General features: G+C 34.1%; 1 protein-coding gene and 1 long non-coding RNA gene across 2 annotated transcripts; both read left to right on the top strand.

The window, feature by feature from the left end:
* Nucleotides 1-15944: 15944 nt before the first annotated feature.
* LOC111058854 (WSCD family member AAEL009094) lies at nucleotides 15945-94518 on the top strand. Its single transcript, XM_039441228.1, has 5 exons — nucleotides 15945-16269; nucleotides 31607-31712; nucleotides 57663-57846; nucleotides 66306-66557; nucleotides 91427-94518. Exons 2-5 carry the CDS (start codon nucleotides 31614-31616, stop codon nucleotides 91753-91755), a joined length of 864 nt encoding a protein of 287 aa, XP_039297162.1. The 5' UTR covers nucleotides 15945-16269; nucleotides 31607-31613; the 3' UTR covers nucleotides 91756-94518.
* LOC120354309 lies at nucleotides 81474-85031 on the top strand. Its single transcript, XR_005572937.1, has 3 exons — nucleotides 81474-81603; nucleotides 82284-82397; nucleotides 84807-85031. It is a non-coding gene; the product is annotated as an uncharacterized LOC120354309 (long non-coding RNA).
* Nucleotides 94519-121896: the final 27378 nt, after the last annotated feature.

The following is a 121896-nucleotide window of genomic DNA, read 5'->3' as shown; positions in this document are numbered from 1 at the left end:
CGCGCGAAAAAGATTCTCCAACAATTGGACACTTGCACAGTTGATATTGAGGTTACCTTAACTTGACAATATCATCAAATCAATAAATAGATGTCAATTCTGAAGACTATACACTCAGTGACTCGCCAGATTCACACCTTTACGTAATAACTCAACTTGAAACACTTAAGTCATTAAAAACTACTTAAACTTCAAAAAACTAATAGACGATTTTTCTAACAACCAACACAGGTAGATCAGGCCTGCCAACCTGATAAACTGATGTTAATTACGAAAGTCAATAACATCATGTTAAGCTGCGTTTACACCGGAGTTGATAACATGAGTTATTAATAAAAAGTTGTCAACTTGACTGAATCGACAAAAATTCTCTTAATAAAAGTTTATGACTCGTGTTTTTAACAGAAAATTCCTTGTTATTAACAAGATTTATGTTATCCATCGAGAGTCGGTAAAGATCAAAGGTTGTGTTATGTTAACACAAAGATTTGTGTTATGTTAATAACAAAAGCCTCTTTTCTCGCATTAACTTTTGTTAATAACAGGTTACTATCTTCCCCGCAACCCCATCGCCAAGAATCCCTACAACTACAGCTGTTCCTAATAACTACAGCTGCAGACTAAACACGTGACAAAGTTATCAACTTTTGTTGATAACAAAACTTGCAGCCAAAAACTTATGTTTTAAACTCTGTTGTAAACGCATTATAATTTATTTACATTAGATCAGATGAAGATCATTATGTTAATGATCGCACATGTTTAAATTTAAAGTCTTTTGAAGACAATTTTTTGCTTTTTATTCCGGTTGTTATATCATATGAATACTCTCGTTAAATGAAATCATATGGAAGTCAATTATATTGATAACAAGATCTTGTTAATAACAAGGAATTTTCTGTTAGAAACATGAGTTATTAAGTTTTGTCAAGAGAAATTTTTGACGATTCAGTCAAGTTAATTGACCGAGCGAAGTAAGGTCTAAGATTCAAGTCGACGGTTTGGCATTTCTCTTAATGTTTGAATGTTGCACATTATTTTAATAGAATAGAAACGCGGTAATAGATTTTAATGAAATTTGGCAGGTATGTTCCTTTTTTAATTGCGCGTCGACGTATATACAAGAAGTTTGGAAATTTTGCATTTCAAGGATAATATAAAAGGAAAAAGGAGCTTCCTTCATACGCCAATATAAGAGTAAAAATCAGACTATAGAATTGTTCATCATAAATCAGCTGACAAGTGATTACACAGATGTGTGGAGAAGCCAGTCTATTGCTGTACCTATTTCCAAAAGGTCTATAGTTTCAATCACGGTATTTAGATGAAAACGGTAGGGGTCATGGAATGTGTGCGCAGTGGCCAGCCAGCTAGATTGCGTCATCGCCACCAACTGAGGTTTTTAACAACTATTGGCAATTTATGAAACTTATTTGTTAAAAACAGATGATTGGATATGAAATGACGTCAGCTACACCGGAAATTTAGCACAAACATGCGCGTGACACCTACCGTCTTCTTCTATATACCGTGGTTTCAATCAGTTACTTGTGGATGAGAATACTGCGTGAGGTCTACTGTTCACAGAACTACTAGTAACTTTTTGTTAATAACTCGTGTTATTAACTCCGGTGTAAACGCAGCTTAAGCACACCTGAGGAGGCGCGGCTTTGTGATACAAAGTGTTGATCTTATGGAGATTGCCTTATCACACCGTTCCAGGCCATGTCCGATTCAGTGTGTGTGAGTTCCTCCATTCAAATCAATATAAGCAAGAAGCACCTGGATGCAAAATGCCGCATCGCGCATCCCAAGGTTTGTCATGAGATGCATTAACTATTTGGCGGTATAAAGTTTGCCGGGCCAGCTAGTATAAAATAATAATCCAATGAAGTACATAATACCTTTTAATTTTTTTCAAAACATATGAAAAATTGCAAAAGTAAAAATAATTATTGTTAATTTACATAAACACATTATTATTCATGACAGAAAACACATGTTTTGTAATGTACAAAATTATACAATGGAAGTGGGATATACTATGGTAAATGGTAAAATGATGTGCACGGTGTCAACTATAGGATTACATGTTCACTGTCTTTGCAGAATGAGATACAACACACACGATGAACTGTCTTTGCGGCCTTTGTGATATATTTTGGTGCCTGAAATGAAAAATAAAATAAATTATTTTCAAAATCTGCAATCGATTGGAATGAAAGGAATACCACTTAATAACAAAAGTAATGAGTTATACAGAAATGTTGTCACACAATAGTCCAGTCACTATATACATTGGTGCTTGCAATTAATATTATAGCTCTGATTTTTTAATATATCATTTGGATACATGAGAGAAGTCCAGAACCAATTTCTTCATGCAGAATTTCCTTGTGCTAGATACAGAATGGCCCAAGAACCTCGTATTTTCGGTTCATTTTCCAGTTTTCAGCCATTTCTGCCAAATCCAGTAATCAGACAGAAAAATTGGCTCTCGCCTTTTTACAGATAAAATGAGATCATTCGGAACTCTCTATCTCCAATGAGTACTGAGTTATGATTTTTTTAAAATGTGTAAAATTGAAAGAAAAAATCAATTCCGATGAATTTTAGTTTTTGATCAACAATATCTTCCGATTGTTACCATTTACATGTATAATTCGAAATCCCTCTAGGGCATTTTTGTGCTTTACAATCTAAGATCAGGTAGAGCGCTTCATCTCATATAGATTTCCAGGTAAACCTGACAACAATGCTCCTTATTGTATTGTGAAAAACACCTAATTTTCAGCTTCATCCATCATCACCAACTACATTGTCCTGCACAATGACAGAAGTTCATGAGATTATGTTCTATGAGAATCATCCGTTAGATGCACTTCATTTCATCATTTCCTAGTGGAGAGGCGGGCATAAGGATACCTCAAGGGTCAACATTTCAAACTCTTATAACTTTTGACACAATGCTCAGATTTCATCTTACTACACTTCATTCTTCTCGACTCGTTAAGGCGGTCCAAAATCATGCATCATAAGTCAAATTCGGTTAAGAAATGAAAAAAATGCTGTTGAGTGTACTTAGCCCATATTCCAATACACAAAAATGGCCAATTTCTATATTTCTTTTATTGCAAAAAATAGCAGATAGAACAATTTGAAATGAACCACCTCTCTAATTTGAATGTATTTCCCAGTTATAATAATGTCCACTCTCATCACACACTGATTAATTAAGTCAGCTGCCAAGCTTTTTGCGCATGCGCAATTCCAGCAGTCAGCACCTATCTGCTGTGATTTTGAGGTTATGCAGACTGATTAACTTTGATTAGTGGATTGTGTCAGTGAAATGAAGAAGAATGTGATTAATTTTGAAGAATAAAAATAAATATTTTGTCATGTATTTAGATAGTTATTAAAACCTTTGTTGACATCTTAAAGACAAGCTCTGATTATCAATACTCTTATAAATAATAATAGTTTGAAGTTGTCTCCCATATGAATTTTCCAGAAGTGCTTAAGTCACTGACTTAAGGTCGTTTTGGAGAAAAACAAAATGTTTAACATCTTAAAAAAAATTATTTTGTGATTTTGTGATCTCACTTTTAATTGTCTTGAAAGAAGGATTTGAAACTGCAAATTACATGAATGTTTCTATCCCAAAGTAGCATTCAATTATATTATCAAAAATAGAAAAAAATAGTTCCTGAGAAATTTACTTTTTGACTTAAGACCTTAGGAATCCTTATCCATGGTTAGTTATTAACTTTTAAAATGTCATTTTAGGTATTTTAATTTGTATTTCTCATATGGTAATGTCTAAAGATTATTTAATTGTTTCAAAAACACATTTTAAATCAATTATACAACTTGTGTACTCAAGTATTTTGATAGAATGAAGAAAAAAATGACAACTGATAATGAATTGTTCACTTTTGTACAGTCACTGTCAAAAGTTAAAATGAAATATTCTGGCAAACTGACATTGCAAAGCTAGAGAGAGATAGCGCTATCTGTTTTTTGTATGATAGAAAAGGACAGCAACAGTATTGTCAATATTGTAAACTGCCATTATAACATGAACCTCACTATAGTACTTTTGATCGCCACTTGGCTTGGTGGCGCCAGTGAACTCTAAACTAACTGGAACGGGCTGTCCAATGCTTAGCTACAACCAAAAGTGTGTAAGGCGGAGTGAGTGAGACAGGCATACCGTGTGGGATTCCCTTCTCTCTCGTACTCATACATTCAAGCAGGCTGTTGCAGCTCTTGAGTACGATTTTTCATTTTTAAAGTTTAAAAACGGATTTGAATGAGTATTAGGGCTATTAGTATTAGATCACAACCTTTTCTCTTGAATATTGTGATGTATTTGTAGTGAAATACGTAGAATTGAATAAAAATACGACCGATAAATGGTGATGTATTGTGTTGCATTTGGATGCAAGAATGGGCATGTTAAAGGAAATGAAATACCATTTTACAGGTAAGTCAAACATTTTTATTCTGTTAATTAATTTGAAGAAATCTTTTTGTTTTACATACATTTCCAATACTTCTTTTTATATTGATCAGTTTATTTGACCAAAAATAAAACAACAAAATTGGTTATATTCCTAGTAAGTTATACCGTACTGTGATAGTTTCTATGTTTATTGAAAATTTCGGCCTACTTTATAGCATCTAAAATAAAAAACATAGTTGAAGAACAAATTAATCCTTATTCAAAAATGAATAAATAATATCTGATGCAGAAATTGTGAATGTTTCCCTACAAAGACCAGAAACGGTATACGGTATATGTAGGTGGGCCTATCACACATTCTATGTATGATGTAATATATGGATATAAATTTGGTGTTAAGAATCAGCATATAATAAATATAGTATATTTATCATAATTTGTTTACGGTATATTATGTAGGTAAGCGTATCATACATTTTATGTATAATGTATAATATAAATTTAGTGTAAGTAGCAGCATATAATACTAATAGAATCTAATAGTATAATACTATAATCTAATAGAATCCATAAGTACGAAAAAATAAACATTTTGTTAATGAATTTTGTGTAAACACAGCTTTAAAATAATGATTAATAATTCTGTGTTATCATCATGAGATGACATAATTTATTTTAGGTACCTACTTTTATTTTGAAAAATATGATATTGCTATCAGCTGAATTGTAATTTATTTTTGGACTATGAGCCTGTTTTTTCATTCCCAATCATTTCATGACAGTTTATATTTGTCCTTGTTAAATAAATAAAAATAAATAAATAATACGTTTCTCTTAAATCTGGCCCAAAGTTATTCCCATGCTTGTGAAAAGTTGACAATACCAAAACTACTGCAGTCACAAATAAAAAAAATCTTTTCTTTATTAATATTCAACCTATTTCATTATTTTTGCTCTCAAAAAGTTAAAAATGAACTGCTTAATAAAGGAAAAATAACGCTTCCGTGGAATAAGACATACAATATAAAAATAAAATAGAAATTGAGACTGTGCAATGCATTCTCCCATAAGAGCCAATGCGTAACAGAATGAACGAATCCCACAGCAATGCGGGTTGCCTATCTTTACCAGCTGCCTCACTTTTTTTGTGTTGCTAGTCCATTCCAGTTAGTATAGAGTTCACTGGGTGGCGCTAGAAACGTGGAGACGAAACAATAGGCTATCCAATTGGTACACTCTGACACCACTTTTTTCCTGTGCTAGCCATCTTGGATTGACCATAATGAATTAAACCATATTGACCATATTAAATCCATCTTGGATTGGAATTATATCATTCCAATTTATGCATTTTCTCATCATTATTTACAAATGATTAAGTTATTATCAATGGCTCTTGTTGAAAATGAGAATTTGGACAAAACTGATAATACCAATGTTATTATTTATATACTTATTAAACTCGAATACCACTGATTTGTGGATAACCACTGTAGGCTACCATATGGATTGCAGTGATTGGAATATAGCTTCCTTATATAGGCCCTAGGTGCTCACTAAGAAATAATATTCTCAGGATATTTTTACTTTACATTATGATAGTTCTAAAGGATTCAAAATAGAACATAAGCATTGATGAATTAATACAGTAATGTTGACAAAAGCCATATGATTTTTTTTCAAACCATGGTAGTTGAATGCTTTGTAATGCTAATACGATTTATGTTTGAATTATGATGAAGGATAATAGAAAAAGAGAGACTCACCAAAACATAAAATATGTCTCCAACTCTGACGAAAATCTTTGTGTGTTACTAATGCTAGGATTTACCAAGTCGGTCAAATAAAATCTGATAATGTTCAAAACATGCACTGGCTGACACTGGTCTGGAGTAAATCACCCATATAGATAATCTTGTTTTGTCGATGGGATTACAAACCCGTGTTTATGTCCTCAATGGATTTGAACCCTGGCCTCTGAATCATGAAGCATGAAGCATTACATAGTCCAATCGACTATGGCAACTCCATATGATGTTTAAAATTCAACATACTTCTGTGCAACTGGGCATGTGTGTTATTCAATCAGGAACATAGGTGTAGTTTGTACTGTAATATTGACTTACCTTACTTCAAAATAATTGAACATGTTTTGATTCTGCATGGTACAGTATGGTATACAATCAAAACATTGTAATATAAAATAAAAAAAAACTCCACAATTATAGCAGATTCACAATAAAACGTATTTGGCTACTATGAATATTGATTCATTGAAGATGTCATCCCCATCAGAAGTTGTCAAATTTGGTTTAAAAGCTTTACTGAAAAAAGGTTTTACAGAATTAATGAGTGAATCAGCTCCCCTATAAAAAATGAGAGGCTATTCAAAATTCATTTGAACCCGGGCCTCTGAATCATGAAGCATGAAGCATTACATCCATTATAATCAAACAAGGCTTGGCCGAGCTATAATGTTGATACATTTGAATTATACTTCTATAGCTCGGCCTTGGTTTAGGCATAATTATTGCAAAGACAGACAGACAAATGCCAAAGGCTCCACTTGAAACAAAACCTTCACTTCTCAGTCGATTACTGTCTATTCATCCCATATGTTTATTATTCGTTTCCTATATTGCTTTAACTAGATACTGAAGCTCTCTGTGATATCAGAATAAATTCATGCACAATGAATAACCTGATTCTCTGAATAGATTATTGGTAAAATTATGTCAAAAATGATTGATAAACAGAGAATAAAAATTTAGTAGAAATAATATGACTATGAATGATATAGTATCAATACTGTGACACTGAACTCAATATTTGTTAATGGGATGAATATAATAGTAGATAAGTTTTGCAATATAATATTTATTCAATTACATGATTATATCTCTGTATTTTAAACAACAAATAATTGTTATGGACATTCAATTTTTGGCACACTATTCTTGATAAAAGTATATTAGTGTTCCTTACTAAACTTTTTTTCGGGAATGCAATTTGTGATCATTATTTTTAAACTGTTCGACAAGTGCCTACAATAAGATTAAGATGTTTTCACCTTAAGATATCAACTATCAACTCTTAGGCCATGCCTGAGAATTTTTTATTGTGTTACTTTTGAATTATTTGGATAGAACTTCCATTTATTGTATTTAATTTGTATTGTATGCTTGAACTGAACAATAAAATTATTCATCTATCGATCTAAGTGTGAATAAAAGGAATTTATCTAGGCCTATCTACAGGTTAACCTTAACAAGAGTAAACAAATTGTCAAATTTATTAATTATTATCTGTAAAAAGTCACTCCTGGAGTCTTCTTTGAACTTCTGTTCGTACATCTAAATGCACAACAGGTTACCATTTTGATCAAAACTTTTATTTTTTTCATTAAAAGTCAATTAAATGAACACATTAGCACAAATTTTAATGCTATGACTGCAGTGCAAGTGCAATATTTTGGTCAAACCAAGATGGCCGAAAAGATGCGCGGAGACAGCCAAACTTTGTTTTGCCTACTCCACGATCCTCCTTGTCTGTACCGGACACGCACACAGCGCACACTCATACTCATACTGATTTGTTTGGGAATCAGTATACCTGTCCAGTACAGTGAAAATATTGTTTATTCCCAAGACTTCTATTGAGACTAGTTGGAGCTTTATCAAGTGGTTTTTAAAGCTTTCTTATCATAGCACGTAGCACATGGTTTTAAAAACAAAATGTGACTAAGATAACACTCGTTTAGAATAGTTTTATGTACCGTACGGTACCTAATAACGTGTTATGAGAAATTCTTAGGTACGGTACCGGTATTCCATAGTAGGCCTATACTTTACTTCAAAACAAATATTGGATTTGTTTTTACATTCACCCATCGTGAAATGGCATGGAATGACAATGGCATCCCCCAGAAGAAGCAAGAACTAGAATTAGTACTCAATAATAAAAAATAGACATCTGCCTTATTTCATCAGAAACACACATGACTAACCAATCCTATCTCAAAATCAGTGGCCATAGAACATATTATCATATCATAATATTACAAATCTAAATAATTCAGCAAGGTGCAGACATTGTGAGAGAAACAACATATAACATACTGAAGAAAATGAATACCAAAAAAATGAAATTCAAGCTTCTATTATAACACTGAAACTCAGAGGATGCAAAGTGTCATTAGCAGCAATATATAGCCCTTCAAGACATCTACTAAAACATCAAGACTAAGTAGTAGAATTCTTCAAATATCTTGGAAGAAGTTTATCGCAGGAGGAAATTTCAATTCTAAATACCTTGAGGCTCCAGGATAACCACTACAATGGTTCGAGAGCAGTTTAGTAAAATCCAGCAATTCAAATGTGAAGAAATATCAAATGGAAACCCAACATACTGGCCAACAGACACAGAAAAAAGTCCAGATCTGATAGACGTTTCCATCATCAAGAATTTCTCCACAAACTAAATCAAAATTGAAAACAGCTGTGACTTGAAATCGGATCACTCACCAATTATACTCACATGAAGTGGGAGTGTATAATAGGGCAATAACTGACTCCATTTCACAGCAATTAATACACAAACTGAGAACAATTCAGACTCTTATTGGAGGAAAGCATAGATCTCAATGTAGAGATCAGCTTGAAGTGGAAATTGAGAAATCTATGACCTCCATTTAGCAAGTAGCCGTGGCATGTAAACCTGAAATAAAAAAGAAGACTCGAAGCAACAACTAACCTTCTGAAATAGAAAAATATTTTATTACTGGCACAGAAGAGAAGAGTAAGAAGGAAATGGCAAAACACTTGAAATACAAGACTGTACTGAACAACTTATCCCAGCAACTGAGTAGAGAAATAAAAACTCTAAAAAAATGAAACATTTTTCAAGTATCTCACTGAGCTGATTAATGAAAAAACTATACTGACTACTCCCTATGGGGAGCCACTAAGTGCATTAAAAAAGGACTTTAAGCCAAAATACACCCATTGAAAGAGTGGATGGTATGTAGGCTAGAGACAGTAAACAAGAATCAACTAGGTTTGCAAATCATCTGGAGAACATCTTTAAAACTGATGACAGCAATGATGACGATGAACATCTGCCAAATACTGTCCAAGAATCAGCAAGGATCACACCAGTCAATGTAATTGAAGTGGAAAATATGATCAAGAGTAGCTTCAAAACCAGAAAGGAAACAGTGTTTGTTATAATAACTGGAGACGAATTGAAACAGCTTCCTAGAGAGGCTCTTTCGAAGCTTACATTCCTTCATGAGTACATCTTTCAGGCTAAGATATGTTCCAGATTACTGGGAAATTTCAAAAGTCATAATTATTTTATAGCCTGGAAAAATCATCATGATGCAGGCCAATCTTTCTTCTACCTGTAATTCCAAAACTATTTGAAAAGTTTTTTTTCAATTTCAATTTTTTTTTTTAATTCAATTCATTTTTTCCTTCTGAATACTATTTAAAGCAGTTACATAGAATTTTAAGCAATAAAGTATGTTACAATAAAGTACAATTCAAGAATCAATACAATATAATTACTAAAATCAGAATAAAAGTATACTAAACAAAAATACTCTTGAGCCATCACAATTTTATTCTTGCAATCAGATAGGAAAGAGCTTACATAGGCAACAAGGCCTGTGCGTAAGCTCGAGTTATCATAACAAAATGCGTTATATCTATACAATTTTATAAAGAGAGATCTCAATCTTTTATTAGAGTTATCAACTTTTAAATAATTTTAAGGAATGGATTCAACATTTTTATGAATTAAGAAATGATTAAAAAAGCTGCTTTTGAAAAGATTAAATACAATTTTAGTGTTCAAAAAGTTGATACAAAAACATCAATTCGGATTCAGAGAGAAACACACTACCATAGAGCAAGTAGTCCACAGAATCACCAATTTTATTGAAATGGCTCTTGAAGAGAAGAACATTTGAAGTGCAGTATTCCTGGATGTTGCCCAAGCATTTCATAAGGTGTAGCATAGAGGTCTATTGGCAAAATTAAGAACTGAATAATCAATAATTACAATAAGAAGGCAATAATAAAAATTAAGAATTGAATAAACTGAAATTTTGGAGTCATATTTAGTGGGAAGATATTTCAGAGTCAAGCAGGAAGACGCCCGCCGCTATTCTAAGCTAAAAGAAATTTTAGATCAGGAGTACTTCAAGATAGTGTTCTCGGGCCAATTATATATCTAATCAAATCAAATCAATTTTATTCTCACAATTTACAAAATAAACAATTTACAGTACATTTACAGTACATTCATATATACCCTTACGTTGTGAGAGACTCACATGTAGGCTTTAAGTCTGTGTTTGTGAGGGCCTGGCGTAATTCGCTGGATTTAAAATCGATAAACTAAATTATGAAAATTAATATAATATTCTTATGTATATAAGAATATTGTTCAACAACTCCAATACATGTATCGATCACATTTTCTCAAGACAGAAAATGGGCTCCACCTATGGAATAAACTGCTCTACAATTGATAGTAATATTACCGATCAAAGAATGATTTATGCATGTTTTGATTACAAATTAGGGAAACCGAAAACAAACAAAACTGAAAAACTATCATATAACTTTACTTTTCTTTCACGTCTACTCCGAGAAACCATTTGGAATGACGTTTTTGGGGGTGACTTTTCTATGGGGTTTGAAATTTTCTTAAATGAACTTTTCTCATGTATGGAATTAGCTCAGATTATTTCAAAAACAAAATTAAAAAAGAAATTGAAGCCTTGAACGACATTCTCTTAAACCAAATCGAAAGAAAGAACTCTCTTTATAAAAAATGTTTGAAGCATCCTGGAAATCTAGAAATTAAATTAGAATAATGTTTTTAAAAATGTTTTACGATCTCAGATTGAACAAACAAGAAACTTGTACTACAGAAGATTGTTTGAGAGCAATAAAATGAATGCAAAAAAACAATGGCAGACAATAAATCATGTAATTAGAAATTAGAAAAATCACAACCAGAATATTTCATTGAAAGACAAAAATGGAACAATCGTTGACGATCCAGCATTAACCTCTAACATATTTAATTTTTTTTTTGTACAATAGCTGGAGGTCTTAGAGATGAGATAATGTTAGATATTTCTTCTCAACCTCAAAATAATTATAATACAAACTCCGAAATTTCCATGAAAACTTTAATAAGCAATAGCATTTTTTTCCACCCAACATCAGTCCAAGAGATTAGAAATATAGTAAATTCACTCAGCAATCGAAAAGCTTCTGGATTCGACCATGTAACCCCTGTTATTTAAAAACATATTTCACCTGATATTGAAGATATTTTAGTATACCTATTTAACCTGAGTCTCAGTTCTGGTTTGTTTCCCGAGATATTGAAAAAAAACTATAATAAAACCTTTGTACAAGAAATCTGACAAGAATGACCCCACTAATTATCGCCCAATCGCCCTTTTGTCTCTCGCTGTTTTCAAAAATCCTAGAGAAGGTTGTCAAGGCCCGCTTAGTTCACTTTTTGCCAAAGTACAATTTTTTTAGTAATAACCAGTATGGTATCAGAGAGGGATTAAATACTGAAAAAGCTTTGCTCGACTTCATGACTAAAGTATATGGGACACTCAATGATGGAGGCATGTGTGTTGGAATATTCGTCGACATTATGAAAGATCATAAGCTTCTTTTATCAAGAATGGAGGATGCGGGAGTTAGGGGTGTTGCACTCAGCTGGCTCCGTTCATACTTATCCGGAAGAACACATCAGACTGAAGTCAATCAAAGTCTCAGTAATGTAGGAACAGTCAAATTCGGTATTCCTCAGGGATCCGTCCTATCGGGGCCATTGTTTCTCATCTACGTAAATGAACTATGCAATGGGTCATTCAAGGGGGAACTGACACCGCTCTTTTCTATCGAGCCAAAACATTAGAAAAATTACACATCAACATGCAGCATGATTTAATCGGGCTGAGATGGTGGTTTGCAAGCAATTTTATGGCAATGAGTCCCAAAACAAAATTAATGATCTTTAGTATTTCAAGAGATATCCGTTTTCCAACGCCATTGAGGTATCATAGTCTATCTTGTACCGAAACCACTATCTGTGATTGCCCCCAACTTGAACAAGTCGAAGAAATCAAATACTTGGGGCTAGTACTAGATAATAAAGTCACATGGAAAAAGCATCTAAACTATTTGAAACAGAAACTCATGAAATACATAAGAGTATTCTATCTCTTAAGATCAGTGTGTAACCCCATTCTATTAAAATCTGTATACTATGCTTTGATAAATTCTAAACTCGAATATGGTCTGGCGTTGTGGGGAGGAGCATACACTGTGAACCTGAGGCCGATAGTTGTTTTACAGAAATCCTTCATTCGCATTATCTCCTTCAAGGCAAAGTTGGAACACACAGCACCTCTCTTTAGAGAATTAGCTATACTTCCATTGAAAAATTTATATGTCTACAAAGTGCTCAGGAACTTCTTTGATAGAAGCGTTAATGGCAATGAGTATTTTAATTTGAAAAACAATAATTTGAGAAATAAATACGAAGCTTGTATACCTAAACCAAATAAAAGTCACTTCATGAAATTTTTTTCTTATTTGGCTCCAAAGTTCTACAATCTGCTGTCCTTGGTGATAAGGCAGCGCAAGATACGATCAAGGTTTTTGAGAGATGTCAAGAGATTTGTAATGGAATGTGAGAATATAGATACCTTTTTTAGAATTCTCATGTAGACTTGCATATCATAATATTGTACAATATACTTCGAAGCTAAAATTGATAAATCATCGATACTGTTATGTAATATGTGTCACTTCATATGCGACTGTCGGCCTCAGTAACTATACATTTTAGTGCTGGTTTTGTAATCAATTTTATATCACCATCTCAAACAGGTTTATACCTCGAGATGCAAATACTCGATTGGCATTGCATTTTATTTTGTAATAGTATTTTCCCATGTTGTAAAAATTATATTGCTCTTATTATGTATTTCTAAGATCTAGTAATTTTATATTTCTGCCAATATTAAACTAAATTTGAGAAAAATAAAGATTAAAATTATGACATGGATGAATGTTGATATTATAGAAGAAAAAACAAATAATTAGCTGCAGAAACAGACAGTTATAATTAATGACTAAAAAATTAGTAAAACTAAAACTAAATCTACTATATACCAGCGATCTACCTGAGTTGGGAAATGATACAGTAGCAACATTTTTTGCTGATGACACAGCTGTACTAACTCTGGGCGACAACAGTCAGGATCTATGAGGAAACTTCAAGATGCTGCTGATCAAATATCTAGTTGGGCTAGAGGGCTAGACTGTGAAAAATCAAAGTAAATGAGACCAACTCTACAAACAGAAAATGTGAGCGAATTCCCCTATTCATCATTGGGAAACCTGATTCATTTGCCAACGAGGCAATAAATACCTAGGCTTGACTCTGCCTAAACTATTTCAAGGTTGTATTGGAAAGCAAATATGTGAAGAAGAAGATGAGAGAAGAACTAGGAATAGAGTAAAGAAAAATCTATTGATTTATATAGGCAAAAATTCTGCTCATTCAACCATCACTAGCTTCCATACAGTCCTCTGTGCATCAGGGTCTCATCCCTGAATATATATAAAAATAAATGAATAGACAGTTTACTGGAGAAAATTAATTATTCAGATCAGTAAGAATTGGAATAAAATATGAATTTGTTGATTTCATAAGAATAGCGAATATGAGGAAAAAACCTGTGTTTGCCTAACAACATTTAATACGTGGAAAAGAGAATGAACAATAGTGGAGAAAAATAGGATAGCAAATAAGAAGATTCTTAATAGGAATAGTTTTGAGAAAAAGAGGATAAGATGAGAAATTACTTTATATATAAATTTGTTGAGAATTGAAATCAACACAGATAAGTTTATTGCAAAGAAAGGCAGAATAAAATGTTTCTCACCTGATGAGACAGTTTGACAGGTCTTTGAAGTGGAATGAATAGGTGCAGTCAGTTTGTAGGAAGTTTTTTTATATGTCAACTGGTGTTCATATACTTTGAAGATTCTTGAGGTTGAGTGTTTTAAGAGATTTCCATGTGATAATGTTGACAAATAAAGTTCTAAAAAACAAGTTGCCATCTCATATTTTCTTGTAAATTTGTTCACCTATCACAAATCAGCTCTATGAGAACCCGGAATCTTGCCACTTCTCTGGTTACACCACAACGCAGGACAGTGATCTACAATAGATTATTTCTGGTGAAGGCAGTTAGATTGTGGATTGCATTGCTGGAAGTTGGGTGGTGGGGCTCGGTTCGCGCGTGCAGTTGTTGGGTGGCGGTGGGCTTGTTTGAGTCGGTAGACGGGGCTTGATATTGGTATCATTGAAAGTTATCAGTATAGTATCCTAAAAGTATGCCTACGAGTGTGAATGCTTAATGTGTGCGTGTGTGCTTGTCCTTTAAATTTCAATTTGTTTTTCTTTTTAGTTTTTCTTTTCATGTCTATGAAACATGTTATTCTGCCTTTTTTGCAATAAACTTATCTGTATTGATTTCAATTCTCAACAAATTTATATATAAAGTAATTTCTCATCTTATCCTCTTTTTCTCAAAACTATTCCTATTAAAAATCTTCTTATTTGCTATCCTATTTTTCTCCACTATTGTTCATTCTCTTTCCCACGTATTAAATGTTGTTAGGCCAATACAGGTTTTTTCCTCATATTCGCTATTCTTATGAAATCAACAAATTCATATTTTATTCCAATTCTTACTGATCTGAATAATTAATTTTTTTCAGTAGACTGTCTATTCATTCATTTTTATATTTTTGCCTTCTCTTTCAGCAGTGAAGTGATTCAGTTTATTGAAAAACACTTATTATTTTCTAAGACTTTTATTTTCCGATATTGAATCGTCATATTAATTTATTACACTTTATTGCCATTTTTTGTTTCTATTTATTTATTAACTCTGTATATTTTGTATTGTATTCATTTTCTGATAACGACGTGGCTAAGTGGTAGAGTGGACATTTTTTTGGTAATTCTATTTTATTCTATAACTTATTTATTTATAAATAATATTACTAAAATTATCTGTGATATATGTTAATTCCTAGTTAGTTTCTATAAGTAGTAGTACTGGTGAGAACTACCTATCTTATTAATATTCAATTCATTATTATATCTTAGGAAAAAATTGCTCATTTGTGTTTTTAGACTAGATTGTAATAAGAATGAAGAAAATCCTTTACGAAAATAAATTTATTGAACGGTAGTTGTTATAGTAGAAGATAACCACAAAAATAATGCTCTATTTCTCCGTTGTTGTTTGTGTTTTGGGAGTGCATGTGGTGACTTGAGAACTGTGCAGGTGTACCTGTAGCCTGTGCTCTCTGTGCGCACGCACTGACACTGCAGCAATGCAGATCGATATTGCTGCCTCAGCCTCCTTCCTATCACATAACCTAGCTGCTGCATGCATGCTATCTATGCTGACATGCTACAGCGTTCACCCATATCAACACTCATTTTTAGTATCTTCAACTTACAACTTAAAAAACATCAGTCTCATTTCCTCACTACTCCCCCATAACTTCCAAGTTATCATTCCATATCACATCGACAACATGGATACCACAGTTGTGAGAATAAATTCAATCTACCATTTTATGTTGTTATGATAAACAAACAAGTGTATCTGGCGTGTCTAATGATTAAATCCTCGTGATCCATGGGCTTCTCGCATCCAAAACCATCTTTACATACAGGTAAAGGGCTGATTCATGCTGGATATTCACACTTGTTCTGGAGTTCACTCACATTTTATGGATGAATATTCAAGTGAAACCAGCATTCATAAGATTCATTGCGTTACACTTATACAAGTAGTTGAATAAGTAGTTGTCTAAGTAGAAACATTTTGGAAAAATGTAGCTAAAGTAGCTAAAGTAGGTAGTATAACCAAATTAAAACATTATTTTCAGTTATCAAGCTAGAATAATTAATTTATTAACTCCATAAATAAATTCATATTATTTATTAAATTCAACTAAATTTATTTATATAAATTCATCTCATTTAATAAATTCATAACTTCTTTGGAATAAATATTTTTAACTCTCAATAATTGAATTACAATTTTTATTTAGAATAATTAATTCTTAAGAAAATCTACTCTTTAAAATATCAAATTGATTTCAAAGAAGACTTTTTTTTATCGCTTGCTTTTTCAATCACTTATATATCTATCACCTGTTATTAAAGAAAAATAAATATCATAACTTTTTAGTTTCTTTTCTGATAAATTTTAATACCTTACTTGTGGTATATTTTAAAAATATCTAGTAATAATATTATTAATGAAAGAAATAATGTATTCATTATTGTGGAGTAAACTTCAATTTTATTGTCATTATTAAATCATAGTGGAGGAATAAGTTTCAAAGTTTTTTCCCTAAAGTTGTATGCGTATGTGTATACTCTCAATATATGATATTGATGATTATGATTGAATTAGTACCTACCACCTCCCATGAAAAGGAATAATTTGTTAAAGAATATTGTATCCAATGAACAATATATATTTACAAACTGTTAAAAAATATGATTCGAGTATTATTACTGGTGATAGTAAAAACATTAGATTTGGTTATTATCAATTTATCAAAATAAAAAAAATCTCAGGAAATTTTTTTAGTTACGGTATTAATTTTTGTGATTTAAGCGCCAAAAATGTAAAAGTAGATTTTGAGCTTTGTTGATGGAATCTGTTATGTGAATAAAATATGGGAGCCATTTTGCTTCTATATACTAACTAACGATTGTAGATTTTGGCATAAACTTGAAATTTGTGATTGCTTGTAGATGTAGATGTGGAGTTGATTATAAATCTTCTTGATATCTGTGAGATACTTATTTATACTTATATATTTGCAGTAGTGTTACTCATTCACTTGAAGAAATGCAGATGAAGTTTAGGAATTGTAAATATATATTATATATTATATATATATATATATATATATTATATATATATATATATATATATATATATATATATAAGAAAACACTTTAAAGTTTTATAAATATAGTATATATATTAAAGTTTTTTTGAATATAGAAATTGGCCATTTTTTGTGTATTGGAATATGGGCTTAAGTAAACTCAATAAATTTTCCATTTTTCAACCGACATCTCTCATGTACCCAAATAATATATTAAAAAATCAGAACCACAATATAAATTGCATGCACCAATGTATATAGTGACTGGACTAAATCCCAAGTCCTCCCATTCGTAGTGTCTGCCTATCCTTGTTGTATTGTGAATAATGGATCGCTCAGTGGACTGCTAACCCCCAAAATCGCTCATCGAACGTAACTGGGTGCTCCCCCCACATTTATATAGTAGCCTATTCTCACATTGTATGTATGCAATTATTGGAGTATCATAAACGATCTGTATATACTAACTGGATAGTGAACAGATTAGGCTTTGCCAGCCGAGAAACGGTCCGGCGCCTTTTCAGCCATCCCCTCCACAAAGGGGCACACGAATAGCCTACTGCCAGCCGAAGGCCGTTTCATAATATTATTACTATTCATTCTTTTTATTCTACTATCATTTTTTATACCAAGTATATTCTGTAAATACTTTATTTTGGCTATTGAAAAGAAAAAGTTGTCCATTATCCAGTCATAGATTGTTTAATAGTTACTAATTTTATTTTCCAGATTATATAGGAATACATTTATGAACTTGCTGCACATATAAATTAACTGCCTTCTAACCACACTCAATCAGTCAAAGTTTCATAAACTTTGTATTTATAGCTTATTATTCAGTCTAAAATTGTATTGAGTTCTAAATGCCAAGAGTGTATTGACTCATTATTGAATGATGAAGTAAATTACTAGGTACTTCACATAATTCACTGACTACATATCAAATGGCAAACTTGTCAGGCCAAGCAAAGATGTATTGAAAATTGTCAAGTTTGTTTACAGTAATACACTTCAAAACTGTAAACTACTGAATAATATCATATTGAGAAGTTGTATGCATTTTGAAAATTCCCTATTCAAAAATAATTTCAGTAATGATGATATTGGTGAGAACAACCACCGGGTAAATCTAACAAGACCTGAAGATTATAGGCCATCATTTGGCAAGGGGAAAAACAAATAAAATTAATATAGAAAGAACAGGGCTCCGACAGAAGTTCATTAAACTTATTCTATTCAATAATGTTTGGATTTGATTGTAAATATTGAGATTATAGATTAGATAAATTTAGAGTTTATAAGGTTAAAAATAATGTTTGATTCTCATTGTAATCGTATGGATTTGATTGTAAATATTGTTACTATCAATTACGTAGATTAAATTAGATACTGTGAAATAAATTAGATGATTGTGCAATATAGAATATAGTTTGCATTATATATTATTATTCATTAGTTGGATTAAATTGGATAGATCCGATTAGATTATCAATGTGCAATATATATTATATATATTTATATATAATAATTGATTAGGTAGATTGTACTAGATAATTTTAAATTTTCAATTTTATATTCATTGTGAAATTATTTAAATTATAATGAATTGTAGATTACATGCTACATATATGTACTGCAAACACAGAATATTATATGATGTGTTTAATTATTGCAATTATATTTATAAATAAATATATTAATTCAGAATATTACATATTTTGTTTTTACATGCTTTGTGTGTCTACAAAGTTTCCTTTTTATCTATAAGTAAGATTATTGAGAATATGAAGCGAATTTTTGTCAAGAAGGGTTTGATAGTGCAATAGAAAAGCAAGGGTAGCCTTCCAGCGCTGTGCCTTTCTTGCCCTTTTGTGGTGGGGAGAGCGCTCAGTCCAGCCGGACCGGTTCTTTCAGCATGCAGTTTGCTATCCAGTTAGTATATATAGATCGTTGAGTATCATAACTGTATTCCAATTGTCGATTTATTTTTGTTGATGTACCGAGTCTTGTAAATTGTGTTTATTTTTCTATTTATCATAATATTACACATGTTATCTGAGTGGGAAAATAGTCGAAAGAAATAATGAATAGCTTTCAATCAATCAATCTCAGTTTTTCAATCAATTGGAATAAATTGGTTAGAAGAAAAATAAATCTGTAACATTGTCACATGAGCCAATTCAAAATAATATTCAAGTTTAAAATGTCTACATGAATGAAATTAATTGATCTGTGATCCTTGACTCAAGAAATAATATGCACACACCAACATACATTGTTATTAAACTGGAGTGTGAGGTGAGGATTAATCGTTAGCTGCTAATAAAATAGTAAAATGCAACAAGAACAACATAAAAAAATATTATAATTGACTAACAAATAGTATTATGTAACAATATCATTCCACTATGTATTATGATCTAGTACCGTTTTTCGCCATTACAAAATTCGAACTTATTTATCGTCATTGAGGTAACTTGTTAAACAATAAAATTCGTTACATGAAACATTGCCATTCAATAAAAATTGCATTTTCTACTAGCATGAATGAAAAAAATATTTATTTATTTATGAAAACCTGAAATCAGGGGATCTCTCCCAAAAATTGCTTCCATAACACAATAATTACAATGATTCATTATATGAGTGAAAGTACAAATATAATTGGAATACTAATGAAAATTCAGCAGTTCTGTAGAGCTTCACCATAACACTACAGATACAATGAGTAGTGGAATATAATAGTCCAGTCAAAGAAAGGTTATAGAGGGAAATGTTTGGAAGACAATTTTTGACCCCGCAGTTCTGTTTAGGGTAGTAAGGAGGTAAACATATCAAAAGACCCCACCCTTACCCCCTGTGCTAAGGGGGTAGGGGTGGTTCAAAGGTACCATTTTTTGGTTTCTCGCATAAAACTCGAAAACTATATATATACAAAAACTGTATATAGTGTCCCAGATAAGGTGTAAACCCCGGCTACCATAGATTTTACATGCAATTTGCAACAAAAAATGTTCTGTAAAATTTTCTCCTATCGACCTTCGTTTTAGAGATATATCGATTTTTCGATATTTTCCAAGTAGGCGTACTTCCAGTCATTAAATCGTCAATATCTCAAGAACCATTGGTCTTAAGTGAATTTTAAGGACATCGTTGAAAAGAGGACAAAATTTCACATTGATTTGAGGTATAAAACATGCCAAAGTCGATTAATGAGTAGTATTTTTTAGCGGTCAAAGTTGAAAAAGAGTGATTTTAGAAGTTTTTTTGAAAACTTCAGACACATTTTTCTCGATTTTTTTTTCAAGGGTATGAAATAATTTTTATAGCGTAAAAACTTACTTTTTTGATTATCTTTTGAATGAGACCAAATACAGGTGTCTAGCTCAAATCCTCGAATCAGAATTTCAGTTTAAATTCGATTTTTCAATTAAAAACGAGACTTATCTTGATTGAGGGCGTAAAAATACTTTTTCTATAGGAAATTTGGCTGAGAAATTCAATGAAACTTGTTAGAAGTTCGTATCTGCACTTGTTATTGAGATACAAGTTGAAAAAAGTTCAAAGTCGAGTTAAAATCTAAACTTTTCAAACAGTTTTTTTTTTCATGGTAACAACATTTTTCCAATAATGAAAAACTTTGCCATTTTATAAACTATCGAATGAGTATAAATTTTCAACAAGTACAAATAAGTAGTTTATAAAATGGCAAAGTTTTTTCATTATTGGAAAAATATTGTTACCGTGAAAAAGAATCAAGAAAAAACTGTTTGAAAAGTTTAGATTTTAACTCGACTTTGAACTTTTTTCAACTTGTATCTCAATAACAAGTGCAGATACGAACTTCTAACAAGTTTCATTGAATTTCTCAGCCAAATTTCCTATAGAAAAAGTATTTTTACGCCCTCAATCACTCGACACAAAGCTATCAAATTGTAGACAATTATTCACACTCAAACAAGATGTCTCGTTTTTAATTAAAAAATCGAATTTAAACTGAAATTGTGATTCGAGGATTTGAGCTAGACACCTGTTTTTGGTCTCATTCGAAAGATAATCAAAAAAGGAAGGTTTTGCGATATAAAAATTATTTCTTACCCTGAAAAACATTGAGAAAAATGTGTCTGAAGGTTTCAAAAAAACTTCAAAAATCACTCTTTTTCAAAATTGACCGCTAAAAAATACAACTCAATAATCAACTTTGGCATGTTTTATACCTCAAATCAATGTGAAATTTTGTCCTCTTTTCAACTATGTCCGTTAAATTCACTTAAGACCAATGGTTCTTGAGATATTGACGATTTAATGACTGGAAGTACGCCTACTTGAAAAATATCGAAAAATCGATATATCTCTAAAACGAAGGTCGATAGGAGAAAATTTTACAGAACATTTTTTGTTGCAAATTGCATGTAGAATCTATGGTAGCCGGGGTTTACACCTTATCTGGGACACTCTGTATATATATATATATATATATATATATATATATATATATATATATATATATATATATATATAATATATATATATATATTAGGGACATAATTGTTCTATACAAAATTGGAGCTTACATAATTTCCTACAATATTCATCGAACAACTTTTTCTATATCTTCTCTAGTTTTCTCGATATCCACTCTTAAAGGTGCAACATTTTTGAAAAAACCAAGTTTGCCTCAATTTTTTTTATTTTTGCTGTTATAAATTTTTATAAATCGATGGGAAGAATTTATGCTGAATATGAGCTTATAGAGCATCGAGTTCTCTTCAATTTTTATGTATAATTTCACACTTTTACACATTTCCCTACAACTGTTCAGCAGATCTAGTGTAGAGTGTGAAAACTACAGTTCTGCAAAAATAGACCAATTTACAAAGGAATTTAGAGGGAATGTTTTGAACACAATTTTTGACTTTGCAGCTTTGTTGAGACTAGTTAGGAGGAGAACGTACCAAAAGTCCCCATTCCTAACTCATGTGCTAAGGGGATGAGGGTGGTTTAAAAGTTGCATTTTTCAGTGTTTTACTCCCACGCTCATATCTTGAGAAGAATACGTTTGTATTGGGAGGTACCGGGTTCAATTCCCGGGCTGGCAACTAATTTTTGGATAGTAGTTCTCATCGAATTTCCATCTAGCTGTTAACCCTGTTGTCAATGTCTGCAGTAGCAGAGGTCTTCGGGGTGATTTGCAGCATTTATTTAGGATTTTCGTTAAATAATAATTATATATTACAGATGGAATTAAATAGAGAATGCATTTATTTAAATGCTAATTATGTTGGAGCCAGCTCTAGTTTTCATTTTTCGTTTTTGAATTGGACGCGCGCTCCTCGTTCAGTTCATATTTCTTTCACTTGAGTGCGTCGCGCTCACTAGCCGGTTAGGCTGTTTCTTTCAGCTCAGTCTCGCTTCGTAATAGCTTGCCTCGAGTTGGAATTGATAATTATTATTCGTCGATCATTCCCAGAAGAAAATCGTTCTTCAAATTATTATTTTTTCGTTAGTGTTAAATCGTACACCATAAACCTACGTTTGGAAGAGTGTTTGCCAAACTCCCTTTAGTTGAAAGTTTTAAACTATTATTTTTCGATTGGAAGGTTCACCGATCTATAGTCTTTAAAGACATTGTAAATATCTCGTCAGAAATATATGTGCAACGTTATATGATGGAAGCCGAATTTACCAACAGTAGATGACAATTAAGCTTGCCTTTTCACCATCCTTGATTCATCTCCTACCTCGGGGACACCTGAATACCTTACCTGGGAGTTGTAAGCTCAATAATATAAATATTACATTAGGTACTCTGCAGATTTTCGGTGAGTTGTTCTTTTATATATTCATTGCATGTACTTGTTTCTGTAGAGATATCACTTGTTTCTTTTCTATTCAATACAGTCCACTTTACATCAAAATTATTGATTACCAATTTAAAATCAATATAAATTTCTTAAAGTTGAACCTTAGAGTTTACACTGGTCCACCAGGCCAGATTTTATTGGCTATTTTTTATTCAAATATTTGGCAAGCACTTATCCAATTTTATTGTAAATCGTTTGTGCATGCTAGGGTTCAAACCTGTTTGTACATTATGAATTGAGCCGATCAAGTTGGTTCACTCTTATCTCTATTGTCCGATCGGAACCGTTACTTTGCAATGCTGATAACGTTATCGCTTAGCTTGCTTCGTCTATTGAGCTTTCTCTGTTCAATTTGTACTAACATTATCATTTTGCTTGCTTGAATCATCAATGAAAATCGTTCATTGTTGCATTCGTAATTTTATTCGAAAATTAGTAAATGAAAATCATTAAGACCTTTCCAATATCCAATCATGAGTGAAAAGAAGTTAAAGCTCAAACGAGCTAAACTTGAGCAATATTTCTATCGTATTCAACGTACTTTCGATTTGTCAAAAAAGGCTTTAAAAGAAGAAGCTAGTGCTAAACAATTTCTAATTCTCTATAGTTCCACTCTTAAAACTGTTCAGGATTATGAAGCTGTTGAAATGGAAATACAGGAGCTTGAAATGGAAAAAGACCCGGAATTTGTACCCAAATTTAGTAGTTCACATATGGAAATGTTCGAACATATGGAAGCAATTGCTAGTGAATTGAAAAAACGCAGTCAGGTTGTACCTAGTGTTTCTACCCCGGCTCAACCTGTATCTTCCAATAAGGATTCGTCTAATATTTTACCGAAAATTGAAATTCCTGTGTTCGACGGAGATCAATCAAAATGGGCGGTATTCTACGAAATGTTTAAATGCATGATTCATGACAACAAATCGATTCCAAATCAACAAAAGGTCCAATATCTGGTGTCCAAACTATCTGGAGAAGCGGCTAATATTTCACGTCATCTACCACCTATTGCTAATAATTATGAAATTATTTGGGAAGCATTAATTAAGCGGTTCAATGACCCCCGCTCACTCTCAAATGTGTACTTGAAACAAATTTTCGAATTCAATTGTCTAAAATCTGAGTCTCGTGCAGGTTTAGTTTCTATAGTCGATCAGTTCTGTGGTTCAATTACTGCTTTAAAACGCCTACGAGGAGAAGATGTATCTGATGCAATATTTCTGTTCCAAGCGTTGAAAATTTTAGATCCTGTTTCTCGAAAGGCATTTGAAGCTTCAGTTCATATTAAGGATGACCCCACATATACTGATTTTGTTTCATTCATCGAAAGGCAGATTAAATCGTTACCGCATGACGAATCGTCTAAACAATGCAAGCCAGTAGTGAAACCAATACCAAAATCCAAAGTGTTGGTTGTTCAATCGAATTCGCAAGTGACCAAATCACCGGTAAAAATATCAGAATGTCTGAAATGTTCGATGACAAATCATAAATTGATCAATTGTCGTCTTTTTCGTCAGTTATCACCTTGGGACCGTTTTCGTTTTGTTAAGGAGAAGGGTTGCTGTTTGAAATGTTTCTCGCCAGCCCATCGTAGTAAAGATTGTACTTCTTCCAACTGCGAGGAATGTAGTCAGAAGCATAATTCGCTTTTACATTTCGGAAATGCTTCAAATTCGTCATCAAATTCGGATGCGAAAAAGGTAGAAAATAATACTATTACCTGTTGTTCTATCGATTCGAAGTCGGCACCGTATAGTGTTCTACTATCAACTGCTCAAGTCGAGGTACCTGATAAGAGAGGTAGATTGCACAAAATAAGAGTTTTAGTTGATTCAGCTAGTCAAAGTCATTTCATTACTCGTAAACTTTGTCGTAAATTGCAACTATCGATTTCTCCTTTCCAATTAATTGTGAATGGTTTTGGCGGAAATTCGCAATCAGTTTTTGGTCGTACTTTTGTCACGCTTCAATCTCGACTCGATTCTAGTGTTAAATTTTCCATTGAACCATTAGTTGTCGAAAAAATCATGGAACAGCTTCCCACTAGTAAAATTGATAATTCTAAATTATCAAATTTGTTTGGTCTTCGACTTGCTGATGAAAGTTATCACATTCCCAGCGAAATTGACGCTATTATAGGAGCTGAATTAGTGCCCCATATTTTCCGAAATGGTCGTGTGGAAATTGATTCGAATTATTTGATGGCCTTGGAAAGTGTTTTCGGTTATATTTTGATGGGTAGAGCCCCTATTTTAACTCAATCTTCAGAAAATTCAACGTGTTTGATGACTTGTCTAACATCACCGTTGGATAAGTTAGTTCGAAAATTTTGGGAAGTGGAAAGCGTTCCAGATGTAGGAAAACAACTCACTGCTGATGAGTTGGAATGCGAGAAGGATTTTGCATCGTCCGTTCGTCGTGAAAATTCGGGTAGATTCGTTGTCTCATTATCGTTTTCAAAATCCCCTGATTGTCTTGGTGATTCTTATGCTATGTCAGAACGTCGACTCATCAGTTTGGAGAAACGACTGGCACGTGATCCAAACATGCGTTTAGTGTATCACGATGTCCTCTTGGATTATCTCAAACAAGGACACATGGAATTGATAAAAAATCAGAGTGATAAAAGTGGTTATTTTATACCTCATCATGCTGTAATCAAAACTCAGAGTCAATCAACGCCTTTGCGTATTGTCTTTGACGCAGGCGCGAAAACTACTACTGGAGTATCATTGAATGATATACTTCATATCGGCCCCAAGTTGCAAACGGATATTTTCGTTCTGTTAGTCAATTTTCGGTTATTTTCTATCGCTGTAACTGCTGATATAAAGCAGATGTATAGACAGATTCTTGTCGATGAATCGTGTCGCAAATTTCAGCGTTTGTTATGGAGATTTTCGTCCAATGATCCCATACAAATTTTTGAATTAAAAACTGTCGTATTTGGTCTGAGTGAGTCACCGTTTCTAGCTCTCAGAACTGTCCATCAACTTGTTCAAGAAGAAGGTGAAAATTTCCCTGATGCTAAAGCTCGTATTCCGAGTGACATGTTTATGGATGATTTGGTGACAAGTGTGTCTTCTTTAGGTGAAGCAAATCGTCTTTGTAGTCAGGCTAAAGAATTGTTCGAGAGAGGCGGATTCGAACTTACTAAATGGAGTTCCAATTCACCTGAATTGATGAATGATTTCTCGGAAGATGAAAAATCGGCCTTGTCTAAAGATTTCGAGATGGGAAATTTGTTGGCTGTCCTAGGTTTGAAATGGCAACCTGGTAGTGATTCGTTTTGTTTTTCAGTGAATCCTAATCAGTCTGTTCCTACCAAACGTCACATTTTATCGGTAGTAGCACGCATTTTCGATCCTTTGGGACTCTTGTCACCCCTAACTTTGTTTCTTAAATGTTTAATTAAACAATTATGGAATGCTGGTCTTGATTGGGACGATTCAGTACCTCCCTCTATTGCGCTTCAATGGGAGACATGTCAGAAGGAGTTCCCTTTATTGTCCAATCTCTTCATACCACGTCATTTAGGAGTGATGAATGATTCGAAAATTACTGTCATTGGTTTCTGTGATGCATCGACTTTAGGTTATGGTGGTGTGATCTACATAAAATCTCAAATGGATATGCAACCTGCAACTATCACATTGTTGTGCGCTAAATCAAAAGTCGCGCCATCTAAGACTTTATCCATACCTAGGCTTGAATTATGCGCGGCGCTCTTGCTCGCTGAATTAATACAGGTTGTTGTCTCTGTTTTGAGCCTTCGTTGTCACGTGACTCGCGTTGTTGCATTATCGGATTCAACTGTTGTCTTACATTGGATCAGGGGCTGTCCATCTAGATGGCAATCTTTCGTCGCTAATCGAGTTACGAAAATTCAAGACTGTCCTATCAACGACTGGTTACACGTGGCAGGAAATTCAAACCCAGCTGATCCCATTTCGAGAGGTTTATCCCCTTCTGAAATAATTAATCATGATTTGTGGTGGTCTGGCCCCTCTTGGCTAATGTTAGAAGAGAGTGATTGGCCCGTCAAGGTCGATCTGGAACCTATAGAGTGTCTACCTGAGGTCAAGGTTCACTCAATTGTCACTGTAGTACAGTCGGAAAATTCATCTATTAATTCGATTCATCTTTTAATTGCTCGTTGTTCCAACTACCAACGTCTATTGCGTATCATGGTGTTAATATTGAAAGTACTTCGTCTATTGCCTAAACCTCATGAATTAGATTTCGATTTGGCAGAAAAACATTTGTGTAAAGTCGTACAAAAAATTCATTTTTCGAAAGAATTACTGGAATTGAAAGCTGGGAAAGAATGTACTTCTCATCTTCAACAACTGTCACCCTTTCTTGATCATGATATTATTCGTGTGGGTGGACGTTTACAAAATTCTGAGTTGAATTATGACAGCTGTCATCCGATTATATTACCGAAAAATGATCCATTGGTCACGCTTTTGATTGATTATTTTCATGAAAAGCACTGTCACGCTGGACCTCATTTATTGGCGTCTATTTTGAGACAAAAATATTGGATTTTATCAGCCCGTGTCCTTATAAGGAGTCATGTACGAAAATGTAACAAGTGTTTTCACTATCGTCCCACTCTTACACCGCCGAAAATGGGCAATCTGCCAGCCTGTAGAACTCTGTCGTCTAAACCATTCGTCCAATGTGGAGTTGATTATGGTGGACCCATTCGAATCACCATGGCCAGGCGTCGGAATCCTTTCATATTTAAATCGTACATTTGTCTTTTTGTCTGTATGGCAACTAAAGCCGTTCACATTGAATTAGTTTCGGACTTATCGACCCAAATGTTCTTATCAGCTTTTCGCCGTTTCCTTGCTCGACGAGGTCCTTGTAAGGTCATGTATTCCGATAATGGTACCAACTTCGTCGGCGCCTATGATGAGCTAATAAAATTGTCACGGATGCTGAACTCCAAGGAATATCAAAACCTGCTCCAGAATGAACTTGCTGATCATAGCATTGAGTGGAATTTCATCCCGCCAGGTTCACCTCACTTCGGCGGTCTTTGGGAGGCGAATATAAAATCAGTAAAGTCACACCTGTTTCGAGTTATTGGTAACCAGTTGTTGACTTACGAAGAATTGAACACTGTCTTAGTTCAAATTGAGGCTGTACTTAACTCACGCCCGTTATGTCAAATGAGCGCGGATCCGAGTGAACCCCTCGCCCTCACACCGGCTCATTTTCTCACTTTGACACCTCTTAAGTACCTTCCTATGTTAAATGTGGAAGATCGTCCAATGAATCGATTGGATCGGTTTGAATTAGTCAATCAAATGGTTCAGTCTTTCTGGAGTCGTTGGCGCAAAGAATACTTACATGAATTACAAACCCGTGTGAAATGGTGTAAGGATTCCACCCCTCTCACGGTTGGTACAATCGTCCTAGTGGATCAACCAAATGTCGCACCGTTGAAATGGCCTCTGGGGGTGATTGAGGAAGTATTTCCCGGTGCTGACGGTGTCGTTCGAGTGGCTATGGTGCGGTGCGCCAATGGTCGCTTCAAAAGGCCGGCTACAAAGTTGTATCCGTTGCCTACTCAATAATTTTCTTTTGCATTTTTTGTTTTATTCTCGTTTTGTTTTATTTTTATTTCTTTCGTCGTTTATTCATTGTTTTTTTTTTCGTTTCTTTGTTCTCTAGCCTTGTCTGAAAATAGCTTTTCAGCCGGGGGGGGATGTTGGAGCCAGCTCTAGTTTTCATTTTTCGTTTTTGAATTGGACGCGCGCTCCTCGTTCAGTTCGTATTTCTTTCACTTGAGTGCGTCGCGCTCACTAGCCGGTTAGGCTGTTTCTTTCAGCTCAGTCTCGCTTCGTAATAGCTTGCCTCGAGTTGGAATTGATAATTATTATTCGTCGATCATTTCCAGAAGAAAATCGTTCTTCAAATTATTATTTTTTCGTTAGTGTTAAATCGTACACCATAAACCTACGTTTGGAAGAGTGTTTGCCAAACTCCCTTTAGTTGAAAGTTTTAAACTATTATTTTTCGATTGGAAAGTTCACCGATCTATAGTCTTTAAAGACATTGTAAATATCTCGTCAGAAATATATGTGCAACGTTATATGATGGAAGCCGAATTTACCAACAGTAGATGACAATTAAGCTTGCCTTTTCACCATCCTTGATTCATCTCCTACCTCGGGGACACCTGAATACCTTACCTGGGAGTTGTAAGCTCAATAATATAAATATTACATTAGGTACTCTGCAGATTTTCGGTGAGTTGTTCTTTTATATATTCATTGCATGTACTTGTTTCTGTAGAGATATCACTTGTTTCTTTTCTATTCAATACAGTCCACTTTACATCAAAATTATTGATTACCAATTTAAAATCAATATAAATTTCTTAAAGTTGAACCTTAGAGTTTACAAATTAATATATAACTATTATTTAACGAAAATCCTGAATAAATGCTGTACATCACCCCGAAGACTTCTGCTACTGCAGACATTGACAACAGGGTTAACAGCAGAAGTCTTCGGGGTGATGTACAGCATTTATTTAGGATTTTCGTTAAATATTAGTTATATATTAATTAGCATTTGAATAAATGCATTCTCTATTCAATTCCATCTGTAACTGGTTGGTCGCTATGGCTTTGTATAAAATAAGCGCTGCTATCCAGAGATTGTTAGTTTGGTGTAAGGGTAAGCATTCCTGACTGGCAATTGGGAGGTACCGGGTTCGATTCCCGGGCTGGCAACTAATTTTTGGATAGTAGTTCTCATCGAATTTCCATCTAGCTGTTAACCCTGTTGTCAATGTCCGCAGTAGCAGAGGTCTTTGGAGTGATTTGCAGCATTTATTTAGGATTTTCGTTAAATAATAATTAAAAAATGGTACCTTTGAACCACCCCCACCCTCTTAGCACAGGAGGTAGGGGTGGGGACTTTTAATATGTTTACCTCCTTACTACCCTGAACAGAACTACGGGGTCGAACATTATCTTCCAAACATTTCCCTCTATACCCTTTTTTGAGTATTCATTGCCTGGACTATAAAAAAATTGCGTGAATTAAAAATATGATTTAGTACTGCCGGCTAGTACTCAATAACAACAAAGACTGAAAAATATGAAGAATTTCAAATTTAGAATGCATGTAATCAACTACAGTTCATTTGATTTCTACAATTTGTTTTTCCCTTTTTGAAGCAATTTGTTCTATCACATTGCCTGATTCAACTACAATGTTTTAATGGGGGTTTGCTCACATAGCCATTGTGCTCAACTTTCCATCCCGTATCAAGATTCTACGAACAGTTTTCACTAGTTTTTCATGGTACAAAACATCCTCTCCACACTGCACGTTGCAGCAGACTGATTTTTCAATATAAATGAAGAGAGTAGGTATTATTTACTTGTATATGAGAGTGCCGTATCATCTGCAAAAGCAGTGATACGACCAGAAAAGTTACCATTGTACAGATCATTGATAAAGATCAAAATAAGAATAGGACAGATCCCTGCGGTACGCCACATGTTACTGGTAATAGGTTACCTTCTCAGTCTTCTCTTATATCCAAGTGATTCCCTCTTTGATTTCACAATACTCCTAGTTCTCGAAGGGAATAATCCAACTTTTAAAAATAAATTATGATTTATCCCATCATTATAATATAATTGTTTCTGAAATATCAACATTCAAGTTATCTCAGTTTGAATATAGTACGTATTTTGCAACTTATCCCTATACAGGTTGACGAGGCGAAGCCCGCCCCCCAGCTGAAGCGTGGAGGCTGCTAACCCATCTCACCGTGAGTGTGGGGGTGAAGCCCCTTGCCGAACACGAAGCGCGAGTATATTATTTATCATATCATAATCATACAATTGTTTCTGAAATAACAACATATAAGTTATCATCAAATATTACAGTTTAAAAATTTGATTTATTTGTGTGGTTGTAATAGCCTATCAACTTTTAATGTGTTGCACTTTGCCCAATGCAATGAAAGCATATTTTGATAATGTAGAATATCACATTCCTCGCACTGACAGATGATCCAAAATATCACATTGGAAGTATAAGTACGGTAGTTCGACACATTTGGCGATCAATTTGAAGGAAGGAAGGAAAGAAACCCTATTAATTATTGTGATTGTTGGTTCACAATTCAATTATCATTCTGAAAATTTTGTTGGCTCAAATAGAACTTTACTAATTATTGTTTGTTTGGACAGGTGGTGGATGATTCGTGGAAGACTTTGTGCCTTAGGACTTCTGATCACAATTTACCTAGTAGGTGTACTTCTCCTTTCCACTGTTACTCTTCAAAACCAGCACAAGGTAATTCTATTTTCCAATAGAATAGCATAATAGGGTGAAGATTATCTGTCTCTGATATAACATATCAAAATAAGGCAAATTATATACAACCAGTATTTTTATCCATTATTTCTGTGAAACTTGAGTTTGTATCTGACTCCTATTCGCAAACAAATTCCTGAGCTCACTGTACTTTTAGTAAGTAGAATCTTGTTCACTTGTAAACCTGTTCAATATTTTTTTGAACATTTTTTATAAATTTTGAGTGAATGAATTCGATTTGAAAAAGAAAGATTGTATCTGCTTGAGAGACACAAGAGTTGCAAATTAACTTCAACTATATTCAATATAATAATAGTTTCAGCAATAAATATTCAACTTTAAATGGAAAAATCATTTTAAAAATACCTGAATGATAATTATAATGAATAACTGTAACGAAAATTACATGGATAAAACACTAATAGCAGAATGGCAGAGATAAACAGATATCTGAACAACGCAACTTATTCTCCGTCTCTCCACATTTGGGGGCACAGTTTGGGACATCTCAATAAAACCTCAGAACACAAGACTGGGACATCAATAGGCCTGCAGTGAGACATCAATGGTTCGGGCTGGTGTCCTGAGTGAAACACCAGCTGGACACCAGAATCGTACATCAAAAGTGATCCGGTGTGCCAGCTGGTACCTCTAGCTAATAGTGTAATGATATCAATAAGAGCTTATATATGCCTCAGGTCTCGCTCGGAAACTTTTGGTACCACACTGATTTCCCAGCCTGATGTCCCAATGTCATATAGGCTTGAGACATCAAATACAGAGAATTGGAACAAGACTTAGTTTACATATACGATGTACACATTCTACTCCAAATACACTTGTTTCAATCCCTATGGGAAGAGGATCTATATATAGGAGAGGTACCAGGTAGCCAGAAACTTGTTCATGCGTATACTTCACAAAGCTAATACTGGAAGTAGAGTAAGATTGGGAGAGACGACTGACTTTTTTGCTCGAAATCCCCTCCCCCCTCGTCCATCCCTCCTCCCCTTCCCCCCGCCAGTAGGGTGGGGGGTGTTCTAAAAATAGATTTCCCCTCCCCCCTGCCCAGTGGAGGTGAGGGGGCTTCCCCCTCTCCAGTGGAGGTGAGGGGGAGAGAGAGAGAGAGAGATATATCTTTCTCTCTCTTTCTAAAAATAGATTTCCCTTTCCCCTTGCCCAGTGGAGGTGAGGGGGATAGAGAGAGAGGGAGATATATCTTTCTCTCTCTTTCTAAAAATAGATTTCCCCTTCCCCTTGCCCAGTGGAGGTGAGGGGATGAAAAGAGAGGGAGATATATCTTTCTCTCTCTCTCTCTCTCCAGGTGAGGGAAAAAAAATTTCCCTTTTAGGAGGAAAAATTCCCTCTCTATAGTGACAGATTGAAGTGAATCCATATTTCTACATCTAATGCTATACTGACAGATTGAGGTGAATGCTAGATGAGGGGAAAAAAATCTCTTTGAGAGGGAAAAATTCTCTACTGTCAAATTAAAGTGAATCCATATTTCTACATCTAATGCTATACTGACAGATTGAAGTGAATCCATTTCGCTCTAATGCTATACTATGATGCCAGACTCACTTTGAGTAATTCCTTTGGTGTCAGATTAAAGTGAATTCATATTTCTACATCTAATGCTATACTGACAGATTGAAGTGAATCCATTTCGCTCTAATGATATACTATGACGCTCAAGAGAGAGAGATCTCCTTCTTTTACTCGTGGCATCTCTTTCCCGCACCCTTCTTTATTATGAAAGGCGGAATCTAGATACGCTCCCCTCGCTTCTCACAACCAGCATTACTGCTTTCTTCTTCTTTTACTCGTGACATCTCTTTCCCGCAACCTTCTTTATTACGAAAGGCGAGTAAAGGAGACAAGAAGTAACTATCTTCCATTTTGATCGATCGTTCCTATACTGTCAGATTAAAGTGAAACGTTTCTCTCTAACCAGCATTACGAAAGGCGAGTAAGGAATCTAGTATAAGTTTTATAATGGGACATATTTATGCTTGCTTTCCAACTGACAGTCAAGAGTTCAATCAAACTGATAATGAATGTGTAAAAAATTGAGCTCTTTTGCTGTACAAACATGGCAGTCGTTTTTTTTAAAGTGATTTCTCCGACAATATGTAAGTATAATTGGAATGTGCTAGCATATCCAAAAATACTTACACATTCTCAGACCTATTTCACTCGGGACGGAACTCAACGTCTATAGTTACCATGAAACTGTCTTAAGAAGATACGATTTCCGCTCACATTTAATTGCCATGAACGAGAATTAAAACTTCTGATGTTATTCTCATTCAAAACCGCTGAATATTCTTTCGGCAACTTGATAGTATGTTTAAAGCCGGCTTCACTATCAATATCGATAATTTTAAGGTGAATTTCACCATTATCGGCAAATGTTACCTTTGTTACCACAAACCAATCATAGGCATAAAATTCAAAACCCCAATTAACTACAGGATTTGCTTCTATAGAGAACTCATTGAAACTTGTGCAGTCAAAATAGTTAGACATCATGTTGTCACTTCACCTGTTTAGAGTAAAGTGACGCGTGCATTCGCTCGCGTGTGCCTCATCTAGTCACATCTGCTCTGCTCCCTGTGAGGTCCCTTTCTAACCCCGATAACTCCTGCATCGAAAACCGTTACATGAAAAAAATGTCTAAATCGATTTATGTGACAAGTGTTTAGTCGTTAAAGTTACTTCACACATCCTTTAAAAGATTTATCGAGATACTCAAAAATGTCTAGGGTGAAAACTATAGGTCTGTACTTCTCTCTCTCACATCCTTTAAAAGATTTATTGATATACTCAAAAATGTCAATCACGGTGGTCTAGACTGAAATTTGAAACTATAGGTGTTGAAGTTCACTCACACAACCTTCCACAAGATTTATTGATATACTCAAAAATGTCAATCACGGTGGTCTAGACTGAAATTTGAAACTATAGGTGTTCACACTCTCTCACATCCTTTAAAAGATTTATCGATATAGTCAAAAATGTCTAGGGTGAAAACCATAGGTTACTTCACTCACACAAGTGTTTATACAATCAATCACACTCGTCTAGACTGAAACAACATATCGTTCACTCTCTCTCACACAACTCAAGATTTTATGTTTTCGGCGCCAATATAAAGTCTTTATATTTGACCAAATCCATTTTTTCTGTAATAATTTGCACTACCTGATGTTCGGAAAGGTTATGATCCTTTGCCTCAATCCAATTCATATGGAAACTTACCTCGGCATATTTTGATACAATGTCCAGGGCCACTCTGTGTATGAATAGACTTAGATACTCAATGAATGGAGCCGAACATTGCAGTCTCATGACAGTACCATCTTCCGAATTTTTAATTGCCTCAGCTATTTCATCACGAACGCTTTTCACAGCGTCTACCATCTCGTTTTTCTTAATAAAATCTCCAATATCATTTTTAGTTGCATACTTTTCTGCAATTTGATTAATCAGAATAGCAATAGCATCTTTTGTAATAAACTGCTCAATACCCTCCATAGTATTAGCTTTTATTGCACTTGCCATTTCAGATAATCGTTTTTCAAACTCTTCCTTCGATAATGAAGAACTAATCAATTTCTGCAAAGTAGATTCTAAATATTGCTTATCAATTCCCGATGGGTGTGTTTCATTTACTTTAGTAAAAATTTCTGTACTAAGTTGTTTCAATTTAGTATTGAGATAGTTTCTGTCCAGCACCTCCAAATTCTTAATTTTATCTGATACGGCTTTTAATTTTTCATCTAAATAAGCCTTATCAACTTTATCGTTGTTAATACTGAGCAACTGAGATGAAAAGCTGTCTGTTAAAGTTTTCACTTCTCCTAATGCACTCTCTAGAGTTTGAGTTCTCTCTCCAATAGCTTTATCGATATTAGCACTGAAATTTTGTAACGTACTTAGAATATGTTCTCTTTCAATTATGCTCACTCCAATATTCTTTGTATTTTCCGAAATGAGTTTGGTTATTTGCGAATCTAAATAAAATTTCACAGCTTCGCTGATTCCTTGTTGATTTATCGATTCGATTATCTTCTGTGTTATCGAGTCAATATCACACGTAAGATTAGCAAGAGCTCTGCTAGCACTACCTGTATCAATTCGTCCGAATCGATGTAGAGTCATCGTGACACTAAACAATTAATTTTGCTTCTTTTAGCTCTTCAATTATAGACGCAATTTCCACATCATGCCCACTGTTCCCACTAGCTTTTGAGGAATAGAGTAAATTTAATCTTTCCACTAATTCGTCAAAATTATCAAAGTATTGATAAATTCTATCATGAGAATTATTTTTTGCAAATTTCAATAAACCCCAACCCTTCTTTTTACTAATTTTTTTACTGGGAAATAACTTTTGAATCATTTGCGATTTAATTCCCTGATTTCGTTTAACATAGCCTCTTCGATCTAAATGTATACCTGTAAGTGTTAAGATTTTTTTATACTTATCCAGATCTCTCTCATTATAAAGATTTGAGTTTGGTCTCGCACTGAATAATAACTCGAGTAGACCATGTGTTAATCGAAATCTTTCACTATCAATATCTATATAACCGTTATCGAATATTACTTGCTGATTTCCAATATAATACACGTCATCTTTAGAATTATATGAAATTCCATAACTGATTGAATTATTCAATTTTTCCGCATGAAACGTTTTTAGATATTGTGACAGCACATCGTCGTTTCTGCTAGAACCAAGTAAACTGTTTTCAAATTTAGTCGAGCTTAAAAAATTGTCTGTTGAACTCTCATAACTCTGTTCATCCCCCTCTCCATTATCATCAATTTGCATACTCTCTTGTTCCTCTTTTACTTCTTCCTTTTTTGGTTTTACACCAGAGTGTGAGAATTTGTTTTTTCCCAGTTCAATTATGGGCTCTATCAACGGGGAGAGCGTTTTCCTATTATATTCCTCCGATCGCTTTTCAAAATTGACTAAGCTTTTATGCTTCTCTCTAATTACTTTTCTCAATTTCTTAATCTTTTCGATTAAACCAACGTCCTTTCTATTCAGCTTCCTGCTGTATGACAACATGACTGCACAAAGAATTAATCTCTACTGAACGGTAAGAAACGTATCGAGCGAATCTCGGTACTTGCCGCTATTAATTCCACACTCGGTCATAATAGTTAGAAAATTATGAGGTTTACGATTCCAAACTGTATGACAAAGTTTAACGAAATCTTTATAACAAATATCTGCTCCAACATGATCTCTGTGAATTAATTTCAGACTCAATAAATCTACCTTGAAGATTATAATCATATTTGCATTGTCCCTAGTGAAATGTTTCTGTGTAGCTCCATAACTCTGAATTAAATATGCTGTGTCAATATTACGATGTCGACCCATGGTAAAATATTCTCTTATTTGAGGTACGTGATTAAGTTGGAAGTCATCGAAAATGACAAGAGAAAATTGTTGAATTTTGTTGGGGTGAACTATAGATTCCGAATTGCTGTTTATATGAAATTCAATACCCTTCATTTTTGAAAAGACTTTTCTCAAAAACAAGTACTTATCTTGATACTCGCTCTTCGTGTGCAAGTATATAGTTTTAAATCTCAACCCATTCTTTGAAAAAATTAAATTAAATAGTAAATTGGTCTTGCCACAACCTGAAGAGCCTATTATAAGGATCCTTGCATTATGTGGTAATAACTTACCATTTTTACACCATGTTGGCATTTCTTTCTCTCTTATAACATTGTCGAAATTTACTATCGGGATATTACTCATGTTAGTCACGTGTACAGCATGTGATCTGATAAGGAACTAATCATTTTTCGTAAGTTATCAAGGAGGAGGCTGTGCGCAAGACACCACATGGGTGTGTATAGCTTATCACATCGGCATGCAAGCGACAGGTTCTCACTCTCCCCTATCAATGCACTGATAGAAGTTTCTCACTTCAATTCCCCCTCTCTCTCCCGCACCCTCTTCATGAGAACGCATGTGTTGCTTGAGCCTTAGCAAATAAAACTTCAGATTAAAATGAAACTGAGAAGCATTTTTTGATAGAGACGTATTATATTTACACCAAATCTTTGTCATATTTTTACACTGAATGGAATGTATTTGCAATAGATTATTTACAATAAATGTACATGATATTTACAATAGATTATTTACAATAAATTTACATGATATTTACAATAGATTATTTTTCATCTAATAGTTGATCCTTACTAATATAACTAGGCGTTGAAAACCCAATCCATTTCACTAGCAGTCCTTTTTTATCACGTTTTAATATTTTTTCAATCAAATACACTTGTCTCTCCGATTCATTTAATTGTGTTTTTTTAATTTCTTCTGCATAAAACCTGCCACTAATTACTTCTCCGTTTAGATCTCGCAAGCTATACGTTACAGGTTGAGAAGGAAATATAGAATGAATTACAAAATACTCTGCGCTCCAGTTTATGTTATAAGATTTATCGAAAAGAACCCTTTTCTTTGAGATTCGTACAACATCTCCTAGCTTAAATTTCGGTTTTGAATTTTTCAATTTATATCGTCTATTGAATGCAGAATTCAATGACATTAAAACATGATTACGATCTTTTTTCCCCACATCTTTAGGTTTCATTCTAATGGATGAATGCATTGTTGCATTATAATCTCGAACTAAACTGTCTAGTTGCGATATCCAGTTTTTGGTTCCATGTTCAGTTAAATATCTATAAATTTTTGCTTTAAGTGTTCTATTAAACCTTTCAACTATGGAGGCTTTCTTATCACTAAAAACATGATAATGTTTAATACTATATCTATCTAATAATGCTTTAACTTTTAAATTAAAGAATTCTGTTCCTTGATCTGTTTGGAACAGCTTAACTCCTTTATTTTTAGAAATAATTGGCTCGAGAGCGTTAAATACAGATTGGCTTGCCTTGTCTTTTAATGCTACACAATATGCAAATTTTGAAAAACAATTAATAACAGCTAAGATATATTTGTAACCCTTATTAAAACGTGTTAAACTTGTCATCTCAATGAGATCAGGTTGAAGCAAGTCTTTTTCACTTTTCAACTCATATTTGCGAGTGGGATAGTTCACACGCGGTACGCTATGAAGCTCTAAAGCTAACTTAGATCTAATAATATTCATGATATTTACAACAGACAAATCAAAATCAGTGGTGTCGGATGATTGTCATGGCACATACTGAGCAATTGTTAGTATGAAGACTTCCTTACTACTGTTCAATCAATTTTATATGTGTACATACTTAATCAGACTAAACCGACCTTCATATATTATTCTAACTTACATATGGCTTTACAACTAGAGTAGCTTGGTTTAATTCAATAAATCAACATAGAATGACAAACATTATACAGCATTTATTTTTTGTCAATAGTTATAATAATTTTGCATTTATTTGTAACTTACAACTAATACATTTATTCCTTAAACCTCTACAAGTATTACAATTAATTCTCACATTCAAAGCTTTTAGTATTTAATAGTTTTATTCTCTCCTCAATTAACAAGTTCATCATAATTTCTGTAAAAAAGTTAAAGTTATAGTTTGTACAACATTGCTGATTCGCCACACATTTTCATAATTTCAAATGTAAATCTTACACTATCAATGTTTTTATCTGTTAACCTATCATCAATGAAATAATACATTCGAATATTCAACCAACCTAATGAATTACAATAGCAAAATTCAGGAATTTCCTTTAATTCACATCTTCGATGTCTATCAACTATATTCTTATTTATAATATAACATACGCTTATATGTTCTGACTTCTGTTCTTCACTTTTACCAGGTTTTATAAATGTTAAATATTCCTCAAACGTTAGTCCTTCTTTTCCGAAATTATTCAATTCTAATATTGTTTTCTCAATAAGTTCGAAATAACAACATCTATATTTTTCATCGATTTTATTCGAAAAATAGTTCTAATCAAATGAAATTGAATCCATCTCCAATCTGAAATTAAACATAATATGCTATCAATCTTGTTCTAGCCCATTCTCATCTGCAGAATCTCGTAAAAAATTCCAGATAAGTTCATTTAATTGTTCTTTTGTTAAATGTTTATTTTTTTCTGTTATACATTTTTTAATTTTATCGATAGAATCTTTTAGATGTGCACACGGACATCTCCATGAATCGGGGAAATCTTTTTCCCTGTAAGCATCATATGATGTACCGTATAAATCACAAACTGAAATATGATTATAGTTATCACTATGCCAAACTCCTAATTTTTCATAGTCTCTCACAAATGTTAGATATTGTAGATTTGTCCATCCTTTTTCTGCTAACTGGTCCAATAATTGCTGATGCGTCTCCAATACTTCAGTTAGTTCACAACGATAACTTTGTATTCTCGCCATTTTTTCTAAAGAAACAGAATCATATTTAGCCACAAATCTTGTTTCAATAATTCTGTATGACCTTATTTCTCTACTATCTTACTATAAATACCACTGCATTGATCTGCATTCGTTCAGTTTGGTAGTGTCAACGGTGCAATAAACATGGATACTTCTAAGGTGTCTAATGTACCTATGCTCCGTGGTAATAAAATCAAGCCTAGCAATGAGCGGTTTGGTTTGTGGCTTCTATCAGAAAACTTGTGTGATGGCAACCTTGTGACAGTCATTGGAAATATTGATTACACTGCTGGGGAATGATCTAAGTGGAGTGTACAATGTGACTGCATTTACTGTGAATAATACTGGGAAATTCCCATATGTAGGTGTACTAGGGGAGAAAGATGGTTTGAAAAACGTTTACTTTGTAAAGGGGCGCCATAAAAATGTTTTTATTAATGCATACAAAGCTATCGAAACTCTCAAGAAAAAGGGTTATTTTGTAATCCCTTACACTGACAAAAAAGAAATTATTTGTCTACCAAGGGAAGAGAAAATTTGTGTAATTACAGTCAATGGTATGACAAGCTATAATGGACATACATTTCCTAGAATAGAATCAGTTAAGTTTCTGCCAGATGTTTGGAAAAACTTGGAAGACACTCCCTTCACACAAAAAGAAGTGGAGCAGTATAATAACATCACAATGCTGGAAATTAAAGGGAAAGTAAAAGTAGGACAGTGCAAAAGATTAGAAGAGTTACCACAAGGTATAGAGTTAGTCATTATTGCAATAAAAGAAGTGTACAATAGAAACAATACTCGGTATATCCTACAGTTTGAAAATGTGGAAGCATTGTATGTTTCAAACTATTGGTTAGAGGAAGAATTTGAGAGCTCTAACATTGATTTGAATTATAAAATTAGAATTAAGCTAGATGTTCTAAAGCATAACCCCAGTAGACATAAGGAAAGAGTTACTTTCTGTATTTGATTCGTGCATAGATATGCTTTGATGTATGTATAATAATTTAAAAATAAAGAAAATTATTGTGACATTGAGTGTTGACATTGAGCTCTCACCCCTTCTCCGCATTCCTCTCTCATTTTTTCTTTCCTGCTAAACGAGTGGAGGAGGAGGACAGAGGAGGAGGACAATTTTTGTCCTCGGAGAAGAGGAAAATTGTCCTCGGTGGGTAATTTTTTGTCCTCGGAGCACAGTTTCCAATCAGAGCACTGTGTCACAGTTTCCAATCGGAGCACATCATTATCCAATAAAGCAGAGTATTTTGCGAGAAATGGTTATTTCTTACATAAAAATCACTATCTGCAATGTGTCTATTGTAAATATATTATGCAAAATCCATTTGAAAAAGTAATACATTTACCGTTTTGTTTATATGAAGAGAGTGAGAAAGAAGAGCGGGGCTTGGTTGTTCCGGATATACCATATTGTAGAAGGTTTTTTCTCCTCGGAGGAGAAAAACTGTGCTCGGAGGAGAAAAATAGTCATCGGAGGAGAAAAATAGTCCTCGGAGGAGAAAACCTGTCCTCGGAGGAGAAAACCTGTCCTCGGAGGACTATTTTCCTCCTCAGAGGATAAAATCAAAGTAAAAATGTACTTACATGTAGTGGTTGATGCTGCGTGAATCTCCTCGAGTGTAGATAGCGGGCTACAGGTGTAGATAGCGTGCTACAGGTGTAGATAGCGGTCTATGCTATGATTGATTCCTCTCAGGTGTAGATACCACCCTATGATTGATTCCTCTCAGCTGTCTTGTCTCGACGAGAGCTCAACTGGTTATGAGGTTTGGAACTCGAGTTGAGAGGTGAGAAAATGCTGTGAAAACAATGAAATATTTAATAACTGAATCGAGAAATGCTATTCCTGTATGTTGAAATGCCATGAAATATTTAATAACTGAACTGAAATCAATCATTCGAGAATGCTAATCAAAAAAGTGAGCCTCTATCTTGAAATGTTGTGAAATATTTAATAACTGAATCGAGAATGCTATTCCTGTATGTTGAAATGCCATGAAATATTTAATAACTGAACTGAAATCAATCATTCGAGAATGCTAATCAAAAAAGTGAGCCTCTATCTTGAAATGTTGTGAAATATTTAATAACTGATTCGAGAATGCTAATCAAAAAAGTGAGCCTCTATCTTGAAATGTTGTGAAATATTTAATAACTGAATCGAGAATGGTATTCCTCTATCTTGAAATGTTGTGAAATATTTAATAACTGAATCGAGAATGCTATTCCTCTATGGGGTGAAATATTTATTAGAAATAGAGTGAGTTGACATGGGGGATTTCTAGCAGGTGAAGTCTCATGCTAAGTTCTAGACGAGATTTTTTTTCGTCTTCTAACACATGGATGCTATTTGAAAAATGATCGTGTGTGGGATACTTACAATCTGATAACGATCTGGGAGCACGTGTTGTTGGGGGAGAAATTCGAATTTTTTTCGCCTTGTGGAACGCTCTCGCTCCCACGTGCCTGGAACAGAGAGAGAAACGTATGCTATATAAACACAAGCGATGAGAGGAAAATTATCATTTACATCAGAGACTTCACGCATCAAGATGAGTTCTCCATCTTCAGCATCTTACATCCTACCGGATAGCCCACCCCCGCAGCGTGTGCTAAACCACTGGCAGCGCAAAGCTGCTGAGTCCTGCGCCGCCTCTTCCGCTGCCGCTGCCGCCTCTGCTGCCGCCTCCGCTGCCTCCCCCGCCTCCTCCTCTGCCTCACCCCTGAAGAGACGGGGAATCTTTGTTCAATGAGAGAGGGGTGAGGAGATCGTGATTCCGGACAGTCCTCTACCGCAATCAACAGCGCCTACCTGGGCACCGCGGCATGCGGTGCTGACAACGCTGAGCAACAAGATCAAGCAGAGACAGGCCAAGAGGAAACTAGCCTTCGAGGAGGCTGAAGTCAGCGGCGAAGAGGAGGATGAGGTGCTCACTCAATCAAAGGTTAGTTTCAACAATTATTATTATTATTATTATTGTATTAACATGTAATGTACACAAAATCTTTATAAAATGCGAATTTTTAAAACTAATTTCTAATGGATAAAATCTCTTGCGTGCATTACAAGTCATTACTGATTCTTATACTGTGAGCGAAGACTGAGCTATCAAATTGTGCTATCAAAACAATTCGAACAACGATCTCATGATGGTTGCATTGAAATTTGGATAAAAATTCAAAACATGTTAATACGATAATAAATTCGAATATGTTGCATGAAACAATTCAATTATATTACTTACTATATCAAATTACTGATTCGAATAATGCATAAACTGTTTATAATATTTCGTGTGAAACAAAATTATTGTTGATAAAAATGAACATGTAATGAACTGAAATATTGATTTCGAATAATACATTGTTATTTGAATTATGAAAAATGCATTCACATGCATAAACTGTTTATAATATTTCGTGTGAAACAAAATTATTGTTGATAAAAATGAACATGTAATGAGCTGAAATATTGATTTCGAATAATACATTGTTATTTGAATTATGAAAAATGCATTCACATGCATAAACTGTTTATAATATTTCGTGTGAAACAAAATTATTGTTGATAAAAATGAACATGTAATGAACTGAAATATTGATTTCGAATAATACATTGTTATTTGAATTATGAAAAATGCATTCACATGCATAAACTGTTTATAATATTTCGTGTGAAACAAAATTATTGTTGATAAAAATGAACATGTAATGAACTGAAATATTGATTTCGAATAATACATTGTTATTTGAATTATGAGAAATGCATTCACATGCATAAACTGTTTATAATATTTCGTGTGAAACAAAATTATTGTTGATAAAAATGAACATGTAATGAGCTGGAATATTGATTTCGAATAATACATTGTTATTTGAATTATGAAAAATGCATTCACATGCATAAACTGTTTATAATATTTCGTGTGAAACAAAATTATTGTTGATAAAAATGAACATGTAATGAACTGAAATATTTTTTGAGTCAATTATCTAGCAATTTGAATTGAGTCAATTATCTACCAATTTTATTTGAGTTCAAGTAATCGGAGAATTTCCGAGTTATTACTTACTTTCAGTTTTGAATAGTGAATCTGTTGAGCAAGTTCTCCCTCTCTTGTATGATTTTATAACCTGAAACAAATAAGAGTCTAATGAAATATTTTTTCAACAGAAACGTGTGGTGGATGAGGACAGCTCCATAACGCCTCTTTTGCGGGAGGAGGAGGAAGCGGAGAACGAGATGGAGGTGGAGACGGAGGAGTTGCTTGCGATTATTAATCGCACAGAGCAACCGTGGACGCCTCTCCGGCAGTTGGTGGAGAACACGCCGTACCCCATCGTGGCGGTACGCCAGATTACCAACCAACATGGGCGGCGCGTAATATTAAATGTTCATTTGACAGCTTCACGACTGACGGACATATACATGCCGGAGAGGTATAGCTCCATTTTGAGCTCAAAAGACATTGAACAATTTAATAAAAATTGCAAATCTCTTTGTCTCTTTGTGAAGCATGTTAATGCTTTTTTAACTGACATAAATATTGTCAAGTGCAAAATTAGCAAATTTGGCATTTGACAATATTTATCTCGCTGAGCATTAACATGCTTTACATGTTAATATGTATGTGTATGTGTAATAGATCAATAAAATGTGTCCATATTTGATAAAAAATTGTTTTCAATTCTTACCTGTTGTTGTTGATAAGTTCGTAATGAATATCACACAGAAGAAGAAGAAATGCTTCACCTGCTCTGTTGTGAATGATAATTCAAATAAGGTGAGCACGTCTTTTATAGTTTGTTGTGAGCATGCTCACTAGTCTTTTCCGCCATACACACACACGCACACACACACACACCACACACACACACAGCTGTGCAGGCAAGCGCTGGTAGCTTCTCGCTCCCTCCTACATTAGCACGTGCTCCCACAGATGTGGGTGGCGCACCTCCCCCTTTTCAAATCACATTCACCTTTCAGATTTGAAATAATATTCTTATCATTCAAGCAATGTATCATAGCAATATGGATTCACTTCAATCTGTCAGTATAGCATTAGATGTAGAAATATGAATTCACTTCCAACTCAATGGTTGAACATTAAACCAAATCAAGTTGATGTATTGATTAATTAATTAACCTCAGTTAATGTTCAACCATTGAGTTGAAAGGTAATGAAAAATGGTATGTAGGAGAAAAAAGCAGAGTTCGAGAAAAAAGCAGAGTTCGAGGAAACGGGGTAAAGGAATCTTGAGTTCAGCGGCAAGAGTTTTTAAAGGTGTGTCAGGTTTGGCAGGTAATGTGACATCAACTATTCTAAATAAGGTAATTGATAACCTTGGGGAAGAATATCATATTCCCGGATACGAGTATTGCGGACCAGGAACAAAGGTTAATGAAAGGTTAAAGAGAGGTGATCAAGGTATAAATTCGTTAGATAAAGCTTGCAAGATACATGATATAGCCTATACTCAAAATAGCGATAATAAAACTCGGGCGGTAGCTGACAGAGCTCTAGCGAACGCCGCATGGGACATTTTCAAAAATCCTCAAACACCCCTTGCCGAGAAAGCACTTAGCTATCTTGTTACAAACGTTATGAAAGCTAAAGCGGCGTTTGGTGGGTCTTTGAGAAAGAAGAAGAAGAAGAAGAATGAGAGGAGAAGTTATAGTAACGAAATTAGACGCAAAGCTATAGCTCAGTTGAAAAAGCATATTGCAGGAAAAGGATATTATTTGAAGCCTTTTCCTAAAAGTGGTGGCAGACTTCTACCCCCAGTCCCACCAGCATCATATGGAGTGAGTTTATTCCCTCAAGTTAAGAAACGTAGAACAACAAAGAAGAAGAAGAAGAAGAAGAAGAAGACATGAATATTGAAGGAGAATTGAGTAATTATGATTTGATTGATTGGTCGAAATTATTACAGATTCGGTTAAGAGGCATATATATGCTAGATGCATTACCCAAAAAAATTCTAAAAAATGAGAATGCCATTGTGAATTTAGCAAGGGAAAGCGAGGATGGCACACATTGGGTAGCATATAAGAAAGTTGGTTCTAATGTTTGGTATTTTGATCCAATTGGAAATTTACAACCTCCATACGAATTGGACAAATATTGGAAAAAAGAAAATGGAGTAAATATATTTTATAATGTAGAGCATATGCAACCATTAAATAGCGATTTTTGTGGTCATCTTACATTATTGTTTCTTGCAAATCAGTTGTAATTAAGTGTTTGTGGTGAACACACAAGATGGTGGTTATTACATTACGATCTAACACGAGTAACCTCTATGAACATTTACAAGAAATTATAGAATTGGATAAAAATCGTGAATGGGAAATTGGATTGATTAATTTTTCCAGTTACAATAGTATTGCAAACATTAACAAAGGAACAAATTCCAGCTTCAAATATGGTGATAGATTAATCGAGTTGGATACTGGTGCATATGAAGTTGAGGATATTATAAAATCTTTAAAGAATAAATTGAATATTGATGGCAAGAAGAATAAACTTATTATACGTGCAAACGTAAATACTATGAAGATTGAAATTCATTCTGATAAAGCCATTGATTTAACACATTCTGATTCAATCGCTAAGATACTTGGTTTTGATAATATTGTTTTGCAGGCAAATAAATGGCATTATCCCAAACATTTGGTTAACATAACAAGCATTGACAGTATTGTAGTTGAGTGTAATTTAGCTTGCGGCAGTTACTCTGAGGGAAAACAAAAACATATAATCTACGAATTTTTACCAAAGGTTCCTAGCGGTTATTTAATAAACGAAGTACCATCACCGATTATTTATGTACCTTTGAATACACATCGAATTCAAACTATTAATGTAAAGGTAACGGACCAGAACAGATCGTTTATTGATTTCCGTGGAGATACAATTACAATTAGGTTGCACATACGTGAAAAGTAATGGGTTATCTTATTTTCAACCCACGTTCGAATAAGACCAATCAAGTCATTAGAGAAAGGAACGCGATAGCGACAACACCTAAAAACAAACGTGCTTTGTCGGCTAAAAGCGCGAGAATATTAGAAAAGTTGGGTTTTATAGTCGATTGGCGAAATGTTAGGCGGGGGAGCGGCAGCAATTAGTGAAATTCTGGATGTGGAGACAGACCTTCAGTTTTATAATGATATTACTAAATTCCAATTTCACACTCATACAGTTTATTCGGGACAGGAAATAAAAAACTCTGACGAGGCACGTATTGGCATAAATTCTTTAGATGTCTATTCTTTACCTTGTAAATCATTCATATTGATTGAGGGAACAGTTAACTGTACAAAACCGGGAAAAGAGCCAACCGATGCACCAGTTGCAGCAGACTATAAATTAAGCAGTAACGTAATCGGTAACCTTTTTGACGAAATACGATATGAATTAGCAGGTCAGCAAATTTCTAAATCAAGATTGATTGGATTAACATCCACAATTAAAGCTATATTGGTGAAAAATACTCTCCATAAAAACACATATCACTTGGCTGGTTTTGACAGAGCAGGATATGAGCTAACAGATAATACATTCACTTTCTGTGTTCCGCTGAAATTAATCCTCCCGTTTTTTGAAGATTTTCAAAGAATAATTTTAAATTTGAAACAGGAACTCGTCTTATTGAGGTCTCCGACAGATCTAAATTGTGTTGAGTCTCAAAGTGGAACAAACGTTAGTGTGAAAATTACAAAACTGCAATGGCGCATGCCCTACATAACTTTAGAAGATCATGTAAGACTGAAATTTTTGAGACTGCTCGATGCTGACACTCCACTGAAATTAGGTTTCCGCCATTGGGAAATTTGTGAATTACCAAATTTGCAAAATTCACTTAACCATTCTTGGGCAGTTCGTACCACATTGAGTTTTGATAGTCCAAAATACGTTATAATTGCATTTCAAACTGATCGTAAGAATAAAATTAAAAAATCAATATCTAATTTCGATAGCTGCGGTATTTACAATGTTAAAGTATATTTGAACAGTGAGTATTATCCATATGAAAATCTGCTAGGTAAGAAGCAGGTTTTATACCGGATGTTCTTGGATTTCGCGCCCTCGTATTATAATCATTCAATCAATAGCGAACTCGGAACAGAAATCGATTTTAAAACGTTTTGTGAATCAACACCGCTGATTGTTGTAGATTGTTCACACCAACCAAGTCATTTGAAATCATCGACAGATGTTCGTATTGAAATGGAATTTAAAAGTGCAGTACCTGCAAATACTTCCGCCTATTGCGTTTTAATTAGCGATCGTGTGATGGAATACACACCTCTCACGAGTATGGTGAAAGAAGTTCAGTAATTTTATTGATAGAGCGCACCGGCTATATAAGGTGTGCATTCTGCTCAATTTAGTTCATTATCAGTTTCACCTTTGAACAGACAACATGTCCTATTCTTTGTGTTCTGATATTTTGGACAAGCCACAAACTCGCTCTATTGGTATTCAGTGCGATCTTGATAGTTTCTATTATGAAGCATGGTGCAGTACACCGAAGCCGCTGGAGGTGGAGGAGGAGGGGAAACGAGAAGAGAAAGACGAAGGATTACCGAAGCCGCTGCAGGTGGAGGAGGAGGAGAAACGAGAAGGATTCGAGGAGTCCGCCGCCGCCGCCGCTGAGGAGAAAGACGAAGGATTCAATGAGCCCAGCGAAGAGAAAGAAGTGCACAAGGAAGCGAGTGCGAAAATTGCTATGGTTGATCTTCACTGGTTTAAACAAAATTGTAATCAAATTATTGTGAAAGAACTTGCCATAATTGATCAGTTTAATAATTATATTGTGTTCCATTTCAAATCACCATTTGCAAAGACAGAATTGAGTGCAAAATTGTATAATGATGTAACATGGTTAGAACGTCACTATCATAAAATAAAATGGGAAGATGGAGATTTAGAATACAGCGAGTCATTAATACGTGATTACCTTGCAGCTTATGAGAAAATTTTCACAAAAGGAACTGAGAAAGCAAAGTTTTTAAGAAGATTGCATAGCAACGTTCAATGTATACCAGAGGATTTTCCAAAACCTGATTTCAGCTTTTTCACTAGTTCATGGTGTTATGCTGCGTGCAACATTCATAAAAATAAACCACATTCTCGCTGTGCATTATTCTCTGCCCAACATTATAATTCTTTGTTGTTTAAAAATATGTATCAAACAAATAATTTCTTGTGCGAAAACAATCGAATGCAAAGTATGAAAATGGCTCCGATATACATGAATTCACAGAAAAGAAACTTTGCTTGTTATGGATTCTTCTACGATGGAAAGGATCTACAATGTGTTTATTGCCTGCATGCATTGAGACTGCATAAAGCACGTACATGTTGTCTATCGTCAATTGATGAAGAAAGACCACTTAATTACTCTATAATAGTTCCTGCATATACTTAGTTTTACTACTCAACAACATGGATCCGAGAAAGTGGTTGGCTGCTGACAACGAATTGGAAGTGAGGTTAAAAAACTGTATTGATTGGTACGATGAGTGTGAAAGTGCAATTAGGAAATCAACTCCTGAAAATTATAGTATGGCGAAGCAATTGAAAGACATTTTTCTAAGCACGGTTAATTTAAATGATATAAGAGGCTATCTGTGTTATTATCGTCCTCATAATTTGTGTATAGATAAGCTAATTAGAATTGAAGATGAAGTTATGTATTGTTGTAGTGAAAAGTGTAAATAAACGTTTTCTGCCTTCAAATGATTTTTCATTCCAATATCCCATTCACGTTTTTTAGTTTAGTTGCTGCTTAGAGCTAGACCAGACAACATGTGTGGGGTGATCTTTAGTACACGAGCCGACACGTGCATCTCATCAATTTAGAAATCTTTCCCCCTTATTCGAGACACGTCAAACATCTGCGAGATGCAGTGTTATGGTTTTTCAAAATTCAAAAAATTATCTCGTCTCTTGATGTCAATTTAATTTAATGAATTTGATTCAATTGCGAAGAATATTAAATTTTCAACAGGATGTCAAGATGTTGATTTACCGTTAACAAAAACAGAAAATGTACACTTTTCGATTCTATCTGAGATTTTCGAACTGCTCAATATTCTAGACAGCTGTCATCTACATTATGATTGTACAAATGATTCGTCATTATCTGTTGTTAAAAATTCCGATGAACTTTGGAAATGCTTGTACGATATTGCAGATAAAAAATGTAAAAGAACTTAGATGCGAGAGAATTTCTCAATTCAATTAGATGTAGAGAGAGTCATTGACCTCACTCTGGATTAGAGTAATATGGATTCACTTTAATCTGTCAGCAAAGGAATTTTTCCCCCTCATCTATACTGGGAGAGAATTTCTCAATTGATCCTTATCTCCTTTCCTTTCGTAATAAAGAAGGGTGCGGGAAAGAGATTCCCCGAGTAAAAGAAGGAGATCTCTCTCTCTCTTGAGCCTGTCATCGTAGTATATCATCATTAGAGCGAAATGGATTCACTTCAATCTGTCAGTATAGCATTAGATGTAGAAATATGAATTCACTTTAATCTGACACCAAAGGAATTTCTCAAAGTGAGTCTGGCATCATAGTATAGCATTAGAGCGAAATGGATTCACTTCAATCTGTCAGTATAGCATTAGATGTAGAAATATGGATTCACTTCAATCTGTCAGTATAGCATTAGATGTAGAAATATGGATTCACTTCAATCTGTCAGTATAGCATTAGATGTAGAAATATGCATTCACTTTAATTTGACAGTAGAGAATTTTTCCCTCTCAAAGAGATTTTTTTCCCCACATCTTTAGGTTTCACCTCAATCTGTCAGTATAGCATTAGATGTAGAAATATGGATTCACTTCAATCTGTCAGTATAGAGAGGGAATTTTTCCTCCTAAAAGGGAAATTTTTTTTCCCTCACCTGGGCAAGGAGAGAGAGAGAAAGATATATCTCTCTCTCTCTATCCCCCTCACCTCCACTGGGCAGGGGGAAGGGGAAATCTATTTTTAGAAAGAGAAAGATATATCTCCCTCTCTCTCTATCCCCCTCACCACCACTGGGCAAGGGGAAGGGGAAATCTATTTTTAGAAAGAGAGAGAAAGATATATCTCTCTCTCTCTCTCTCCCCCTCACCTCCACTGGAGAGGGGGAAGCCCCCTCACCTCCACTGGGTAGGGGGGAGGGGAAATCTATTTTTAGAACACCCCCCACCCTACAGGCGGGGGGAAGGGGTGGAGGGATGGACGAGGGGGAAAGGGGGGAGGGGATTTCGAGCAAAAAAGTCAGTCGTCTCTCCCAATCTTACTCTACTACTGGAAATACGCACAATAAATATTTGAAAACAAAATTGTGCATTTGAAGAAGAGAACCTACCGAAGGAGAAGCATTTAACGTGCGGTCCCACATCATCTCAAATATAATGATGAAACCGTGTTAGTATAATTTATTTATCCATTTTTACATTTAACAATACACACATCAAATGCATGATTAGGAAAGGATCAACAGGCCTAGCCCAAAACTGCTCCCTTTCCAAGTTTTGATAGTAGTTAGACAATGTCTAAAAGGTAGGCTATGGTGCTTCACTTTAAATCAAATTCAAAGAACCAGAGATTAGCCGTTACACAGAATGTGATATAGAATATAATTATTATGATACATCCAGAAGTTGATATATGCAAGAAGTTGATGATAGTACACTGTCAGACTGTAACTCTCCTAGTGATGATCAGCATTTTTTAGAAACGGATTAACCCATTCATTCCGAAGCAAGCAACAATCATTACTCAATCTCTGGTCAAGAAATAACAGGTGACTCAGATGACCACTTACAGTCATTCGGAAAAAAATTAACCAACAAAAATAAATTGACAAAGAACAAACTCGCTATAATCAGACAAATTACTACACATTGTGATAAAGAGAAATATTTTTTATTAATGTAATTTTAGAATTGAAAAGTGATTTATTAACAAGCATTTTGTAATGGAAAGTGAAATTGAAGATAAATATTTTCTACTCAGCTATAATGTAGAGGGATTAAGATGGTAGTGAAACCAATGAACTTGATGTGATCCCAGGGACACTAGAGCTCCCCCAAGAGTGAACTATTTATGATCTTATAAATTTTTCATGTTTCTAGTAGTGTTTCATGTAGGTTGAAGGATCTATAATAGTCTATCATTTTCATCACCATAATTTCATAAATTTTGCAAAAATTGTGGAACATGAACTTGAGGTTAGATTAAAAATTACCCTAAGAGTGAACTTTGTATGACCTTACAATTTTTATTTCGTATCTTTCTAGTAGTAGCATGTAAGATCTGTCATAGATCACTATAATTTATTTGATGTAAGATCTATCATACATCACTATAATTTAGTTGATGTAAGATCCATAATACATCACTATAATTTATTGTTCCCTTTATGTATAAAAATAGACAAGCGTTACTTTTTCACAATACTAGTTAGTATTCTCCAATTAACTTTTTGCTATACACAATATTTCTCTTTGCATTGATAAGTATTCCTTGGACACATTGAAATAATCAGATTAAGTCTTGAAATATGATGATATGAAAAAGTGGGTCCTTAAGACCCAGAGAAATTAACACCAGAGAAATTAAGGGTTGCGACTAGACGTTTAAAGAAGACAATACACAGTCATTACCATTTTCTAGCTGAAAAGCTCTACTCCAAACAATACATTTTTCAAGATCACTCAACGAGGAAATTTTCACACATGGCTTGCCCTGCTCCTTGCTCATGAAATGTGCTGTTAGTTGTGAATAGGCTCGTAGGCCTATACATCCTCGTTTGCAGCCTCAGGTACTCAGGCACACATTTCTAAAGAGCTGGAGTGGGAGTATTGCTTCGCATCCTCGAGCCCTACCTCGATATCACTCACTTCTCGTTTAAGGTTTGCGTTTTCGTTCCTCAACTCCTCAATTATAATATATTATATTCATTCTTTGGTAAGTTTTATTCTATTTTCAATATTTCTACTAATGAACTATCATAAATCATGAATCATTTTCTGCAAAAAAATCGAAATTTTTAAAGGGTGAAAACCACCCTTACTATTATCCCGAATTCTTTTTATATTTTTACTGATATCCAGTACCATATAAAAAAATACATGCCACAAAAAATCATGAAAACTGAGCATTTCACTTTTTTAAGGGTGGAATACCACCCTTATTTTCATCCCTAAAATTTTAAAAATATTTCTACTGGTAACTACAATCATGTTTAGATCGTATTCTGCAAAAAAAATTGAAAACTTTGGATGATTTTCTCTCAAATCAATGAGTAAGTGAATGGGTTAATCTGAGTCACTTATCCAGTTTTATTGTGTGATTCGCAATAGTGCTCGTCTGGTAATATTTTTGTTGTTAACAAATTCAAACTCAAATTTAATGAATCATTGATGTCCTTCTTCATCCAATCCTAATATAAAAAAATAAATTAGTAGAATGAAGAGTAGAAATTATGTTTCCAGACAACCAATATATAAACAGCAGTAATTGTATTAGCGGACCTGCTGTATTTCGTCATAGAGTAAAACAATCTAAGTTTTCTTAAGACGTATAAGAGATATTAAGATTTTAAGACGTAGGCCTATAAGTTTTTATAGTCAGTATCAGCTCAGCAGTCGAGCAGTAAACAGTGTCTAGTTGTCAATCTTATCTTTCCGATAGCTAGAGAATGGATTTCTAATTGGAACCGTTTGTGCTGCTATAATATAACCTGAAAAGACCAACATTAAGTTGGCTCTCCACTAAAATATTTTTGAAATCTCTCAACGCCATCGTTTTGAGCTCGTTTTGAGCTGATTTGGAGCAACTTTTATTTCGTTTTGAGCACCCACCGTTTTCGAGATATGACGTCTCAAGAATTGGAGAGCCAAATTGATACCAGCTCTCCACTTTTCAAAATCGAAAAAGTAAACACACCATCGTTTTGAGCTTGTTTTGAGCTGATTTGAGCAATTTTTATTTCGTTTTGAGCACCCACCGTTTTCTAGATATGACGTCTCAAAAATTGGAGAGCCAACTTAATGCCAGCTCTCCACTATTCGAAATCGAAAAACCAAACACGCCATCGTTTTGAGCAACTTTTATTTCGTTTTGAGCACCCACCGTTTTCGAGATATGACGTCTCAAAAATTGGAGAGCTAACTTAATGCCAGCTCTCCACTTTTCGGAATCGGAATACTAGACATGCCATCATTTTGAGCTCGTTTTGAGCTGATTTGAGCAACTTTTATTCTGTTTTGAGCAACAACCGTTTTCGAGAAACTCACAATCATAGAATGCTCCATATACTATATGAGAAAACAAAAATTAATTATTAGTCCTAAACCAGAGGTGCTCAAAACGTGTAATCTTGCTCGAGAGTAGAGGTCTATGAGAAGCTACACCCAGCAGAAATTCACGTTTTGAGCCATCACAGCTCTCAAGTAATTCCCACTCATAGTATGTCCCATGTAACATATGGTAAATCAAAAAAATCAATTATAACTCCTGAACTAGAGGTGCTCAAAACGTGGAAACCTGCACAAGAGTAGAGGTCTATGAGAAGCTACTCTCAGCAGAAATTGACGTTCTGAGCCATCACAGTTCTCAAGTAATTCCAACTCATAGTATGTCTCATGTACTATATGGTGAATCAAAAAATCAATTATAACTCCTGAACTAGAGGTGCTCTAAACGTGGAAACCTGCACAAGTGTAGAGGTCTTCGAGGATCTAGACTCAGCAGAAATTGACGTTTTGAGCCATCACAGTTCTCAAGTAATTCCCACTCATAGTATGTCCCATGTACTATATAGTACATCGTACTATATAGTATATAGTACTATATGTACTGTATATCGTGTACACAGACGCACATACACTCACACACACACACACACACACACACACACACACACACACACACACACACACACACACACACACAACCACACACACACACACACACACCACACACACACACACACACACACACACACACACACACACACACACACCACACACACACACACACACACCACACACACACAACACACACACACACACACACACACACACACACAACACACACACACACACACACCTTTTTTTTGACTCAGGGGACCTTGAATCGTATTCAAATTTAGAAATTGGGGTACCTATTTCCCACACTTGTACAGGTTTCCACGTTTTGAACACCTCTAGTTCAGGAGTTATAATTGATTTTTCGATTTACCATATAGTACATGGGCCATACCATGAGTGGGAATTACTTGAGAACTGTTATGGCTCAAAACGTCAATTTCTGCTGAGAGCAGCTTCTCATAGACCTCTACTCTTGTGCAGGTTTCCACGTTTTGAGCACCTCTAGTTCAGGAGTTATAATTGATTTTTTGATTTACCATATAGTACATGGGACATACTATGAGTGGGAATTACTTGAGAACTGTGATGGCTCGAAACATCAATTTCTGCTGAGAGTAGCTTCCCATGAACCTCTACTCTTGAGCACCTCTGGTTTAGGACTAATAATTAATTCCATATAATTCCATTTTGCAAAAAAAAATTGAAAACTTTGGATGATTTTCTCTCAAATCAATGAGTAAGTGAATGGGTTAATCTGAGACACTTATTCAGTTTTATTGTCTGATTCGCAATAGTGCTCGTCCAATATTTTTGTTGTTAACAAATTCAAACTAAAATTTAATGAATCATTGATGTCCTTCTTCATCCAATCCTAATATAAAAAAATAAATTAGTAGAATGAAGAGTAGAAATTATGTTTCCAGACAACCAATATATAAACAGCAGTAATTGTATTAGCGGACCTGCTGTATTTCGTCATAGAGTAAAACAATCTAAGTTTTTTTAAGACGTATAAGAAATATTAAGATTTTAAGACGTAGGCCTATAAGTTTTTATAGTCAGTATCAGCTCAGCAGTCGAGCAGTAAACAGTGTCTGCTCTTGAGAATTATAGTTGGCAATCTTATCTTTCTGATAGCTCGAGAATGGATTTCTAATTGGAACCGTTTGGAGCCAACTTAATGGATAATGGAATTATTATACCCTGTATAATTAGTCTCTGATGTTATTATGCTGCCTAGGTATTTATATTCATCACATTTCATCACCTTATGATCTCCAACTTGTAGATCCTGGTACTAACTGTACCTCCTGAGACTAGGTATTTGGTTTTCTTGACATTTTATTTTCATTCCATTTTCTTCAAAAGGATCAGCAAGCTTCCTGATCATGTAATGAATATCATTCTCATCTCCAGCCATTATTACTTGAACATCAGCGAACAAGAGTGAGTAGACATACTCGTTATTTATTTGGATACCCATTCATTTACATTTTCTTTTCCATTCTTGTAATATATCCTCAAGATAGATTTTCGACAGGGCTGGAGAGAGGCAACAGCCTTGACGTTCGCCCTTATTTGCACCAAATGATTTTGACACTCTATTTCCGATCAAGTGCCTCAGTAATTAGTGTGGTTAACGTCTCATCGCATAAGGCATCCACTGCGAAATTATTCTTTCCCAAGCCAGAGTCCCTCTACCCAATCCCCACTTTCTCTTATTCATATTTTGACACTTTGTTTCTAGAGTGGTATTGTTTCTATTGACTAAGCTTTATACCATTCTTTCTTTATTCTCTCACTCTTATACTTTTTGCTGCGGTTTCCCAAATTCTTGCTTTTTTCAAGCCCAGGTTTCTCAATTATTTGGGAAACAGGGCATACATACGCGTAGGCTACTATGATTTCGTTTCCAATGCTGCTGTTTTGTAGATGTGGTGTTGGTTTATCAAAGTCTGCGGGAAGAAAACCCTGAAAGGAAATTGACCGGTCCTCCTGGTTTAGGGTTGGATCGATGAGCCTGCACCCTGTCATTTATAAAAAAAAATTATCGCAAAAGATCCCAAAATTTTGCCTCGGACGGACTGGATTGTCTTACTATTGTTTATGTTATGGGTTATGTGATGTATGTATACCCGCAACACAGAACGGCAACCTTGAAGAAGGGACCACTCTACAGTGGGATAAAATCTTTGAGCTCTCTTCCAAATAAGATCAAATGCATCAATTGCATTAAGTTGTTGAAGGATGCAATTGGAAATTAATTAATAGATACAGCATTGAGGAAAGTTTTAGTTGTTGAAGTGGATGAACTACCCTTATCTCGTTATGAGCGTGTGTTGTCAATAGTCTCTCAAGACCTTAAGCCTTTTTTGTATGTTCTGATCACTTGTGATAATGTTATATTCACTGATTTCTGAATGTGCACTCTGAGTTTCAATTTTATCTCCGGATATACTGACGGTTCGAATACTACCAAGCATTGTTTGATTTGTAGTGTTTCTTGACAAAAAATAAACTAAACTAAATACTTCAGTGGAAGGACAGCTACTGATGCTGTCATCTTGTGTCAATCGTTTATGTGCAGGTTTTATTTCATTTTGCAGTCTGATTGGATTGGTGGTGAAGCAGACGGGTGGAGGGGAGGTGCAGAAGTGGTACACTGGTGTCGTCCGCTGCACTTCCTCACTCCCTCATCAGCCCACTCCACACCGCGTCCAGTGATTGCTCTCGCCTCGTTCCCTGGCAGTGGCAACACTTGGCTTCGCTATCTGCTACAGCAAGCTACTGGTGAGTCACTGGTGAAGATCCACACTTAAGGTTCCGACTACTATGTATCGTAGAACAATTGAATTTCTTGTCTAATTTGCTGTTTGTCATTCCAGAAGAGGATGAAATCAAAAGAGAACTCCAATTTTGACAGCATTTATTGTTGCCAGAGCCATATTTAAAATAGACCAAGAATGATAGTGGGGTAAAAAATTGTTAATTCTTAACAAAGTGCAAGATGATCAGATCAAATCATATTATGTTCTTTAACAACACTGCAAGAAAGCTTTACAAATCATTTTAAAATAACAGGTGAGATTTTAAACTCTTCTATGATGGACAAGTTTGCGTGAAGAGAGAGAGATCAAGAAATTCACATAGGTTATCTATAAATCTATAATATTATAATAAAGGAAAGAATTGGTTTATACACGTGCGGGATAGGAAATTCACGAATGACGCATCATCAGGTCTGAACTACTAGACTGATTACTTTGAATTCTTCAAGATTTCAGTACGTCAAGTTTTCAGTTTATCAAGCTTTTAATTATTATTTTCTATTGTAATTAATAGTTGAATTTAACCTCTACTTTCTGCATTATTTCGAAATATTATGTTTTTCTTTTACTGTTTTGCAACTCTCACCAGCGGGCAAAGATTTTCTTTTTGCTAGTGATGCCTAGATTTTATATTTTATTTTAATTTTATTCAATGAGTAATTATTATGTTTATTTAATTATATTTTTAATGATATGTCATACTATACAGAGTTAATAAATAAATTGGCAATTACACCCTTGCGAAGCACGGGATACCTGCTAGTAATAAAATAAATGAATAAAAGAAATTTAAATATTTTCATGTTGAAAAACAAAATAACAACTACATTATTTATTGAATTGAATGTGAGGAAAATGTGACACTGATAATCGATAATGCCAATTTTTTATAATCTCTACGAATATACATTTGATTATACCATACACAATTATTATTGTTGACCTCACAGTAAGCCAATATAGGAACAAATATCATTCTGTGATACACTGCAACATAATCTAAGAAGCAGTATAATCTGAAAATCACAGAGGATTGTTGGTAAGACTGTTGAATTGATTCAGCATACTTTTTCGTTGATGAAAACGTATTCTATGTTTTATATCTATATATTAAGAACGAAATGGCACTGATTCATTCACTCACTCATAATCAACAGAACTTAAAATCTACTGGACCAAATACGTTCAAATTTGGCAGGTTTGTTCAGTTGGCCATCTAGAGGCTCACTATGAATGGATTTGAAAAAAATACGACCAAAATCTGGGGTTTTCCAGCGTTTTTCTGCGTTTTCTAAGCTTTTTCAAGATCGAATTGACAAAAAATGTTCAAACTTGGTACACATGCTCGCTGAGGTATAAAAATGTTGTATATTGGAAGTCAAGTTCCGCCTAAAGTTAAGACGCCTAAGTTCTGCCCATGATCGGCGGTTTTTGAGCGGTTTTCCTGAGTTTTCCAGGTCTTCTCAAGTACTAATTGACAGATCATGTTCAAATATCGTACAGAAGTTCAGCAAGGGTCTAGAAATCTATTCTTTAGAGGAGTCAGAATTACGCCCAAGATAGGCGTAGATTTTACTGCGTTTTCTCTGCATTCCCTAGCGATTTTTCGCAAGAACTAATTGAGAGAGAATGTTCAAATTTGATACACAGGTTCAGCTGATTTATAAGAGTATATTTCGCACCTAGGGCCGAAAATGAGACTTTTCCGGCTCGAAATCTGGTTTCAAAAGAAAAGATTGAGAACTGGAAACACATTTTTGCCCGTGGTGCGAACGCTATTTTCCGCCACACAGAGAAATAAAACAATATATTATGAGAATAATTGTTTATCAGGCACTTCTGAAAGCAAAAGTGGAAGGTCATAGCTCTAGCATATCTGAGGTAATCTGAATATCAGAAAATTGTCCAAGTATTTTAATTTTTTATTCTGATTTGTCTAAATAACCTAAACGATTATGTTCAATTATGTTTTAATGTGGGAGGTTGAGTTTATACGTTTTTATTCTTTCGAATGGCAATAAGATGATATTATTATAAATGTTTTGATTCTTGAATATTAAACACAAAATAATAATGAACAGTTTTTTGATCAGCTGTTTCAGCACACTTCAAATTTGGCCAATCTGAATGTCAACATCAACAATGCTTGTTGTCGTCAACTGCAGAAGTTTAGGTCAGAAGTCCTATCCTACTCTGAAAATCGAATTTGAATAGTTTATAATATATCTTATCTGTATTTCATTCATACAAATAAAATGATAGTATCTTATTGCAGAATACTTCATTCAATTCTAGAAGCATAAACTGATTTCGTCTCATAAGCTATTTGTAAAAACGTCAACACCACGAATATTGCCCAAGTAGTTCTAAATTTATCCACCAGGTCTCGTGATAAACGCAGTACTTTGAGGTTTGAGGTAAGATTCTATCATACTCTAAAAATTGAATTTGAATAGTTTATAATATCTTATTTGTATTTCATTCATCCAAAATAAAATTATAGTATCTTATTGCAAAATACTTTATTCAATTCTAGAAGCATAAACTGATTCCGTTTCATAAACTATTTTGTAAACACGTCCAAATCAAATCAGATCAGCTGACTCCAAGGTTATTCTACAGCCCTAGGGCCGTAAAAATTTTACTGGCATGGTCAGAACATTTTTTCCCCCCACCTGGATGTAATGAGCTGGTTTTCATGTGTCATATGGAGGCCGAAAGTGATTGTTTTCTGACCAGGCCGGTAAATTTTTTACGGTTTTCACCTAATCGAAGAGTGATAATGAAAATTTATTAAATTTTATTATAATATAACAAATCTTTAGCTTTATAAAGAAAATCAACAAATCATGACCTAATGAGAAACAATTTAATTGCAATGAAGCATTCAATAGATAGGCAGTACCAAAAACTGTAACTTGAATTGTATTTTTGAATCAGTAAACGATAGAAGAATAATGGAAATCTGCTGCAGAATAGTGCAATTGACATGAATGTCAGAATCATAAAAATGAAGTTAAAATAAGCAAAATGATTCCAGGACAAAATATTTCATGGCAACAAAAACTTTCCTACAATGTAAACTCACTTATCATAAATCATGACTGTTTTAATCAATACTTGCAATTTCGTCCAATCAAATGGTCGTTTTTCAGGAAACAGCCCCGAAAGAATTTTTCTTGACGATTCTGTATGTATTTTGGGGCGCTGAATTCAAATCTGTAATTTGCTGACACGCCAAAGGGCGGCTTCACCCCCAAAACCCCCAAAAACCCCTAACATTTCGGACTTTTTTAATTTTTCCATCTAATCTTGAAAACTTCGAGTTTTTGGAGAAAACTCATCCCCTACAAAATTTAAGATAATAAAATTTCCAATAAATTGAGTCATAGCGCAGGATTCTACGATTTTTGGTTCCAGAGCTAGAATTTTCAAAAAAGGGGTATTCAAAATTTTGCAAACCCACCACTTCTAGCCTATACAACTTGGATATTTTTCTAGTGAAGATACTTTTTGAATTTTTTATCTGAAGTGTTTCACAAGATATGCAACCTTAAATTTGTGAGACTGTGAAAATGATTAACGTATCACAAATTTTTCGGATATTCAAAGTTGCATATCTTGTGAAACGCTTCGGATAAAAAATTCAAAAAATAGTCAAGGTTGTAGAGAATTTTCTCCTCCTTTTGCTCCCATGAATCATTTTTCTGATTCCAATACCGTTCAAAAGTTAAAGACAATTGAAAAAATTATTTTCATTTTCTTATTTTTTCTGCGATTTTACTGTTATTCAAGAGACTCTAAAACGAGTAAGATACATGATAGAAACTTGAGATTGGTCTCAAATGAAAGAGAGTTACATGCTTTATAAGCTACGTTGCCTCAGATCCATCTTGCACTACTGTTTATTATCGAAAAACTGTCGAGACTGTGAAAATGAGGAAAATATCACAAATTTCTCGATTTTTTAAAATAAACGTATCTTACCTCACAATTATATTTTTACAAAATTCATTTTCCTCAAATGAAAAAGGAGACTCTGTTCTTCAAATCAAGACCAAGTATCATTTTTTATCATTTCGGGTTACCGAGATACACAGTTTTGAATAGAGAAATTGTTCATTTTTCTGTGTATTTAAATATGGGCTGAAATACACTAAAAGAGGAATTTTTTCATAAAATTTCAGTTATGATACAAGATTTTGAACCGCCTTGACGAGCTGAGAAGAATGAGCTGTAGTACGAGTAGATCTGATCATTCTGTCAAAAGTTATAAGTGATTAAAGTTTAGATCCTTGACGTATCCTTATATGACGTAACCCCCCCCCTCACTAGGAAATACTGAAATTAAATGTTTCCAACGGTAGAGAATTTTCTCCTCCTTTTGCTCCCATGAATCATTTTTCTGATTCCAATACCGTTCAAAAGTTAAAGACAATTGAAAAAATTATTTTCATTTTCTTATTTTTTCTGCGATTTTACTGTTATTCAAGAGACTCTAAAACGAGTAAGATAACGAGTAGAAACGTTACAGTATAAACGAGTAAAACGGCTGATTCTCATAGAAAATAGCCCTCGTGAGATGGTTTCAGCCGAAATATGTATTTTTTTTCTTAGGAAGGCCTTGAAAAGTTATTATAATGAAAAATTTGTATTTTGGCTGTAGGACATGATTTTCTATTTTTGGGTGTATTCCCCCTCCCTACACTACTAAAACTCCTAAGGAATCCTGTTCAGAATCAATTGTTCTTTCACGTGATGTGTGGTTTTTATCTATACTAGAAAAATATCCAAGTTGTATAGAGTAGAAGTGGTAGGTTTGATAATTTTGAAAACCCCTTTAAAAATACCTGAAAATTACAGATTCGAATTCAGTGCCCCAAAATACATATAGAACCGTCGAGAAAAAATGTAGTGATTTAGACTGAGGTTACTGTCCTGTATTTTGAGGCAGGACAATAAATAAGAAAAGAAAATAATTAAAAAAATAAAATAAAGTTCACAGTCATTACATGTCAAGAAAATGGCCAATAATAAAAGTATGTAATTGAATAATACTAGAAAAGTTGTTATAAACAGCTAGCAACAATAATTTTAGCTCTTGATTATCAGAGACAAAAACAAACCAAGAGAATGGCAAGGGCCAATTCACAATACAGAATAGCAATCTTATGCCAAAAAGTAGAGCAATTCATAGAACCACTTGCATTTGTTAAGCATTTATTAACCATAGCATTTGTTAAGAGTCAATACCAACATTTAGGTTATAATGTGATGTACAATTGGGCTTGTAATGCAGCATGTAGGAATCGTAGCTCAATAGTGCAATAACTGACTCAATTCAGTCACAAGTGATGCAAGCATGTGTCACACTTTTGGATGCATACGCAAACGTGGCACATTGAATCAACGCCGCTAAGAGTAAGCTGCAGGCCCAAGAAATGCGCTTCCTACGTAGAGTGATTGGAAAGACAAGAAGAGACTGACTGAGAAATCAGGCTATAAGATCGGTGGTCAACTCTAATACAATCACTCAGAGGATAGTGGAAGGGCAGCTTAGATGACTGGGCCACGTATTAACGTAATAAGGATGGGTGAGGAGAGGCTACCAAAACTGATATGGGAATGTAAGGCAGAGGGAAGAAGGCGAGCAGGAAGACCGAGGAAAAGATTGTCTGATGACCTCCGGAGAAATTTGGAGGCTAGGGGTGGTGATTGGAGAGTGATTGGCCGTTTGGCGCAGGATCGTGATAGATGGAAATCTCTCGTAAACTCTACACCGAAGGTAGAAGAGGCTTTGAGTAAGTAAGTAAACTATTTTTTCCTACAGTTACCTTGAAAAGTGGCCATTCCTGCACTGATTACAGAACGCAAAGAATCACTTTTCTGCACTAGTGCGCAAAGTGATTACTTTGCATACTCCAAATTTGCAACATGGTAACACAAAATAGTTGGTGAGTTATATGGAGGATTTGAGCGCGAAAACCAAAATTAAGTTGGTAACAATGACTATGGTTGGATAAGAATCATTTCAATGGCTACATTTATGATAATTTTCCAATCTAGAAATCCAAAAGAAGAATAGACTAATGTTCATCTAAATGATAATTAATTAATAGCTTCTCATCATTTAATAAAAAATAATTTTTCTTTTCTATTGATAATTATTATTTCAACCGCAAGCAATGACAAATGTAGCAAATACACATTATAATATTCGAATTTTGAGATTAAATAATTACCGTTCAATATCCATGTAAATAAAACGGATAAAAAACATTAGAATATTACAATAAATATTATCTGTTGTCTATATAATTTTTATAAATATTTTTCAGTCTACTTTGAGCATTTTTTGGTAATTTGAGCCACATGTCTAAATTTCTGAATATTCGGGTTTTAGCTGGATGAAACGAATTTGGGCTTTCTGTGACTTAGGTAGGATTCTTTCCGCTAGGTCGCGCGCTTGTTGATTCAGCCATCCCAATCAGCTGTTGACATTGTTGGCCTGTATTTTGAATAAGAATTTGTTCATTCTGTATTTTTTCTGATTTTTGAATTATTAGAGAAGAGAACTTTTGCAGAGAATCATCAAATCCAACGGAAATTATTCATGTAATTTTGACAAAATGAGTATTTAAAATTAATTTGTGAAATTAAGAATTGAAAAATTTGAAATTGTTGGATTATTGATTGATCAATAAATAATAAATTTATTTAATAATTGATTGATGAATATTTATATTGAATATTGGAATATTTAAATATATTCAATCATACATTTTGAATATTATTAACTATTTATTATTTCAAATAATATTTTTTACTCTATTGATTGGTTGATAAGTTTTTGAGAAATTTAAAATTGTTTACATTTTCAAATTTATTGGATTATTTAATTGCTGATTGGAATAAATGATCAATTGTGAATTTTGAATTGAATTATTAATTTTTAAATAAATTAAGGTTGTTATTGATAACAAAACTACTCAGATAAACATTTGATGGATTTCAGGACATTTTACCCATTTACTCATTTTTCATACTCAGTGTTAACTGTAGGAAAAATTTAATGTGAAATACGTGCGCATGCGCAAAGTTCCTCTGCTGCACTCAAGAAACCATTCCGTAAATGCACTCAAGAAACCATTCCGTAAATGTTTCTTTCGGTGCAGCAAACTGTCACTTCGCGCACTAGTTGCACAAATAACTATTTATTTTTGCCCCACTTCTTTTTCTTCCTCTTCATCTTCTTTTTTTCCTCTTCTTATTCTTCTTATTCTTCTTTTTATTTTTCTTCTTATCTTTATTCTACTACTTCTTTTTCTTCTTCTTTTTCTTCTTCTTTATCTTCTTTCTCATCTTCTTCTTCTTTATCATCTTCTTCTACTTCTTCTTCTTCTTCTTTCTTCTTCTTCTTCTTCATCTTCTTCTCATCATCTTCTGTGGCATGCTTGATCCATATCTGCCTGTTTTAAAGCTACTATGTTATCCCGGGTCGCACAAATGTGCAAATCAGTTTAATACTTTATTCAACTTTTTTCCCCACTTCTTCTTCTTCTTCTTCTTCTTCTTCTTCTTCTTTTTCTTCATCTTCATCTTCTTTTTCTTCTTCTTCTTCTTCTTCTTCTTCTTTCCCTTCCTTTCCTTTTCTCTCTCTCTCACTACTTTTTCCGACTTCCTATTGATTGAAATTCATAATTCTCTCTTTCTTTTTCTATCTTTAATTCTCTATCTCCTCTTACTCTCTCACTTTCTCTATTTCTTTCTCTCTCATTCTCCTTCTCTTTCTAGATTTATGTTTCTTACCTTTATCTATCACTCTCTCTCTCCCCCTTTCTCTTCTCTTTTCGTTTCTCATTTTTGTTTTCTCTCTCCTTTCTCTTTCTTTCTTGTTTTATCTCTTTTTTCTTTTTCTCTCTCTTCCTTTTCTTCTCTCTATCTCCCTCTTTTTTTATTTTTCTTTTCTCTTCTTTTTGCAAAGCGCGCGTGACCTAGTTTTAAAACCCTGATGCTCCTATCGTTTTGCCTTGCTTCATATGGTAAGCGAAGCAATTTTTCAAATAGCACATGATCAGCCGTTTGAAATAGATATGCATGATCAGCTGTTTGAAATTGATGGAATTAAACAATGATATTACACCCACGTTTAGGTTGGGTGTGTGGAATGGACAAATTATTAAATAATAATTGGATTGGAGAAAACATAAATTTTAATGCGTTTCTGCAAACTTACTCATCATCCCCTCTAATTTGACGTACCTATTAAAACTATTAAACTCAAGATTGGTTCAGTGGTTACTAAGATCTCAGGGTTGAACTGTGCATTAAATAAATATATCGATTCCATTTTTTGCCAATATCTGTTTTGTACATTTTAATTTACATTTATTCAACTATTATTATTTCTTGTTTATTGAGGAGTGTACACGGGGTCAGTGTACAAGGACTACGGCCTGCTCCGAAATGGCTTCCCAGGCGAGTCGTGGTCTAACAGCAGTGTTAGCGTAGTCAAGACGCATGAGTGGGGCGTGCAAGCACGTGCACACTTTGGGCGCGCCGTGCTACTCGTGCGGGCGCCTGCCCATGCAATCCACGCAGAGTTCAATCGGCAGAGTGGCGGCCATGTTGGATTTGCATCGCCACATCGCTACAAGCGCAACAGGGGACGCTGTCAGTATCTCATTGTTTTAACACAATGTTAATAATGTGTTGAAGACATTTATTTCAAATGAACACATTAAGCCGTCGGTACTGGCTGTCTGAAAAACAGTCGTTAGGTCATGTCAGTGGCCTGAAATTGATTAGTTGCGACCTGAAAACTCTGACACCAGACCTGAGCCAGCCAGGTCATATGATATTATTAGTATTATTTCATATCATTATGTAGAATATTGAGGATGTTAGCACTGGGTCTTTTCCATGGAATAATGCGCTGAGAGACAATAAAAAATTCATACTTCTAGAATTCCAGAAGCATCTGACATAAGACATGTCTGTTAAAAATGAGAGTGAGCCCCAGTAAGGGAATAAGACAAGATTATGACAGCTGTTATGACACGAGATCACTTGAAAACATCACATTGTCTGAGGAACATGACTCATATTTTCATTTTAATATTTGATACAAAGTATGCTATTATGTTGTCATAATTCTTGAGAATATTAGCTTTCCATTTTCAACATTTGAAAAAATATCATTACTATTTTTCTTTCTTATGTGCTATGTTGTTTTGAAAGAACGGATTCAAGGATCCAAAGGTTCAAAGGACCTCACACATCTGCCGAAGCTTATTGTGTGTCCCAAGTACATTAGTTTGGCAAACCAATACCTGTTTCCTTACAAGATCCAGGAGTTTTCTCCCTATACTAACATTCCATTCATCACCTGGTTGCTTGCAATTATAAAGAGCCCTCCTTGTTGCCCCCAGACTCTGGTAATCCAGTATGATATGCTTGGCAGTCTCTTCAGACTCATTATGAAGTCTACACATCTGAATTTCATTTCTGAGTCCAATTGTGTGGTAATTCTACCTGAAGTGGCCATGTCCAGTTATCAGAGCAATCAACTGCTTGACCTGGATGACCTCTACAGAACCTCACCAGCCAGCTGGTGAATTAAGAATCTGCTAGCAGCCATTTGCCAAGTGCTCGACCAGGATGACCTCTAGCCATTGCTGTTGATGTAAGTCCCTGGACCATTCACTTATTGTTTAACTTTTGCCACAGCTTGGCTGTGGACCAAAAAATGGCATACTGGAACCCCGCTTAGCAAACCCATCTGAATGCTCGTTACCACCTATGCCTACATGGCCAGGTTCCCAACCAGGATATGCACAGATTTGCATGTTGCAAGCCTGCTGAGTGTTTTGTGTCACTCCCACACCAATTTTGACTTGATTTCATTGGAGTCAAGAGCCTTGAGGACTGCCTGACAATCTGACAAGATTACTATTGTTGCAATAGCATCTGGCAATGCCTATATTGACACAAGCCACTATGCTCCAAATTTCTGCCAGAAAGATATTACAGTGTTGTCTCAGACTTGCAAAGAGTTCTGTTCCAAGTGAATCAATGTACACACCGTAGCCAGATTTCCCTCCAATGAGAGAACTGTACATGTACCAGATAAGGCTACCTCTCTTGAAATAGGGCCTCTCTGGAGCAGAATTTAACAGGTAAAGGTTTAGTCAGAACCATCTCTTTACTCATGACATCCGAAGTAATTTCAAGCACAGGGCTGTGAGCAACAGCTTTGGTGATTGAGCAGTGGCCTGTTCCAGACAGGCCTTCTCTCCATTGGACTGCGATTTTCAGTCGATAGGCTGATTTTTGTGCTTCTGCATGATAAAAATGTTCAATGGCAGTAATCCAAGAGCAACTTCAAGAGTTGGTGACGGGCTGCTCCTGAAAGCTGCAGTGACTAGAAGTGTGCCCATCCCTTGTAGACTTGTGAGTTTGGCTGTGGCTGTAACCTGGTTCACCTTTGTCCACCAGACTAGTGATCCATATGTTAACTAAGGCCTTATTACTGCCTTGTATAACCACAGAACTATGTGAGGCTTTATCCCCCACATGAAGCCTGCAAATCTCCTGGACGTTATAAGCGCCTATTTTGATTTGTGCAGTGAATGATTTAATGATTTTCCAAGTCAGCTTAGCATCAATGGTCAGCACTAGGTATTTGACTGTACTTGATATTTCAAGCTGTGTTGATCCAAGTTTCAACCTGGAGAGAGACTCCAGTTTCTTTTTCCTTGCAAATGAAAAAACTACAGTCTTAGAGGGATTTATGCTTAGACCCTCTCAAAAGACACCAGTCATTAAAAATTCAAGTTTGACGTTCATGACATTGGCAACAATATTTGTAAAACTTCCCTGTACCATGAGGACTATGTCGTCATCATAGCCTTAACAAAGACACCTTCACTAGTGAAAATTTTCTTTCTCGCTTTAAACCCCTTCACATTGCACAACTCGTAGCCTACATTAGGTTACCGATCATTCACGAGAGAATATATTAATTAAAAAAAAAACAATATTTTACCAGAAGTATTATTTAAAATATTGCATACACTATACGGCTTGGTCAAAGACCGTCAGCCGGAAATTCCGAATTACTAAAATAAATGAACACACATTCTTCAAATCAAAATAAAATAAATAAATGAGTCTCTTTTTATAAAACAGAAGCATTCTAACATTTTATATTTCTAATGTGATCCAATTTCTTTCTACAAAAAAAAATAAAGTTCAAATAATACATAATGATCAAATTTCTTGATAATAAACAAATTAAATTAAACAACCTGAGTAAAAAAAGTCGGAACTAAAGAGTACCCAATGACTAAATTACAAAATATACAACTTACTATGACACTAACCAAACATGCGTAAGAAGGAAATATCCATGTTACGCTATTTCAATTCTTAAATTAAAATGGACTAATTCTTTCTTTTTCAAAAGTATATATACCTTTGAGTGGAAATGATCTAGATGAGAACGAAACAGCACCAAATTGACCTCAATTACAAACATTGACAACTATTGAGATGATTTATAATAATAATAACAACAATAATAATGGGGGTTCATTAGTATTTTAATATCAAACCAAACTATTAAATTATTGAAATACGTCAGTAATTAATCTCTTGAGTTAATTGCCACCTATAGCGCCAAGCATCTCTACAAAATAATGCCAGCTTTACCCAATCCTTGCCGTTCAAAGAATCAATAAATATGCTTCCTGGTTGAGTTCAATAGCTCCCAAATATCTACATCTCCACTCTGATAGAATGGGGCATACTGCTAGGGAATGGAAAATATCCTTGTTATCCCCTCTGATACATAATGAACAGCGCATGTCTCTATTTTCCAAGCACGGCTTGAAGTTCAAATCTATCAATCCACATCTTGCCTTCATCATCCATTCTATAAGCGCATGGCTACTCAGCTCCTTTATATAGCTCGCAGATCCTAGACCCAATTTCAGTGCTCTGTAATGAATATGACAATTGCACCGTTGCACCTCTCAAAAGATCCTCCCTGAAATTCTCTCTCACCCCATCCAACAATTTCAACATTTCACTCTTCCAGTTACCCATATTCTGAGCGGAAAATTCAAATTAACATTGCACTCTGTTGCCATTTGTATCCATGCCTTGTACCAAAAACATTTCTTCCTTATTACCTACACAGCCATAATCTTTGGTAATCTATCATTCCCCATTTTCAAAACTTTATTGATGTATTGAAAATGAAGCTTCAATGTAAACTTGAAGATCAGCCTTTCATCCGTTCCAAGAAACAACATGTAATTTGGTATGTTATTTGGCAAAGCGAACAATCTTTTAATATTCAATCGTTTTAGTTTCTCAATGCTATCAAATTTCTGAAACTCCCACACTTGTGCCGCGTAACAGATTATTGCTCTACTACATGCATTAAATAATACCGATTTAGCTTCAAGATTGATTTTATTGTCATTTATCACTCTGTTCCAACCAACATTCAAACTCACTTTTCCAATCTGTATCCTCTCCTTCATGTGCTGCTCCATGCTCATTTTTGGTGTGAATGTCACCCCCAAATATTAATAACTGTTAACTTGTTCCACTTCATTGCCTCCAAAAAACCAGCGCTCATTTCTACCCATTCTTCCACCGTTTCTGAAAACTAAAATTTTTTATTTTTCCAGGTTGACAGATTCCACTGCTCGCAATACTGTTTCATATTATTTATCATCCTTTGTAAGCTAACAGGAGAGTCTGACAAGAGTACAATATCATCGGCGTGCATTAGTACCCTTATTCGTTTGTTTGCCACTAGTATGCCTCCCTCTAGAGCATCATCTAAATCATTCAAAAAGATTGAGAATAATAACGGGCTGATCACGCATCCCTGCTTTAAGCCCATCTCTGTAGCAAAGCTCGTTGTCAGGCCATCTTTACACCATACACTAGCAATTGTTCCACTATTCAAAGCTTTTAGTATATTAATCATTTTTATGGATAAACCTAGGCAGGATAACTTGAGGAAGAGAGCGCTTCTATCAATAGAGTCAAACGCGGCTCGGTAATCGACGAAGAAACAGTAAACTTTATTTTTTCTAATCTGCAATTTTAATTGAATAATAGATGAAAGAGTGAAAATATTATCGACAGTTGAATAACCTTTTCTGAAGCCGGCCTGATATTCATTGAGAATATTTCTGTCCTTGACCCATTTATCAATTCGTTTCAACAAACATCCACAAAACAGTTCTGCGATAACGTCCATAAGTCTTATACCTCTATAGCTCTCTACATTTTCTCTCTCTCCTTTCTTGTAGAGTGGGAACACGATCGATAACTTGAAACTGTCTGGCACTTCACCCGAGTTGAAAATTCTATCAAATAGAATTATAATCTTATCAATTAGACTCGACGGAGCTTTTTTGTAAAATTCATAGGAAATGCGATCCACTCCTGGTGCTTTATTATGTTTAGCTTCCTTTATAACTAACAACAACTCTCTCATTTCAAAATTCCTATCCATCTCTAAGTTCTCCACTATAGGGACTGCATACTGTATTGGATTACTTATCAATTGAGGATTCCATAATTTGAAAAAGTAATTCACCCAATCTTGAGCTCGGAACTATATCGAGGACCATGTTATAATGGCAGTGTGTGATTTGCAATGGTGTTGCTATGCTTGTCTATTAGTCAACAGAGCATATAGCGCTATCTCTTTCACGCTTTGCGATGTTGCCACATCGTTTATCAACAATGTAGAAATTCAACTAATTGATAAAATATTTAATCTCAATCATAAAAATTTATCATTACATCTTTAAAAAAGATATCTCCTTGAAAAATAAAATATTATTAACTATTTTCAACAATAATGAACAGTTAAATTCATCAGATATACCAGATATATCAGCTGTTTGGGTGGCAAGGCTGAGATCTGGCAACCCTTTTCTCCTATCTTCCTACACTGACATTATAACGTGGACCTCACTATAGGAAACATACTCGACTGTAAAGAAAACATATGATTCTATTACAGTCTCGTATGCTGTAATGAGAATCATATGTTTATTTGTTCTATAATCAGCTGTTTACCGGCTTGATTTCGTAAAACAGCTGGAATTAAATGACAATGACAAAAACCTTAGACCAGTTATAGAATAGACACGGCTCATTGTATATTCATACTGAAAGTCGATGAAGCCAACATATACAGCCAAATCCACCCATCTTGACGTCACAACAGTGACGTCACGCATTGTAAAGAAATTATAGAAAACGTTTTTGAGTTTGTTGTGTAAGTGTTTGTGGTGTTCAACTTACATTTTTGTTGAACAATGCATTGCTGTTAGCTTGGTTGTGACGTCAAGATGGGTGGATTTGGCAGTAGATGTTGGCTTCAGAGGCTAGACTTCCCAGCGTGTCTATTCTATAACTGGTCTAAGACAAAAACATTTGTCATTCTAAGAGTGTTCCAAACTCCCTACCAATATTCCAGTTTGAATTAAATTTGAAATTACAATTTTAAATTGAATTGGCCACATGCTGTTCTTGAATGGTGATCTGAACCAAATATTCCCATGCAAAAACAACCCATGACGTTTCTATAGTATTTTTTAGCGGAAATAAAAATTAGGTGATCATCTTTTAGCTCAGATTAATAGGCTTTGGAACATTAATTTTTGTCAAGTTAATTGTTCACATTTTGTTAATGATATTGTAATTGAGCTATGATCAAAATGTATTAGAATGGATATTCCATCTACAAAAAAATGATCAATGTGAATAGAGAAGCCAGATAAATGTGACAGAACAGGAAGATTTCTGAAGGAAAATGAATGTGACAGAAAGATTTTCAATTCAACATCCTTTACACGTGGCCGATCTAAGAGATCAGGAAGTTTTTTTTTGCAATGGAAGCACTAAGTCCAGTGCCCTAGTAGCATCATCTTAGCTTCATCCTAGCTATAGTTAAGGAAAGAGATCATAAATTTCCCATTGATATTCATCATTCAGTTGTAGTGTTTGTATACACAGATTTTCGATCTACAAGATAGGGCCTCAAATACAATCTCTAAATTTTTTCATTCTATATATTTTTTATTATTTCTATTTGATATTGATAAGAATATACCATTCTTCTAGATTTTATCTTATTATCTTGTATTTTTAATAGTGAGAAGATTTGTTTTTATTTAACATATCACTAAATAATGCTGCCTAGAGTGTATGGATGTACTGTCATTAATTTCCCACATTACTCCACAACATAATTAGAAAATTATTCTCATTCATAAACCTTCAAAGGTATTCCTTGATTCATATTTCATTCATCCTTAAATATATTTATCCAACCCCACAACAATAAAATTGAGGGAAATAATTATTTTGAAAAAGTGATCTGTCAGATCACAGTGTGCACTGTTAGATGAAAAATGAGATTTTGTTATGGGGCTTTACATCACTGTGGAGGTTCTTGGTTAGGGCTACTCTTAATTATCAAGATATAAAAAATTCCATTTATGTTGAAACATGTAGTGAGTAAAAATTTTTAAAATGGGTACTTGGATTTTTTTCTTGACTATTCCATTTTTTATATACCATAGGTTGAAAAATGCAATTTGAAGGAGTCAGAAGGAGTTATTTACCCAAAAATTCTTATTCACAACTTCATATTTTCAAAATTTAGATTATGTGCACAATCATTTGATTAATAGATTTTCACTTGAAAGGAGGCAACCAATAGTATTACCGTCGCTTACGTAACTACAAGGCTAGAACCATCAGGTGATCAGCTGTTCAAAAGCGTACACTTCAATCCGTGTTTACATTGAAAACCCTATGTTGAATGGAATTTTTCGTGAATGAACGTTAATAATTCAACTGATAATCACTTTTTTCGAATAAAGACTTGTTATTTCATTTTTCCAATTAAAATTTCAACCTACATCATAAATTTCAAGGGTAGTTATCATTGAATTATATTAATATTTTTAGTTATTAGTTAACCAATTTGTAGGTTACTTTTTTCAAGATAGCTTATTCAAATTCAAACATACTTTTTTTACAAAAGAATCAAGTTTAGCAGAGTCATGGTTTATAAATAACAATTATCATGTTATTGAACAACAATAAATTATAAAAACATTGTTGATAAACTAAATTAGTTTCTTTTTGACGAATTTAAGTACGATGTATTTACGGGTGCACTTAACTCTATTCTGGAGTTTAAGACTAAACTCATTATTATTTCCAAACTTTCAAGTAAAAAAGTGTTGATTTTGAATCGTGTAGGACAAATATTACATATATATATATATATACGTGATAATAGAGGTAAAAATAATCATGTATTAAAATATTTTACCATAATTATGAATCACTCTGTATATATATATATATATAGGGTGATTCATAATAAATACAGGATTTCAATACATGATTATTTTTACCTCTATTATCACGTATTGAAATATTTTACCATTATTATGAATCACCCTATATATATATATATATATATATATATATATATATATATATATATATATATATATTATATATATATATATATATATATATGTATGTATATATATATACAGAGTGATTCATAATTATGGTAAAATATTTCAATACATGATAATAGAGGTAAAAATAAGAAAAAAAGTTCATCCGGGTGAAATTTTACATCCTGTATAGCTCGCTAATGAAGCATTTATGGATATATGTTTATATGAACTTTTTTCTTATTTTTACCTCTCTTATCAGTATTAAAATATTTTACCATAATTATGAATCACCCTGTATATATATATATATATATATATATAATATATATATATATATATTATCAAAGCTTTTCAGACTTAATATGATTTATGGCTAGCATACTAGAGAATGAGTTACAGTTTATAAAATAGTGTACCCTGGTAGGTCTACAAAATTAACTGTACAGTTTAACACCGTGATTTTTCATTAACATTATGACATTTACAATCATGAATAATATTCCAATTGAACTACTGTATATACCTATATACTTTCTTCAAAGTTTAGAATCATTAAAACTACCTGTAGTGTTTTGAATTACGGTATGTGTTTCCTCTGATCCCACAACTGTGAGTAATTGATAAAGCAGAAGTTATTAAAGATAGTGCTGTAATTCGAATAGCAGAGCTTCAAAACTGAATGAAGTATGAACATATCAGTTTTCGACATTATATTTTATATTAATATATATTAGGTAGAAGTAAAATTACACTCATTCTTTCACCCATTAATCTATTTACTCACCTGGATAAGTAAGAAAGTCGTGTTTCAGTTGATTCGTTGTTGATTATCCATATTTTTTACCAATATTATTACAATGTATTGTATTTTGATAACTTTCAACTAAAAAAACACATTCTTTTGGTGTAACGACAACCGTTTGTGCTGGTGTTGTACATTCTCAAGCCAAACAGAAACTCGAAACGGTCGTCGCCACACCAAAAGAATGTGAGTGTTTTTTCACTTTAAAGTTATCAAAATGAAATATAGTTGATGTTCAATTTTCTACAGGCGCACTAAGACACTACCTCCGTAAACTCGGAGGTGTAGTGACTGAGACCGTAATTGAAAAAAATTTCAAAGACGACCAATACGGTATGCGCTTTTCAAGAATTGACAGAAAAATGTTGAATACAAGTTCAGTTATAGGGTCTAGAAATTCAAAATAACTAAACCTTATTGACTTCTATATCGCCCAGAATAGGCGCATACAGGAATATAGTAGCCCCAGAATATTTTTCTGCTCTTACCAGCGTTTTCTTAGCTTTTTAAAAATTCAAGAGAAAATTGAGGTGCATTAGTTATGTAGGCTATCAAAAGGGCTTAGAAGGTGTGCTAGAAATTGGCGTTTCCAGTGTTTATCTGTGTTTTATCAGGATTTTCAAAACCAAATGAGCAGAAAATGTTCAAATTTTATACAAATTTTTAGAATATGAAATAACAGTTCAAGGAATGAAATGACTAATTTATAGCAACACTGAATTGGGTTATTAATATTGCGCTATAATGATACCCCTGCCATTTAGCAGATAATCTTAACTCAGCTGGGGGGGGGGGGACTCTAGCCTTTGTATGTTAGAAGAGACCATCATAAATATTGATAAAATTTGTGCAAGAGTGCGCTTAATTATGCATAAGCAAGCGTGCAGACGAGAAACATACAATATCTGAAAAGAGCAAAACGAACACTCACACTGTAAGCGTGCACTTGGTTGCGTTCAGTGTGAACAACGTGTTTCAATAGCTTTTTCAAATTTTGTTTTTCGGGTCATGCATGATTCGACGTAGATTTGCACATACTCATTCAATGTGATCATACCCTTATTCTCATGTATCAGGATATTATTCAAATTATTACTGTTGTGACCAAGAATAAATCTTTCAAGTAGTATCCTACCAGAGCGTCAATAGACATATCATTGGTTCATTAGCACTATTGAAGAATATACATAGATTTTTCATGATATGACATGGTCTTACATATGATATAAATAAAAAAACTCTGATATCTCACTCTGCAACAATAAATTATTATTTACTCTGTATCGATCAGCCATAACCCATAATGAACACTTTACTTACCAGTACTTACTTCCCATGAGTAAGATGTATTGCTCACGGTCTTGGATCTGGGAATTGTCAAATTTTTACAAATTGTGTCAAACTCTCTTTGTTAAGAGTAGGAACAGATTAGATAAAAATGATTTATATAAGTTACTGGATCAGGCTGAATATTGAAATCCTTTACTGAGTAAGCTAGCAGTATAATCATTGATCACATATTTTTGTTTATAATAATATTGTTAGAAATACCATTCTGTATGTTCTGTTATGTATATTTATATGTATGTATATTTTGTTTATGTATATTCTCAAATAGGTACTAAAGATAACCTACACTGCAAAAGTTTTCTATTTCAAGCCATTCTTGTTATGATTTGAGAAGAATTCTTATTCCAATAGTGACTTATAATAAAATGAGTAATAGCCTACCAATTTACCTTTTCAAAAAAATTATGGTTAATCTAAAAATTTTTTAAATCTAATAAAGCTATAAATATTAGCATACTACAAAAGCCGTGGTTGTAATTCCTCTCGTAGAAATTGAGCAATACTGTAATCAAAATTGAAAAAACAATAGGTAGGCCTAATTCAAAGCTCAAGCAACTCAACTTTACACTATATTTTTTGACAATAATTGAAATACGTGTTTGAATTTGAAAAAGCTAATTTAAAACAAGGGTAACCTACAAATTGGTTAACCAATAACTAAGAATATCAAGAGAACTCAATGATTACTACCCTTGAAATTCATTATGAAGGATAAAAATTGTATTGGTAAAATAAAATAACAACCCTTTATTCGAAAAAGTAGTTATCAGTTGAATTATTAACGTTTATTCATGAAAAATTCTATTCGACATAGGGATTTCAATGTAAACACGGGTTGAAGTGTACGCTTTTGAACAGCTGATCGGCTGTATGTTCTGGCCATGTAGAACTAGTAGGCGATGGTATTACTATCAACAAAACTATAAAAAGTTTGATAATAGAAGCGGACTTAGTAGGTACTCACCAACTCACACAGTCATCTCAAAAGATATTGAATCTATGATTCAAGATCATATGAAATTCAACATTCAACTACTTATAGATTGAAATCAGCACATCTTTGACAATCAGTGATTGCATTATACTCTAACAGCTGACTTCTTTCACTTCAGAATCTTTGCCTTGCATTGCTTATGGTACTAATATTTTTGCTTCTCAAATTTAGTAGATTATGATATAGATGAGAATAAGATGGTCTTTTTTAGCGTTGAGGATGAGGCATATTGGCTGCAGCTGCAGAATCTGCAAAAAATAAATATCCAGAAAGTATCAATTCCAAGCAAGGTGAATATTCTGTTTTATTAGATAAAATACATAAAATTTATCATATTTTGCATTGTATTTGCATCATATCCTGCATAATATTATAATTCTTATACTTTTTCAATCCAATTTCAATTTATTAAAAACACACATAACAAGACAAAACAAAATTACAAAGAATTACGAAACAAATAAAACACAATAAAATGTTACAAATATAAAAAACTATGGGCTTTGTGGTTGGGTGTGTTGGAGAAGAGAAAAAAAAGAGAGGAAGATACCTAGCCAACTATGGTTTCCCATGTGATAGGCAGGCAAAGAAGAGAAGAGAAGTAATGAGGAAAATAGGGAAGGGAGAAATGGGGGGAAGGAAGGAAACAGAGGAATAGGTACTCAAAATGAAGGCGAGTCCATTGAAAAATGAAAAAAACTAATGAAAAAACAATGCTGGAGCAGAAATCTCGAGTCATATATCTAAATGGAAGAAGAAATTACTGTATGTCCAGTTTTTTATATCCAGTTTAATTTTTCCGCTGATCCATGAGGAAGTGATTTGGAATGAGGTTTATTATTCTAGTACCTATGTAAATTAACTGCCTACTTATACATTCAAATATTAGTGTTATAGGTTACATATTTGTTTGCAGTGGCCCTTAGATTATAATAATTAAGTGTAGAGTTTATTGTGAGAGGAAAATCGGATCTATATTTTATTAAGTACTCAATTACGGTTTTTATGTATAATTGACATATAGTCATGACCTCAAATCACTAAAAACCATATCCGTTGGATAGAGCCTGGGTTTGCTTAATATGGTTTTAATTATCAGTTTTTGTGCTACAAATAATTCAGCAATATGACAGTTGAAACAGCCTCCCCAAACAACTATGCCAAACTGCAGAATTGACTTGACTAGAGCATGATACATCATTTTCAGGTGGTTCTTATTAAGAATTCTGTTAACTTGGTAAAATTTAAAAGATAAATATCTAATTTTCCTACATATATATTTAATATGAACATCCCATTTAAGGTTTTCATTAATTATGATTCCCAAGTACTTAGTATTATTGACTTTTTTAATGGTGGGACAATCACAATTACCCAAGTTTAAATTGCACTGAGAATGGAGTCTCAAATCTTGATTCTCGTTAGGCTGCCCTACTCTATTTGCAGAAAAAGTTATGTAATTAGTTTTTTCAATATTTAAACTTAAGGTATTCTTATCTAACCACTTCTTAATTAAAAGCATATTATTTTCAGCTATGGTATGAACTTCATTCCATGAATTACCGTGAAAAATAGCTCCAGTATCATCTGCAAAGGATATCACAGTTGAGTTTAGCAGTCTTGAATTTAAAAAGTCATTTACATAGAGTATGAAAAGGATGGGAGAAAGTACAGTACCTTGAGGAAGACCATAAGAAGTTAAGCTATTTACACTAGATTGATCATTTATGGTTAGGGACTGGGTTCTATTACTCAGATAGATTTGGAAAAATTTAAGCGAGACTCCTCTGAAACCATAGGACTCCAGTTTATTGAACAAAGTATTATGAGGTATTGTATCAAAAGCTTTGCGTATATCCAGGAAGACTGCAATAGTTTTCTTATTGGAGTATATTTTATCAGATAAAGTATTGATGAATTTTATTAGAGCGTCAGATGTACTTTTACCATTTTAGAAACCGAATTGGTTCTTGTTGATTATTTTGTTAAGATTCAAGAAATGAACAACTCTTGACTTTATTAGTTTCTCCATTATTTTAGCAAGGTTGCTGATAAGACTAATCGGTCTATAATTACAGGAATTAGTCGGGTCACCTTGTTTGAATAGAGGTTTTATTTTGGCTGATTCAAGGTGCTCGGGAAAATATCCGTTCTCAAAGTATCTATTAAAAATGAAAGCGAGAGGTTGAGATATAAAATTGGCTATTTTCTTCAGCGTAATATTACCTAGACTATCAATACCAGAACTGCAGTTGTTCTTTAGATTCTTAATAGTTGCCTCAACTTCAACTGGGCACTTTGGTCTCATAAAAACGTGTTATCAATCTTTATTGCAGGAAATCGATCACCAGTATTATCAGGGATATTGATAGTTTGAGCTTGTAATTTACCCACATTTGTGGAATAATTGTTGAGGGAGTGAGCATCAAGTTCAGTACTCTTGTCCTTGATACTGTCCTCACCTATAACTTCGTTTATGTACTTCCACAACTTCATTGTTATTACAATTTTCAATTTTCCCTTTATAGTAGCCCTAGTGGAAGAGATCCATAGAAATCGATAGAAAAACTCTATTGATATCAATATATGCTCATGGATATCAATAAGTGCTCATGGATATCAATAGAAATCCATGGATACCAATAGAAATCACGGTAAATACAGTCAATGAACTTATATTGATATCACTAAAAGTTTAGTGATATCAATAGAAGTTCATGGATACCAATAGAAATCACGGTAAATACAGTCAATGAACTTATATTGATATCACTGCACGTTTAGTGATATCAATAGAAGCTCATGGATATCAATAGAAATCCATGGATACCAATAGAAATCACGGTAAATACAGTCAATGAACTTATATTGATATCACTACAAGTTTAGTTATATCAATAGGAGTCCTTTTATTGTGGTAATTTTAAATGCAGTTTAAAACTGAATAATTTTGGCAGATTTTCAATTTTCCCGGAACAATGTATTTTTGATGACTGATTCGAGTGTAGAAGTGAATTTCTAGCACTTTTTGTCTCTTGCAAAAATTGTCTACAGGGCACCGTTAACAATATATAGACCTTTTGCGGTAATTTTAAATGCAGTTAAAAACTTTGTAATATTTTTGGCAGATTTTCAGTTTTCTCGGAACAATGTATTTTTGATGACTGATTCGGGTGTAGAAGTTAATTTCCAACACTTTTTGTCCTATGTGAAAATCCTGTGCCGTTAACGTGCTACTGACGTTTAAAATTTTAAGAAAATTTTGGTTCATCATGCAAAATTCTGAAAAAATTCATGGACGTTTCTGTTCATATTATCAACCTTGTCCTAGAAATGATTGAAATGATTCCATTTAAAATTGGAAAATTTATAACACTTTTTCAAATTAGATCACAGTTTATGAGGAAAATCATGCAGTATCCGGAATTACTCACACAGACTTTGAAATGATTTTTGGGGTTTCAATTCAAATAATAACAACCTACTATTTTATTGTTTCCAACATCATTTCAGTGTCAAGCACAAATGTCCCGCCATAAAAAATCAATAATCTCCACCTGAAATTAATATCAAATATTTTAATAACAGTAACATTGTCAATAATTTTGAAATTGCCACCATTACTATGGTATCAAATGAAAATATTGATATATTATCAATAATAATTATTGATACTGTGAAATGGAAATATCAAAGTCTTAACAATCGATATATCAAACTAATTCTAACTTTTTCCCGGGGAAAACTGATTTTATTGCATTCAAAAATGTAGAAATCAGGATTGTATTCTACTTTTACTTATTTAAACCATGTAATTTGAATAATGCATTCCCAAACAAAGATGTAGATGACATTTGAGAATATGTAATTATTAATAGTTGATAATTATTATTTATCGATGTATTGATAATATTATATTGACATTTTGGGTCTATCGATAGAATGATCTTGTACACAAGCACAAGCACAATAAATTTTGAAAAGTACCAACGGTTTTTCGAATGAGTTTCGTAGTCTGTAATTTTTGTGATTTTATCCAGGAAATAATAGGTAAGTCGAGTGATTTTGTTTTTATTGATGTACTGTAAAATGAAAGAAAAAATTTATTATAGGTCTAAATACTTATATATTAAATGATAATCTTTTCGAAAGACTATTATAGGCCACGCATAACATAACCTTATAACACAACACTGGATACCATATTATTTAAGGCATAACTTAATAATAATAAGAGAAAAGGCTCTTGAATGTATCATTGCTGGAAATAAGATGATTATTATTCTAGGCAGACACATTCCAGGGTTATATGCTGGTACATATAAATTTAAATGTGTAACAAAACTTTTTATTTAGCCTAGCCTAAGTAATTGAAGTTACCACAAACTAATCTACACTCATGTTATTATAATGAACTTAATATCAATAATATATGACTGTGGATTGATAGATTAAAATTTATTCAGTTGTTTTCTGGACCGGCATCAGGCTTTATTTAAACTTTTTCCAGCAAGCAATTGATTCATTTATTTATATTAACAGCTTCATATCTTATTCCAATTTAGAAAAACTATCGGTGTAGTCCTCTCATTTTAGCAATATATATTTTATATAATAAGAAAGAGTGAGACTGTGTGTTTGCAACATTTGTGTTTTTCCAATTTTCTAGTCAAATAATATTATTTGAAATATGTTTAATTGTAAGTAAACTTTTGTTTCATCTCTGATAGGAGCTGTGGTGATGAAATTTTCCAACACAAAAGAAAAATACATAGAAGCAGTACGGTAATCAAATACTGGCTGAAGTCTCCAAAAACTCGGTTTACCAGCAAAGAGAAATCTTAGTAAGTCTCAATTTTGATTAATTTAAAACAGAATATAAAGTCAAACAATTTTTTTCTATGGGTGATGTCCACATGAGTTCTAGGCTTGGGCTAATCATTATAAGTTAGTAATCATACCGGGTGAGTCATATGTAAGGGAACCTTTCAATAAATTAGAGACTGTTGTTGATATAATACTGTAGCTTCCAGGATATGTTACTGGTCAAATACTCTAACTCTTGACGTACGGTATAACTGAATTTCAACCCCTTCATAAGGGGTTGACTAGGTTCAGAATGTATAATATGGTGACTCAATAGTTTCAACTGGAAAATTTTAATGTAAACGCCTTTTGTGTGGTACATTATTTTAAAGGGCTTTTTAAAACAAGAAACATAACATCAATTAAAATGTACTATGAAACTTGAATCCAAAACGGTGGCTGATTGAAGTTACAGTTTGTAAAGAAATGAGGGGTTATAACTCAAATATTTTTAATGTAAACACCCATTGTGTGATACATCATTATAAAGGCCTTTTTAAAACTAGAAGGATGACAATAAAAATCAATGATACTTTTTTCCAAAATGGCGGCTGATTGAATTTTATCAATTATTTCTTTAAAAACCAAAACTTCAATCAGCCGCCATTTTGGATAAAAGTATCATAGAAGATTTTTATTCAATTCAATTCAATTCAATTCAGTTTATTTCCAAAAAACATAATACACGAATAAGAAATACAATATACAACATATTTTGGAATCCCCCTACTAGACTATCCATCTGTGTGTAGGGGGGGAGTTCCACTTTATACATAATAAGCTTAATCTGCTCATAGAAGTAAATAATAGAGAATACTCTTATATTATTGATGTATTATTAATATTCTGATTATAAAATAGATAATATATTGTGCTGATGTATATTTAAGAATGAGTATTTAGGAAAATGTATGTAGGAATAAGTATACTTAATACCTTGATTGATTAAAAGAATAAATAAAGAAGAAAAAACAATATTTTTTTGAAGACCGCAGTGGCAGGGATTCCAGAAATTCTCAGAAGAGAGAATGAAAAAAAGCATAAACCAGAAAGGCAAAACAATCAAATCGGTTATATCAATGATAAAATAAATACCAATCAATTGTTTTCAATTATTGATTTCATCTTTCTCGTTTTGAGAAGGCTTTTAAGATAATACACAATGGGTATTTACATTCAAAATCTTTGATTTACAACTCCCAAGTCACCCCCTTATGAGGAGTTGAAATTCAGTTGTATGTCAAAAGGTGGAGTATTCGACCAATAACTTATCCTGAAAGTTACAGTATTATATCTACAACAGTCTCCAACTTATTGAAGGGTTGAAGACTGTGATGTTTTGAAAATAAATTCAATTTTAATATAAATAAATTATTGTTGTTTCACCATTTTATCAAAGCAAAAATCTCCCTATTGGCCATCCAGACATTTATGGTTTTCTCCCATTGGTGATGCAAAGCTAATACAAGCAAATGGCTGATACAAAGTCCAACAGCTGAAAAAAGAAGCTTACATGAAACATTTTTGAAATTTGTCAGCTGTTGAATGATTACAAATGAAAATGAGCTTTCTTTTTGTAATTATAGTGTCCAGCTGTTAGATTGCATATATCACTACTTACCAAAGTTAGTAGACAGAGTTAGTCTGTCTACTAACATTGACTACTTACTAGGAAAAATCCATTCGTCTGAATAGGACTTTATGGTTGAATTTAATTTTTATTCAGTTTTGTGTAAAATTATTGTAAATTTAGGGTAGAGAATTCACTTCACATTATATTGTGGTTATTCAAAAGTTTTATAAGATTTATAGTTTTTTAATGTAAAAATAAAGAATTGAAAAGTTTATTTATTCAGAATAATTAAGGTAATCCTTCTCCATCTTTTCACAATAAAATATTGTAAAAATGTATTTTAAAAACGTTATTTTCATGTGAATTTTTGGAAATTTTCATGTGAAAGAAATGACCAAATGTGGGACAAGAAATGTAGAAAAAACCGTTTTATTCATGTTCTTTTCTGAGAGTTCAGTAGGTATAACGTGAAAATGTAGAAACAAAAAAACCGTTATTTTCAAGTTTCAGTTTCACGTACTTTTCACGTGAAAAGTTGGAACATTTACACTTTTTTTCACGTGAAAAAATGTGATTTTTTCGACTTTTCCACCAGAATATGACGTTATAATGTAAAACTGTGAGGACATAATTTTCACGTGAAAAAAACGCTCTTGTGTTATCTTGGACTTCCCTTTCAGGAGAGGGAGAGTCATGCATATTTAAATACATTTTTAGGTTATTAAATAAATTTGCTAGCAGATTAATTCAGGAAATAAAATCCTTATTTTATAATTTGTAAAGATTGTATACTTAGAACTGTTATTTGTTCTAGAAATGTTCAAACACCGGATCCTGGAGGAAAATCTGAATGCTACAAAAATTGAGATTGAATTGAGGTGCAGTAACATGTAGTAGCATAGGTGCAGTATGTAGCTCAAAAAATTGCTACTTTAAACAGGAAGAGATTAAAGTATTCTGGAGCACCACAATAAGGACCTTTCTTAATAGATAAATGACATGCATATGAGTTATTTTAATAAACAAACTTCTCACATTATTTATGTCTTAACTATTTACATCCCTTAATTTTTCATCAATATATCAATAGACATCTATCCACTGAATCCAATTCACTTATATTAATTATAGATAATTAAACAGGTATACTCTCTTGTCTGATGCCAGTTGCAGCTGGGTTGAAATATTATAATCCTTGCAAATGTTATCTTCATCCTAATCTGCTCTCCTAGATTTAAAAGAGGATTTTTTCTATAAAGGAGACAGGCTGCTTATAGATGGCTATTGATCTGTATTGATATCAATACAGCTGGTTATGTATTGATATCCATGGCTACCTATTGATGTGTATTGATATTCATGTCTCCCGCCACACATACATTTATTCCATTAGGAATTTTACTGATTTCATTACTCAGACTATTAAGAAAATTATCAATATTTTGATTACTTGGTGATCTATAAACCCCAATCACCTTCACAATAAAATCATCAATTTTTAAGTCAGCACTAACTACATTGGCATCAGTAATATCGAGTGAAACTTCATTGAATATAATACAATCTTTTATGTACATGCATAATCCATCACATTTATTCTGTTTAGTGTACTTATTTATTGCCGTATATCCAGGAATGTTTAAAATGAACGGCATATCTGCAGTCAACCAGGCCTCCGTTAATTTTATAATATGAATATCAGTTTTCAATTCATTGAGGCAGTAAATAAACTAATCGAAATTAGCATTCAAACTACGTATATTCATAGACATAATATTGAAACACTCAGCATCTTTATTTCTGTCCTCGTGAAAGTGATAGTTCAAATAATCGTCGATTACGTCTGTTTCATTTTCTGTTTCTAAAATATTCAGAACTTCTTCAGTGTCACTCATAACTTATATCATCAGGTCCACTTCTCTTTTCCTTGTTCCATTTAACAAGCCCCTCACTATCTATAAATTTGAGTTTCTTAATTAGTTTGTCCACAGCATCATCTACTAGACCGGTTGTTAAATACCTGAAAGTTTCAGTGTGTCTACAAAGCAACAATCGCATGGGGCATGCTGTTATCTCCTTGTACTTAATTCTGATTAGAATAACATTTTTATGAGTTAGTGCTTGTGCTTCATGGATTGTGTGTGAAGTGCAACATCCTCTCTCCACTTTATAGTATCACCCACCATGGCCCATATGAATAAAACCAGAGCAAATGCTCATGAGCAAGAGCATGGAGCACAAGGTTTTGCTCATGAGCAAAAGGTAGAAGCAAAAGCATTTGCTCATTTTTATATGAATAAGCTTTACCTTATACTCTTACCTTATGCTCCTGAACTCTGGAGCAAATGCTCACGTATTTTAGAGATTTTTCATCAGCTGATTGCTTTTGTAGCCTTAGTTTGTTTTTATAGCTCACGGAAGCGCTAAATATGCAAATAGGGTGCACCGCTTGTGTTTGCGTCGTCTGCTCTGTTTTTTATTTATGAAGAGAGTTTTAGGTTGGTTGAGTTTAGAATTTTGAATTTTTGAAATAATAGCGTGAAAAAATGTCATCTCTATAATAATCTTCAGCATATTCTTCTAATATCAATAGCCTTCTTATAATCGTCCACACTCTCATCTTCTTAAATGCCTATCTCCTATTTTGTGATGGCTATCTTTTGTATTTATTCTTTTGTAGGGATAATGGTGATATATATCATGGTTGAATCTAATAAGAGTTTTATAGTTCTCAACTATTGGTTGTGATCGTATCTGGTATAGTTTCCTCTTCCTCATACGAATTAGTTGAGCCATTTTACTATGAGCAAAAGGTGATAAGCTGCTCTAGACTGGACTCACCTTTTTTGAAGCATTTGCTTCAAAAGTTGAGCAAATGCTCTAGTTTATTCATACAGTTTTGAGTATAAGCTTTTACTCTTGAACAAATACTCAAACTATTTTTTCGATGAGCATGAGCAAAAGGTTTTGCTCACGTTTATTCATAGAAAATGAAGTAAATGCTCCATATTTTAGAAGTATAAGCAAATGCTCAACTTTATTCATATGGCCCCATAAGTTTTTCCTCTTGGGTGAATGTTAATATCAAAGTGTCGGGTTGTATCAGATGGTATTCCCCATTTCTGTAAGTAGGCAGAATTGAGATAGCTCTTTCATTAAGCGTCGTAATATTTTCATAGACAGTGGAAAGGACAAAACAAACATCGATAGGACATCTACGAGTTACCGTTTGTTTTGTAAAAGGTTCGCAGAATTCTGAAATTTTATGCCATCTTGTGGCATTATTACTTCTCTCAATATAGGGTATTTGGTTTGCGTCACCACCTACAATTATTTCTGAGGCCTTACTCAAGTTAGCAATAAAACCGATGTAACCCGCATGCATAAGTAGAGCTTCATCAATAAAAACTCTATCGTATGTTTTATTCTGATTATGATTTATTATATATGAGCCAACTGTCCTGTAATCAAGCTTAAGACGATTACAATGTTTTCAACCATACCTTTCAATGACAGTTTCACGGATTGCTTTAATACCTGCCCGTGTCTGAGTGAGTACTAGATCCTTGCCAGGCTCATGATGCGAGACTATAATGTAAGATTTACCACAGCCTGGAACACCGTCATACCATTTTATTTTAGGAAGTTTACACTCATGAAAAGTTATTCTATTTATAGTTTTTATTAATTCGCTATTCAGCATAAGTGTAGTATTACGTGTGACTAAAACATATCGTTCTTTAGTAGAGAATTTTAAAGTATCCTCTAGAAATTCTACGTAACTTCCACCCTGCTCCAAGCAATATCCCATTCAGTATTTAGAGTTTGTTTTGAATAGGAATCTTTTCAAATTATTATCATAGATGTTCATATTGTTATTCAGGACGCTTATTAGTTCATCACCTGATATTGACATGTTTCTATGCGTGATCCTAAGAAGAATATTTTTGCATTTTCGTTGTCAGTGTTTTGAAGTATAGGGTCCGTAATTCAATCATAGAGTTTATGAATGCTTCACGTTTATTATTACCTTCAAAGAATCCTACAGGGTACTCAACTCCCGGACTATCAGATAGCTATTAAGAAAATTTATTTCACAATTATTTCGATAATAAAAAATAAACTTCAAATATCTAGCTCCTATGACAGTACTCAAGAGTTCAGTGGCAGGAATATCAAAATAAGTTTTACCCAGATTGTTAAAAGTATCAATTCCTATAATCAAAGGGTAATTGAATTTACTCCAATCATTTATTCTATTAAAAAGATCAGTAAGTACCCCATTTAATATGGAATTAGGAATGTTTTCATCAGAAAAAAAACTCTTATACAATTAGAATCCCCTAACACATTCAGGTGATTCCATTCTTCAAGAGAGAAATATTTTTTATTTCTAAGCAGAGAGAGACCTTTGGATGTTTTAATACTATTTCCTATTTTTGTAAAATATATCATAACATCAACCCTCTCACCAAAATTATAAACTAGACTTATCTTACTTTTATCAGTATTAGTTGTTACGTAGAAACTATCAATTTTGTTGAGGATGGAATTTAAAGTAATCATTTTGTGTTGGGTTGATTGCTTGATTTTACTATCACTATTATTCTCATTTATCTTCAGTATATTAAATATTTTTCTTTCAGATTCCATTATCAGTTCTATCAATTATTTGTTGTAACGCTTTTTGATAGGAAGGGCACTCTCTGTAACCTACTTTGTGATCGAAAGCTTTTTTATGATTGCGGCAATTTAAACATGAGGGCTTTTTGTCTCTATTAGGGCACTCTTTACCATCATGTCCTGTAGTGGAACAGTGAGCACAGGTGTTTTGTGCTTGAGTGAAATGCTTACTGATATGTCCAATTTTTTGGCACTTGAAGCAACGAAAGACGGCAACATAGTCTCCAACTCGGCACACCCTCCATACAATACCAATCCGCGATTTGTTAATAAATTCTTTTCTTAATTCACCAGTGCACTCCACTACCCAATGCACGGTGTTTTTGTTTTTCGGTCCTATTCTAAAAATCGGCCTGAAGTTTTTCAAGAAATTTTCCCTACTCAATGACGATGACTCGAGATTTCTCTCAAACACATCGTTTGCCAATTCAACAGCAGTTATATCTGCAGCGACGTGATACAGAATTATTCTTGGCAATTTGGATTGTGGCTCGCTTACCTTTATGTTTGGATGTTGCAGGACCTTATCACCCAAAACATTTTCTTTATTGGCCCTTGGGTGAAGAACTAACAGCACACCCCCACCACGGACATCAACGGCTTTTTTAATGTTCAAATTTTGTTCACGGGTGATGTTCTTCTTTATTGTTACTCGAATTTTTCCGCTTTGTTCCATTTATTTTTGCTGGCTTCAGGATGATCACATTCTCCTTGGGCGACAGCTTCTTGGTCCGAGGCGGAGACTCCCTGGCTGCAGCAGTGGAGGCGGCACTCGATAATGTAGAAGTTGCGGTCCTCTTCTTTGGCAGTTGCACGGCCTCAGCAGATGAGATCGGCTTGTTGTGGCTTTTTGCAACTTCACTTGCTAGTTTATTCACACTCTGCTCCAGAGTGTGAATTTTTCCAAACATTTCCGCGTTGTTTTCTTGCATATTTTGCTTGACGTCTATTCTTTCGATACTGATGTTAAGTTCATTGCACACATTTGAAAACTAATCATAGTCCTCTCTGGATACTTTTTTTACGATAATCTCACTTTCCCATTTTAGAAATTTCTCTTGTATATTTTTAAGAGAACGTACCTCAAAACGTATTCCGCTATCGTTTTTACTTTTCGGTGGCAATTCGGGAGGCATATTCATTTCATCCTTTTCCTCCTCTTCCTAGTATTCGAGCTGCGCGGATGGTGGTAGTTTTGTTGGCGTATTCATTGGCGAATGGATCATCTTAAGGCTGATAGATCCAAAACACCATAGTTTATTGATAGTTTGATAATTGTTTTTTTAAAGAAACAGAACCTTATTTTTAAAGAGAGCAATGTTCAAACGGAAAATTTGGTGACACACTTTTCACTCAGAAAAAAACGTTGAGTAGTTTTCACTGTGATAAACTGCTGAGTAGACTGCTGGTTGTTGGTGTTGACACCACTTGTTCCACTTTCACTACTAATACTACTCTACACTAATTATTCGCTACGATTTGCACTCTACGGAGGTCTGATTACGACAAAGAGACAAAGTAGCCCCAAATTTACCTAAAAGTGTCCTTCTTTAACTAGTAACAGAATCCGAACGAGTTCAGAATCCGTATCAATAATATAACTGCAATATAATATACTGTCATTAAGATTATTTCACAGTATAAGTCTCTTCCAATAGACATATTTCTTTCTTTCTCTTTTTTCTTCGATGGCCCTATATCCCAAATCGAGCCAGCCATGATCTCCTCAATCCTGCTTCTCCAACCATCTCGATCCCTTGCCTCTACCCTCCAATTTCTCACATGAAGTATATCTCTTGCACCCTTTGAGACTCCATCCATCCATCTCAGCCTTGGTTTTCCCTCCTCCACTGGCTTCCTTCCACCTGGTTGTCCTACATACACTTTTTTGGGGATCCTCATGTCTGGCATGCGCTCTACATGCCCTGCCCATTGCAAGCGCTTCAACCTACATGGATAGGGGTGGCTCCTTATAGAGCTGCGCCAACTCATCATTATTCCTTTTTCGCCAAACTCCTTCCTCACATACAGCTCCATATATTCTCCGTAGCATTCTTCTCTCCCAGCGATCCAAAGTGTTTGCAGCCCTACATGTTAGTGCCCACATCTCACTTTCATAGGTTACTACTTTGCGGACTATGATTTACTGCTGCATGCATTGGGTTAGCTCTTTCAAGGCTCCACTTCTTTATAAACTTCTAACATTCCACGTTCCCATAATCAAGTCAAAGGTTCTTTTTCCAAAATTGTTTTCCGAATTTCCAGTCCACTTTCCGAGGCATTTATTGAGGTTTCGTAACAAGTGATTTTTAAAGGGTGGAGGGCCAGGTAATTTTTCAGGTATTCTTCCTTAGCCTTTGACAAACCAATGCCGAGCTACAAGGCAGCAGCCAATTTTCTGTTAGGGTTTTATTACCTTAGCCTTTGAAGATCCATTGAACTCCATCTGCAAGTCAGCAGTTTTGTTGCTGGTTTTGGTCCACCCCGGGTATTTGATTTCCCCGGTACCCCCTATTTCTAGGAGGCATCCCCCCATCCGCCACCTAGGGAGGCACCCGCTAGGACACCAGCAACTCCCATGGGACAATAAACATATTAGTTTGCCTATTATGGAAAACTCAATTTCATGCACATTGAAATCAATTTTCTCCAAATTATCTTCTACATATAGTGAAATCACTTCATGTATGTGTCATGCATGTGATCGACTTGGTGTATGTCATTGAAACAAATATTCATTTTCATTCCCAGATTGGCACCAATTCGTAATGGAGAAACTATCATCATGGAAGAGCATGAATCTAGACTGGGTGAGAAACTTTGATGGACCAACACACGTTGTTTTGTATGAAAATCTGGTAGAGGACGTCGAAACAACGCTGAGAAAACTGATCGACTTTATTCAACTGCCGATTGACGAGAAACAAATACAGTGCGCTCTGGAAAGACAAGAGGGCATCTACAGGCGTAAAAGGCGTGTCTTCAACCTAGATCCCTACACCACTTCCATGAAAATTATGCTCCAAATCGAGCAAGAAAAGGTTCTACAAGAAATCAAATCTCGCATCAAAACATCATGAAAATCAATGTAATGACAGTAGTATTATTAATTTAGCAATTTGCTGAAATTTGTACAAAAATCCTATCTATTAATAGAAGCTTACCATAGACTATGTTCGGCACATGATAAAACACCTTTTAAAATCTCAAAAGCATGTAGGTAGAAAACCACGAATTGGCTGAGTAACATTTAATTTAATCCTTATTTAATAACTATAGCCTAATTATTTTAAAATTTGTTCTTGTGTTTGGATATAGTTGAAAAATGTTTATACTTGTTAATATGGTATTTGTTATGTTTATTGAATTAAGTACAATAATTTTTTAAAATATTTAAATATTTGAATTAATTGATTGGTGGGCTATAATGCTATACTTATTACATGGTAAATCATCAAAGTACAATATAATTAATGAATTTATCATATTGACTGAAAGTGACAAATGTTTCACATATGAAAATTTTGGCTCAAAAATTGTGGTCAGATATTTAATTCAGTAAATTTAAATGAATTTTTATATTCTAATTCATCGAAGTACAAAGTACAAGAAAACTTATGAAATTTTATAATCATTTCACATTGACTGAAAGTGATGAATTCTCCACTAGTATTATATACCGTAAGTTACTATGATTTTTAAAATCTGACTCAAAAATTATAACCATATATTTATCTTAATTAATTGAAATTCATCATTTTATAATTTATAAGATTAACACTACCGAGAAGATTATGGTGCAAAAAGATTTAGGCCTACTGAATCAGAATAAGCACAAAAAACGAAAAAGTTTCTGATTCTGTAAGTATCAATTAGGTACCTAAGTAAACTCTGCTTGAGAATACTGAAAGAAATCAGTTGTATTGGATTCTCATTTAGTGGCCATAATTATATATTTGTCATTGATATCAATAACAAAAAAATGCATATGTATATGTAATGCATGATTATATTCATTGAACGCAAGTGAAATAATAATAATAATACCATCAAATACTCTGAAGACGATAATAATGATAATTTGCAAATGCAATTAATTACTTTGTGCTGATGACGATAAGATATTCAGGCAGATCAAAGATATTAATTACAAAGTAGGTGTTCAGGACGATCTAAACAGTCTGCCCAAATGGTATACAAGAATAAATTGAGCCTGAACGTTAACGTCATGAAGTGTTGTGTGGTCTGGTCACATTTTCAAGAAGGCCTATGTTATCCGTCATTGATAACAGATATTCAATCGCAAACTGTAATTTGCAAGTGTGTGAAACTGTTAGAGATCTAGGTGTAATCTTTGACCAAACCTTCAAGTTTGACAGTCACTTAACTGTTAAAAATATTATTAACAAAATGCATGCAAAGTTTTAGGATTTGTATGCAGGCAATGTAAGATCTTTGATGATTGTATTTCTATTATCAGAGTATACAGTGCCTTCATAACAAGTCGTTTGGAATATTGCTCCGTGAGTGTCCTCCGGATGAACTATCAGATATTTTTCATGTTAATTCATGTGAATATTCACAAATTCATCTTGAAATATTCCCGTTTATCTATCTAAATTTGATATCAATCTTGATGATTGACTTTACAGATTAATTTTCGGAAAGGAAATAATAGTCCCATCATGTGATATTATGTACATTCAGTACAGTATAAATCGTATTATATGAATGATAACAATAACAGAATATGAATCAATATGACATTGCTATAAAATATTCATACATTCTATTCAGTTTAAATTTGAACACCATTTTTCTACTTAACATTGACCAATAATATTATTACCAAACTCTCTAGTAAGCAACAATGATTACAGTATCAAAATCAATTATTCATTGTAGTATTCCTAGTTGGAGAGCTCCAGGTCAATCTCATGAGGGTTTTCATTTTCAAATAGCAATATTCTGTAAGGAAACTGTAGGTTTAATTTTTTAAACTCAAATTCTAATTCATTATAATATAAATAAACATGCATGGAATTGTGAAATTGGGTTGACTAAAACTATTACATTCATAGAAACTCTCAAAATGTAACAGTTTTATCCTTGTTTAATCGAACAATGTGATTTATGGAGTACCTAGATTGATTAATAATATGGGAATCTTTTCTCACACGTTGAACAATTATTGTGTACAGGAGAAATGTTAAATATATATAGATGGTTTAGTCACGTAGAAAAGCTCAATCCTCATCAGGCCGCGGCGATTTCAAGCTTTTTTTCGTGACAATAATTTACAACAGATTTTTGGCTAGTTGAGCTTTCAATGTTAGTGATGAACAATTCAAATGTTAGTGCAAACGATGTTTATACTGAGATAATAATGAATTTAAGTGCAATATGTAAACGATGTATATTTTTAGACGGGATTTAGCGAAGTACTAGAGTTCAAACTCTGGCTTTCTGAGTCTGAAAATACTTAGTCTAGGACTTATTCAAACTCTGGAGTATAGAGATCACGATAGACTCTGTAGTTTATAATTTCGCTTTCGGAGTAGAGGAGTTATAAGTCCAGGGCTTGAATTGGATTCTCGCCTCTTTCCGAGTCATGGATTCATCAAAAATCGTCTTGTCTAGAACTTGACACTGTCCTACCCGAGGGGTAGGATTTGAAATTAAGTTCTAGACAAACACGTCTCAGTTTTGTTTTGGAGAAGATGAGTAGTCTATTAGCTGTATGGAATACAAAGATTATTTGGATTAATTAATCTAAATTCAAAATTTATAGTTTACACATGTATTCTAAATAAAATTGTATCAAAATTATGCGTGCAAACTAACCTCATTTTGAACTATTTCATCACCTAAATTGAAGAAAAATAACACAAGGATTGCCTTACCTACAATGTTATTACATCATTGCCTAAAAAGTGGAAAATTTTGTCTTGAGTGTACTTTAACCCATATTTCTTAATCAGAAAAAATGGCTGATTTCTTTATTAATAGCTGTTTACATCGGTAACCCTATATTATAAAAAAATGTTGCATGGCCTTGAATTATATATATAATATATATATATATATATATATATATATATATATATATATATATATAGCACATAACAGAAGACACTTTAAAGTTTGTAATATCAGACTGTCTGTGCTCGGTTGAGAAAGGAGACCCAGTCTCCGAAAATTTCCCCCATTTCTAATGTAAGTTTTTAAGTGTTTTCAATCTATTTATATCGTGTCTCCTGTTTTAATTTATATTATATATATATATATATATATATATATATATATATATATATATATATATATATATATATATATATATATATATATATATCCGAAAATTTCCGTTTCTAATGTAAGTTTTTAAGTGTTTCAAATCTATTTATTTCTTGTGTCTCCTGTTTCAATTTATATTACAAACTTTAAACTGTCTTCTGTTCAAGAAGCATGCTGAACACACATGTTAACTCTTAAAAATTCGCGGATGGATGAATATGGTAAATTATCAACCGGGTACATCCGATAAGCAGTTACACTTACTTTCTGACGTTTCATCATTATCTCAAATGACATCTTCGGAGCGCAGGTAATCTTACACTGACTCCTGCCTGTGCTTCGAAATTCTTCCTTGTGGTCGAAGGGAGTACCTCCTCCCCACTCCTTCTTCCACGTGTTTAGCCTGGTGCTGCTGGGTGAATGGAATTCCCGGAGAAGTGTCTGGCTTTTGTTATGTGTTTGTTGTGTTCAGAATGATTTTCCAAAGAGAAGAGATATTTGTACTGTCATCCCTTTTGTTAAGGCTACCTTGTTTCTCTATTTCCAAAGCCTCTCGTACAATCCTAACCCGAAAATCTTGAATTTTGGCTATTTGTTTAGAATTTTTAAAGTTTATTTTGTGCCCAGTGTTCTTTACGTGGTTGTATAGAGCTGAGGTGGATTGTTTGTTTTTTATGCTAAGTTTGTGTTCCTCTATCCTGGCTGATATACTTCTATTTGTTTGACCTACATACATATTGTCAGAATTCAGGCAGGGGATGCTGTAAACGCCTTGATTTTTTAGCTCTTATCTCTGAACGGGTTTCTTTAGAAATTTTGAAATAGTTTGGAAAGGTTTGTAGACTGGTTTGATTTGATGTTTTTTTCAGTATTCTTCCAATACAATCGGTGTTACCCTTGATGTATGGAAGGGGTCGGTTTTTTTCGAATGCTTTCTCTTCCTTGAGTTTTTCCTCAGGTTTTGAAGGTGTCAGTTGTTTTTTCAAAGATTTTTCAATCATACTACTATTGTCACCATTACTCTTCAGTATGCATTTGATTGTCTTGATCTCCTCTTCTTTGCATTTTTCATCAGTGAGATGGAGAGATTTAAAGATTAGACTATTGACTACAGAGAAAGAATGTGCGGGGTGATGATGAGATAGTGCATTGAGGTATCTATTTGTATGGGCTGGTTTTCTGTATACAGAGTGTTCTAGAGTGTTCAGAAGTACTCAGCCCATCTCTCAGTAATCTGATTTTCCTCTATTATCACATTGCCGTCTTTGTCCTTGCATGCCTTGACTTTGGATTGAAATCCTACACTGACAACCTTTTGTGCTTTATAAAACTTTCTTGTCTCATTCAACGTACTTAGTTCCTCCAAGTTCTTGAGTTTACTTTTCATATGTTCCGATTCGCCCTTCTTATAATTTTGTTGGCTATTCTTCTCTTTTCTCTATATTTTTCCACGTTTTGACAGGTTTCTCTCTGTAACACTAATGCTCTTGCTTCATTCTTTTTTTGTACTGCTTCCTTACATTCCTCGTCATACCATTCCATTCTTCTTCCACTCCTTTTTTCTCCTATAGTTTGTTGTGCTGCTTGTGTTACTGCTTGCCTAGTTCTGGCCCACAATCTCTCAATATCATTTTCACTCCCCTCCTGTGCTATCTCACATAAGGCTTTGTCGAGTTCCCTATTCATGGTATTTTGGAATTGTTGCCTAATTTCTGTATTCGCTAGCTTCTCCAAATCCCATTTGAACCTATTTTTCTTGGGTCCTTCATCTGCCATTGATAATCTCTGGATCATTGTTGCTCTCACCATAAAGTGATCCGAGTCACAATTTGGACCCCTTGCTGCTCTGACATCTTCTATGGAGCTAGCATGTCTTATTGAGACCAGAACATGATCTATCTGGTTCACAATATCGGTTCCCGGCATTTTCCATGTGCCTAAGTGAATCTTTTCATGTTGGAATTTTGTACTGGCAATAACAAGAGCCTGCTCCTCAGCCAGTTCAGCAAGCATTCTACCAATTTCATTGCATTCCTCGTGGAGGGTATTTTTTCCTGCTACCTCCGCTAAGAAGACCTCTTTTCCTATCTTAGCATTGAAGTCTCCTAGCAATACTTTCATGTCATGCTTGGGAATCTTGCTGACTACATTCGTTAAGTGATCATAGAAGGATTCTTTGGCCTCTTCTGATGCTTCTTCAGTTGGAGCATGAGCTGAAAGCATTGTTGTGTTCCAGAAACAACCTTTGATCCTCAATTTGCACAATCTATCAGATATGGGTTCGAAACCAAACAAACTTTTCCTTAACTTGGCGTTTACCATGAATGCAGTTCCATACATACCCGACCTTTCTGTGTTCCCACTGTAGTACAAGCTAAAATCCTTTTTGTCAACTCTTCCTGATCCCTTCCATCTAACTTCTTGCAGGGCTAGGATATCTACATCAGATTTTTTCATCTCATTATACACTTCCATAATTTTACCTGCCCTCATCAGTGTTTGCACATTCCAGGATGCTATCTTTATAACAAATTTCCGTTTCCAGTTTCTTTTGTGTGATTGAAGGCCTTTTCTTTTATCTGTTATTCCTGTCCTGATCCGAGGCTGATTGCTTGTGTTCCAAGCGTGAGTTGGTTTTCTACAGGGTGAGGCTGCTGACCTCACGCCCAACCCCCAACCTGGAGCACCAGTCCAGTTTTTTTTGTGATGACTATTTCATTTCGCCACTACCCCCTGACACTGCTGGCTGCAGTGCCAGTGAGCATCCCCCAATTCCAATGGGGACGCGCCCGATGGAAGTAACTGGCGAATCCCCACACGGGAAGATTAGGAGAGTGACAACCGAAAACACAAATAGGAGAGTTTTACACAATCTTTCAAGCCAAAAATTATCCGAAGTTGAAGAGAATGTTCTGAAAAAAGGTTTTAATTTTGCAATCCCCCCCAAAACCTTACCCCATGAGGAAATAATATCCTCTATTGAACCAAGTTTTGAAAGATTTGGAACACATTGAAGCAGAAGAAATCAGACAAGAAATGTTGCATATTCTGAATAAATCAAATCCACCCAAGCCCAATTTACCAAAAGAAGAAATCACAGCCTTGAAAACCCTTTTTAGAAATCCCTCCATAGTAATCTTACCAGCAGACTAGGGTAACTCTACAGTAGTTATGGACAAAACAATATATAACGAAAAACTAGAGAATATCCTTAAAGATGCAGCCTAAAAGCCGGTTCAACGAGACCCCACGACCTACCTTGAGAAAATTACAAAGTCAAAAATCAAACAATCAGACATCGACCCAAATACCCAACTTAAATTAATTCCGAGAGAGAAATCTAGTAGGTGCCCGAAAATGTATGGCCTTCCAAAAATACACAAGCTGGATACACCACTCAGACCAATTGTGAGTGCTATTAACTCACCCACCCACAAACTTGAACGTCTCATAGCCAACCTCATTCAGCCAGTCATTGAAGGATCACAATCATATGTGAAAAACTCCTATGATTTTATCAACCAAATAAAAAACATAACCCTAAACTCGGGGGACATAGTGGCAGGTTTAGACACCATTTCCATGTACCCCAACATCCCTGTTGATCAAGCCCTAATCATCATGAATCAAAATGCACACTTTTCTAAATAAATATTATTGACCTGACAAGCCACTGCCTGAAAAATACATATTTCACCCACAGTTTTCAACCAATACTACAGACAAATTGAAGGAGCCCCCATGGGATTATCCCTCTCTCCAGCCATAGCCAATCTCTTCATGACTCATTTCGAAGATAAAGCTCTCAGTAGAACAAAACTGAAACCAACCCTTTGGAAGAGATATGTCTATGATATCTTTATCATTTGGACTCATGGTAAAGAAGAACTTTTCGAATTCCTCAATCAGCTGAACCAGATACACCCAAAAATACAGTTCACTCTCGGAATAGAAGAAGAAGCTAAACTACCGTTCTTAGACATTCTAATCACCAGAAACGAAAATGGCAATCTAGAACACTCTGTATACAGAAAACCAACCCATACAAATAGATACCTCAATGCACTATCTCATCATCACCCCGCACATTCTTTCTCTGTAGTCAATAGTCTAATCTTTAAATCTCTCCATCTCACTGACGAAAAATGCAAAGAAGAGGAGATCAAGACAATCAAATACATACTGAAGAGTAATGGTTACAATAGTAGTATGATTGAAAAATCTTTGAAAAAACAACTGACACCTTCAAAACCTGAGGAAAAACTCAAGGAAGAGAAAGCATTCGAAAAAAACCGTCCCCCTTCCATACATCAAGGGTAACACCGATTGTATTGGAAGAATACTGAGAAAAACATCAAATCAAACCAGTCTACAAACCTTTCCAAACTATTTCAAAATTTCTAAAGAAACCCGTTCAGAGATTAGAGCTAGAAAATCAAGGCGTTTACAGCATCCCCTGCCTGAATTGTGGAAACACGTATGTAGGTCAAACAAATACAAGAATATCAGTCAGGATAGAGGAACACAAACTTAGCATAAAAAACAAACAATCCACCTCAGCTCTTTACAACCACGGAAAGAACACAGGGCACAAAATAAACTTTAAAAATTCTAAACAAATAGCAAACATTCATGATTTTCGGGTTAGGATTGTACGAGAGGCTTTGGAAATAGAGAAACAAGGTAGCCTTAACAAAAGGGATGACAGTACAAATATCTCTTCTCTTTGGAAAATCATTCTGAACACAACAAACACATCACAAAAGCCAGACACTTCTCCGGGAATTCCATTCACCCAGCAGCGCCAGGCCGAACACGTGGAGGAAGGAGAGGGGAGGAGGTACTCCCTTCGACCACGAGGAGGAATTTCGAAGCACAGGCAGGAGTCAGTGTAAGATTACCTGCGCTCCGAAGATTTCATTTGAGATAATGACGAAACGTCAGAAAGTAAGTGGAACTGCTTATTGGATGTACCTGGTTGATAATTTAAAATTTACCATATTCATCCATCCGCGAAATTTTAAAAGTTAACATATATATATATATTATATATATATATATATATATATATATATATATATAATATATATATATATATATATATATATATGTGTGTGTGTGTGTGTGTGAAATTAGATTCCTCTGTTTCAAAAAATCAAGAGACAGACGATTTTTTCCTCATTTTCACTGTCTCTGCAGTTTTTCTATAATAGACAGTGATTCAAGTTCGATTTATGGCAATTCAGCTTCAACAGCATGAAATTCTCTACAATTCCAGACTAATCGCATGTATCAGACTCATTTCAGAAACACTTGAATAACAGCAAAAATTGTAAATAAAAATTGCTACTTTTTCAATCAGCTGTAACTTTTGAATGTTATTGACGTTGGAAGTATTGTTTACGGGAGTGGTGAGAGGGAAGAATTCTCTACAACTTTCTCCAAATTTTTAGAATTTTTCATGTGATGTGTTACTTAAGATACGCAGCTTTGAAAAGCAGCAATTCATTGGAAAAATTGTTGATTTTAATTCTTTAGAAATTGTTTTTTTTTTCGAAAAACCCGAGGTCTCGGGAAAAATGGAAAACTTGAAAAAAGTCCAAAAATTTGGGGGTATTTGTGGTCTTTAGGGGTGAAGACGCTCTCTGCCGTGTCAGCAAATTTCAGATTCGAACTCAGCGCCCCAATATATAAATACAAACAATATATAAAAAATCAGAACTACAATATAAATTGCAAGCACACCCATTTTTTCATGTCTATATTGCCTTGACTTATACATGTATAAGTATAATATACATGTATTGTGAAATTATAAATAAATACATAAATAAGCCAATTCATTTCTTCATAATTCTAAATATATCAAATTATGTATCACTTAATATCCAATACACCAGCGATTATCCGAATGATATGATCATTGAATCAGTAGGTTTGGAATAAGTTATGAACAGGGTTTCAAGATCACTTTTGTATTAAATAACCTATAACTTCACAAACTAACAAGTACTATACATAAAATTATGTCGAAGCTGTGTTTCAGTTTATTATACATTATAAAATAATAAGTAGAGACTGATAACTCTGAATCTTTTATAACTAAAATACTGCAACAAAATGTTGTAGTTGGAATAATTGTAATTAGTTTTAAAAATTTTAAAATCATTGATCTCTTGAAATTTATGATAAATCTGTGATAGAAATATGTATGTAATGCTTTAATTGACAGGCCAATAGTATTGTGGAAAATTTAGTAATTAGTAAGTTCTAGGTATTAGTAATTGATAAGTATGTAGTTTGTCACACTGTTCTCATTGATTGAGTCTTGATTGAATCATCTTGATAGGAAGCTTTCTTGAAATTTCTAGAGGAAAGACATTTTTAGAATGATTTACAGTTGAGTCCCAATTAGTCCAGGCGCTGGCTTACATTGAGCATACATGAGAGAGGCAGAGCATTTGACTTCGGATTATTGTTAGGGGGTCTTTAGTGTATATGAAACTCGATGTCGTTACGTCCCAGGGTAGTCGACAGATTGGTGGGGAGGGGAGTAAGTTGTAAAAAACGCACGCTTATAAAATCACCTGTCCTGCAGTTACTATTCATAGTACAGCTTTGAATTTTTTATCAATATTATGTTAACATAACTGGCTTCCAATGTGGTCCTCTACATTTTTGCGATAAACCGCATAGTTTTTCCGTAAAAAATAAAATATCTCAAAAAATGTATTTTTTTATTATGGAATTTTTGTTATTTCTCGAATATTAAAGTCGTTAGCCGACTTAGAGGAAAAAGTTGCCAATAAACGTTGTAGGTCGTTTCTTCTCGAATCCAATGATATATATAGTTTGGGGGTTACGATCATAGATGTGGGGGTGGGAGGGAGGTCCTCCCCCATGATTAATGCGCTTAGTGGCCTGTCTATCCCATCGCTCCTACTAGTCTATGCATTCAAATTATGTATTTTAGGAACGCTATCTAATGTATTTTCGATCGCTGAACACGATTTTTCAACTCTCAAGCCTCAATAATTGATAATTCTCATCATAATATACAAATTATGGTCAAAATTACAAACTTCATCTCATTCTGCAAGGAAACTAAGAAATGACTATTTAAAATAAACGAAACTTGGGTTTCAAGAAATATATCTTCATCTATAAATATAAATCCATCTCATTATTTATCATTATTTATTATTACATTGTAATGATAAACTATCTTCTTAGGAATCCTATATGTGTTTCTCAGTTCAAGTTCTTATTGGGTGGAGGGGGCCCAATCTGTCGACCACCCTGAGACGTGGCGACATCGAGTTTCATATAACTTACACTAAAGACCCCCTACCAATAATCCGAAATCAAATTCTCTGCCTCTCTCATGTATGCTCAATGTAAGCCAGCGCCTGGACTAAATTATACGACCTCATCCGGTTGTAAAAAATGGTCTGTATGGCTGTGGCGAAATGATTGAATCAGCTGATTTTCGTTTGACAAGATACCAATCTTTCCAATCCAAATACTGGATTCTGTATAGTTCATGAACATGTGTTGAAATGTTCCAATCAAAAGTAGGACCTGTTGTACTAGCACTGCTCTGTGCCAGGACAAAAGTACCAGTAATGTTCTGTGCTAGAGGTCGTAAATATACGGTAAGTCATACATATAATAGTACATGCAATGCTTGTTGTTTTTCTTTGAACCATTCGTCAAATATTTGGGACCCCACCTCCTAACTTACATTTAATACGTATTTTCAAGGCACTCGTAATACAACACTGTTAGCATTAATCACCGAGTAACATTCAACTGTATATCAATTACAACAGTAGCAATTATCAACAGTAGCAATCGAGAACTCGAGGAGAGAGGATCGTTTTTATTTTGTGCGTTATCTGATAAGTAATCTGTCGAGCAACAACAATAGTTTCGTTGTGTTGTCAGCGGTCGGTTTGTGATTTAATATACGAACTTTCGTCTGAAAATTCCATTTTCTCCTTTAAATCAAATCCAATAATTATTATGTCTTGTAAAATCTGTTTCAAATCCGTTCGAACCGGTCAAAATTGTGATCGACTTGTATGTGGTGAATGCGCAGCAGTGGGTCCGTATCACAGAGACAAGTTCTCACAGAGAAAAGTAGTGTTTTTGAACGATATTAGTGTCACAGAGACAAGTTTCATAGGAACAAGTTGTTTTATAAATGGCAGTCTCACAGGAACAAGTTCCCACAGAGACAAGTTGAGTCTCACAGAGACAAGGTGAGTCTCACAGAGACAAGGTGAGTCTCACAGAGACAAGGTCTGTTTCACTGGAACAAGTAGTGTCAGTGGAACAAGAAGAGGGGTAGAGTCCCATTCGAACAAGTGTAGTGTCACAGAGACAAGGTCAGTCTCACAGGAACAAGGTTGGTGTGGTGTGTTGCCTACACATGAAGATGAAGGCATTCCATTTGCTCTAATAAATTGGATGTCATCTGTTTTTTAATATATATACATATATATTATGGTGACATGAATAGAATAGAATGACTGCCTTTATTTTTCTTAGAAAGCGTCTGTTTTTTAATACATATGCATATATATTATGGTGACATGAATAGAATAGAATGACTGCCTTTATTTTTCTTAGAAAGCGAAGTTAGGGCGCAGTCGACCCTCTCTTACACTCAACTCTCTATCAAGTATTATAACAATACGAAAAAAATAAATACAAATAATATGATTAAAAACAAACAATAGTTAAGTTATCTACTTATTTAAAATAATAACAAATTTTAAATTATTGAAAAGAAAGAGAAAAAAATGACATTGAAAATAATACATAACAATGCTGAATGATAGTATTTTCTGATACTTCATCACTTTTGTAAAAAATAAGACACTACAGAATATAATACAGTAGGCCTACATAGCAACTGAAGTGTTTGCTATACATTTCATTTCCTACTTATTATCACTATGTAAATCTCGAAGTGGATAAGTAAATTACATTATGATTTATTTAAATAGTAAAATAGAATCTTCCTTCAATCAACAAACAACGTCACAAACAACGCTCCTTCAATCCACGTGACATACATATATAAATATATAATTTACATATGTTAATAATGTGGTGACATCATTTGAAGCCAGCTTTAAACGTTTCTCCTGTGGAGAAAAAAATGATGAACTTAGTAGACTGTTTAGTGGATCCTAGACATTCAGATTCAAATCCATACAAAACAATTGATTCCCCTTTTCATCCAGGATATTTGTGGTTTCTTAAAATTTCAATTTATTGACCGAGCGAAATGAGTTCTAAGATTCAAGTCGACGGCTTTGCATTTCTCTTTATGTTTATATGTTCCGCAATTACGGCGAAACGCAGCAATAGATTACCATGAAATTTGACAGGTATATTTCTTTTTAAATTGTGCCTCGACGTATATACAAGGTTTTTTGAAAATTTTGCATTTTAAGGTTAATACAATAGGTAAAGTCTCCTTCGAACGCCAATATTACAGTAAAAGTCAGAATAGAATCATCCATAATAATTCAGCTGTTGAGTGGATTTTTAATTGCATGCAATAACGCATGCAATTAATATATCAATGTAACTTAGTAAAAAATCAGCTGTCGTGTTGACTATTCATTGCATGCAATGACGCATGCAATTAATAACGGAAAGAAAACATAGTAGGCTATTTTCTCTCGACCTTTATCTGCTTTCAACTCGGTCTGACCTGTTGCCAGTAAGCTGAAGGAGATTAGATTTTGATGTTAGCATATTTTTGATACACTGATTTGTTTTTGTATTATGGAGTCCCTTTTGTATAAGGTACCAAGAACAATAACAGAGATATTTCCAGGGCTCTAGAGAATAATAATACTAATCCCCTCTGTCCTCTTGCTAAATTGAAACGTGTAGCAACGTGAGTTGAAATGTATAAGTTGACCTAAATTTTTGAAGGCTGATCTTCGAATTGATAAAATTATAGAAACATGATCACAAGCAAATCCCTAAGAATATAATGGAGATCGAGACTATTCCTTTTAACAGAACCATGTTTCCTCATCATTATCACCATCCTCAAATTATACGAGTCGATCCATCCGGCGTATTCACGCATGATGTGTGCAGAAAATCTCACTCTCACTGTGAGATTAACTATTCTAAGTCAAGGACTCTAAGACTCTCTGTTGTGAGGCCGGGTGATATAATTATTCTCGAGTGACGTTTTCATGTGAAAATTTATATTTTTCTCCCCTCACAGGTTTTTACCTTGAGCATTATTGTTCTAGAAAAATTGTGTATCATCTTGTTTTTCTATGTATGTAAATAATGTGTGTGTATGTTGAACAATAAAAAATTTGAATAATCAAGATTGATATCCAGTTCTTCAAACTGAAAATAGATGCAGACGTGGATAACAAACAAATTAAACATACAATACTCCTCATATGCAGTTTCACAATTCTGTAGACAAAGTTAGAATAAATCAATAGAACAGTTAATTTCAATAGTGCCATGTACTATGAAAAAAAAAAAATCAAAATGGTACTGGCTCAGTAGAACAAGTAGAATAGAATAGTACTTTAAAAAGAACTCAGATATCCAAAGTTTCATTGACCGAGCGAAGTGAGGTCTAAGATTTAAGTCGACGGTTTTGCATTTCTCTTTATGTCGAAATATTTTTATGTTCCGCATTTACGGCGAAACGCGGCATTAGATTTCAATGAAATTTAACAGGTATGTTACTCTTTAAATTGCGCGTCAACGTATATATATATATACAAGGTTTTTTGAAATTTTGCATTTCCAGGATAAAACAAAAGGAAAAAGAGTCTCTTTCAAACGCCAGTATTACCGTAAAAATCAGACTATAGATATTCATCATAGACTATAGACTATAGACTATAGACTATATATTCGTCATAAATCAGCTGTCGAGTGGACTATTAATTGCATGAAATGACGCATGCAATTAATATCCCAATGTTATTTGGCAGAAATCAGCTGTCGTGTGATGAAAGCGATATTAAGGAAAATGCGATGCAAGCGATGAGGCATTCAATATTGATAACTTAAAGTAGTTAGCTTGTTATTTTCTCTCGACTTTTCTCTGCTTTCAACTCGGTAAGTAGGTATTTCAACTCGGTATGATAGAAGTTTTTTACAACAAATTATTATCATTCTAATTATAATAATTATACTTAATATCAATAATTATTGACGATACATTTCAAACAGCCATTAGTGGCTTAGACATCGATATTTCGCCGACACATCATAACAGCACATAATTCACCCTGATGGAAGCTGTGGTTTATAACTACGCGAGGTCTATTGTTCACAGAACTACTAGTTATTTTTCCAACTGAATAGTTCAACAAATTCTATTGAGAGACATCAAAGGAAAATGCAAGGTGCTGCATTGTGATAAAGTTACGTTCGGCAGACGCCAGTGTGTTTTTTCGATGAAAATAGAAAAATATGCAACAGAAGCTCTGGCATGAATGGTATAATGTTTTCTTTCCCTGTGTGTTGTGTATTTGTTACTGTGGGCTGTGTATTTTTTGTTCGACCATTTAGATTTTTTGACAAGTTCCAGATCCCCCTGATTTAGGTGAGCATATTAAGTTAATTTATTGATTTTCACTTTTCCAAGGGAAAAGTGTAAATTTCAAGTGATAGCTTCCTATAATAGTGTCTGGTTAACCCCTTACTTTGTACTACATACGGCGAGGTGGAACAATCCTTGGGTCTCCCCGCCCTTCTAAGCCATAAGCTAATAATAATAATAATAAAATTGAAATGTGTACTTATATTTTTTGTGTAATCAATAATTCCCATTATAATTGATCTTTATTATTCATCATCTTACAAATAATTAATCTTTCTTTTAATATTTCACTAGTATAATTAGGCCAGTAGGCCTACACACATGATTTTTCTTTGAGTACTAATTGATTCTTGACAACTGAATATCTCTATAATAGATGGCTGTATATTTCCTACTTAGTTAAGAAGAATCATTTATCAAAGAAATATGCAATTTAAGAAGCAATTAAGTAGATTACTACTGCTTTTCAATACTACATAAAATATGCAAATATTTAATTTTGTCAATTAATAGTATTATTTTACCGTTGATACAATAATAATGTAACATGCTATGTTATATATATATATATATATATATATATATTATATATATATATATATATATATATATATATATATTATATATATATATATATAGCCTACTTTGTTTAAAAGTGATAGATTATTTTGATAATTTTGTTTTCAGGCAAATTTTTAATACAGAACAATTTTTATAAAACTTGTATTTATTATTTCTCAGTTTATCCCTCTATGAAAAACAATCAATATAGTCAATTTGATCACTTGACAAGTAAATCACTGATCGAAACTTTGAACCTATATTCTGTCTTTTTGAAAAGCTTTTTATTCCATTCAAATCTGGAAAATCAGTGAATACTATAGAGTGAATTATAATAAGTAAGTAGAATTGATGCCGTCAACCATGTCCTATTGTAGCCTATTTACAACTAATTTTCTTTGCAGATGTGGTTGTGGTTTAAGATTTGCATCTGTGGAGAAAAAAATTATTTTATTTTTTTTTAATTATAGAGAAAAAACAATATTGAACAACAAGGTACAATGGATTAATGTTATAAGCCTCCATAAGTGTAGGGGAATGTCAGCTAGCCTTCAACTAGCTTCAAGCTTGCTTAACCCAACTGTCCAGTTGGAAGTGCATTTGGTAGTGCTTATTTTGGGACTGCATTTGGTAAGTGCATTACATAATGGTGTTTCATGTTTCAAATTCATGAACCAGTTACATGCATAGATAGATAGATAGATTGAATGGCATAATAGAGTCTTTCTTGAAAACTTCCAATCCAAGACAAAAAATTTTATGTACAGTATTATATTTTACAATAAAAATCAAATCTACTACTAGCTTAAGTAGGCTACTCGAATGTAGAATGCTAGTAGAATGCTTTTATTCTTGTACCTACTATAATTTTCCATATAAAAATTTTATGTACAGTATTATATTTTACAGTAAAAATCAAATCTACTACTAGCTTAAGTAGGCTACTCGAATGTAGAATGCTAGTAGAATGCTTTTATTCTTGTACCTATTATAATTTTTCATATAAATATTTTATGTACAGTATTATATTTTACAATAAAAATTAAATCTACTACTAGCTTAAGTAGGCTACTCGAATGTAGAATGCTAGTAGAATGCTTTTATTCTTGTACCTATTATAATTTTTCATATTATCGTTTGCATTATTCGAAGATTCTACTATGTTGAAAAATTGTGTGCTCTGTTTTTTCTCAATAATTCGAAATTTGAATTTTTAATTCTACAAATAATTTGATATGAGCTCATTTATAAGGTATTTAATGAAATATGATATTTTTCTATTGTATTGGCTCAAAGAGCATGAAATTGAGAATGAGATGAAGTTAAAGTGAGCTTTGTAGAATAAACACAATATTCAAATATTTGGATCCTGAATATAGGAGTTTGGTACATTTTGTAAAGTACTGCTAAAATTTGCAGGCTGTAGAGTCGATTAAATTAATTCTTTTACACAGCTGTGAACAAGAAAGGTGGGCAGGTACCCGTCTTTTATATTCAGAGCTGCAGTGATAAGTGTCATATCCAGCTTTACTGAATATAAGAATGCAAAGGGTTCAAATTTTCCTGAAGTCATGATAGAACATGTGAACAAAATGCAACTCTGATAACTTCTGATAACTCTGATACGAAGTGGCATTGAGGCGCGACTTGCACACTCGCGTACATTACATTTTAAATAGATACGCGTTTGGTCGCTGGAGGTCACCCGATAGAAAAATCCATCGTCAATATGATATAATGTAGTATTGCGGAGGGTTACGATTTCCTTGACCAATTCCATGTCGACTGAATGTGTTTTGTCAACTATTGAACTCGCAACGCAAACGCACAGGTAGCATCCTCGTAGAGGGGGGACAAACAATACTGAACAAAAATCTATTTTTTCCAGGAAGGGTACAATATAGAAAACACATGTTAAATATTTCCTGCCGCCAAAGTGCAGTACTTTATACCTGGCAATAGAATTTTTAGAAATAGAAGCATTTGGTTAACTTTGGTTTTACGCTTCAGTGAACATAGTCTATGAGCAGGGTAGTTCTACCTGGACACCACCGATGACAAAATTGACCAGGCTTTCAATCTGTGAGTGTAGCGTAAGGGACACACTATTATTCCTCACCCACCATATAGCATATAATATATCGAACTCTGTCACTCCCACTCAACCACATCACTCTCTTACACATACCCTTTCCTTCGGGCTCACTCTCTCACACACTCTCTCTCTCTCTCTCTCTCTCTCTCTCTCACACACATGATAATGAATTAAAACGCAGATTTCTGTCTTTGACACTAATATCATGCTTTAGTTAGATCAATAATGTTTCAATTGCCATCTAAATCTAGGTGAACTATTTGTAACACATAAACTAATAATTAAAACCACCCTAAATAAACCTTGATTAGTCCCAACCGATATGGTTTACAGTAACTTTAAGGACATGACAATAAGACAATAATTTGTGGGTTGGAAACGTGATTTTGAATGTTTATTATAATAAAATATAATCCCATTTTTCTGGTGCTCCAAACTCGTTATTTAATAATAAACCTACAGTTTAAGAGCCATCACTGATAAATATGTCACTTAGTATAAATACAGAAGAACAAAAATCATAAACCTTATTCCGGGACACTTTCTCATTAATTCTTAATTCTCGTATAGCCTATGTGTGTGATAAACGAAATTTGAATTTGAAATCACAACATTTTTTGAAAAACATACAGTTTTGAATTACGTGCTTATTCTACGAAAATTGAAACCCCTTTCTTAGCTGGCGTCTAGGAATAAGAAAATATATTGACCGATAAATACAAACAATTTGGATGTAGATTAGGCGAATAGGCCTTGTCTAAAGGATTCAGCTTATAGTCTGTTATACAATAAATGAGCAATTCAATTCATAACATCTTAGTAGTCATCTTATGAATAGTGTAATTATTCATCAAATCAGTCTTATCAAGTCATAATTATCATCACCCAGTACAATTGAATAAATTAAGTAAATACATTGAAAAAAGACATAAACTATTTATAAACTCACAGCACTGAATATCACATTTTCAACAATTTGAAATTAATTTACGGAACAATAAGCATTTTCATTCAGAATTAGATTTAGTGCGTTTTTTAATTTATTCAGAGGCAAGTTTCTTCTAATATAAGATAAAGGCAGATTATTGAATATGGAGTACACTAGATAGGAATAAATTTCAAGCTCTTACTCAATCTGACATTAGGAGTTACAATACTCTAGTAGTCCAGATAACAGTAGACCTCACTGAACATCCTTTGCAATGTGGTAACGAGAATATTCAGCCATCTACTAGAAATGCTATCTACTAGGAATAAAGTCATTGTAATAATATCAGGGCTTTTATAAAATGTTTGCCAATGGCCCCACTAAGAAATCTGATTAGGCTGGTTGGAGACTTCCAATCAACCATACATTACATTACATTACATTACATTACATTACATTACCAGGGCTACCAGACATTGTTTTGCAGAATAAGAATGTTTTATTCCTTCAAGCATTGTTTACATTGCAATTGGAAACGTCAAATAAATACACAGTCAAAACATGTAAAATATTACTAAAACTAGACATAAGTTGAGAATAGGCTAATTGATTTTCAACACAAACATATCAATATAATCGAGTACGGTAAGATCACATAATATTCTTATCTTCTAAAATCACAGAATATCTTCTAATTGAGGTTCTTCAAAGATTAATAAGGTTTTCATAATTAGGCAAAATCTTCCACTGTTACTTGATAAAAATCAGAAATAGAATATAAGGGGGTTTTCAAAAGGAGAGACTCTAAACAACATTTAAATTTTGATTCGTGTAAAGCCCTAACCGAATATGGTAGTGCATTGAAAAGCTTTAATGATATGAGACTTGGACTATTTAATACCTTGCTTAATCTTGAGTAGGGTACATCAATTTTGGATTTGTTCCTAGTATTGTAGCTATGTATTTCATCCCTACAGTGGAACAAGCCTATCTTTCTCTTTACACTCATCAAGAGCCTGAAAACTACCATGCCATGCAAAGTCATGATTTTCTCTCCAACAAATAGAGGCCTACAATGATCCAAATATGCTGCACCAGAAATTATCCTAAGAGCTTTCTTTTGTAGTAAGAATACTTTCTGTGCATCTGGAGCACACCCCCATAGTTCCAGGCCATACAGAAACACACTCTGGAAGAAAGCAAAATAGCAAGTTCTCATGTATTTTTTGGGAACAGAGTCGCTGAGACTGCGTAACAAGTAAATTACCCTGGAGAGTTTTGAACATAAATTATCTATGTGAGAACTCCAGGAAAGCTTTTGGTCCAGTGTAATACCAAGAAGCTTAGCATTTTTTGCACCTTCACTAACCTGTCTCAGTGCAAGCAATAATATCTGGGTTTTATCTTTATTAAGCAGCAAACCATTTGCCTTGAACCAAACTGCAGCCTCATCCTGACACTTGTTCATTTTTTGTTGGAGAGTATTCAGGTCTTTATCTATTGTAATTATGGATGAATCATCAGCATAGCATACAACTTTTGATCCAATGTTGTACTCAATATCATTCATCATAACTATGAAAAGTAGAGGCCCAAGAATGGAACCTTGAGGGACCCCGTGAGGAACAGATAATGGATTTGAGAGATTGGAGTTTATACATACAGACTGACTTCTATTGTTTAAATATGATTTCAAAAGTTTAAGTGCCTTGTTGCGTACACCCAGATGATGGAGTTTCTTCGATAAAATATTATGATCGACAACATCGAAAGCTCGACTCAGATCGAATAGTACAACTCCTGTGAAGTTTTTATTGTCAAAACTATTTTCAACATCGCTCACTACAGAGGTGACTGCATCAACTGTAGACTTTCCTTTTCTAAAGCCAAATTGAGAAGTTGAGAACAAACCATTACTCTCGAAAAACTCGTACAATTGACCGGCAATAGCATATTCTAGAATTTTGCTAAAAATAGGTGGAATTGAGATGGGTCTAAAATTTTCAGGCAGATCTTTAGAACCTTTTTTATGAATAGGCACTGTTCTGGAATGCTTGAGTTTCAGTGGAAAAATGGAATCTCTTATACATGCGTTGAAACAAGTTGTTAATGGTGCCAGTATGAAATTTATGACAGTTTTCATCATAGAGCTGGAGTGGTGATAAATATCTTTAGTTGAAGATGATTTCATTCTAGAGACTATATTAGCAATTCCTGACATGACAATTCTCTTAGAACAAATTCATGCAAGGATCTAGGGGCAGAGGCCAGAAGCTCCTCAGCCAACACATTGGATGGATCAATAGAATCTCGCATTTTTGAGACTGATTTCACAAAATAGTTATTGAAATCTTCGGCTGAAACAGATGTTATACTAGATTGTGTTGGTTTGGAACTTTTTCTAATAACTTTCCAAGCAGCTGCACATTTATTATTGGCTGATTCAATAAAGTCTGCGTTGGATTTCAGCTGTGTCATTTTCAGCTCAGCTTTATACATTTTCTTCAAGTTATTATAAGTTAATCTGGCTGAGTCTGTTCTATTATTCTTGAACCTGTCATACGCAATGAGGACAAAACATCTCAAACTCTCCAAGGCAGGAGAAGTGAGGTGAGGTTTCTTCTTACTAGTACTAGATCTTGAATTACAATTAAATAGTGGAAAAGACTCAATAAACAATTCTTGAAACTTATTAAAAAATGAATTAAAATTACATTCAGCATTTCCATATATAAGAAACTCTCTCCAATCAACTGAACTGAGTCTACAACAGAAACTATCAAGTCCAGCATCAGTTATTGGTCTTGATTTAAATTTTTGAAGACTATTATTCATAGGGTTTTCACCTCTAGCCTGACTGGGAAAGATATCAGATTTTAGATAGAGACATAAAGCGTCATGATCACCCAAAGCAACAGGTTCTACTTTCACAGAGAATAAGTCAGGACTCAAGTCTGTAGCGATGTTGTCAAGTGCTGAGTCAAGTCTAGTAGCCTCGAAATTAGTAAGATACAAATTTACAGACTTCAAAATATTAACTAATTCAGATCTGTCTGGGTTTCTAGATAAAACATTTACGTTAAAATCACCACCAACTATGAAATGATATTTATGTTTATGTTTTGTACTTAAAAATAATATAAGTTTTTCCAATGACTCAAGAAAAAGATTCAAATTACCACTTGGCGACCTATAAACTACTATTACTATAATATTTAGTTTCTTTACAATGATACCAGCAAATTCATGATGAATTTCACAGTTAAAAGCAGTCATATCAATGGCCCTGATATGATCAGTAAGTTTATTTGCTACAAAGATAGCGACACCACCATTTCTTGCACTCGCTCTACAGAAAGCAGATACCAGTGAAAATCCATTTATATTGATCAGATCTATGACATTTGCTCTCAACCAATGCTCAGATATACAAAGCACATCAAAATTCTTATTATTATTATTAATCATTTCAATCTCGTTAATTTTATTGCCCAGACATTGTACATTACAAAAGAATAATGAAAAATTATTTTTCTTACAGTGTACGTCTAAATTGATTTGTTTATTACATGGGAAGACCTGTCTAAAAAATGTTGAGATTGATAGGTAGTTCTGTCTGAAATATTATGATAAGCTTGTGAAACAGGAGTGTGAATTGTCTTGAAATTGTTTGATAAATCTTGATGATCGGCTTTTGAGGATGATTGAGGAGTATGAAATGTTTTATCAAGAGTTTGGCACAAAGGTGATGAAATGGTCACGGTATCAACAGTTCTTCCAATGTGAGATTTGATTGCACGTGAACTGGTATTCTCGACTTTAGTATTTGCGGACACAGGTTTGGCAACAGAAAAGTCTTTCACAAATTTCGTTAGCCTGTTGACCAGACTACTTTTGCAGTAGTCGTACTATATCATAATGGAAAAAGTAGAACTTTGATATAAAAGTAATGAACTCACTCCGCTACAAATAAAATCTATTGGTGTGCTAATCTAAATGTTGCACTACTTCAATCCTGTAAAAATGAATACCGGTATAATACTTATTCTGAATTGATGGAATCCCAAGTCCCATTGCGCTTATGATAATTTTAAATATTACTTTATTAACTCAGTAAGTTCAGAAAGTTATTGCTCAGTTGAATCAGAGCTACGATTAAAAAGATGATTTGGGAATTATCAAGTGGCACTTTTTGTTTTTCACTGGGATTTTCATTTTGTAACATGTAGAGACGCTTGTAGAACAACAATCTGTTAAATTTTTTATGGGAAAGATTTTATGAGGAAAATGAAGTTTTTCATTGACATTATCATCCGTAACTCGGAACGCCATGATAAATCTTGGCATCTAAAGCTGCGTTTACACCAAAGTTATTAACGAAATGTTAATAACTTAATCCTCACAAATTATTATAGATTGAACGGCACATGAAAAACACATATGTTCATCATGTGTATGATAAGTTATGTTCAATCTAATAGAATCTATAGAATCTATTGGTGTTGACGCAGCTTTACTCTGTGACTGTCTGGAGTTAATATTATATCAATTTGAATTTACAATTCGAGACCGCAGCTCGGAAAAAGAAGAGATGATTAGCTCATAATATCGGGGAGCGAGCTTCGCTCAGGAGTACAAAAGCATAAATAATTTACTACGAAAGAAGGAATTATAATGAAAAACCATTTTGGCCATGTGGTTTTTAAGAAGCGGTGATGAATAGGTCAGTGGTAGGCTATTTGGCTTTTATATATTCTATTTCATATTCATATTGATTACTCTTTCGGGTTGAAGGTTATATGTATACGCATTAGATATATTGGAATAGTTATCTTGGAGTTTGTTAGAAATACATTACATTTGCATAGAACTCAATTTATTTATTTATTTAAGTTATCTTCTATCTGATTCTAATAGGTTACCAACCCATCCCTATCTTATATGATAAACCTTCAATCATAATCATATACCTGCATGATTAAAAAACAGCAGACATTCAATTTACTAGAACAAATAATGGAGTGCCTTCAAGTTCAGATGTAGGCAACACGCCTAACTTCTTCCTACATTCGCTACCTTGTCTCTATGACACTGACCTTGCTTCTGTGAAACACCTTGTTCCAGTGGGAACTTGCTTCTGTGAGACTGCCATTTATAGCGCTACTACTTTGGACGGAGACCTTGTCTCTATGAAACTGCTTGTCTCTGTGGGAACTTGTTCCTGTGAGACTGCCATTAATAGAAATACTTGCTCCTGTGAAACTTGTCTCTGTGACACTAATATCGTTCAAAACCACTACTTGTCTCTGTGAAACATCCCCGCAGCGGTGTTTCATGCTGGTTGTGTGGGACTTAAATCCAATGACGTTAAGTATTTAATCGATAATAAACAAATTTGGCGTTGTGACGAGTGCAAATCTGAACGGAGGAAAAGCATGTCCGGTACGCAGTAGTCGGTCCCAGAATCGCAGACCGCAAACGATCCTCTGTCGCTGACTGACGTCTATAATCTGCTGAAGGAGGTGAATGCGAATCAAAAAAGCATGGAGTTGGATCTTGGAAATTCTCTGGAGGCATGCCACCAACAAATCAAGGAGTTGAGGGAAACGCAGAACGAGCGCAATTTAAAAATTGAAGCTTGTTTGGCTACTATTGAGAAGCTGACTAATCAATTAACAGCGTTAAAACAGGAAAATTCGCAACTTCTGGAACGATTAGAGGATCAAGAGCAGTACTCGAGGAAGAATACCCTTGAAATCAGGGGGCTACCACAAGAGCCCAACGAAAATCTCGGACTGGCAGTATGTAATATGTCGCAGGCACTCGGCTACACCTTGAAGGAGGAAAATATTGACGTGTGTCATCGACTGGGAAAAGCGGGACCCGAGGGACCGGTAGCAGTGATCGTGAAATTCGTGAGGAGAGGCCACAAGAGCGCAATAATACAGAAGAGGCGCGTGAAACGAGACACATGGGCGCCAACACCGACAAACCCATCTACATAAACGAGAGTCTGTCGCCGGCTAGGAGAAAGCTATTCGCGTTGGCTAGGGAGGCACACAAGAACAATCATTTCAAATTTCTCTGGGTAAAGGACGGCAAAATTCTAATGAGACGTGGAGAACGAAAACCTGTTATTGAACTGAAATCGGCTGATCAATTGAAACTTTTTCTCGCTCAGAACTCGCAAATTCATAAGGATAGGGGTGGTGATAAAGTGCAGAATGAATCAAATTAAAACGCTTTTTATGAACAATAGAATGGATTTTAATAGTGGGAGAATTTTACATTTTCATAGCACGGGTGAGTGGATCTTGAGATTATCAACAATAAAAAATAATATAATGCATTTTTATGTTCAGTCTGGTTTGAAAAATTTTAAAACAAATAAATCAATAGTCGAGTCTGTTTATAGTTCAGTTTATAATCTTCAATGAGTAATTTTAATGAACTATGAGATGTTTTGAGAAGTGATGTATTCGCGACAGATGAGGTTGAGGATTATTTAAATTATAATTTGAAATCTATGAGCATAAATAATTCCGATAATTACTTAAATCTTTTTCATATGAATATTCGTAGTGTTTTTAAGAACTTTAATGAATTACTGGTGTGTATTAATAATTTTAAAGTATCTTTTGAAATAATAATTCTAACAGAAACTTGGTACTCTGGAGATAAACCTATTGATTTTTATATTGACGGCTATAATCTGTTGAACATTCCTAACAAATTAAACAAGTGTGATAGCTTGTGCATGTACATTAGCAAAAATTATAGTTTTACTGTAATTGACTGTGAATTGATAGATGCTAATGCTGCAAGTGTATTAATCGAGTTAGGAAAAGATCTAAGCTTACAGGTGATTGCAGTATACAGGTCTCCGAATAGCAATACCGATAACTTTATATCTAACTTGAATAATTATCTGAATTCTTTGCCATCTAATCGTAACATTGTTTTTGTGGGTGACATAAATATCGATCTCTTGAACACTGACCGTTATTCTCTGCAGTATCTGAATATTATGAATGGAAATGGGTTCAGATCATTGATAAAAAAACCAACTAGAGTAATAGATAATAAACAATCTTGCATAGATCATATTTTCTATAAAGACACACATAATTCCATACAACCAAAAATAGCTGAAATTTTTAAAATGAATATAACCGATCATTATGCAACCACGTTACACATGAATATAATTGGTACTGTATCTCGACCGTCAACCCTGCAAATTAATAAAATCTTTAAAACAAATTTTGAAAAACTTATATCATATTTACAGAATGAAAAATGGGAATTCCTTAACGCTCATGTTCATGATAATAATACACTGAACCTAATGGTTGAAACATTTATAAATAAGTTGACATATTATATACACCTATCTTCAATGGAAATAAAATTAAAACATAAAAAAGACAATTAAAGCCATGGATTACACAGGGGTTGATTGAATCTATCAATAGAAGAGACAGGATGGCTAAACAATTAAAAAAAGAACCTTCAAACATTGGCTTGAAGAATGAATTTAAAGCCTATGGGAACCTACTGAGTACTTTGATCAGTCGAACTAAAGATGATTACTATAGACATAAAATAGGTCAATGTGGGAATAACGTCAAAAACTATGGTCATACATTAACGAACTTATTGATAAGGGTAGGGATGAAAGAGATGACATAAAATTGAGTGCTCATGAATTAAATTCTTATTTCACTAGTGTTGGTGAAAAATATGCAAATAAAATACCGAAATATAACAATCAAGCCGCATTCCAATTTAATTATAAGAAAGACAACTCCGGGCTACCGAATTCGTTCTTCTTAAACCCAGTTAATCAGATAGATGTGAGAAATGCTATATCAAACCTAAAAAATAATACGAGTCCAGGTATTGACGGTATTAATAGTTCAACTTGCTAGAAAATTGCTAATCACATTGCTTTCCCACTCACTTTTATTATAAATAAATGTTTCGAGAAAGGGATTTTTCCAGATTTGTTCAAAGTAGCTAAGATAGAACCTTTATTTAAATCAGGCGATAGAAGTCAGGCAGAAAATTATAGACCAATCAGTTTACTGAGCTCCCTGTCCAAAATAATGGAAAAACTAATCAAGAATCAAGTTAATGAATTCTTTGACACAAATAAAATAATAGAAAATCTTCAATTTGGCTTCCAAAATAATAAAAGTACCGATGATGCCCTAATACAGTTTTCAAATTCCGTATCAGATCTTCTGAATAAAGGACAAAAAACTCTGGCTGTCTTCCTGGATTTGGCAAAAGCCTATGACACAGTGTGTCATAAGTTAGATTATAACTTTCTATATACTCAGTTCAATGATTAATCAACATATAAAGCTAAATTGGTCTAATCAGTTGTTATTGTTTATTGTGTAATGTCTAATCTAGATTTCCCTAATATTATCTTTCCATGTACTTAGTCCAATCCATCACTGATATCTTATTTGCAATCCATTACTAGATTGGTCTAATCAGTTGTTATTGTTTATTGTGTAATTTCTAATCTAGCTTCCCCCAATGTTATCAATGTAACTGTTTCATATAAATACGGTATTAGAATCAATGTAAAGTAGTCTTAAGCAATATTCTGTATTATGTAGTTGTAGTGTACAGGCTCGGCCTGAATAAAGTCTTTTTAAAAACTCACAGTGTGTGTTCCTGCACCCTTAACTGGCGCCCGAACTTCAGTAGATCTTCCTTGTGAAATTGTTCGTGTTCTGTGAACTCTCCCAGGCCGAATTTTTTTTCCTCAGCACTCCGCCGAGTTTTACATAAGAGAACTACGAAACCCTACAGCAGGACATAGTGCAAAGACTCAGTAGCCAGCCACGAAAAGCAACAACCAGAACTGCAAGACTCCAATACTCACACAGATTGTAACCCGCAGACGTTATCATCTCAATCATCTGCTATCCACCATTGCGGGCCAACACTTAAATAGATTTTCACCAATTCCAACACGAGTTCCAGCAAGGAGATTCCTGGACGAACCTCTCGAAAAAATCTTAAGTGGCCTCGAACCAGAACAGTCGACATCTGATGTGCCGAACCAACTAGTTCCAGCGACCCACAATATCAGTGCTCCACGTCCGGACCCTCCACATCACCTGCAACCTCAACTTCAAGAACTTCACGGATCTCACCAACTTGAAAAAGGTACAATGGCTTCAAAAATCCTATCAGCCAGCATTACTAATTTAGTACCATCTTTTAATGGCGACCTTCTAGAACTCCCCTATTTTTTAAGAATTTGTCAAGAAATATATGATGAATTCTGTAGCCAAAATGTGGAAGCACGAGAGACTAACCACTGGCTTTTATTCCACCACACTTACAGTCATCTCTCAGGGAAAGCCCGTACGGCTGCCCGAGGTTGTAGAACTATTCCTGACTTATTGACTGCAATTGAAAATAATTTTTGCGAAAAAAGACCTATAGCTGACTTAGTAACACAAGCCATGATGCTCAAACCATTCAGTAACGAGTCAACCAATGATTTTCTTGATAGGCTTAAGTACAAAAAGAGTGTTATAATCGATCGCTATAGCATGGAGAAACTCTCTGATGACACAATCACTTACTTGACTAGTCAACTTGATCGCACATTGATGACCACTCTCATTCGAAATGTACCAGCAGACTTTGCTGCTTTCCTTAGAGTACACAAAATTCTAACAATTGAAGATGCTCAAAACAGCTTATTGCATGATTTCGACGAGTCATTTGATTCCAAACCCTCATTTCGTAACTCCCGTAACAATAACTATCGTAACTTTGAAGACAATTGTGATAATCACTTTAATGACGGTCGTAATAATCCCAACAGAAACAATCACTACAATAATCAGCAACGAAACGTTCATCCTGGCTTCACCAGACACAACACCCCAAATTTTTAAAATCCTCCTAAATTCCAAAATGGCAGACAATTCAGTAACAATCACAATGGTAGTGCTTTTGCAAATCGGAATCATTCTGATTCCAACACCGTGTCAATGCGCACTGTTTCAAACAGAGCATATCAAAATCATCACATTGTAGAAGAGTCTGATGAAAACTCTTCAGTTGAAGATGAGCTCTCCACATTAACCAAACATATGAACCTTTTGACTGAAAAAATGACCTCACTTACTGATCATTTTTTTAGAAACAGGCAGGGACTCGAAGAATTTAACTTAAATAATTGTACAAACCTTTCGAGTCTACCCTATTTTATTGACCACAAAAACCGCAAATGGCTAATAGATACAGGCTCCGAAAAAAACTATAATTCACCCGAGCATTCTTACCAAAGATGACCAACTAATTAAGAAAGATTTCATAGTTAAGACCGCCACAGGGGCAAAAATGGGTCACAATTTTATAAAATTTGACACTTTCGAAACATTTGCACTCGACTCATAGTTCCTTTGCAAGTATTTCCTTTTTCCAATGGCTATGATGCATTATTGGGTTGCGAAACATTGGAACGACTTAAAGCCTCCGTTAATTTGTCAAAAATACAACTTGAATTCGAAAATGGTATCTTTATTCCCCTAAAACGTGAAAAAACTAAAGTTGACCTGAAACGAGGATTGCATAAATACAAACTTCCCGTAAAAGGTAACCTCAAATATGGAGTCGTTCAAAAAATCGAAAATAATGATTTCACAATCGAAGATTTCCTCGTGCAAATTGATGAACAATTTACATATTGTCTGATTCATGTCAACCAGAACAAGACTGTTTATCTTGATCCCCTTGACATTGAAGAAGTGCATCGTGTACTCAATCATGGAATAATACCTGATACAAAAAATATCTCGGTCTCTAGCCTCGATATGCAGGAATTGTTCCACTCTTTTAGTGAAAATACATTAGATGAAATACGCAATGAAATACCCTCTCTAATTCGTACATCTCACATGAACGAAGAAGAAAGAGAATTTATTATGGAATTGTTATCAGAGTTCCCTGAAATAATTAAGCGTGAACACGACTCTCTAACAAGCACTAATCTTCTCCAACATAGAATTAAAACCAAGACTGACGATTATATCTATACCAAGAACTATCGCTACCCCGAATGCTATAGAGAAGATGTTAAAATTGAAATTGAAAAACTCTTGAAGAACAAGGTCATTCAACATAGTAATTCCCCGTACAATTCCCCAATTTGGGTTGTCCCAAAGAAAAAAGATGCGTCCGGTAAGCGTAAAATCCGCGTAGTAATTGACTATCGTAAGCTTAATGACATCACTGTAATTGATAGGTTCCCACTCCCTAACATAGAAGATTTATTCGGAAAAATCGGAAAAGCTACATACTTTTCAGCGATAGATTTGTCATCAGGTTTTCACCAAATTGAAATGGATCCTGAATCTATCCCAAAAACCGCTTTCTCCACAGAAAATGGTCATTTTGAATTTCTGCGCATGCCTTTCGGTTTAAAAAATGCCCCTCCGACTTTTCAAAGAGCAATGAATCTGATTTTCTCAGACACACCCAACGTCCTTGTCTGCATGGACGACATAATTATTTTTTCAGACAGCCTTTCCGAACACAAAAAGCATCTTCGGACGGTATTACAAAAATTGAAAAATCACAACCTTCAAATTCAATTGGATAAAACCGTATTCTTCAAACGAGAACTATTGTATTTAGGGCACATAATTTCGAGTGATGGCATACGCCCTAATCCAGAAAAATTAAACGCTGTA

Source organism: Nilaparvata lugens, chromosome X, assembly GCF_014356525.2.
Source record: "Nilaparvata lugens isolate BPH chromosome X, ASM1435652v1, whole genome shotgun sequence".
Lineage (NCBI taxonomy): Eukaryota > Metazoa > Arthropoda > Insecta > Hemiptera > Delphacidae > Nilaparvata > Nilaparvata lugens.
The sequence above is the reverse complement of the archived record's forward strand: the minus strand, read 5'-3'. Positions and strand labels throughout refer to the sequence as shown.

Coding starts and splice junctions, on each gene's coding strand:
- LOC111058854 (XM_039441228.1), top strand. CDS start 31,614: ATGATTCGTGGAAGACTTTGTGCCTTAGGACTTCTGATCACAATTTAC. Junction 31,713..57,662: donor CTCTTCAAAACCAGCACAAG/GTAATTCTATTT, acceptor TTCATTTTGCAG/TCTGATTGGATTGGTGGTGA. Junction 66,558..91,426: donor CAAGCGCAACAGGGGACGCT/GTCAGTATCTCA, acceptor TTTCATTCCCAG/ATTGGCACCAATTCGTAATG.